The 144,179-nt window shown below is 41.5% G+C and overlaps 3 protein-coding genes across 6 annotated transcripts in view; 2 read left to right on the top strand and 1 right to left on the bottom strand.

The window, feature by feature from the left end:
- The window catches only part of Fyb2 (FYN binding protein 2), a 103,586-nt gene extending 96,385 nt beyond the window's left edge, over positions 1-7,201 (top strand). The window contains exons 15-19 of the mRNA XM_055628906.1: positions 20-109; positions 3,247-3,340; positions 5,895-6,051; positions 6,138-6,171; positions 6,439-7,201. Coding sequence (XP_055484881.1) covers positions 20-109; positions 3,247-3,340; positions 5,895-6,051; positions 6,138-6,171; positions 6,439-6,451 — 388 coding nt within the window. The 3' untranslated portion in view covers positions 6,452-7,201. The remainder of the gene's footprint in view (positions 1-19; positions 110-3,246; positions 3,341-5,894; positions 6,052-6,137; positions 6,172-6,438) is intronic.
- A 12,214-nt stretch (positions 7,202-19,415) lies between these two features.
- Prkaa2 (protein kinase AMP-activated catalytic subunit alpha 2) lies at positions 19,416-80,935 on the bottom strand. 4 transcript variants are annotated; one of them, XR_008722712.1, is made up of 11 exons: positions 80,776-80,935; positions 50,830-50,971; positions 40,237-40,330; positions 39,551-39,695; positions 37,788-37,875; positions 35,622-35,846; positions 31,152-31,217; positions 29,383-29,887; positions 26,470-26,596; positions 24,713-26,000; positions 19,416-23,979 (listed from the first exon to the last, which is right to left on the bottom strand). XR_008722712.1 is itself a non-coding variant. In XM_055629002.1 (10 exons), the coding sequence occupies exons 1-10, from the start codon at positions 80,867-80,869 to the stop codon at positions 25,762-25,764; spliced, it is 1,725 nt and encodes a 574-aa protein (XP_055484977.1). In that variant the 5' UTR covers positions 80,870-80,935; the 3' UTR covers positions 19,416-25,761. The 4 variants fall into 4 exon arrangements, 2 of the variants coding, with proteins under 2 accessions (XP_055484977.1, XP_055484978.1); XM_055629002.1 differs by having other exon boundaries at positions 19,416-26,000; XR_008722713.1 differs by lacking the exons at positions 19,416-23,979; positions 24,713-26,000 and adding an exon at positions 28,016-28,106 and having other exon boundaries at positions 26,525-26,596.
- A 50,649-nt stretch (positions 80,936-131,584) lies between these two features.
- Plpp3 (phospholipid phosphatase 3) overlaps positions 131,585-144,179 on the top strand; it is a 76,432-nt gene continuing 63,837 nt past the window's right edge. The window contains exon 1 of the mRNA XM_055628896.1: positions 131,585-132,198. Coding sequence (XP_055484871.1) covers positions 132,060-132,198 — 139 coding nt within the window. The 5' untranslated portion in view covers positions 131,585-132,059. The remainder of the gene's footprint in view (positions 132,199-144,179) is intronic.

Consider the following 144,179-nt stretch of genomic DNA (forward strand, 5'->3'; position numbering starts at 1 on the left):
CAAACATTTCTCTCCTCAGAGATGAAGATCAGTCAAAAACCTGGAAGGCCAAGTTTTTTACAACAAAAAGGGGAGTAAAGGGGAAGAAAGGCAGCGATGGATCCAAAAGGTAAGAACACGAATGCACTTAAAACTTGGCTGCTGCAGTTTCTTCTCTTGCTACCTGTCTGACCCGAGGGGAGTCCATAACTTTGATTTTCAGGTTCCTCAACTGCAAGTGAGAACCAGCAGCTTGCCTCACAGTAAGTATAGCTGAGAGGACTAAAAGAGACAAAGGCAGAAATACACAGTTCCGTACACTCATACCCAACTTCCTCCATATTCTCCATCGATGACGAGGAACAAGAAAGCATGGGAGGTAGCCCCTGGCAAACAACGAAGGACCTCCAGCCTTCTTGTCTTTTAGGACATAGGAGCATCCCTCCAGTAGAACAGAGCTTAAGTAGAATATCAGCTAGGACTAACTTTGCTAAAATATAAGTTTACTTATGATGGCAGTTAATGTTAGACTGTAATTAGAACACTCCATCAGCTGGGGAGCTAACCTTCACTCATGCCATCCAGACTGCACCAGCTGCTGGGGAGGGCATGGACTCTACCACCTCAGAGCTCATTTAGCTATATGCCCCCCTTCCCAGAGGCCAGTACATGAGGCAGGATCTGGGGGACTTCGACACACTTCTTGGGGAAACTCCTGGTAAATAGTGACTTGCCTGTATCTGCCTGATTTCCTACGGTATCCCAAGAGTAGTCAGACATTTGTTTTTGGCAAATTGAAACGCAGAGGGGCAAAAGCAGCTCTTCCCTTAAGTTTATTTTTCCCAATTTTAGAAAGAGGTATTCAGACCAGAAGAGCTGTTTTTTTGTTGTTGTTGTGTTTTTTCACATTACACATCATACTTGCTTGCAAAGCTAAAGAGAAGTCCACGAAGTGCACTGTCAGGAAGGCTTCTAAATCCTCGTCCGACACAGTTTTATCTGCCATCAATATACATCTGTCTTTGGGAGAAACAATTTTCTAGTACTTTTTTCTTAAGCTGACTTAATACATTCTCACCATGAAAATGCAATAATGAGGCTATCGTCGTTTCTGAAGAGCAATGGGTCAATGCTTAGACCCTTTTATAATGGATTCTGGGGCAACTTACTCTAGCATTAAGTAAGGTGTTTTTCTGCATTAGTTAACTGGCCGCTTATTCTACCATTAAGTACAAAGTCTGGGTGACTATAAAGACATGCATGACTCAGACAGACACTGTAACGTTGAGGGAATGTATACAATGCTAATGGAACTGTCATTTTGCTGTAGGTAGTTTAGACCTGAAGGGTGGTCAAGGGTCTGGGAGGGACATTTCCAGGTCCTTGGCTTCTTATTCAATAAAAAAAAAAAATAAAACCCAACACCTGTTTTACTGAGGAAGTATTGAGGAAACTCTATTCAAAGCAAAGAGCCAGAAAGTGAGCAGCAGATCTTAAGGGACCCAAGTTATTGTTGGAGACGTTTCTTTTTAATGAAATCCAAGAGAAGAGTGGCCAGCTGCTCAACGGTGTAGTTTGAGCAGTTTTCTTAGATTAGGTTATATAATATGTCTCCTGTGCATGTCCTATCCTCCAAAGCATCTGATTTTAATCATGTGTGTGCCTAGCTATGGGATAAGTATAAAATGGTAAATAAGGGATTCTCCCTAACCGTTCACTCGGGGACATGGCTATCTTTATCACACATGTACCTAAAGCCAGTTCAGGCCAGATCTGCTTTCCTATTTCTGTAGCGGGACATACGCAAAGTATAACTGAATACAGTCTAAGTTTGATGGTCATTCACAGTGTGTGTGTGTGGGGGGGGGTATACGCAGTATGATGCGGATTTGTTCCGAGATATGTGTGTGTGTGATAAGAATCTCAAGCTGTCAAGTGCATTGCAGCCCAAATGAAGTAGGGTCTCAAGTTGCTAAACTATGCCATATGCTTGCCTACCAAAATAATCTGCAACAAATGTGGCTGGGACTAGAATCTTGGGAAGGCATACCCCAATACAGAAGATACTGCTCATTAAAAGTGACTAAAACTTGGGTGATATTACCCCTTCTGTCCATGTATGAAAGTGTTAAATAGAACCAAACTCCATTTGTAAAGCAGGAGGCAGGACAAGGGAAGGGTCTCCAGTCAGCTTCTGGTGTAAGCTAGTCTGTTCTGTGTGCTTAAAACCTCACCCATGTTTGCTGCATTGTGCTGTATTGTCTTCATTCTGTCCATATTCCTTACTTTTCCTGTTGCTGTTGATAAAATATCCCCAACTCAACTTAAGAAAGAAAACATTTATTTTGGCTCATAGTTCAAGGGAGGGTACAGTCCATCACCCCAGATCTTGTTTCTTTACACTGAAAGGACACAAAATCCAGAGCTAATTGTCAAAAACCAGTTAGCTCCCTTATTGCGGTGTTTTATGATAAATGTCCCCCACAATCTCAGGCAGGCGAATACTCAGTTCCAGTTGATGGCACTGTTTTGGTACGTTTAGAAGAGGTGGCATTGCTGAAGGAAGTATGCCGCTTGGAGATAGACTTTGAGAGTTTAAAGACTCACGTCGTTTCTAGTTTGTTCTCAACCTGGTGCCTACTGTTCTAGCCACCATGCCTCCCAGTTCCCTGCCATGACAGACTTTAATCCCCCAGGAATCATTAAGCCCAAATGAACGCTTCCTCCTATAAGATGCCTTAGTCATGGTGCTTTCTCACTGCAATGGAAAAAAGAAAAGTAACTGATAAAAGCAAGTAATACACCTACTATTCTATAAAACATGTTATTTTCTCCTAAGCCACTGCTCCTGCACACAATCATTCTCTATATCAAGTTGATTGTATCCCATGCTTGCTTGCTATCAAAGATATTCTTAGAGAGATATAGCTCAGTGGTGGAATGCTCACTTAGTATATTTGAAGCACTGGGTTTGATCTTCAGCACTGAGAAAAACAACACATATGTATGCATTAAACAGAAAATAATTGGTATTACCTTTTTCAGTAGTTACGACAATCTGCTTTAGTAGGAGGGTTTATGTGTACACAGACAGGTGTATGTGTACATAGGCAGGTGAATATATCTGTGATTAATATATATATAATGTAAAATTATACACTCATGAACTTGTACCCCAGTTTATCCTGAAGCAGGATGAGTTCATAGACTCACAAATTGAGGACTTGCTATGCTACAGTTAATCCAACCCATGTTATTTCTTGCCAGTTTTTCTCCCAGAAATTTCTTCAGAACTAAGAAGCAAAACTTTATAAAGAACAGAATGGAAAAAGAAGAAAAACTTTTCAGAGAAAGATTTCAGGTATGTTCTCTTTTCTGAAAATGAAAATTAACAGGAAATGAATGCTGCTGACAATCACAAACTTCCACTCTAAGGCGCCATTGGTTTGCTGTGTCTTAGCGACTCTGAGATAAAGACATGGTCTTTTTTATAGCAATCTGATATGTTCCTATGTTGGCATGCATGTGCACATTGCTTTTCCAACTGGTAAAAGTTCTAAAGTGTTGCTTAAGGTGGCATTCAAACCTCACCCCCTCAGCACATTTGCACCGTGCTGTTTGGAAGGAGAGCCTTTCACATTTCAGCTCCCAAAGTATAGGACACATTGTGTTTGAGCAGTAGTGGCTCATCCATTCGAGTGTGGCAGCATCTCAAACTCACGTCTCCCATTAGACGTGATTTCCCACTACTGGTCCTTCCTGATGTCATAGTCTGCCAAAGTAAGAACTTCTGAATTCAGGAAGCATTTTAAACACCATCCATGCGCTAGACAGTGGGTTAAGAGAGGCAAACTCTGTAAAGAGGAGGCTGTATAAAGTCAGAGCTCTACCAGCAGTGTCTCCTGATAGCTTCCTCAGGTGATGAGCACAGCTCGTCTGTTTCTTCGCATCCTTTCTGACTCTGCTCTTTCTGCTTTGGCAACAAATTCCACATAGTTTTGTTCCTAAGAGCTTGTCCTCTGCCTCCCCTTCCATCCCCTTCCTTCAGGGACCAGCTTGGTCTACTCCACATCTGACATGCCCCTGGTACTTCCTCCATTTGGTGTGTTCACTTATCAAGACTCCAATTGAGGCATCTTCTCATTCCAGAAAGACCTGCTTAAACCTTCTGATTAAAGGAAGTGTTCTGATTCCCTAAGTATGTATACCTTCCAGTGTGGTTCATCACACTAAATTGGGCTTCTAGGAGGCAGATTAACGTACTTATTATCTTCACATCCATCGGCTCAGCAGAGAACCACTACCTCACACTTCATAAATATCCCAAACTATTTTGAAAGTGAAATAAAAAGGACTATATTACGGGCTGAAAGACAGGGCTCAGAGGTTAAGCGCACGCTGCTCTTCCAAAGGTCCTGCGTTCACAACCATCTATAATGAGATCCGGTGCCCTCTTCTGGCGTGCAGGCACACATGCAGGCAGAATACTACATACATAATAAATATTTTTAAAAAAATAGGACTATATGCATAAAACATTAACCACTGATATCATCTACTTGACCCAATGCTGTTTATTTGATCAGATCAAAAACAATAATATAGCAATCTCTGGTTGAAAAGACCCTTATAATCCTTCTGGCACTTTCTCCCTTGACTATCCCACAATGGATACAAATCGCATCTCTGTATGCATAGAAGTATATCCTTAATCACCCGAGGGTGGGCTTCCAGTTACCTTTAGAAAAAAAAAAAGCCATTTCAATCCAGCTCAAATTAAAAAAGAAAAAAAAAATCATGTGTACCTCATGGTGACAGAAATTGCAGGTACTAAGATGAGGAACACTAGCTTCTACTTTCTTTGTAAAAGCCAGTGTGTTAAGTTCTGCAACAGAAATCTGTTCAGTACAGTTACAGCAGTAAGATACAAGGTTGTTGACAGATGAGTATTTCAAGCAGGAAAAAAAAAAGTGTGCATGAGTAAAGGCTTGGAGAGATGAGAAGCATGAGTACTGTGCAGCAAAGTACCATGGCGCTTCCTAGGGTTTTGGTAAGGAGGATGGAGATGGAGGGAGAGGGAATGACAGTGTGCGAAGGATCTCAGATATCAAGCTAAAAAACATGAATCTCATCCTAAAAGCAAGAGTTTTCAGAACTTTGTAGCTAGGAAGGTGACCTACCTAAGATCTGTATTTGAAGGAACCACTGAGGATTCACAGTAAACCCCACAGTGGCCTGGGGCGAGGAAACAACGCTGCTGGGCATTTCTGAGGGTAGCGGGCACACTCTCAGCCAGGGGAGGAAGCAGCTCTAAGTGGAGGCCTTCCATTCTAAGCTGGGAAGCGCACATCTATGACCTAAGCTACCTTTCCTAGTTCTGTGTTTTCCCGGTCAGCGCAAGAGAAGGTAAAGGGCCTGCAGAGGCCAGCTCATCACGAAGAAAACATCCTGTGGGTTCAGGAGCTGAATTTCCCGCCAGGGACTGCACCTTCATAATGCCTGTCTTTCATTATACACGGACCACACACATGAACTACAGCCATTTTAAAGTAAATGTGCTTTGCAAGGGTGAGGATGGAGCATCATCCAGAAACAGGACGTCAACTCTAGAGCTGTGTTTAAATGTGTCCTCTCCTGAGTTAGGAAACACCTTTGTTACAGTATACCAACTATGGTACAGTATCACCCACGAGAACTTGTTCTGATATGTGAAAACAGTTTCAAGACACAATCACATTAGACAATGTTTTAATTTGGATTTTGCTGTTATTTTAGGGCAGTTTCACTGTGATGCCCTAACCACTTATTTTGTCAGTTCAGTCTCTAGCATCCTGTATTTTGAAGCTGCTATCCTGTATCCTTCATTAATTGTTATAATAGCCATGCAAGCCCTTACTAGGAATCTCTCGTTTTAGTATGGGAAAGAGATCTCAGTCATTAACAGAGCAGTTGCATGCTCCAGTAATTCACGGAATGGAATTTTCGATCTGCCAATAACTCCCGGAGAACAGCTGGAAGTCATTGACACCACAGAGCAGAACCTGGTGATATGTCGCAATTCCAAAGGCAAATGTGAGTTTATGCTGAACTTTTTTTATGTTCAAGAATTTTTTTTTTCTAGAAATCCCAGGTTAATAAAGTAACTTTTGTTTCTACAGATGGATATGTGCTCATTGACCATCTACATTTCAAGTAAGCTGTTTAATTTTATATCAAATCATGAGTTCCAAGTCCTTAATGTAATATTGTGTCTACTAGTCTTAAGGGACTACTGAGCTTATTTGAAAATAGCTATGCAGTGCGCTGTCCGGGATTGTACAGGAGGAGGCCTTATCATTGGACTTCCAAGTATAATTAACCAAACTAATATGCAGAGCCCATCTTTAGTTTTCGGAAATCTCCTAACTGTCCCATCACATTGTAGTTCATAACGCCTGCATGTTTTCTTTCCTGTCCCAGGCACCAGGGCTGATCCCATTAGAAAGAGCTGCATAAAGTCAGGATGTATCCAAGGCGTGAGGTCAGGCTCACAGCACTTTCAGCTCCTGCCTCAACATGAGATGGGTGGTGGAAACTTCTGTCGGGAACTCAGAAGAAAACCCTCAACAAGTCAACGCTGGTTGGTTTTACTCCATGAAAGTGTCTCTTTCAATGTCTCTTTCACCGCTGGTTCAAAAGAATGTGAAACAGTCCGTTAGTATGCAAGCATTTGCCAAATTAGCCACAGCCCAAGTTAGAAACCTTGGCTCCGGCCCCAGGGAGCGGTACAGATGGTCAATGAGCTTCTAATGTTAGTCCACAGTGTATGGAACTTCTCGGTGTACATGTACATTCATATCAAGTCAAGGTAGAAAAACGGTGACCATGACACTTTAAACAAACAAAAACCACCCAAACCATAATTATTGGTTTGTTTTTTAACCAAAGTAAAAAATAGAAGATAAGCGCCACTGAGGGAAACAGTTTGAAGGGGGGGGGGGAGTTCCTTTTCTAAATTCAACCAGAAGTATTGTGTAGAAGTGTTTTTAAGTATGTTTTACAAAAATGTGAAAATACATACATGCTGTATCATATTAAAATAGGGAAAATTATTTGTCTATGCAGAAAGCATATCCAAATGTATTTCACTGGCATGATAGTAAAATTTCAGTGTTGTAAATAACATTCAAGTTCTGCCTGATATGTATGTTAATAAATTTTATATATGCTTGCAGCTATTAAATTTTAAGATCATGTCCTCATCTTCCAGAGGACCCCCGTTCAGCTCCCAGCACCCACATGCAGTAGCTCACCATACCTGTTCCTCCAGGATGACACATCCTCCTCTGAGCTCCAGGGCACCAGCATTCACATGGCATATGCTCACGCAGGTCTACATTAAGAGCCTGACTCAGCAATTTAAGTGGTGGGTCCTATCGAAGCTACTTCTTAAGCTTCTGTATTCTTCAATCTTCCTTTAAATGGTCCAGACGGCACTTGCTAGTAAAGGGCATTTTCATTCTAAATCAGATGAATCAAAGGTATTTATGGAGTTCAAAGCATAGAGAATAAAACTGGGAGATTACCCCAAATAACAAGACTAACCACATCATAAATGGCCTGGCTTAAGGATGAAGAGAAGTGTCACAGAGGAAGAGGCACTGAAGGGCTGGTGTTGAAATAAAGACATAAAGTAGGAAAATCTGGGTTCTTCCTGGAGGCTGTGAGGAATTCAGGCTGAGGGTACACAGTGAGCCTGGCAGGAAAGCCTGGTAGGATGACTTCCTCTAAATACTGGGGACCCATTCGAGGATTAGGCTAAAAGGAAATGCCAATGTCTGGGGGAAAACCAGGGTAAATAGGGCTACAGACTTCAGAGAAAAAAAAAAAAGACTTCTTTGCAATATTCAATAAGGGAAATTTGACAAAGTCCCATACCTAGATGAAGAACACTGGCAATCAATGGCTGCTGAGAGAGGTTACACAATCCCAAGGGGTCAGCCCAAAACACACGAACACAGGAAGAATGCCAACAGGCTTAGGTTGTATGCGCACGCGTGTGTGTGAGAGCAGTAATTATAAAAGAGGTCCTGAACTGGGAAAGGGAGGAGTGGCAGAAATTATACCAATTACACTGCTCACATTTGGAATTCTCAAAAAAAAAAAACAACAACAACAACAAAAAAACATGGCTCATCTATTTGTTGCCTTTGGAAATGAACTTCAACGGGCAAAGACAAATGCAGGCTTACATGGCATCACACATAGATGGAACTAGAAACAAGCAGGTATAGCCATATTGATGCCTGACACAGACTCACACTGAAGCCAGTCACAGGAGGTAACCAACGTCACTTCATTTTGGTTACAGGAACAATTCTAAGCATACACCCAGCAACCGTCAGTGCACCTAATGTCATTAAACTGACCCCGCTGGCTATAGAGGCAGAGACTGAGCTCCATATGTTAACGTTGGTAGGCAACCTCAACACCCTGCTCTCACCAATAGTCATCCTGGCACATCAGCAAGTATACTTCAAATGAACTGGCCAGACATCTGCAGAGTACAGACTACATAACATTTCAGCAACCTAAAAATAGACCATATTTTTTAACACAAAGCATGCCGTAGCAGATCTAAAAAGCAAGCTTAAGAATTTTCTCATTCTATATGAACACAGTGACTAAACTAGAAATTAATAGCAGAAGAATGAGAGTATTTTAACTCATGAAAATAACACATTATTGAATAATGAGTGGGTCACTTTTGTAAAAAGAGGAAAATGTCAGGGCTTTTAGAACCCAATCATAATGAAAACACATGCCAGCACCTGCGCTTTATTCTGAAAAATCTTCCTACAGTGGGAAGAGCACAGCTATAAAACAAATTTAGCCCAAGATGGTGGTCCCACCCATCATCTCAGAGTCAACATGAGCACTCTAGAAGCCAGTGAACATTTACCGAGGCTTTGGCCCTTGCCAATCACCATGCAGGTCAGCATGTGCTGCCAAGGCTTCCTCCAGTCCCCAGTACTCCAGAGTTCATCACACTCAACACGGCGTAAGCTGTGCCCATAGTCCTGCTGTTGCCCTAAGCCAGGCCACATCCCTGTAGCCATCCACCCGGGAATAAGCACCTGTTGTCTGTCTCCATAGCTGGATTTCATGCAGATGTAGTGTTGAAAATGAAGGACGCAATCCTCAGCAGCTGTGACCGAAATATGGACTGGAAACATTTTCCAGTACAGACTAAAAAGGATTAAGAGTTATCCCCCTTTTCTTTGTTTTGCTCTATTGGTTAGTACATGTTTTCATCCTGTGTCTTTTTGTGTTTTGCTGTGTTTTCTGTTTTGTTAATATTTTAGTTTTATATATATGTGTGTATACATATATATATGTACATAAAGCTACTCAATTTTGCACATTATTAACTCATTGTGTTTTAAGCTCTCTGTCATCAGATTGATGCTAGGGAGATGGCTCAGTAGTTAAAAACACTGGCTCCTCTTCCAGAGAACCAGGCTTTGATTCTCAGTCACCCACACAGAGGCTCACAATCATCTGTAACTCCAGGCTCAGGGGACACAACACATTCTTCCAGCTTCCATGCCCACCAGACATGAGAGTGGTGCATAAACATACATGAAGAAAAAAAATACTCATACATATAAAATTTAGGTTAAAAAAAAAACACAACTACTGTGCAAAGCAAGTCCAAGAACACAGCAAGATAAATATATATATATATATATCATGACCAAGGGAGCCTTGTCCCAGTGACGCAAGCTGGGTGAAATATGCTCAAATCTATACGAATTTAATATTCTAAATAATCCATTTAGACAGTCACTTTATCGTAATTAACTCACAAATAAGAACATGTAACTAATTTAAGACACTGTTAGCTTATGTGTAGCATACACATTATATATAAGGTACACACGTGTATGTGTTCTTTTGTGCCTTAGCCTTATAATATGGGCCTGCTCTCCTCATATGCTCCCCAAAGGGAAGGTCCTAGTATCTTACTCTTTTTCTACTATGCCACACCATCCTAATTTCTGTATACGGCATGGTCCTGTATAGGGCAGAGGGGGATCAACCCAGTCTAACAACTTAGAATCTGCTCCTTGTGGGGCATACCAGATCTTGCCATTCATAATATAAGTCACACATCCAGGAAATCGGTCGTGGGCACTATCCTGGACTTATTAACTGAACTCTTGCCCTCAACTAAGGACTCGGGTTCTGGGTCTGGGTTCGTTGTTTCCCTTGATTCTGTGCCTTCCTCCTTGAAACCAGGTGTGCCCAAGAGTTTCTGACACCATCTTTCAGTTACTAAATCTCTAACTTTTCTATTCTTGGTGCAAACAGGGGCGCATAATGGGGATTCCTGTGTAGGAGGAGGCAGAGTTATCACCCTGTACAGTTCCATGGTGGTGGATATTTTTCTCTAAAGAATTATCTTGTTTAGAAAGAGTGCCACTGTATACATTCACATCCTCTACTGAAACCCATACAAAATTTCCCAAAGCGAAAAAGCATAGAGAAACTCCCATAAAACATTAACAAGAATCATCAAAAATGAAAGTTAAGAGGATGCTGGAGAACTGTTATCAGTGACGTTGACATGCTGGAAGTCAGCCAAGCAACAGTGGTCGCCAGGCGGTCCACACCAAGTATGGGTATAAAATAAAGTTTAGAAAGGAGACCAAATGAGGTAACATTCAGCGATTCCTGATGAGGAACGGCAGAATGTGGGCAAAAGGACATATAAAACATGAAAGAAGATATCAAGCTGTTTTGTTTTTTTTTTTTTCTAGTTTCAACTCCACCATAGTTTCTTTTTTTCTTTTTGGTATGGATAAGCATATTAGTTACTTTTCTATTGCTGTAAAGAAAAAAAAAATCATGTCCAGGATAACTTACAACCAATCTTCAAAAAGACTCCACATGCTCTTCAAAGAAATATCTCATTCCTGCTACCAACTTCTGTACCAGTGACTTTTCTGTTGCTGATAAAACATCACGACTAGAAGCAACTTACAGAAGGAAAAGTTTATTTGGGCTTACCGTTCCAGAGGGACAAGAGGCCATCATGGTGGCACAGCTGCAGGAGCAGGAAATCGAGAGTTCACATCTTGATCTGCAAGCATGGAGCGGATGGAGAATGCAAACCTATACAGCAGACAAACGTATACAGCAGCATCAGCCCACTCTCCATAGGTACAGATATTTGAACGCTTGTCCCTCAATTGGTGGCCCTGTTTGGGGAGACTTAGGGTAGACTTGCTGAAGGAGGCATGTCCTAGAGGACAGGCCTTGAGACGTATAGCTTTGCCTGCTGCTGTATACGTGAAAAAATAAAACAAACAAACAAAAAACCACTATAATAAATGAACAGAAATGTAACTCACGGTGAAAGCTGAGAACTTACACTGAAGCTCCATCGCTTCCAAATGGACATTTTAACAGTGTAGACGTTCACTGAACTAAATCATCTTAAGGACAGACATCGCAAGATCATTTCAATACATGTGGAAAAGACTTGGCAAAATTTAACAGGTTTTTATAATAAAAGTCTTAGAGAATTTAGGAACAGATAGAACACGCTGCAAACTAATGAAGACTACATATGACAAACCTATCAACAACATTTCTTACAAACTATAGAACAATAGTATCTGCGTTCTCCACTCGTACTCAAAATAATTTCTGAGATCTTACCTAGATCAGTAATACAAGTGAAAGATATAGAAGGGATAAGAACAGGAAAGGAAGAAATCAAATTATCCATTTCCGGATGACATTCTATACTATTCTATATTTTAAAGCCTTTGATAGTGTATCAGAAAAGTCAGCTAATAAAAATTTTCAGAAGGTTGCAGTATACAAATCAACATACATACTGGTATGTATGTAGCTTCCTTACATACCAGCAATAAAATTGCAGAGAAAAGGATTAGGAAAAAAATCCTATTCACAATAGCTCCAGGAAAAACAAAACGTACCTAGGAATAAACGTAACCAAAGACATGAAAGACTTCTAAACGACGTCTTTAAGACACTGATAGAAAATGATAGACAAAATCATCTTCCATGCTACTGGAATGGCAGAATATTGTTATAGTAGTTGTATTGCCAGATGTAATCTACAGATTCAATGCAATTCCCATCAAAATTCTTCACACAACTAGATACAAGAATACAAGAATTTATATGGGACACAAATAGCCTTCCAGAAAACAAGCCTGAAGAACAAGAACACAGAAACAGGCAACATTTCACTACCTGGAGTGAAAACACTACAGAGCTGCTGGGACAAAGGTAGCTTAGTAAGAGGGCAAAAACAGACACAGGCCAGTGGAATACAATAGTGGTCTCAGAAATGAACCAAATAATTATGACCACCAAATTGTTGACAAACGCTTTAAAACACAGTGAGAGGGGAGAAAAGGGGCAGCCTACTCAAAAACTGGTGATGGGAAAAACCAGCCGTGTACTTGCAGATGGAGTCAGAGCTGCATCATTTCACCCTGAACAAGAAGCAATTTAAAGTGAATCAAACAAAGCCTCTGATATAAAACCTAAAATGCTGAATCTGCTGGGAGAAAACACTTCAAAATACAGGGATAGGAAAAGAACTCTCAAAGCAGGGTTCCAGTACCACAGGAAACACCCCCAGCAATAACACATGGAACTATGTAAAAGTAATTTTTTTTTCCTCAAAAGCAAACTATCACATAGGGTGAACAGTCTATATAATAAGATTTCTGTTACCTATGTGTCACATCAGGAGCTAATATCCAGAACTGAAAAAGAACTGTCAAAATTAAACACTCAAAAATCAAAACAATCAAACAACACACAGGGATAATAAAATGGTCAGTTCCCAAAAGGAACACACATAGCCAATAAGCACTTTCATTTTTTTTTTTTAAGGGCAATGATACTCATTAATCCACTGGCCAGCTACCTGACAGGATTTTATATGTGTCATTAAGAGAAAAACATAGACCTTTTGAGGTTATAGATTGCTGTGTCCACTTTATGGATAAGTAAACTATGTCTAAGAGAACTCCTACAGCACCCACTCAATTTATTCCAGAAATAATTACTAGGAATTTATCCATAAGACTTTAAAAAAGCATTCAACATTGCTAGCCATCAGGGTTACACAAATTAAAACTACTTTGACATACCAACTCATACCAGTTGTTGCTAAACAAACAAACAAGCCACAGGACTCTGCCAAACACTCCTTTGTTTGTAGAGAAGACATTGCTGGTGAGTATGCAAACTAGTGCAGTCATTATGCAAATCAGTGTGGCAGCTTCTCAAAAAATTAAACACAGGACCCACATGTATGACTCCTGGGCATATACCCAAAGGCCTCCTCCATATCCTACCCATGAAGAGACCTGTACATCCATGCATACTGCTACACTACACACAACAGCAAGGGCAAAAGCCAGCTCAGATGCCCACCAACTGATGAATAATGAAAATGTGGTACTTACACATAACAGAATTTTAGTCCATTACAAATGAAAAAATGAAATTTACAGGAATACAGACGGGTCTAGAAGTATTATATTAAAAGAAGTGATACATTTAGACAAACCCACATGTTCTCTCTCATATGTAGATCCTAGCTTGTACTGAACATATGTCTGCAAATAAATGGCTGAAAATATGGGTGAAGCCAAATCAAACAATAAAAGAATCAGGAAAGTAACCAAGAGAAGGTAAAAAGAAATGGTGAGGATAGACACAGGACGTATGTAGCAGGAAAGCTGCTAGGAGCTGGGCCCAGGAGGCTATAAGCACGACAGGGGGCTAGGAAAGATGACTAAAGTTTTGCTTGAAAATGCCACAAAAATATTTTGTACATATTTTGACAACTAACACAGAAAAAAAAAAACTGAAAAATCTAGAGGAAACTAATGTTTCCGTACAGCTATAACCTAGTAAAATGAAACCAAGAGAAATAAACTACTTAAAACTGAAACATGACAAGCAATGAGGCAAATTTTAAAAACACAGGCCCAAAGGACTCCTTACTGAATTCTACTAAGATTTTAAAGAACACCTGTGATCCTCAGACCATTCTGGAAAGCAAAAAGACAGAAATGCTATCAAACTCATTTTATGAAGCCAGTATTACCCTGGTACGAGAACCAAATAAAGACACAACAAAATAATTATAGGCCAATCTCCTTAATGAATGCACATGCAAATTTTTCAATAAAATACTGGCAAGCCAAATTCAGTACATATAAAAAAAATAATTCACTATGATGAAATTGAATTTACACAGTTCATAAAGTATGCAAATCGGTAAGTGCAATATATCACCATATAAATAAGTCAAGGAAAGAAACCATATGATCATATCAATCAATACAGGATTTGACAAAGCTCAACATCCCCTACATACAAACTAGGAATAGGTGGAATATATCTCAACATAACAAAGGATGTATACATCAAACCTATAGCCAATATCATACTAAATGAGAAAAAAACATTTTCTCTAAAATCAGGAACACGACAAAGGGCCCTACTATCACGACTATCATTTGATACAGCGTTCAAAATCTCAGCCAGAGCAATAAGGCATGAGAAAGAAATTAAAGGCATACAGCTCAGAAAGGGTTAAAGTATCCCAGTTTGTACACGGCATGGCCGTATGCTTAAACGACCTTACCAGTCAGGCTCAGCGGGCAAGGACACTCGTTGCCAAGCCTGACATCCTGAGTTCAAATGGCAGAACCCACATGGTGGAAGGAGAGAAGCCACACCAGCAAGTTACATTCTGACTTCCATGTGAGAAGCACATGGTAGCACCAAGGCAAGCATGCAACTATCATGCATATTAAATACATACTAAGTGTAAAATATGAAAGAGCCTAACGGTCTATCCAAACCTCTTAGAACCGATAAACACTGCCAGCAAAGTATAATATAAAATCAATATCCTTCCTATATACCAGTAATAATCATGCTGAGAAAGAAATAAAAAAAATCTGTATTTACTAGAGCTGCAAATATGTATATATACATATATATGGCTATGGATATATATACATATATATGGCTATGTATATATACATATATATGGCTATAGCCATATATATGTATCCATATATATGGATACATATATATGGCTATATATATATATATATATATCCATATATATATATGGATATGAGCTGCAGAGAGATGGCTCAGCATTAAAGAGCAGAGGCTGCTCTTCAGAGGACCTGGGTTCAATTCCCAGCACCCATGGGGCAGCTCACAACTGTCTGTAACTCCAGTTCCAGGAAATCCAACACCCTCACACAGACATACATGTAGGCAAAAACACCAATGCACATAAAGTCTTTTTTAAAAAAAGAAAAAAATATGTTGGAGAAAACCTAATGAAGGAAATGAAAGAACTTTAAAATAAAATTTTAAATACCAAAGGGGAAAAAAATTGGAAAGGACAGCAGAAGATGAAAATCCTTCCCATGCTCATGGACTGCCAAAATTCATACTGTTAACATATCTGATTTTGACCAGGATGCCAAAAAAAAAAAAAAAAAAAAAAGTGATTGGAGCAAAGGCCGCTTCTTCAACAAATGGTACTACAAAAAAAAAAAAAAAAAAAAAAAAAAAAGTTGGATATCTATAAGCAAGAAAATGAGAATTAAGTCATCTGCCTCACTCTGTATAGAAACCAATTCAGAAAAGATCAAATACCTTAATATAGGACCTAGAACTCTGAGACTGAGAGAACATAGATTTATAATACAGGCACAGGCAAGGTTTTTCTATGGACTCCTATGACTCAGAGACTAAAACTACTAATTGAAAAACGGGGTTGCATGAAGCCAAAAACATCTGTATAGCCTTCCTTTACAAAACATTATAGGACATTGTGATTGTCACTGGTAGCTCCCGGAAGGTAGGTGGTAAGTCCTTACTGTTGAAGACACCATGGATTCCACAGTTCCCAGAGGCTCCTGAGCTAGAACTGACCCAAAAGCCTCCTCTGTGAGGACTAGCTTCTTTGGTACCACAAGGCACCATGAAAGCTCCTCAAGGAAGGAGGCAGCCAACAATCCCACGTAGCGATCATATCAATGAACCTCAACAACTGCCAGCATGGCACAGTAATCCTAAGGTATAGCAGTGGTTCACATACCTTGACGGGAACCGCCAGTTCTCTCATTGGACCTACTCAACAAGCAGGAAATCATACCTGGTACTGGAAAAGTAGCCAACCACCCTGGACCAGTGAAACCATGGATCTTGGAGAACCTACAACCACTTTGCTAAACCAGCATAATCCCCAACTACCTTCTAAACATTTGTCCTTAGGCCCACAGATAAGTGTAGTGCACATTCATCAGCAGTTATTCTTTATACAGGATGGAGACCATTACAAAAAATCACAACTAGGTAGTTGCAGAGCCTAGTCCCAAATGAATACACCTGTGATACAACTCCTGAACCTAATGCCCAAGCATCCTTGAAGAGGAGGCGGAGAGATTCTAAGAGCCAGAGGAACAGGGAGCTTGCTCTGAGATTGTGTCTCCTAGAAATATCAGAAGCTACAACCATGAAGCCTCATCAACATGACTGCCTGAACATGCGCTGAACATGGGCAACAAGAGACATGCTAATGTGGGTGGAGGTACAGGATCAGGAGGCCTCCGTCATCACAAAGAACAATCAGCAAGCAAGAAATGAGTAAAGTGGGAGAAACCACTTTCTTTCCTGGGTAGAAAACACCAACTGGTTACCTCATACCAAAGTGTCAGCCCTGAAAACATATACACAAAAGTAACATTATTCAGGCTGAGTTACGTTAATGTGTTTTCAAACACAAACCCACACACACACACACCAAGAATTAATTAAAAGATACAATGAATTTAAAAGAGGGCAAGGAGGGACGCATGAGCTTGGAGGCAGAAAAGGGAATGAGGAAATGATGCCATTATATTACGATCTCAAAAAAATAAAAGAAAAAAACTCTTCTGCACAACAAAGGAATCAATCAAGTGAAGAGCTAGCTCACAGAGTGGAGGAAACTGCTGGCTATAAATCCGACAGGATTGCTACCTAGACTGTATAAAGAACCAAAAACTTAAACATCTCGATTCTGAACAATGCAAATGGGCTAGTCAAATGGACAAACAATTCTCAAAGCATAAAGTACAAATGGCCAATAAATATCTTTAAAAGGTTTACCATCTTTAGGCATTAGGAAAATGGAAATTAAGCAACGATACTCTACCTTACCCCAGGCGGAATGGCTACCATGGACAAAGAATGAACAACAAATGCTAGGGAAGATACATGGGGTGTAGGAAGAGAACGCTTGCACACTGTTGTTAGAAATGTAAATCTGATGCGGTCACTGTGGAAATCAGTATGAAGGTTCCTAGAAAAATCTAAAATAGAAAAAAAAAAAAAAAAGGCAATATGACTCAGCCATGACTCCTGGCTGCATACACAATCCTGAAGGATTCTAAGTCAACATGGAGGGACTTGCCATCCATGTTTGGGCAGCATCATTCACAACAGCTGTCTGCCAACAGCTGAATGTAAAGAAAATGTGATGTGTGTACACACACACACACACACATACACACGCACACACACACACACTGCAGTTTAATTCAGCCATAAAAAGAACTACATAACGTGGGATAGGAAGATGGTCCATGGTTAGAGTACTTGCTCTTCCAGAGAACCTAGGTACTGTTCCCGGTACCCTTGTCAGGTGGTCCAAAATCATCTGCAACTGCAGCTCAGGGGGTCTGAGGTCTCCTCTTCTAGCTTCAAGAAGCCCCTGCACACACATACATACACGTAGACCTTTAAAAATCATATCATTTTCAGGAAAATGGCTCTAATGGCTAAAACTAGGCGTTAAGATTACATATACGTATTAAGATTTTATACATGTGTGTGTGAACGTGGGTGTGTGTATGTGTGTATGTCAGACTCCGACAACTATCATGTTTCCTCCTGTGGATTCTAGAGTTTATAAAGGCATAAAATTATATGTGTGTATATATTATAAATGCACATGCCCTGAAAGTAAAAGCAATAAATACTGTCTGAAGGAATGAACAAAAAACAAGAAGAGGGAGACAGAGAGAGTAAGAGTAAACATGGTCAAAGCAAAAAAAAAAAAAAAAAAAAAAAGATCTACAAAATCCATCATTGCATAATAAATGTCAACAAAGTATCTGTGCTTTAGAAGTAAAGAGAGGGGCTGAGGACATCATTTCCGTGGTAGACTGCTTGCCTTGCATGCATGAGACTCTGGGTTTAATATCCACTATGGTGCAAAATGGAAATAGTGGTCCATGCCTCTACTCCCAACCACCTGGGAGGCAGACATGGGGCCATCAAGCGTGTAAGGTCACCCTCAGCTTCACAGAGTCTGACGTGCACCCTTGCTTACATGGGACCCTGTCTCAAAAGACAAAACAAAACCAAAACGTGGAGAAGAGGAAAAGAAGAGGAAGGGGCAAGGGGAGGAGGAAAATGAGGATAAAGAAATTAGTAATAACAGAAACAACACAATGTAGTAGTTGGCTCAGGTTAACAACTATAGTGCACAGTAACAAAGACATAAGGGAAAACAATGGTGTGAAATCTCCAGTGAGTCACAAGCAATTTCTTTCTAAAACAGCTTTCTCTGCAACTATTAGCTGGAACACAGGGTATTAGCTTAATGACTGAAGAGAAACAAAAATAGCTTTCAAATTAAGCAGACTTTAGTTTGATTTTGTGGCAAATGCAGACACGCGATCAGATAGGCCACTTTTCTCTCGTGTTTGTTGCCAATGAGTTCCATACAGTGCAAAGATTAATTAGAACCTGCAAATATGCTGCAATTCACTAATCTTTTCTATATGGTTCCTGAAGGTAAGTCCTTCCTACTGATCATTTAACTCACAAAAAAATACCTAAACTGAAATTATGATCTGTGGTTATTTAAATGAAATCGCTGTGAGCCTATTGTTTTTCTGTTCTGAAACCAACTGTAAAAAGTAGTCCCAATTTCACCGGTTTAACAAAGTTTTCAATACAGGCGTATCCAGCACTGTGACGATGAGCTGGCACGTTAACACATTACGGGACTATTTCACAGACTAAGAATGAGTGCACGGTGTCCCTGAAAAACAGATAACTTCTATCCAGTAATACGTAACCTACTATCTGCCAACTTTCAGTTATTGTGTTTTACATTCAAAAATCACTGTATAATAGCTAAATGTGATAAAAACGCAAATATCGCTACCAAAATAATATCAAAATACTATCCTTCAAGGTCATAGTTCTGAACAACTTCACAACAAATATTCAAAACAGTACAACCATGGGTAGCTGTGAAGAGACTTAACAGAAAGCTGTATTTTGGTACATTAAGGCAGCTTCAGCCAACATTCTGAATAACAGTGTTTATTGAAACAAAAGACAAGTTTGATATTTAAACATTGGAGGTTTCCAAGAGAGTTTTACGTGTCTTACAATAAGAACACTATAATTTGTGAAACTGTGTCTCAAACATTCTCAGCACTATGCCCTTATTACGTACGACATCTAAAAACACGGTACTCATTCTAGTCATATCAAAGGTGTCTAGTAAAAAAGCAAAGATTGACGGTGAATATGGGACTATAAACCCCTACTTAGGGGCTATCAAACGGCTTCTCACACACATCTGTGAGGTAGGTTATTATCCACATTTTGTACAAGAGAAAACTACACAAAGTTACATAACTTGTGCTGCCATAGTAGCAAACACGGAATTAGATTTCAGTTAGGTTCCCTCCTCAGCTCTGCATTTCTTTCCTTTATAAACTTTAAAATATAAAGACTGCTAGTAATTGCATTCGTTTTAAAAGCACAAGAAAGCAGCCAAATATCTGCCCAGATGGCTTTAAAAAGTGAACTAAATGAAACAGGAAATCTATTCAGGAAACAACTTCTGGTGGTTGATGGTATGAGGTTTGGTCAAGTGGAACTGAAAAGGCAGAAGCAAACCACAGGACCATTTGTGGAACAGTCCACAGGGAAACAGGAGAACTGGGCATCAGGGTATGAGGGTGGGCAGAGAAAGCGGGATTTGAACATGTGTTTATTCTTACTCTGCAATGATTTGAGAAGGCACCAGGTACTATTTCTTTCTTTGTGCAGACAGTGGGTCTATGTCTTTTTGATTCTGGGAAAATGTTCTCCATCTAGAAAAACTTCATTTGGTAACAAATCTTATTTACAAGAGAATTTAACTGTGAAAATGCACAGATTAGCTGGAGAAAAATAACAATGCAATTCTTCTTTCCTAGGAGGCTTCTGGTTCCTCTTTAAAAATTTAAATTAACACAAAGTAGCAAACCTTGAATTTAAAAAAAAAAAATCACTGTACAAACCTTATTTAAAAAAAAAAAAGTCTAGTCAATTTTTTTTTTTTTCATTCTAGGACATTCTACAAATCCTTAACTTAAAAGAAAAATGGAGAGATTTATACTATAGAATTTCCTTAATTGCACTTTAAATACAATCGAATTTACGCACCCTGCCTGTCCAAATAATCGTGAACTACCTCTCTAACACTTGCTTTCAGACATAAACTATAGTTCATAGTTCGTCACGTGCAGTCACAAACTGCACTGCTATGCAAGGCTGGCAGGAAACATTAGTGTTGGCTCACGAAAGACAGGCCTGTAGCAGGACAACTTCTGGATGGGCCCTGATTCTTAGCAGGCCATGGCTGAAGAAGTTTAATCAAAACTTAATCCTCATGCTTAGTGGCATCAACAGCATCATAAATATTGGAGGAAAGGCTGGTAAAGAGGCCCCTAGCCCGCTTAAATAATATATATGTACATATACATAAATGCTTGGTTTAGAGCTCATTATATCTCCAAGTTTTGAAAGGCTTGAGAGTATTTCTATCAAGCCAGTAGCGATTAGGCAGTTCATAGAGACACACTCTACGGAAATACTGTCCTATCAGTTATGCACAAAACAAAAAACTTAGCAATATGAAATTCAGATAGGCCTAACTCGGCTAACAGCCACACACTGATCATTTGGATGGGGACCAGGGGCTAAGTTTCCTTGACAAAGAGAGCCTGTACTTCAAGAATCACATACATACGGGCAGGAGATTTGGGTCAGCAGTCATGTACTTGCTCCACACATGTGGAGCCCTGGGTTCGATCCCCAGGACAAAACTTCCCGCACCAAAATCACATAAATCAAACTGCAGAAAAAAAAATTATGTTCAAGAGATTGTTCTGGATTTTAAGCACCCTCAATAACTTATAAATACTTAGAAAAATCAACAGAATCGTAAATATTTCACATAATTACATCTAGTTTGTGCAATCAACTAGCTCTTGTAATTAAACTAGGTATATTCAGATCTCTCTACTGTATGTCACTCCAGGACCTACCAGCTATACACCAGTGTGTATTTTTATTACTGGAATATCAGATGTGTCACAAACTCAAACTGTTCAATCCAGAAGAAAGGTGATCTGTTACAGAGGACAACTAGTCACCACTGAATGCATACATGTGTGGCAGTACCACCTGTGGGGAGATTCCTGGCCCTGCTTACTGGACTGGGTACTGTAAGGGTACCCTAACAACCAGGAATCCATCAGCACTGCCATCGCTACATATTAGTCATTTTCCAATGCTACGCTCACTCCATGCTTTGATTTCCTGATGACTCTTGTCGTTTGCGTTCCAGTAGTCCAAGTAGCTGTGCTTAGAATAATATAGGAGTTTACACCTTTGAAAGGCTGCAGACAGAACATTCACACTAGCATAGGAATACAAATGCATAAGACATGGACACTAACACAGACTCCCATAAGAAGTAAAAAGGGCAGAACTTTAGCGCTACAAAGGACACTAGCTCTTTTTTCTCTATCCTTTTCATTTTAGGATCTCAAACTGAGGCCACGTCCAAGATGAAACTTACTAAGAGATGCATGTAGCCTTCACCCAAATTTTTCAACAAAGTTGCTGAGGACTGCTGAAGTCACAATCTCTATTTAAAAGCCACAGAATGACGAAGGACAAGCTAACAGATAGAGAATTAAAACTGAAGAGTTTTAGGTCTCTAAAGGCAAAACACAAACCAGACAAGTCTACGAGCATTTAGAAAAGAGACTTCATGCTGGGAGTTTAACTTACTAACCAGCGAATAGACAGAGTGGCAGGGCCTGTGGTGGGTGTGTTCTAAGCTATTAAGTTAGAAACATCAGTGTGGAGCCCACATTAACTAAGCATGCTTCCATGCTAACGGATGCTACAGATAGATACAGTGGTATAAAACCTGATTTGGCTGTTTATCATTATTTTCCAAATTGTGTTTTATTTATTTCATCTCAAGTATTAAATTTGTGTTCCCTGAGTACAAACTAGCTAAGGAAACGGTATACTCAGAAAGAAGTACATATCCTTGAAAACTTATTTGCATAAAGTAGAGAATTACTATGCTACATATAGCCAATTCCCTGGCACAGAAGGACTTATGTTCTGTTTAGGTTAGGCTCCAGGGTTCCCCTTATAGGTGACCAGATGTTGCAACGGTTTCTCATAAGGTTTCTTGATTAAAACAAAGCCCTAACTTCTGACTGCTTTGCTTTTCTTTCTCCCTATACATTTAATTTGAAACAGCTTCAATTTTGCCTTCCAAAATAGAAGTACTTAGAAAATGTGCAGTGACCACTGAGGAATTAATGAAACTGATTTACTTTCCACAGAGCCATAACAGCAAGTCACTGGTCTTACTCTTTTGGTTTTCCATAAGTAACCTTGTCTAAGACTTTTCAGTCATCCATTAAGGGGGGAAAAAAAATCCATGCTCTACCTGAAAAGCATCCGTATGATTAAGAAAGCCAACATGTGATACAAGCTACAGACCCAGGAAGTGCCTGTCTGCATGCTAACAAAGTGGTTCTGAATCTGAATCAGGCTCACCACAACACATGAAAGGGAAGAAGTGCTTTCGGAGTGGCATTCATAACCACACCACGGTGGCACTCAGGGACAAACATTTTCCATGTTTTCTTATGGGAGGCTAAGGTTTCCTTGTTGTTTTCATTTTGAAACAAAGTCTTGCCATCTATCTGGTCTAATTTCCTCCTACCTCATGCTCCCCTCTGGGATTACAGGTAAGCAGCCATACTCAGCCAAAGTCCTAAAAGAGTAAACTGGTTTGGGCAAAGTAGGGGTTACATGCAGCTACGGGGTTTATTCTTTCTGGAAGAACTCATCCAAGTCTTCGGTGCTAACAGCACCTGCTGTCCTCTGCAGGGTCCACAGCAGACACAGTGAATTCCAGAATTATTCCTGGGAGTTCTTAGTTTTCAGGAGTCCACTTCCAGGACAGAAATGAGGCCCACATCTACAACCTAATAGTAATTCTCCCTAGGATCCAAGAGAATAGACAGTTCTAAACTCAGTGCCTGCTACAGTCACAGTGTTGACTGAAATGTGGGAATTTTAAATTTACAAAGAATTCTTTCCTTCTCTGTTCCCAAAAGCAACGGAACCCTGTGCTAAGACAAAAGTTCGCCTCTGCTTTGCGACATGAGTCACTGAATTCTCTCTGCAGACCAATTTACTCTATTGCCTAGAGTCATAAAATAATGTTTTAAAATGTTAAAAGGAAACAAAATGACCTTCAGTTCTCCTTAGGTTCAGCAGGTAACTGTCAACCTGGGTATTCATAAATACTGGAATGAATTAGACAATAGCCAATCATTTCTAGCTCTTGAATAGCATTATAATCATTCATATAAAGTAATTTTGCTATGAGCAAGCTCCTATCATCAAATTCACTAGACTAAGAAAGCATTCTGGCATCCTTTTCTGCCTTCAAAACTGTCATGGGTGCTGTTATTAGAGGTAAGGAATCCAATCAATTCTTTATCTCAAAGTCTTCTGTTCATAATTAGGCAAATATTATGAGGTGGTCTCCCTGCCCTGCAAAAAAGGATATATACACATTTGGAGAAGTCAAAATTATGCCACATTCATAAAACACAATAGACAAACCAGGACTAAGTATTGCTATTAAAATAACTACTAAAAATTACCATCTATTGCCACAAGATGGCAATCTTTCAAAGATTAAAACCTTAAACTACCTTAAATTGTATACCCACCTTCTTTCTCAAATTAGCGAACAAAGGTCCTTTTACTTTGATATTGAGAAGTAATAAATTGTAGTAATAAATATTGACCATCATTTTTAAAAGAACTACAGAGCTCTCTGATGTGATGTAATGCAGATTCCCGATTCAAAAGTTATTTAAAGATAGACAATCTTGTCTTCCATAATCACGTGAGAACCTGGATCTAACAGTCTCATTTGTTTCTTGATAAATAAAAAATACACTATTTTTGGTGACGAGAAACCTGCCAAGGCAATGCTGCTTTTGTTTTCAAGAGCTTAACATTTTCTAGGGCAAATCAGGTCAGTGATTTTGTTAATCACAACATAAATACAATAAATGAATAAATAATTATTAGATAAATTATACATAATTTAAACTACTTTTACCAAAACAACATATTTTATCAATTAAGTTTATCTATCCTACTATACAGTGTTTTATCTTAAATTAAAAATATTTTCACAAGTTTGGTTGTTCTTTTTGATTAAAAGCACTGATGTGTCAATACATATGTATATATATATGTAAACAACACATACACTTATTCCAGGAGAATATACTTTTAAATATTTAAGGCTTCCTTATCCAATCAGGTTCAACAGTGCAGGTCACAGCAGATCAAGCTTTGGAAGTACATAGAGCTTTGGAAAGGCTCTATGGCCAAAACAGGGTTTTGAACTGAAAGACTAAAGAAAGGAAACCACAAGAGATTAAAAAACAATGAACAAAGACAGTGACTACTGAGGAAGACAGAGGAAAGAGGTGACATCAATAACAACTTAAACTTCAAGGGAATTAGCAAAGATGCCAGAGAGCCGAACTCTCAGGCCTCCCTCACCTATACCAGTCCTAAAATAGAAGATCAAAGAGTAGAAATGTTGGGGACTGTTGGGATTTTGCTTGTTTTTCATTTAATTATTTACTATTTCTGCATGTTTTTGTATTGCTTGGTAGTGGCGGGATTTAACTGGGGGCCTTGCACAAGTGTCAAGAAGCGGGAAGCCTGGGTACCTGCTGTTAGAAACCCGGTCTGTATGGCTAATACCAGGCAGTGTTTGCAGAAACCATTGAAAAGAACTTGGTTCCTGATGTTTAGGGGTCCAGGAGTTTCAGATTTCCATATTTTAAAAAAATCTTACTAACAATTATTCTATTTCTTAATCTTCTTGTGCAACAAGTGCCTAGACAGCCTAACACCTGCTGAAATTTAGGAGGCAAACTGAATTCACATGCACTAGACATAAAGCAAGGAGGTATCGCCAAACCACCCCTGAACTAGCTGGTTCTCAGTGAGGTGTGCTCATCATGTGTAGTGAACTCACGGGTGTAAATTAACAAATGTCATCAATATTCATCCATTAAAGGTACTACCTCTTCAAATTTGTCATAGGCACGGTAGAATGATAGAGTTCTAAAAGTAAACCAAATGCCAGACTTCTGTGTTTTGGTAATTTTCAATAACCCTGCATGTCACCTGGGAGTATTCAGCTCAATTTATGTTGCAATACCCAAAAGTGAGATAACAATTTAAAAGAGTATACGTGATTTTCACAGTGCGGTAACAGAGACGGGAACTAGTGGTAGCTTATCAACGAGCTAACGTAGTGATGAGACTGGCACACATTTCAAAAAAATCCATGGTGTGGCTGCCCAGGCGAGGTGGAGCGGAGGACAAAGAGCTTCCAGTCAGAGAGCCGGTGAGAGAACCGGAAAGCGAGTGGTTCTCAGCTGTGCTGGAGTCGAAACTTGACCTTGGTCTGTGTAGGCCAGCAGCAGAACAGGAACGCTGAGGTGTTGAAGAACCAGACCTCTGCTCCACCACTTCATCTGAAATGACCAAACAACAGCGAATGTAGCAAGCGCGCTGGCCCAAGTCCTCCCGGGGAAGCTGCTGCTCGGACAACTGAAGGAAACCAGATCTGGGCGAGGTGCTTAATGAGGACTGTGCTGTTCGTGGCTGAGGAGCACAGGCGCTCTGACCACGTCCCTGCCAGTCACAACACAATACCAACCACGCATGTCATCTCCACAGCTAACGGGGCCCCTAAGTCCTTCTCAACACAGGATGCAGCGTTCGTACTTGAATGAAAGAGAATATGCTCACATCTGAAAATACTTTACCTCCTTGGCAATTTATTTTTCTGCTAAAACTATATATTTAATTTCACTTATATTTTTGTTAGATCCACTTTAAAAAGTAGAGGACTCGCCCACCATGTCTTTGAGATGATTTCAACACTAGGTCAAATGGTGCCAAGTTGTGTTTCTCAGAACTCATCCCTGCCAGCCTCCTTACCATCGATGCTTTTAAAGTCTAAGAGATAGCTCCGATTGTCAACGAGGTAGAGCTGTAGGCTCATTTTCACATAATTGCCAGTCACTGGATTTTTTCTTCTTACTCGAAGATGGTATGCATTCACTACCTAAAACCAGAAATAAGTAAACATTTAAAACTATGCAATGTCTTCCATCTTAGCACAGCACAACAAAAGCAAGTACGGATGAGGGAGAGGATTTATGGTTGACGCGTCTACGTTACAGGCACTTTGGCACACCTAATCCCACTAGCGATCCCACTTGTGAAAACTCAGATCCCACACTCTAGCCTTTAACCCTTTGACTCTAATAATAATCTCAGTTCCTTCGCATCAGAGAAGTAATTGCAAGAGGCAAGAGGCAAGAGGCAGACACGTGAAACCCAAACAGCACAGGCCAGCGGACGGTGTTACTTGTGGCCCACACAGATGCACAGCTGCAGTTCAAAGAGGTTTTCAAAATGGCCGTCAAACTAGGTTCTAAAGTCTTTCAATTAGGTATTTTTAAAATGTTGGCATCTCCTCTTATTTACATAATTATACAGTAAGACAAGGTCCCACACTGGTCTTAAATCTACAGAAATTTTCCCGCCTCAGGTTTCTGGAGCGCTAGTATTATGGACATAAGGTACCATGTCCAGCAAAATTTCTTTTAACAAAATAAAACAGCTTCAGAAAAAGGAGACAGGCTTAAGTTTAAGGAAATGATATTTTATCTAATCATGTAAAATAATAAATTGAAAGCAGATTAAAACTGGTTTATTAAAATATACTGAATATTTATATAATAAATTTGAATTTTTTTTTCTCCTTATTAATAGCTCATACAACAAACCATTAGTCATGAATCTGGAAAGGGACAAGTAGGAAAAAGCTGGGGGCACAGGGTGGGGAAATAAGAGAGAGTCGGGGATAAGAATTCATTTTATACATGTATGAAATTAAGAACTACCTTAATTTTTAAAAATTAAAATGAGACAGTTGTATTGTGGCATACGCCTTTAATCCCAGCACTTGGGGTATCTATGTATTCAAGGCCAGCCTGGTCTACATAGTAAGTTCTGGGATATCCATAGCTAGATAGTGAGAACCTGTCCTATATTGAGTAAGCGAATGAATGAATGAATGAATGAATGAATGAATGAATGAATGAATGAATGAGCTTTGCAGTAAGCATTCATTACCCTCAAGAAAAGAACACAGTTTAAGGGGTATCTTATTATAAAATGCCTTCATAGATATATATTCAAATCTAAAATGCAACAAAATGCTAAACTGAAAAAAAAAAAAAAAAAGTAAAAATGCGTGCTGATAGTAAGAAAATGTGCCGTAATCAAGTGTGATCGTTAATACTGAACTAAAGACTATGGGGACTTTGGAAGTTGTACTGAATGCCTTTTATGGTCGTGATTCTAAGGTGAGAAGAGACGGAAGGTTACAGCTTTGAAATGATACGATCAGGCATCCAGTTGACAGAGGTAAACTTGTGATGGTTAATACTGTCAGTGTGACAAGGGCTACAGTTACCTAGAGGGCAAAGCTCCGGGCATGTCCACACAAGATTTTTCTCAGCGGGGCAAACTGAAGTGGGACGGTCCACACCATTTCACATGCAGGGCTGAGAAAAGGGAGAGTGAGCTGAGAACCAGCAATGCTGGCTTGCTCCCTGCTTCCTGACTGATCATAATATGACCAGCCGTGACCAGCCACCTCACCCTCCTGCCTCCGTGACTTCCTGCTGTGATAGACAGTATCTTCAAACTGTGAGTCTGAATAAATCCCCCTTCCTTCCTTCCTTCCTTCCTTCCTTCCTTCCTTCCTTCCTTCCTTCCTTCCTTCCTTCCTTCCTTCCTTCCTTTTCAGCACTGAGGAAAGTAATATGCCAAGGATTTAAAGCCCAGATCATAGAATTTCTCAACTTGGAGAAAAGTACTTGCGACTAAATGAACGTGTCACAACAGCATATTATATACTGAACACTAGCTGTCACAGCCACTGACCATCCATGCCAAATAAGCACATAAAAAATAAAGAGTAAATAAAACTCAAACTTCCTGAAAAGAGAAAAGAGTTAAAGAAAATTGTCTTTCAAGATTTCAGACACTTTGTTACTATGAACCATGATGAAACAGGTGGGCTGTTTTCTTAGATAATTTCAATTTACTTGGCCAAAAATGCTATTCTGTAACTCAGAATATGTTCCCAGCATCAACACCTCTTTATCCATTATTATGCTTTGTGTGTTACATAATTTTAAAAAGAATGAACCATGTCAACCAAAAGCATGAAGACCACAACCATTATTTCTAAATCAAAAACAACTCTGTGTGGACCTTAATACTCAACTGCTTAAACAACTTAGGGGGAGATAGACAGACCTGAAGGGAATGGGAGCTCCACAAGGAGAGCAACAGAACCAAGAAATCTGGGCACAGGGGTCTTTTCTGAGACTGATTCTCCAAACAAAGACCATGCATAGAGATAACCTAGAACCCCTCCCTGCACAGACGTAGCCATGGCAGCTCAGTGTCCAAGAGGAACGGTTCCCTAAGAATAGGAACAGGGACCATCTCTGATATGAACTCATGGGCTGGCTCTTTGATCACCTCCACCTGAGGTGGAAGCAGCCTTACCAGGCCACAGAGGAAGACAATGCAGCCAGTCCTGATGAGACCTGATAGACTAGGGTCAGAAGGAAGGGGAGGAGGTCCTCCCCTATCAGTGGACTGGGGGAGGGGCATGGGAGAAGAAGAGGGAGGGAGGGTGGAATTGGGAGGGGATGGGGATATAAAGTGAATAAACTGTAATTAATAAAAATAAATTAAAATTAAAGAAGAAAAAAAAGAAAGAAAAACCTCTTCTACAAACAGCCTTAGTACATTGGGACTTCCTACCTTCCATTCAAAATCCAGCTGCTTCATAGCTCGGTACACTTCAGCCATGATGTCGTACGGTTTGCTCTGGCTTCGGATTCCAAGATGCCACTTGGCTTTTTTCACAGCTAAAGATTTGGGCTTGGTTGTGTTCAGTGCATCCAGCGGACACCGTGCTTTGGGGCTGTCTGCTATGAGTGGCGGCATTCTTTCGGGATGTGGCTTCAGGCCTGGGGGAATATGCATGGCACTATCATCCATAAAAGAACCAGTTGGAGGACTAGAGGCGAGGTAGAACTCACTGGCTTGGTTCATTATTCTCCGATTGTCAATGATAAGATGATAAGCCACTGCCAGCTGGTCTTGAGGGTCACCGCTATATAAACTGTTCATTACTTCTGATTCTGTACATTCAAATTTTTCACATACTTCTTTCACAGCCTCATCATCAATGACGTTAGCATCATAGGAGGGGTCTTCAGGAAATAGGTAAGTGGGCAAATCCTGTTTAAACCATTCATGTTCTCTAGGAAAAACACCATACACACTATTGTAAAAACATGCTTTGGTAAGTCCCAAATAACTTAGACATGGGGCACTACAACATAAAGACTCCAAAATACTGGTCTCTAGTCCCAACTCTGCCGCTTTTGGCTACATGACCCTATGCCAGTTAATTAATCTCTATCCTTGAATGAACACAGATGTTTAGACTTGAGATATTTGTTTTCTTGAAAATTAACAAAGTGGGTCTATCTATCACTTTAAGAAAAATAATATTTGTGGCCAAAGACAGAATCTAAGTTCCAAGCAGAATCCAGATGGTGTATAATAATTTGTTCCTCCTTCCTGGAGTTTGACGGTTTCTTAAGACTTAAAGATGTTCTGGTAGAGTTAGTATTGATAAAAATGAGCCTGATCTTTGATAGGGTAATATGGTATGTTGGAAAGCTGTATATTTCAATAATACAAGACTTCCCAATGATGTTACAGAATTACACATGCATAAGCGAGTCACTTAAAATTTAAAACATATTATATAACTATAATGTGGTAAAATACAAAAGTTCATTGACTTTTTTTTCTTATTTGACATTGCAAACTATTTGCTAGTTATGTTAAGCTTTGTTCTAGTATCAAAGAATACCACTATTATCTGGATGACTATTAAAATACTCCTTTATTTTCCAAACACTTACATGAGTCCACATTTTCCTCAAGAACTTCAACTAATATAAAAATACTGCAAGATTACATGAAGAAGTAGATTGGGAATCTAGATGCTTCTGGTTAAACTAGACATTAAGATTTATAAAAATCTAGGATGTTACTTTCCACAACAAACAGTTTTCCTGACAGAGATTACGATTAAGCTCGGTGGGGTACACTTATTCTCCTAGCTACTCAGAAGGCTGATTCAGAAGGATCTCTAGTTCTAGGCTTGTTTCAGCTACAAAAGAAAACAGAAGATGATTTAGTGAGACCTTGTCTCAAATAAAAGGTAAAAGAACATGCGGAGGGGAACAGAAATGTAAGTCAGCAGAAGAGTGTTTGCCTAGGAAGGGTAGGGCTCTAGGTCCAATCTGTAGCTATTTGTTTCTTCCTAAAAAGACATTTAAATAAACAGATACTTAAGTAAATTTAATTCTAGTTTTAATCATTATATGCTAACTACTGGTATATTATTCATTTAAAAATTCTTCAAGGTTCTCAACAACTTTTTAAGAGTGTAAAGGAAAAAAAAAGAGTGTAAAGAGATACCAAAGCTAAAATGTTTGCGCGTTGCTCACCTAATCTTATTTCCTCTCGCTTCTGAACCTTTGTGTCTGATATTATGACAACTATCAAATAGTCTTCTGAATTTACCAGATGGATATAAACATATATTAAAAATAAATAGTTACAAATACATAAATATTCCGATAAAACCTGGGAGAGAAAAAAACAGTAAATGAGAGCCTGTATTACAGAATGGGAGGCTGCGTAGGAAAGCCATTCAAATTAACATTTAAGCACACACCAAAATAATCAGCAGTCAACTCAACAGCATGTAAAAAAAGTTACTGTATCAAAAGAAACACTATTTGCAAATGTCTTGAGACAACAAAGGGTTTTGTCGTGTTACAAGAACTGCTCTGGTCCACTACCATAAAAGCATAGGTAAGAGATAGGACACAGTAGTAAAAGAAACCAAGAACTGTGAAGAGTTGTAGTAAAACTGTCAATAAATTTTTGTAACTATAGAATTTTCCCAAAAGATGGCAACAATCTGAAGCTTTACTTAAACACTGGCTAAACTTCATTAAGAAAAGAGAGACGCAGGTTTGTAAGCCCCCTTCATAAGCATCTCTGTAATTTTCAGCTCCACAGAAGACTTAAAATCCAAAAGCCTTACACTCACATGGCAGAGGAAATCACTGGAGCAGCAAGGATGGAGAAGTGGAATATCGGCGTTCCCTACAAGTTCCACCCCATAAGAACCACCTTGCTCTAACATACATCGTGTTGGTCTTTGTCACATTTGACACCATCTACACATATTTAAGGGAGGGATTTTCAATTGAGAAAATACCTGGGTCAGACTGGCCTACAGGCAAGTCTGTTGGGCACTATCTTGATTAATGATAGCAGTGGAGGGCCCAGCCCACTGAGGGTGGTCCCACCTCTAGGAAGGTGGTCCGAAATTGTATATAAGAAAGCAGGCTGAGTTAAGTCATGAAGAAGAAGCCAAGAAGCAGCTGTCTTCCATGCCTCTACTTCAGATCCTGCCTCCAGATTCCTGCCTTACTTGCGCTCCTGCTCAGACTCCTTAGTGATGGACAGTTACGTGGAAGTGTAGGATGAAATGAATCCTTTCCTCCCCAAGTTGCTTTTGGTCATAATGTTTTATCACAGCAATAGAAAGCCTAAGACACTTAGCAGTTCCCTGAACACTTCCACATACAGCTTTGTCTTTGATGGGACGTAGAAGTTACTTACTGAGAGCCACCAGAATATTTGTTTAAAAAAAAAAAAAAGAAAAGAAAGAAATCACTTCTCTGAGGGTATGGGGAATGAAGAATGGTGAAGGGCAAAAAGAGGGTGGGACTGGAAGAAAAGGAGAAAGGGGGTACAAATAGGCTATAAAGTGAATAAACAAATACTTTAAAAAAAATCAGTGGCCATTGTTTAATATTCCAGCTATCTGGAGCAATAACAAAATTGGGTAATAAGAAACTCACCTATAAATTTAGGCTAAGAAATAAGAGTGCAAAAGGGTCCGAGAAGTTTTCCCATATTCCTGGGACTCACAAAGGCCAGATATGTTCCTAGGAAAAAAAAAAACTGAAAGCCCCTAATTTCTCATCACTGGCTGGCTTTGAAGCTCTGCACAAGCAGGAGATGAAAACAAAGGCAGAGTTATCAACTGCCTATTAGAGAACGAGAGATAGAAACCACCACACACAGAGCCACCTTCAAAGGCTGGAGGCCTACTACATCATGGCATTTTAATACATGTCTGCAACTCATCACTTCGCTAACCAAGGAGAAAATCTAGTTGCAACATATAACAAGAGTAGAGGCTAATGAATTAGTTCAAAAACGTCACTAAGCACATAGGAATATCAACAAGCAACAATATATGATAATTATGATCCCTGTACAAGAAGTACACCAGCTGACCTATAGCCACTGCCCTTAGCTGGATAATTTTGAACAAACAGCTAATTCACCATTAAATATATGCCACACGGCACACGATATATTTAAATATGAAATGTGCTCCCTAAAGTAACTTAGAAGCAAACAGATATATAAATAAATCATGACATAACCTAAGTTTCAGTCTTATTGTTGTAAAAAGAAAAAAATAACAGCAACCCGTGAAAAAGTCTGTGCAATAAGAGGTTAAGAGTATAGCAAGATGCTTGCTGTGTATCAACTGTCAAAATTTTTACATTTGCACCTTTTGAAGTAAACTCTTATCAAATTAACAATTCTCATATTGAAATACTAAATATAAACATAAAATAGTGAGAACTACAAATCAAAGTTATGACTTCCAGTATGGAAATGTCATCATTTTGGCTGGAGCCTTATCCTGTAATGGTTAAGCAACCTATTCAGCCCAGGATATCACCATTTTATAGCACTTCCTGTGGGTCAAGTAACTCATCTTAATAGGTTTATCTACATTTTCTTCTAAAGTCTATAAATATGTGAACAATTATTCTGAAATGACAAATTTAATTCTTTTACTATTCTAATTTACAAGTGCTTATATAAGCAAGCACAATCATATTAGCCTGTCTAATTTTTCTGAGGAAAACCCAACTAAAACAACTACTTATTCCAAAGAACTGTAAACAGAAGTCTTTTCCCCCCCATTGGTTCAATTTTACAGCTGTACAGTCTTATGCACGAGGCCTGGAACACTGGCACAGGACAGGGAAAGAAGACAATCTCGTGGTTTAAAGGTGGACCACCAGCCCTGTCCTCCACAGGCGCCTATGTTAGGACACATGGCTCCCAGCTGGCAATACTGCTCTGGAATCTGTTAGGAGGTAGAGCTCACTTGACAAAGCAGGTCCCTGGGAGCGGGGCTCGGAGCCCAGTGCCATTTCTACCCCTCTCTGCTTCCTAACTGCAAATTTTAAGAGACCAGCCACCTCAGGCTCCTGAGGCCATGCCTTCCCCACCACAATGGGCCCTGTCTCCTCAGGCACTGGACCAAATTACATCCCTCCTCCCTTAGGTTGCATCTCACCAGGTATTTAAGTCACCGCAATGAGGAAAGCAATACCCAAATGTGAAGAGAATCCCGTCCTTGCTCACAAGAGACTTGCGGCAGCCCGCAGAAAGCACCCCAGCCATCCTGAATGGGGGTACGTATGTCAAAACATCTATTCTGGCTTTAGGGGAAAAAGGGAAAGAGTCAAAAGGGGAAAGATGTCAAAAGAACATGCTTCTAAACATTTTGAAAACTTCGCTAAGACAAAAGCCCTCTGAAAACATACACAGCACGTGGCAAGCATTACATCATTCCTGCCATTATGCTTCTTAATTCCTCAACAATTAAGTGCATCTCCACAGTAAGTCCACTAGTGGCTACCGGATCAAAAATTTAACAAAACCTATTTTCTTAAATAAACTAAGTCAGGAAACTGGAAGTGAGACTCAGAAAAACAAATGTTCATGTTCTTTCCTATTAGGATTCTAGCTTCTTAATGATAGTGTGGATAAAGGCCAGGATACGAGAAAGGGGCCCATGAGACAGGAAACATGAGCCTTTAATGGAGAAAGGAAGGGATGGAAACCCAACATGAGACATAAAAGGTGCAAGGGAAATAGAGGGAGCAGAAGGGTACAGTGGGACAAGGGAAGGCAGGGAGATGTGGAAAAGTGGGGGTAGGAGGGAATGCATTCACCTGAACTGAACATGCACGGACATTATTTGTGCTTATTTCCTTAGTGTCGTTTATATAGCATTTGCATTGTATTAAATACTCTTAAGAGAAAAGGCAAGGCAGCTTTAAGATGGTGGTAAGAAACCAACCATATCTAAAACACAGAGTTCTCCATTTTTCTCATCTGAAATATCTTTAGATTCCTTCTAAACTTCCACTTCCGGTAACAGTGGTAAACCAGCAGTGAATAGAAACAAAAGTTCTTAAGGCAGTGTGCATCCTAAGTTAGAATGCAAGGGAGAAGTATGTTGAGAAAGAAGAGATACAGTTTGAGAGCGAAGTAACATTCGTGCTGAAGGCCGCCTTGGCACAATCAGAAGCTCCTACACAGTGTGAGGGAAGCAGATGCGATTTCACAAAGCTGGTGCATTCGTGCAGAATGTAAAAGGATGACTGGAATGCTATCAGGTCAGAAGGTGCAGAAAAGAACCAGGGTACAGAATGAGAGAATTGAGGGCACAGGACCTCAAATCTAATGTGAAAGATGTAGGGACAGCAAGATAAGACTCAAGACTCTCACCCAGGCCTCAGATGCTATGCTGCTTCTGACAGCAAGCATACAAGCAAAGCGAAATCTCTGAAAGGTAAGTGACATAACGAGATTTGCATGAGTCCAAATTTTAAATATTCTTTTCCTTTGAGACAGGATCTCACAGTACAACCCCTGCCGACCTTGAACTGGAGACCCTCTTGCCTCATCCTCCTGGGTGAGCGTAAGGCGTACCACACACTTGGCCTTAAAGTTCTCATACAATAAAGTATTGTAAAGCAAATGTTCCGGCATCACTGTGCCCAATGGCGGACTATAATCACCGTATGTCTTTGATGGTGGCTCGCTTCAAGGGGTCCACCTGCAGCATGTGCGTCAGCAGGGTGGCGACAGAGCGGTTGAGATGTTCTGGGATGTAGAACACGCCCCCTCGGATCTTCTTAAAGAGCGTGGGCACGTGCTCATCGTCGAACGGGAGGGTGCCACAGAGGAGGGCATAGAGGATAACGCCACAGCTCCAGATGTCAACCTCAGGACCCGCGTACAGCCTGAGAAAGGATGACACATGCCTCAGTGTAGGTATCCCTTCCCCCTCACTGTTAGCATCCTGCTGCCATACGTGACAGACGCAAAACCAACTTGGATATATATTGCTATTTAAGGTCTTCACTGAAATACGTAGCAATTTCCAAACCTTAGCAATTACTCCTCATAGAAAATAACCAGCCTCACTAGTTACACAGACTTCTCAAAAGACTTAGCTTTATTTGTTAAAAATAAGTTGTAAGTGCTAATTAAAATTTATCATACTTTCATGCCTGGCAAGATGGCACAAACATTTAATCCCAGGATTCAGAAGGCGGGGGCAGGTGGGTCTCTGTGAGTCTGAGGTGAGCCTGATCTAGAGAGTCCCAAGCCATCCACGGTAGCATAGTAAGACCGTGTCTCAAAACAAACCAACTAATAAACAAACAAAAATTACAGTTTATGTCTTACTTCTTTAAGGGAACATCAAAGTAGATAACCACAAACTAGAAAAATATAATACAGTAATATATAGTACTGTTCCGCCCGCAGAACTACAAGACAGAAAATGCATATATAACAAAATTTTTGCCCTTTAGCACACACCGTAAACAAAATTTGAAACATTGAAGTACTTAACTAGTACCATATAGACAGTGTTTAACTTGTATGTATGTCTGTGTACTACTTGTGTGTCTAATACCCAGGGAGGCCAGAAGAGGGCATCAGATCCCCTGGAAGGGGAATAACAGGCAGTTGTGAGCCCTCATGTGGATACTGGATGTGGATACTGGGAATAGAACCTGGGTCCTCTGAAGAGCAGCCAGTGCTCTTAACCACAGAGGCATCTCTCCAGCCCCTTATATGGCAGAATTCCTACTACTGTCTTTCAAAATCATTAGCTAAGTCATTAGACTGAGACAGTTTCGCTCTAGATAACCCATGTCTTCCCCACACACCTCTCACTGTTGTCCCTTTAACTTCCTACTAATCTCCAGTAGCACATTAGCAAAGTCAAACTCGGGTCTGAAGTAACGAATGTCTACATTTCCAGTGGAAAGAACATAATCGGCCTCAATAGAGTATGGCCTCTAATTTGTATCATGTGCTGTATCGCCCAAGCTCCTCACTATTTAAGTGTGCTCCCCTAAAACTTGTCAGCTGAAGCTCTAACCTCAAACTGATGGTATAAGGAAGTGATTATTTTGGGAGATCTGGCCCTGAGGTGGGATTCTCATCAAGGTTAGTGCCCTTTGACTACCCCAGAGACCACACACACACTCAGTGCGAGACAGTGGGCTGTGAGAAACAGGGCCTACACACACCAAACCTTTGTGGTGTATGGTGCTCTTCAGAAGCCCAGATGAGCTAAGACTCTCACAGTCTGTTCCGTGTGAGCACCTATTCAGTACTGTGTTCCAAGCACTCTGTGAACTTCGACAACCAGACAGTAGCCCTGAAATGACTTTACTTCATCTCTGCCCCTCCCCTCTCCCCCGTAAACAGCTTACAATGTACCATAGAGCTAATTACACGAAGGACTTCAGTCTCCACTTGTCTAGTTTAACTGCATGAACTCACACTGCCACCCAAATTCCATTCTTCCAAAAACAGAATATAGAACTGCCTGCAGATTACGTGAAATGTGTAAAATATTCTTAAATAACTATGTCTGAGAAGTAAAGACACAGGCTTAACTTTGCGCAAATCTTTACTGCTCTCTGACATTTTCTACTATAGAAAATGGACATTGCATAAGATCTCAGCATCGCCAACGAACAAAATGCATGAACACGTTTATTACAATGCCTACATTTTTTTTAATTATATATTCTGCCTGCAATGAAAAAGAATGATCTGTTTAGATTATGTTAAAAAAAATCTTCTTCCAAAGGAAATATAACTAGGTGTTACTAAAATGGATGCAAGGTCACAGCAAGCCTACTTATCACTGAAACCATCACCTTCCCGAGATGACCTCAGGTGCTGCATAATTTGGCGATCCACAGCTAGTTCGCAGAAATTCACCATCTGACATCATATTAGACAGTCCTGAAAAGAAAAACAATTCATCAGATATTGGATGCTGAAGAAACAGGTAAAACCATGATTAAGATTCTCAATCATTTCATGCTTCAGAAATCCTATTCTTTTTTTTTTTTTTAAAGTAATGGTGGGTGGGAAGATAGCTCTCTGGGCCAAGATGCTTGCACAAAGCTGACAACCTGAATTCAGACCCCGGATCACACAGGAGACAGAAGAGAACTGACTCCTGAGTCCTGTGCTCTCACCAACACACACACCTATACTCTCTCACATTATGTGTCTATATGCACACATACACACAATTTTAAAGTAGCAGAAAGTACTTTTAGACTACAAAGACATTTTAGGGAACTCAGATCATCACACAGAAAGCTAAAGAGTAGCACATGTATAAATGGAATGAACCTCCCTACATAAAAATTTTGACTCTTCACAAAAAAATTATTTGAAATAATATTACTGTTTTCAAAAATAATTCTGTATATAAAGAAATAAAATAGACGCTGCTATTTAAAACAAACAAAAACTGTGCTTCAAAACATCTTTCTTAAAGGCTGTAATTGGTCATTACATCTTTAATGTCAGAATTCAGGAGTAGAAAGGTGGATCTCTGTGAGTTCAAGGCCAGCCTGGCCTACACATAGCAAGTTCCAGACCAGCCAGGGATACACAGGGAAAGCCTGTCTTTTTTCTTTACTTCTTGTAATTAGACAGCTGACCAGCTCCAGCTGATAAGCAGGCTGGTTTCCCTGGAGGTGGGAGTCTCACTGCTGTTCATTCAGGTGGGGCAGAGCACAGGAAGTCAGGAAGGCCTCATGCTTCAGCTTCCTGAGAAAGGTTTATGATTAGAGAGCTTCATTCATCATAGTAAAAATAATGTACTGAACTACAGCTCTAGCTGAACTGCTTACCAGAAGAGTTTAAAAGGAAACAGTAAGCTAGTTTAAAGACAGGTACAAAACAAACAAACAAACAAATAACCCGTGGCACGAAACACTGACTTTGAACCTTCCGCTGATCCCTCTTCTTCAGGTCACAGCCTATCATGTCCTCCAGCCTCCACTGTGGCAGCCTTTCTGGGTCTCTTTAGGCCAGGAAGTGTGTGGAGTATAAAAATGTGTACTTTCACCTTACCTAGGACTAATGTACCATTCTCTCTAAGTTATTTGACACTGCCCTAAGACTTATAGGCCTTTCCATGATCTGTTCAGGGGGAGCCTTAACACCTGAGTACAAATTTTCACATGCTTGTTTATGTACATTTATCAGGGAAAGCATCCACTATATGAACAAATTTTTCAAAGGAGTTTGGGGCTCTTTCCTCCTTACCCTACCATCCCCCCCCACACACACACACCAAAAAAACAAACAAACAAACAAACAAAAAAAAAAAGCAAAAACAAAAAACAAAACATAAAAAACAGGTCTCATTTCCTCAGGAGGAAAGGCATTATCAAGTGGATTTGACATGAAGTGGCCTTGTAATATGATTTTTGGAAACCTCAGCACTATTTAAGTGGATTTACATAAACAGAATAAGCCAGTGTGAAGACTGCAATGAATGCCTTTTTGTGGTACAGGACTTGTGAGGGTGAAATGGGAAGTTCTTAGCGCCATGGGAGCAGGTACTGATCCTTTTTAAAGGCACTACGTGGCTCCCAGCAAGCCCGGAGTGGCATACCAAAGTCCGCTATCTTAGCGTTCATCTGGGCGTCCAGCAGCACGTTCTCTGGTTTCAGGTCCCTGTGGACAACCATGTGCCTATGACAGTAATCCACGGCAGACAGGATCTGCTGGAAGAGCCGCCGGGCTTCCACCTCCTCAACCTGCCGTGCAGGAAAAGAAACTGCATCAAGACTATCTAGGACATCTGTTTATTATGCACTTCAGTTTTGTGGCCTATCTAAATATAGCTCTACGGGCTAATTAAAATTGACTAATTAGAAATTCAACAAAGCAAACAAAACGTTGTCAAAGCTCCAAATAGATTTTTGCGTGGCTGCATGGCAAAAAAAATCAACTAATATGAAATATTACACGTTTTGAGGACTCAATAAAACCCAACTAAAACAGAACATATATGAAAATGTTAAGGAAAGAAAATAACTGAAGCATCAACACGATCTTTATAGAGAACACGCTGTGAAAAGCACAAGAATTACTTGGCAATTAAGTGAGATATCGTTTCCAAAGCAGTAACTTGACAGGCGTACTTCCCAAGAAACAAAACATGTTCTGCTCGTGTCGTTGACATTGCTACAGACACAATCTGAAGCACTGAAAATATCTTTGTGGTTAGCGGCTACCAGTTCTTTCCACTGTCTTTGCCTGGGGGTTGGGGAATACACTAGAAAACCTGTCACTCACCCGCCCGTGTTTACAGATGTAGTCGAACAGTTCACCTCCCGATACATACTCCATCACCATGAAGAAGTCTGTTGGAGTGCTGATCACCTGGTATCTTTTTCGGAAATAAAAACGGGGGAGGGGTTAGTACGCAATAGTGCCTCTACAGGAGCCGACCTGGCCCATTATCCTTGATACACTTTCATATGCAACGCGAGGCCATATTGGAGGACGGACACAGATTTCACAATGTTCTCAAACCAATCCCGGTGCCGTAAAGCAAGGAAGAACATTACAAAGAGCACCCCACTTCCTGAGGCGCACTGACTGCCCTTCAGATGTCTGCTGTTCAGATTTTTGTTACCTTTAAAGATCTTCACACACTAAGTGAATGCAGTCATTTTTCCATTTCAACAAATAGTCAATAGGGATGACGTATGATATGCTTAAGTAAGATAAAAATGTTCTTAGGCATAAAAATATAACACCGACATAGAGAAATATTCTCAGACATAAAAAATATGACACAAAGATATATAATCAGAAAGACCGAGTATGTAGACAACACAACCTTTCTTGCAAAGGGGCGGGGAAGGGAGCTCCTAAAGCAATCAGGCGACAACACTGACAGAGAGCTACACTGTATAGACTTGCCTTGGCTCTGACTCAAACCAACTTTAAAAAACACTAATAAAGGTAAGTGTATGGCACAGCCCTATACTCCCATGCTCAAGGGTCTATGGTACAAGAATCAATGACGTAGAAACTAGCCTGGGCTACACAGTAAAAGCTTGTCTCAAAAAACACAAACTCCATGTAACAAGAAGTTGTGAGTACAATAGAAAATCTGAATTCCGATTAGATTACTGACGAGGTCATCATTTCTTATTTTTAGGTGTGACACTGACACTGTGCTTGTATCATTTAAAATATGATAGTGGACAGCTTACATAGTAAAAATACTTTGGGGGCTGGAGAGATGGCTCAGAGGTCAAGAGCACTGGCTGCTCTTCCAGCCGTCCTGAGTTCAATTCCCAGCAACCACATGGTGGCTCACAGCCATCTGTAATGAGATCTGGTGCCCTCTGCTGGTGTGCAGGTATACATGCAGATGGAACAGTGTATACAGAATAAATAAAATAAATTTAAAAAAAATACTTTGAATCTGCCTCTGAATGATCCAGCAAGAAGACGGAAAGATACAGCTACATACTCCTGACACTGAGTGGCACACACATGAGCTCACCACTCCAGCTTAATAGAGTCAACAGTTTTTCAATAAAAGTGTGTGTGTGTGTGTGTGTGTGTGTGTGTGTGTGTGTGTGTGTTTGCATGTATTTGTTTTTGTCTTTTGAGACACGGTTTCTCTGTGTAGCCTTGGCTGTCCTGGACTCGCTTTATAGACCAGGACTATGAACTCACAGAGATCCACTTGCCTCTACCTCCTGAGTGCTGGGATTACAGGCGTGTGCCAGCGTGCCAGCAGCATGTATTTGCATTTGGGTAGAAGTAAATCTGGTCTTATTTTAAAAAGTAGTAAGGAATCTTAGCTTAATTTTACAAAATAAGATTTTCCTCTAAACATTGTGACTTCCACATACACAATTTTACAAAATCAGGTTTGGAAAATGAGTTAAATAATACTAATGTTTAAATGAAGATTGCTTCTAACAATTTACACAAATGGTCACTGTTCTAATTTTAAAACTACATTATTGCTCTTTCTCTCCTGCCTCCGTCCAGAGACGGTCTCTGCGGTCCCTTCCCTTTCCCCTAATAAACCTCCCACGTGGGGGGGGGGGACTACATTATTTTCTTTATAAAGTATTGTCAATAGTCTGACTAAGGGTACAGTTCTTTATATACTGAGTTTATTATTTATGGCTGGTAAACACAGTAACAGTGACTTTGCTGGCTTTACTCAGAAGAATGCACCGGTAGGAGCGGATGCCACTCTCCATGCACTCCCCATGACAGCGACCTTGTGAGGGAACCTCCAGATGCTTCGCCTACCACTGGGAGCCTTTTTTATTAATGTGCTAGCTGGTGGTGGGCGGGGTTACCAATCTCCAGTAAGAGTTGGGGGCAACCGGCCACCAAGTAGGTGAGTTACTTTCTATCTATACTGAGAGAAAACACGTCATGTGTAAATGAAACACATGGAAAGACTGTCTGTAGAAATAGCTCTTGGTTTTTGTTTTGTCCTTTCGATAGATGCTCGCCATACAGAGTCCAGGCTTGCATCAAACTCACAATCTTGCCTCCTTAGCTCCCATGTTCTGAAACTGCCACCATACCTGGCCTGGAAAAGCACTTTAATGTAATCTTTAATCTTTGAAGACATGAATGATGGGGTATCTCACTCTATGTAAAACAAATGACTGTAACAGAAATAAAGTTGAGACTATTTCACACGAACTGTGGAAAGGTAATTTTTTTTCTAAGAGCTCTCACAGAAATGGTTTCATGAAGGCTATTTTGACAGGTACTGAAGTGGTCAAACAAACTGAACAGAGTGGGCAGAAGCATCAATTGTTATCAACACATTTTTCCTGACCTGACTTATTAATTATTACCAAGCACATTTGTGCCTTATCCATTGATGAAGCTCAAATAAACTTAGCTGGTGATCCTTTGGAATATCCCACAAGTTAGGTTGAATTATCTCATGAAGCCTCAAACTCCACACATAAGCTATCACACAGCAAAGGCCAATTTACAGCAACGAAAACTAGCTGCTCTGAGTGAGCACTCACTATGTGCCAGGCGCAACCAATCAAACAGGGAATCTTAGTACTTATTGAATCCCTTCTGGCAGTGTCCTCGAGTGAGACTAAAGTTGGGTCCTCTGTGGGGGAGCTTGCAGCCTAGCTGTGGTTAGGCGTTGAACAAGGATTCTCTTCAGACACATATGTGAGCTTCAGAGCCAGAAGTTTTCTGTCACTCACAAATTTCCAAATTAGTCAGGCCCATTACCTGTTATTTCTCGGGTATGAGCCCCACTGCTTTTCATTAATCCTGCACTACCTCCCTCTTTGAGCAGCTTCTTTGAGCAGGCTATTTCCGGTGTGCCTCCCTCTGACTGGGTACTCGTCATCCTTCAGAACTCAGCCTACAGACCACCACCTCCTGGGTGTGAGTGAGGCAATCTGCATGCATAGACTGGGTTGCCTTGGCTTTGCAACACCTCTCTCTCTCTCTCTCTCTCTCTCTCTCTCAGTTTGTAATTACATGTTTCATAATGGATTTGATTAATGAATCTGCATCTGGCAAAGTACTTACAGCAAACTATTTAATTCATGTATAAATCACCACTTTAAAAATAGCTTGGATCAATACCAGAATAATCTGAAAGTCAACAATATGGCAAAATTTCAACCAATAAAATTTCAATTAACAAAGAAACAATTCTTTTGGAAGAGGAAGAGACCTAGGAAATAAGCTTCATATTAGAGACTTGGTGGGAAAGGCAAATTCCTGGGTTCTTAAAAAGGAAACTTGTAGTAATTACAAGAAAATATTATAAGAAGTATAATGATGAATAATCACTCACACATAGCAGCATTCTCTTAATGAGACAAAATTGGAAAATAATGCACTTTAGGAAATGTTTCAATTAAGATTAAAAAAGCAATTATCCAGACAATCCCTAAGCAATGTCCAGCTGGTAAGGTTATACGCATTTTTATGCAATAAGCATACAAAGTACAACTCAATGAAAAAAGTAATCTTCCTTTTCTTCTTTTCTTTCCTTTCTTTCTCCCTTCCCTCCCTCTCCCTCTCTCTGTCTCTCTCTCTTTCTTAAGGGAAGGTTTCTCTGTGTTGTGAAGGTTCCTGGCTGTCCTGGAACTTGCTTTGTTGACCAGGCTGGCCTCGAACTCACAGAGATCCGCCTGCCTCTGCCTCCCAAGTGCTAGATTAAAGATGTGTGCCACCATGCCCAGCTAAAAAATAATCTTTCTGGAGTACGCCAAAACTCAACATTTATGCACATCCCTGTTTGGTGGTCATATCTACTAAGATTTTAAAACATTATTTACATTGTGAAGTATATAGAGCAAGATTTGTCTTTATTTATAACTCAGTTGTATAAAAATTTAGTAATCATTACCCTGGGCTGCTAACACTCATTTACTGTGGTCTATGAATGGTCTTTTCTTTAGTTGATTACTAATTTTAATAATATCCTAATAAATAAATACAAAACTATCACCCACACAGGAGGCCAAGGCCTTGCTAATCCCTCCCATGTAAGCACACAGAGAGCTGCCCTCCCCTGCCTCCCCTTACCCTCACCCAAGAGAGCCACGACCTGAAGCTCTCTTCAGCTGCCTTTTGCTTCCTTATTAGTTTTATTTTGAGATCTGTACATAGATAGTTTTATGTTCATATTTAAAAATGGTTCATATTCATATACCTATTATAATAGTTATCAATTTAAAATGGTATATAGCATATTTAATACTGGGAACTTTTTTGAGAATCAGTTGATATTGCTGTGTGCCACAGTCCTGATATGAGCACCGTACAATAATCTGCTATATTTATTTAGTCAACTCTCTACCCAGAAGAGTGCTGGGCCTATTTCCACGGTTCTGCTACTGTGTGCTACTTGAACATTTTTGTACATGGTAGGATTTTTTTCTCCTGATATATACTGATGAGCTGAACTGCCAAATTATAGTATGTGTGAATGTACTATTTCAGGTGCCTGTTGTTTTCTGAAGAGAGGTTAGTGCTGCTAAAATGACTAGAAAGCTTGTGGAATATACTTCATAATAGTATCCAGTACTTGCAAAATATTAGACACATTTCTTCTCCAAGAAATGCTTGGGTCTTTTGGCAAATTATATTGGGTTGGTCATGTTTTTCTTATTTATATATGGATATACAATCAAATTATTTCCATAATAGTCTAGAAAATAGGATAAATATGTCCCAATTACTAACTTTATAAAGCAATCTTTTTGACTACCAACTCACACTGAATTTGCTTTCACTTTTTTCTATAAACATTAAATATACTCTAATGAATATATTCTTAAAATGTAATTGTACATGTATATATGCATGTTAATACACAGAATGCAAAATCACTATCAGACACACATTTAGAAAACCACGAATATCTTCAAATATCCAATCAGATATTAATTACAATGTTCCTGTGTTTTCGCTCTGTTTTAATTTGTAGGTTGTTCACAGTTTGTTTTATTCCAGGACATCAGGCAGCTTGTCCTTGAGAGGATGACTCAATTCCACCAACCCACTCGTTACAGCATCATGACAAGCAATGGCTAACTCTTCGGAGCATATCAGACTTCCATCTCATTCATACATTTTAAAAACTACCTGCTGCTGTGGCCTCTAGCCAAAGAAAGAATGTTTCTCTTTCTGAACTACAAGTAGCCATTGCTTCTTAGAGCCTTGATTCATCGATTCATTAACTAAATGTTGAATGACATCTTTTTTATGTATGTGGGCATTCTGTCTGCATGTATATCTGCACACCAGAAGAGGGCTACAGAGCCCATACCACTACAGCTGCAGATTGTTACTCGCCAACATTTGGGTGCTGGGAATTGAACCCAGGACCGCTAGAAGAGCAGCTTTTTATGACTTTTTATGCTTTTTATGACTAAGCCATCTCTCTAGCAGCTTTATTTAAATCTTAAATGCTGGGATATTTGAAAAATCTAGCAATAAACTGTAAATGTAGTCTTTATTTCCTCAGAAGAGAGGCTGAGATGAGAGCCATACTCAAGCTTTCTAAATATACAGCTTGGGCTTAGCTCTCACATTTCTAACTATTCCTAGGCCTAGAGTTGGAAGCTTCTAGCCTCTGTACAAAATCTTCAAGCCTGGACCTTGAAGGCTTCAGCTTCCAGCCTCTGTCTGCTAACCAGTCCTAGGATATTATCAGCCTCCAAGACTCACTTTTCCTAGTTCCTTTTGGTTGCTGGCTGGTTCAACTCAGCTGTTCTGGCCTAAATGCCTCTCCAAGTTGACTGATTCAAACTGGCTTCTTACTGAATTGCTCTACCTGGCCTCAAACAAGTTCTGGCAATATGTTTTACTATTCCAGCTCCTTCTCATTCTCTGGCTCATTTATCTGTGTCTAGCTTGTTCTCTCTGCAACCTGCCTCGGTAAAACTCTCCTGGTAAAAACTCTCAGTAAAAAGTCTCCCTCTGACCTCCCTGCACTGCTTTTAAGAAGCCTCTCTTTCCTGTCCTCTTCTCCTGAGAGCTGGGCATATCCTATCTCTGACTCATTCTGTCAAATCTTTCTCTGATTCATCACTTTGTCTGCCCCTCAAATAGACAGTCACTGTTGGGATTAAAGGTGTGTCATGTCTTTATTCCAGCCAGAGGGATTAAGGGTGTGTACAAAGGGCATGCTGTATTCCAGCCGGATCACACAGATCTAGGTTTTTAGAAGCAATCCCTTGCCAGATTAGCCATGTTGTGAGATTAAAATTCCTCTACAATAAACTGTGGTGCAAAGAAACTTTTCACTCTAATCATTCTCAGAATAATAAAGTCAAGATCATTACCTAGCAAGTTCAAGCCATCTTCAGCTACATAGTAAAATCCTGTCTCAAAACAAACAAGCAAAGAAATCAAACAAAAGCCCACTGTGTCTGTAACACAGTGGCACACACAATGATCTCCTTGCTAACGCTCTCTTTCATTCTAAATCGTCTTTTTTTCTCACTGCTATTGTTCTTATCAAATAGGTAGCATAGATGCTACCTATTTATGATACCTGTCTAACAGGAGAACCTCTAGGTTCCTAGACCTCCTCATTTCTAACTAATTCATATAAAATTTTTGCCTTTAATATTCTAATAAAAGCTTTAAAAAGAAAGAAACAGTAACCTCCAGTTTGCTAGATGCAGTAAGTCAATTCTCATTTTTCCCCTTATTCATACTACCAGTAACAACAGTTGACAATCTGTTGAGATCAAGCTGTTTCCTAAATTACTCCATATTGTATAAAGAGGTGGTTTGGGAGATGGAGAGATGACTCAGCAGTTAAGGGCATGTACTGCTCACTGACCCTGGGCCCAGTTCCCAGCACCACACATGGTGGCTCACAACTGCCTGCACCTCCCGCTGCAGGAAGTCCAGCACCCTTTTCTAGACTCTAAAGGCACCTATCATCTGTCTTCCTCTTCCTTGTGCTTACTCTGTATACCAGCCACACTGAGACTGCTCAGACTCAGACACACATAACACATTCTTTCTTTCTCCTTTCTTTTCTTCCTTCCTTTCTTCCTTCCTTCCTTCCTCCTTTCTTTCTTTCTCTCTCTCTTTCTCTCCCTTCCTTCCTTCCTTTCTTTTCTTTCTTTCTTTCTTTTTTTCTTTCTTTTCTTTTCTTTCCTTTCTTTTGTTCTTGATTATCCTCCCAGAAATGCTGGAGGCTTACTCAAACATTTCTTACTTACACAATATTTAACAAAACCAAAACAGTCCTTAATGATCACCACAGCTCTACTGTTTCTTTTTCATTCCTCTCAGAAAGTGGTATCACTATTGTTATATGGTTAAAGTCAAAAATATAGACTCCTTATTTCCTTTCTTTATTCTCCCTTTCTAATCACTGGTTGGTCCTGGCTCTGAAATACATAATGAGGAATTTTGCTGCATAGACATGGTGTCAAACTGTCTTCTAAACACTTCTCTTTGTACTGATCAGTGCTGCTCTCAGTCTGGTCGCAGAAGCTTCCGTTTGCAGTAGGTTAGTATAGAGATTAGAGACTGGTCAAATGCTAAAAAAGGAAGTGACTGTATGAGATTAGCCTTAAATGGGACATTTTATCACCCCTTCCTAGGCTCAAGGAGCATCACAGATGAGGGGCAGAGAGAGAATCTAAGATCTATAAGATGGGAAGGAATATTGTAGAATCCTGACTCCTGGACACGTCAGAGCTTTTGCATTCATGGGCTCACAGCAGCCTTCCACATTCTACCATCAGCAGGCAGGGCTCCTGAGGCCCACCTTTCCCTGAGGAGCTTTAGACAGGTGACTGAAAGAGAAGAGTACTCATACTCCTCAAGATGTGGCCACTGTTAACCACCCTTGCTCAAGTAAATACTCACCAGGCTCTTGCAAGCAATCTCAATTAAATGGAATGAAGTAGGCCCCTCCCAAAGAAAAAATAAGATAAATCACAAACAGCTGTTCTAGCTTTATTTTTTGTTGCTGTGATAAATCACTGAGCAAAAGCAACTTGGGGAGGAAGGGATTTATTTCATCTTATAGAGTACAGTCTAGCACGAAGGGAAGTAGGGTAGGAACCTGAAGGCAGAAACTCAAGCAAAGAGAGTAAGGAACACTGCTAAGGATCACTCTCTGAGGCTTGCTTAGCTTGCTTTTTTATATAACCCTGGACTGTCTGCCCAGGCTTGGCACTACCCACAGTGGGCTAGACCCTCTAATACCAATCACTAATCAAGAAAATGTCCCAAAGCCATTCCTATAGGACAAATTGACAGAGGCAATTCCTTAACTGAGGTTCCCTCTTCTCAGATAGTGCTGGTTTGTGTCAAGTTGATAAAAACTATCCAGCACGGTGTTACTGATTTCTGTTGCCTCCATACTTCAAACTTAAGAGGCTGAGAACAACACACATGCATTACCTTAGAGTTCTGCACGTTAGCAGCCTGACACATGAATTAAGGTGTTGGCAAGGCTTGGATGCCCTCTGGAGGCCCTAGAAGCAAAGTCCACTTCTCTGCATTTTGGATTTTGGAGGCTGCCCTGTACTGTTTCACAGTCCTTCCTCCATCTTGTAAGCTCCACTAGCCAGCAGCGTCCTTCTCCCATCTGCTCACGATGCTCTTGCTCAGGTCTCTTCCTGACCCATCCTTCTACATTGTTGGCTACTTCTGAGGACCACTGTGTTTACATGGGCTCTCAAACCATCCAGAACTAACTCCTTCTTTTAGAAAGAGTGTCACCTCACTTTGTCTTTTCGGTGTAACAGCAACATGCATAGGTTCTTAAGGTGAAGATACAGACATCTGGAGGGCCACTATCCTGCTGACCATCATCAAATAAACAGTACAACTCCACAGGATTATCAAGATGCTCTCCACTAACATTGCCAACAGTCAGAGACTGCTCACTGAGGGTTTACAAAAGAGCTTTGAAGTTGGAAGTGGAAAGTGAGGGACGGGAGTGGAGGGGAAGGAATAGGGTAGATATGAAAGTCTTAAACAATAAAACAATTGCTCTATCCTGGTGGTGGTAGTGCAGCAGGCCTTTACTCCCAGCACTTGGGAGGCAGAGGCAGGTGGATCTCCGAGTTCCAGGCCAGCCTGATCTACAGAGCGAGTTCCAGGGCATCTAGGGCTACACAGAGAAACTCTTAAAAGACTGCCCACTGCTTAATTTCACGCTAAATATAACAATACAGTAGCAAGCAAAATCCAAGAGATACAAATATCTTTATACTACTCTTAAATGGGCTTTCTTTTGCAGAAATCTTATTTGAATCAAGATATAGATTGATGGGGTTGGGGATTTAGCTCAGTAGTCTGCTTGCCTAGCAAGCGCAAGGCCCTGGGTTCGGTCCTCAGCTCTGGAGAAAAAAAAAAAAAAAAAAGACAAAATAAAAGACAAAAAAAAAAAAAAAAAAAACAAGGTAAAAACAAAATATATATAGATATAGATATATAGATTGACTTTATTTCTACTCTAAATTCACTAACTAATTTGACTTTGTTTTACATGCTTGCATACCAATGTATAAATATAACTGGTTCAAAACTATAAATCCACAAATTAACTTTTCTAGTTGCTTATCCCTGTTAGGTATGCTGTCTTCTTATCTATAAAGTAAGCCTACCTTACAGACTTGTGGTGATGATAATATGGAATTATAAACGTAGAATGCTCAGCACAGTTCCTGGCTACCATCAGGTATTCCTTGAGTGAGTAAAATTAACATTTATTTTATAAAAACTGCATCCAGGCTTTAAAGTATGATAAGATAATTTTCTGTGTCTAGAATGTTACATTATTCTTTATAAAAATAGAACTTTAAACAACATAACAGAATAGTACTACATCCTTTAATATCTAGATTTTCTATGTATCTAATTAAATTACTTAAGTTATCTTCCAACTGAACTAACTAGCTTGTAGCTCTCTTAATATGTACTTTAGACCAATTTTACTATTTACCCCAAGCTGACCTCAAACTCACAATCCTCCTGCCCTGGTCTTCAAGTGACATTACAGTAATATGCTATCACACCTGGCCTGGCATTTTTATTAAAACTAGAAGGAAAAAAAAAAGAAGAAGAAAGAAAAAAAGAACCAACCTACGAATAGCAAACGGCCAAGTGACCTTCAGAGGGAATACTAAAGAACCAGCTTCCAAGCCTTAACTCATCACTTGAACAGTAGCAGTTCCGAAGCCAAGGCTTTAATTTTAAACCAAGTATAAGCACTGAAGACGGACAGAGGTATAATGAATTAAAATTAAAACTGAATATGAACACGAAAACTAATATTTTTCTAAAGTTAATTCAAGAAATTTGTAAAATTTTGTTTTAAATATTTCAGGACATTTCGTTAATATTTTCAAGCACAAAAATACTTACAGTTTGATAATATGAGGATGACGAAAGAGTTTAAGATTTTGAATTTCTCGTTTTATTTTCCCAACAACATCTAAACTGCGAATCTTCTGTCTGTTTAGGATCTTAACTGCCACTTTATGGCCCGTCAATTGATGTTCTCCAACTAAAGAGAAGAGAAAGAGAAACATTGGCTGTCGTGAAAACAGAACCATTTCCTCGAGCAGGTTCCCGCGGAGCTCTGAGCGTATCCAGTCGTGGGTCTACTTCAGCACCATGGGATGCACAGGCCTCAAGTTCTCTTCTTTTAACTCAGCCTCTTCCCCTGGAGAAGGCGTCCCTTCGGCACAGAAGCTGTGCCTCTGTCATCTTAGCAGCCTCAGCAAAGCAAAGAAACGGTACTTCAATCTTTGCAGGAAGGACTGCTAATATCTATATTCCTTCATAAAAATACTATTGAACAGCTTTTAGACAGAACAGAATTCATTATATTTTTCCTTATTTTTCGTCTTCTATTTATCATCACTGTATTTATTACAGAAGAATGTAATTCCTTTAATAAATGTAAAACAGCTAATTACTGTTCAAAATTCAAGTTAATACGATCTTTGCTACTTCACATATGTTACTCCCTTTTGTTCAGGGGCCATGCTAGCCAGTTTTGATGGTTCTGCTAAGGGAGCCCTCTTACCGTCTGTTGGTTAGCACTACTCTCCCATTAACTCCTGGGTAGTCTCCTTTCTGTCCTCCTCTGGCTCATTTTTTTTTTTTTAAGATTTATTTATTTATTATGTCTACAGTGTCCTGCCTTCATGTGCCCCTGCACGCCAGAAGAGGGCACCAGATCTCACTATAGATGGTTGTGAGCCAGCATGTGGTTGCTGGGAACTGAACTCAGGACCCTTGGAAGAGCAGCCAGTGCTCTCAACCTCTGAGCCATCTCTCCAGCCCCTCCTCCGGCTCTTTAAAGATTAGTGTCTGCAATTTCTAACCTAGACCATAGGAGACCCTTGAGTCATCTCACTCCTCTCCCAACGTTTGTAAAGACACTATGACCCTGCTCTTTTTCCATCGCCATATGGAGAATTTCTAGATGATATCCCATCAGCACCTCAAACTCAACAAATTCAAAATTAGAGGCAGCATTCTTGTCCTCTCCCTCTGTCAAACTTTACCTTTACTAGATAATGCACTCTTGTATGCTTTTCAAGTAAAGATTCTAGCTAGTGAAAGCTACTGAATATTTCTTTAAGAAATGGTAAAGAAATAGCACTTAAACTCACTAAGATAAAGTTAAAGCAAGAAAAGTGACAATGATATTTATTATCATGCACTAAGCAGTATTCGAATGCTGGCTGCCCTGCTCACCCACCTTTACAGCGCTATGAACTGTTACTATTCTCCAGGGCTATCTACAGAAGCTAAATAGCTTGTCTAAGGTCACATGCTTAAGCGGAGGTATCACAACATGTGACCCAGAGTTGTTTGGCTTCAGAACCAAAATGTTAAATCACACAATTCAACAGTGCCATGGGAGCGAGTGATGCAAACATAGAATGGACTAATTTAGGAACTGCCTTTCCTACTGAGGGGCATTATTTTCATAACTTCATAATCATTTTAATCATTTTTTTAAAGTGTGGAAGTTACTTTCCTCATATACTAGGCAACCTAATTGGTAAAAATCATGGCCACGCAACGTCAGTTCGCTAACACTCCAAAATGCGTCCGGGACTTCAGGAAAGCTTTGATTCGGGGACTAGGCAAGGAAACAGCCCAACGGGTTTCGTGATGCCCGAATACTGCATCACCTGCCTCAGAAACTGGCAGCACTTGGTGCAGCACTAAGCGCTAGCCCACGTGCCCCAACAACGGATTTAAACACTTCATCTTCAGATCCATTCTGGCCTCAAGGAAAGCGAAGACTGTCATCCCTTATCAGTACAAAAGGGTAAGATTCAAGTCCTCCTTCCCACAGGCAATGAAAAGTACCGTCTAATACGAAAACAGGTAACTTTTCCAAATCAAAGACCATGGACTCTGTGGTGGTTGGTCCTGTCAAGATGTTTGGACAGATGCTTTAGAGGTTAAAAGTACAACTCTGGGCATGTCTGTGAAGGCACTTCCCAAGATAATTAAAACCAGAACCACTGAGCTAATCGACGGACAAATGCCTTGACGGCTCCATACTACCATACAACAGCTGGAAGGAGGGGTGAGAGGTGGGCCTCTGGAAGTAGGTAGTCACTGGGAAGTGTCTTTAAGGCTGCAAGTGACCCTTGTCTCTGCTTTTCCTTTCTGCCTGATAAAATATAAACGGCTCTTTGCAACCTGCCCTTCCAGCCAGGATGGGCTGGCACCTCCGAAACTGGGAGCCAAAATAACTAATTCCTCCCTACATGTTGTTTCCAGGTATTTTGGTCACGTGATACAAAAGTACCGAACATAAAGTGTATCAGTCAAGCAGGTGGGTCATTTGTCTTAATACCACAGGGTTAATCGGCAAACAAATATACGAGTGAACTGATTCAGAAAAAAAATATGACGACAAAGTATTGCTTTGCCTCTTCCTGAGGAAAACTGACTTATCTTTATATATGGAAAAAAATTCACATGAAACACTGGAAAGAAGTGGTATTCTCCCTAGAAATGTTTACAATACTGATAAATTAAGTAAATGTTGGAAGTTAAAACAGTAAAATGCATTGAGAATTGCCCCTTTCTGATTAATTATAGTAGCCTTTAGTCTAATAATTCCTTCAGTAACTTGGTGCTAAACTATAATTAATTACATACAATAATTTGTCACACTTTCCCCTGACAACCAAATGAAAGTCCTCTAAAAAAACCTTTCAATAGTAGGGCATGGTGGCGCACACCTTTAACCCCAGAACTTGGGAGGCAGGTGGATTTCTGAGTTCAAGGCCAGCCTGGTCTACAGAGTGAGCTCCAAGACAGTCAGGACTACATAGGGAAACCACAGCTCTAAAAAGAGAAAAAAAAAAAAATCTTTTAATACATATACATTTAAAACCAAAGAAAATCTTCTACGTATGTGGGCAGACATAAATTTTCCTTAATGGAACTCAAATGTTTACATTCATCAAAGTTTTACTTCCATTCATTTCATCAATTTAAATATTTAATAAATCTAAAACATTTACTAAGCATAAATATGTGTAATAACTTGTTGATCATATATATGTACATGAAGAAAGATTTTTATTAGGTTTCAAAGTACTAATGGGGAAACAACTACAGCAATAAAATAACTGAAATAAAAACTTATATGGAATTTAATATACCTTTTTTGTAAAGGGTTGGTGAAAGCCGGATGGACAAACCATTTAAAACAGCAAACATTAATTCAGGTCAATATCTGAACACCCACCCACGGAACAAGTTTACAATAAGTACCCGCTATGATAACGCCCTGTGCGAATCCCACTGACACTCCCCTGGGGTGCAAGCAGTTTAAAGGCGGTTCTGCGGCCTGCTCACTGCCCAGCAATACCATAGTGATTTTATTCGCAGGCATCAATCTCAATCACACCCACACACAAGACTACCAAATGGAAAGACTGCAACCTACCACACCTCTGTGTCTAGGCGTGGCCGTGTCCATGTCTCAGCGGCTTCTCAAAGTCTGGACTTAAAAGCTGCTGTTATGAACCAAAGGTCAGAGTTATGTGGCCAGGAGCAAAAGAGAAGACTACCAGACAGGACAAGAGTTTGAACCATCTGCCAGAATTTGACAAGAGACCTAAATACTGCTAACTTGCTTAAGTCCCTTTAATTTTTTGGTTTGTTTTTGTTGTTTAAGAAATTTACATGTACACAACGCTGAACTTCCAGGCAGTTGCGATCCGCCTGATGTGGTGGGAACTGAACTAAGGTTCTACAAGAACATTCTGCATTGTTAACCACTGAGCCAACTCTCTTGCAACACACACAATGTGTTCTGAACAAACCCACCCCAATCCACACACCATTTCGCCATCTTAAATTCAGGTGCTATTTTATAAATTCATTTGCTCCCTTAGTGCTGTCAGTGTGGGTGTGGTGTAGGGTTATTTCAGTGAAGCAAGGGCCATCCACCAGGATCTGCATCCCTGAAGAAAATTGACTGACCCTCCCCCAGGAGCCACGGGCAGGACTTTGTAGACCCCTCTCCTATTCATGCTGGAATTTTTGCTGGACTGACTGTGTGTGGATCTTATGCATACAGAAACAGCTACTGTGTTTTTTTATGAACAGCCCTGTCATGTCTGGAAAACACTGTTTTGCAGCAATCCTCCAACAACCTCTAGTGTTACAGCCTCTCTGTGCCTTGTTCCATGGTGATCCTTGAGCCTTGGAAGGAGAGGTATGATACAGATGTTCCATGTCGGGTTGAGCACTTCAGTTTCTGATGCTTGGTTCTGTGACTGGCTTTAATAATCTCTGTATTATTACTACAAAAAGAAGCTATTTTTATGATAGTAATAGATTATTATTACTTCTGCAAAAAGAAGCTTCTTATGATAGTTGAGAGCTGCAATAATTTATGAGCAAACTGTAGGTATGTAGAGAGCAGTTTGATACTATGTCCATTTAGCAAAATAATAGTATTAGGTTTTCCCCTAGAGCCTATGACCTACCCAGAAACGTGGTTTCGGCCCAGGCAACAGTATCAGGCATGACTTCTATCTTGTGGGTCAGGCCTTAAATCCAACTAGAAAGTTGCTGGTTATTCTCATAACATGCATGCCACTATGCACCAGTGGGCGTATCTTGCCAGGCTTGTCATTATTGCAGCTCCCTGAATTCACAGCTGGGTATGACTGTTGATGGCTTTTTTTCTCCCCGTAGCCTGACTAGCACCTTCTGGCAACATGAAAGCTATCCAGTTCAGATGAAGCCTCTAGGTGAGTCCCAGCTTGATGTCTCTATCTTATGACTCCAGTATGTGGAGACTGACCTCGGCAATCGGGTCTTATCCTTCAATTCCTGGTGGGTAGCCAAGAGCAATCACAGTGTTTTTGGGAAGTCTACAGGACCCCTCAACCCACATGTTGAAGAGGGGCAGGCCCTTTTATCAAGTTGGAAAGGAATAGGCCCTTAGAACAAGTTGAAAAAGGGTGGCCCTTTCATTTTCTGCAGACTTCTGCCACAGACAAATTTAAATACTACTTATTCAAAACAGTTTAAAACTCCCTTTAGGGGCCAGCATATAGCTCAGTGGGTAAAGTGCCTAGTGATCTAAGTTTGATCTCTGGAGCCCACATAAAGGTAGGAGGAGATAAGCTGACTATACAGGGTTGTTCTCTGACCTCCACACGCATGCTGTGGCATGCACACGCATCATACACATGTGCATATATATATATATATGCATGCAATAATTAACTTCAAATTTTCAGTTTTGCCAAAGTATCCATTAATGATCCTTTCTGGCTTTCTTAAATTCTAGCCAAATCTACAAAATACTTTCTAAAACCAACACTGGGGAGGGAAACCCAACCTCTCCCAAACTACCCGAGGAGTACCTTTTATGATTTATCTTTCTGTTTCTTGTCTGTTTGTTTGGGGCTTGACAGAAGGTCTCACTCTGTAGCTCTGGCTATCCTGAAACTTGTTAGTTCTAGACCAGTTTTTGGCCTCCAGCTTGCAGCACTCTGCCTGCCTCTGCCTCCCCAAGCTCTTACAGATTTTCCCTGAGGGCCTGTCCTCCTGCCCCTCTGTCTTGGTTACTGCAAGTCTGAGAAGCCCGCACCATCACATCTGACACAAGAAGGAATGGAAAAGGACATTACACTGCTCTAGGGAAACAGAATTAGGAATCTTAGTAGAAATTCAAGTACCAGACACATCTGTCGACAAAGGCCCTCCCATACTACACTATACTGGCCTACACCAAAAAAATGTTTTTTCTAGGTAACTACTTTTCTTGAATATACTTCCCCCCCACACACACAGGTTATACATTACTTAACATGTACGTGATCCTTGGCCATCGTTCCTCCTTAGCCAGGAGGGATTCAGGTCAGGGTCCTCATCAAGGACACTGCTGCTGGAAGTGGGCATAGAATGGCTATAAACTTGCTTATGTCACTCAACCAGTGAGTAGGAAATGGCAGGAAGAAACACGGGCAGCACGTTTTACCAATCAGCACTCCCAAATGCATCATCCGGGATTCAAATGGGAGGCTCGGGCATTTGTCAGGATTACTATACGATAAATCCTATGCTAAGCAAGAGGTGCTGCTAAATCAAGCCTACCTCTCCTTCCAGCTATAAGACTGCTTTAATTACACCCCCAAGGACGGTGTCATACGGGAGAATATAAACCCTTTTAAGCCTCTCCCCACCTCCTGACAATTTGGTCTGCCATTTTCTGAATGCTTTCCAGTTCTCAAACTGTTTTGTTGAAGCACCTTTGTTGAAGAGACCTTTACTCAGATAAATTATGAAGGTGTAAGTATATGACTGTTTTATATAAAGATAAAAACTGTTATAATTCTTCTAATCTCCAAAATCACTTTTAGATTAAAACAGGAATATTTTTTAATCTAAAACACATACTCTATATAAATTAATAAAGCATAGTTTGGAACACTTCTGTATGAATTCACACCAAATACTTTATAATTTTAACATATAATTTTAAATATAACAAAATAAATGGTTAAAAATATTCATTTTTAGGCCTCAGTTATACTCCATTTCTCTGGCAGGTTAAGAAAAAGTAAAGAGTTGCCAAAATATTCTTCTACTTAAATGGATACAAAAAATATTGCACAATAACTTGAACTACAGCATGGGAAAGCTTTAGTACACAGAAAGTCTATTTAATTTCATATGTTCCACTGTATCAATAAGAATTACGGGATCTAAGTACCATACGTATTAAAATAACAATCTGAAATCTGGAGAAAAGACACACAGAATTTCAGGTTTAGAAGCTCTAAGTTTAGACAGTTGTGAGAAAAGAAAAAAAAACAAAAACAAAAACAAAAAACAGACCCGAGAGACAGCTCAATGGGTAAAGGCGCTTGCTGCTGAGCTTGAGGGCACTATCCCACACTGCAGAAAAAAAAGACTGATCCTCCAAGCTGTCCACCAACATCTACACAGACACGCATGCACAGACAAGCACACGCATGCACAGACGCACACGCGCACACACAAAATGTTAAAGAACAAGAAAGGGATGGAAGGAGACAGTGTGGGGCAGGCATACATAAAGTAACGAATAAGCATAGAGAGGTTCTGCGTTCTCACAGACAGCACAATCAGCTGTGGGATTGTGTCCCCGGGGACTAGAGACTGTTCGCTTTCCGTTACTAACATCTGTCAGCTGAAGTGCCATACTTTATGAAGTAACTTGGGATGTTTGAAAAAAAAAAGGGGGGGGGGCATTTTTTTCTTTCTTTCTATTCTCTCCCTGCAGGTTAAGACAAGCTTACTAAAATTCCAGAAAGGGGAAAACAATACTTTTCTATGACAGGATTAAACAGACATTCTCAGCGTTCAGTCAAGTCTCTGTCCCACATGGGAGAGGCTCCAGAGACACTGAGAAGTCAGAATGTATTCTATGGCCATAGTATGTAATCACTGGCAACTGGAATCAAGAGGTAATTAGAATGATTTATGTAAACTTGGAAAAGTTACAGGTAAAAATGGCCCTAACTTTTCAATATCATTTTTCAGCATTCCTTCCTTAAAATGCTACATTTCAATAATTCAGAACCACTTAGACTCCTTGTGGGGCTGTCCGTCTCTCAGTTCATATGTGCATCTGGTGAGTTTCAGTCGAATTTCACTCAGCAGCATGAACGCATACTGCTAAATACATCACCCATTTGCACTCCCTAACTTCAATATTTTCCCTGCTTCTGTCTCGCTTGTCCTTTGAAATTCAGTGACATAACTGTTTCTCTCAATGTGGACTCGCTGACCAGGTACCCACCCACTCCGGCAACTCTTAGGTTTAGACTAAAAGATCCTCCAATGGACCTCCACAGCTCCAACCCCTGCTGTGTTTACTACCAAGTCATCCTTCAGAGCTGCTCTGTGCTTCGCTTACCATTGATCCGCAGCATTTGGTGCTGTTCATAACTATTTCCTATATGCATAAAATGCACAAATAATACAAATGTATCTAAGTTCATACTTTGCTGCTTTAGAATTTCAGTAGGATACACAAGTTGAACATGCTAATTCTATATATTTGAAGCAAATTAGTATTCATCTGGCAAAAGAAAAGTACTATCTATGAATCCTACACCTCTCACAAAATCCTACTTGAATTATATCCGAAGACCTCCTCAATATGGAAAAGTGCTGATTAAAAAAAAAAAAAAAGAATAAGCATCAGAGCCAAGATTATAGTTTACTTAAAATCTAGTCATTGTAGAAGAAACTGTATCTTAAAGAACAATAAATTTCAATGAGCTGACATGGTTAATAATAATGTGAAAAGATGCTCAGTATAATTAGTCATCAAGGCAATTAATTAAAACCACAGCCCAACTGTCCTAGTGACTTTTCCACTGCTGTGACAAGACATCATGATCAAGGCAACTTACGGAAGACTGAGTATCATTTGAGAGTCACGGTTCCCGAGGATTAGAGTCTGTGACCATCAAGGCAGGAAGATGGCAGCCGGCACAGTGCTGGAGCAGTAGCCCACAACTTCATCGAAAGCACGAGGTAGAAAGAGCTAACCGACAACGGTGTGGTCTTTTGAAACCTAAGCCCACCTCAGACATTGGTACCAGAGAGTGGGCTATTGCTGTGGCAGGCCTGACCATACAGGGTTTTGGAGGAATGTGACTTTGAACCAGGAAAGCGACTGAGTGCACTAAGTGGGGTTTAAAGGGCCTGTGATGGTTTGAGTAGGAATGGCCTGCATCAAACTCATGTGTTGGAATGCTTGCCCACAGGGAGTGGCACTATGAGGAGGTGTGGCCTTGTTAGAGTAGGTGGGGCCTTGTGAGGAAGTGTGTCACTGTGGAGGTGGGCTCTGAGGTCATATGCCTAAGCAAGGCCTACTGTGACAGTGCTTCTGCTGCCTGTGGATATAGAGCTCTCAGCCCCTTCTCTGGCACCATGTCTGCCTGCATGCTGCCGTGCTTCCCACCATGATGACAATGGACTAAACCTCTGAACTGTAAGGCAGCTCCAATTAAATGTTTGCCTTTATAAGAGTTGTCTTGATCACGGGGTCTCTTCATGGCAATAAAACCCTACCTGAGGCAGGGCCATCCTAGAAGGAGCTTGAAGACAGTAGTTCCGAGAGCAATGTGGCCTATGGAGACCCAACTGTAAAGGTTTAAAAGATGAACAATATTAGCAACTGATCTAGACCATTGTTGTGATATTTTGACAAAGAATGTAAAAGCTTTTGGCCCTTGCCCTAACAATCTGCCTGAGGCTAAATTGCTAACAAGGTAGAGAATGAGAGAATTCACATGAATGAAAGAATGTATTCCTAGTCCTGGTGAAATTACAGAGCACTGGACCTTTTGCTACAGGTGAAGATATAAGTTAGTTCAAACACCTGGGAAAATCCTAACTGGCGAACAGTCCATAGTAACTGCCAGAACAAAATATGTGTGTATGTTCTAACAATTAGTAATGCTAAGCCTTAGCATACACCAACAGAAACTCATCGGTGCTCATGTGTCTTTAGAGTTGTATAAGGACTTTCCTAAGCTGCTCATCCATAGCCTTAAACTTCAGGTAGCAAAGAGGAAGAGGGGAAGGGAGAACAGGTCTTGTGTATTATAGAAAGAAAGCAGTCAGAGTGGCTCTCCAAAGCAGGATGAAAGAACCAGATGCTATTGGGGACCCGGAAGTAATACAATCTGAAGAAGGCAATTATATTAATAGTTGCAAAAGTATTCTTCTAAAGGGCAGATAATAATCATGAGTGTTTACCACACACATGTGTTAATACATATATATGTATGTGTGCATATGGACATACAGCTTTACATATACACATACATACACACACACATTTTATTACATCAGCATTTTATATACATTTTCCTAAAATTAAAACCATCTAAGAGATCTTAAAGAGGAGAAAACTGAGATTCACATACTCTCAAGACACCTATCCAAAATTCATATTGGAAATTAATAGTAGAGTTGCTATTTAGCTCCCCATCTTGGTACCTACCAAGCAAGTCTCAGGGAAAATTAAGTTTATTCTTGTGCCAATCCCCAGGAGCCCTACTGTCCCTGGTAAACAGACTACAGACAACACTGAGACTAAAAATCAAATACAACAAAACTTTCTGTTGTGTACACAGGCCTATGTGTTTGCATAATCATGTGTATGTTCTTGTGGAAGATCTGGTGTCCTCCTCACTCTCCATCCTCCTTCCTTCCTTCGACAGGATCTTTCAGTAAACCTCTAGCAGCTACAGTAGTTCTTACCAAGCCCCAGAGATCTGCCTGTCTCCACCTCCCCAATGCTAGGATTATAGGTGCTATAACAAACAACTGATTAAAAAAATAAATAAATAAAAGCATAGGTGCGGAGAATAAAACTCAAGTCCCCATGCTTGCATGACAGCTTTTCACTAAGTCACCTCCATTATCCTCCAAACAAAGCTCTTTGTAAAAAGATACATTCTGCATTCCCAAATATAATCTGATGGGTTTATTACAATTATTTATTTGTATATCCCCTATACAAATAAACCTGATGGTTTTTTAATCAAAGTGATACATTTAAAAAAAAATTCTTCCTTAAATTCAAATTCTGGAGGTCATTATAGTAAGAAGGTACTTCGGAATTCTTTTTTATTTGAACAACAAATGACAATGTGCCTAACGCTGAGAAATATATCATTAGCAGCTCAAAGAAAACATCTGATAGAATCAATTTTAAAAATGTTTATGGCTCGTCTACAAAGTGAGTCCTGGACAGCCAAGGCTACACAGAAAAACCCTGTCTCAAAAAAAAAAAAAAAAAAAAAAAAAAAAAAAAAAATTTTAGAGAGGACATGCAAATGGGCAACAAATCAAAGTCATTAGGGAAATACAAGCCAAATCCTAGATAGAATGGCTTTTTTTTTAAACAATGAAGGAATTCTGTTATACTGTTTGTCGGAAAAGTCAAGTACAGCTACCATAAAAATCAGTGTGGTAGTTCCCCCCTGAAAAATTAAAAAATAATCCAGCTATCACATGCCTGAGAACATGACCAAACAAAATAAAATCATCCTACCGAAGAGACACCTGTAGGTCCAAATTATTGAGATACTCTGCACTAAGATAAGGTTTCAAAGGGCTAGACATAGGGCTAAGTGCTCTTCCAGAGGACCTAGGCTCAATTCCCAGCACCCACAAGGCAGCTCACAACTGTCTGTAACTCCTGTTTCAGGGGATCTGACACCCTCATCCAGAAAAACATGCAGTCAAATCACCAATGTACGTAAAATAAAAATTAAACAACAACAACAAAAGATAAGGAATCAACCAGGTGCCCAGCACCAAACGAACAGCTAAAGAAAATGGTGTACATAAACACAATGGCGCCAACAAAGAAGAACAAAGTCCTCCTGTCTTTTACACTAAAATAAAAGGAATTGGGTGACGTAAAATAAGCCAGGCACACGAGAATCACATATTCTCCCTCATATGTGGAAGCTGAAATAACATGGTCTAAATGTAGAAGAGTAACTATGAGATTGGGAACAGGACACTGAATTTGATCCATATATATATCAGTATCAAACTAGACCATGTAAGATGGTCTTAATGACAAAATCTGAAATAGAGTAGAAAAAAAAAACTTTATAAAATGATAAAGGTAAAATTTAAATTTATGTCTTTCTCACATAGCAAAATGACATAAATGGAAAATATAGAATGCTTAAAGCGGCATTATTCATAATAATGAAAATACATAAATTTTCCAAATGTCTATTAACAGAACAGATAAGAAGTATGGATTTAATGTCCTACTTGATATTAATTATACATTAATGTAACAATGTGATACTGTGTATCAGTGAGACTTAACAAGTTACAATTATATGCAACTACAGACCAAAAAAAAAAAAAAAGCTCACAAACATAATCTTAGGTAAAAGAAGCAAGATGTAAGTGACTGTGTTTCTAAAAAGTTCAATTATCCATGGAGGCAGGGGCAGAATAGGAGGTGAACTTCCGCTGGTCATTTCTGTGTCTTTGTGGAAGCACTGTTCATGGGTGTTTAGTTTATGACCATCATGATTAGCATCATGAGAATCTTTCTGGAATGGAAGGGGCTGTGGTTCCAACGTGGAATGTCCCCCATAAATTGCCTTGGTCCCCAGGTGGTGATAACTGTTTGGGAAGGTTGTGGAATCTTTAGACAATGTAATTTCTCTGGAGGAAGTGAGTCACTGGGGTTGGACCTTGATATTTTGTGGCACTGCCTCACTTCCTGAATGCAAATACAATGTGACCAGTTAGACTTCCACTTTTGGCAAACACCTTTCCTGCCTGCTGGCCATATCTTCACCACCATAATGGACTGTATTCTTCCTCGGGAACCAGGTCGAAATAAATTTGTCTTCCTTACATTGCTTTTGTAGAGGTATTCTATCAGAGGAACAAGAAAAGTAACTAAGGCAGCGTGTATAATTTTAAAAGTTGACTGAGAATTTTTGGAGACCATGATCATGTACACCTGATTTCCTAGAGGCAGACGTAGGAGAATCACCCTAAGTTTGACAGTGAGTTCTAAGCCAACAAGGGCTATTTAATGAGATTCTGTCTAAAAAGAACTAGGACATTGAATCAGTACCTAAGCTATGTCAAGCCAATGGTTACTAAATCTATCAGCACATTGGAACTTGGTGCAAAAGTTGGCCCGGTTTGTTGGCCTTCACTCATGCATATTCAGAACTTTAGCTCTGGGAATCAGGAATGGTCTGATGTGCATATGGTCTCACTCCTACCATCACCAGACTCCTGCCAAAATAACACAAGGCTCCTCTCTTCTTTGCCCATGATGAAGCAAAACATTCTCGCTGAATTTCTCCAAATTTCCTTTTCAGAAAGTCCTTAAATTCTCTGGTTAGTTCTAACAAAGAAGCAGAAGACTTTTTACTTTTGGCCTATGACTAAGTACCAGACTAAAAAGTGTATTTAATTCTCCAGATTCTATATGGAATTCAAAGACCATCCGAGGATGGCAGCGCATTAATTGTGCCATCCCTGCTGTGACAAAATACCTAATAAAAGCAACGTAAGGAACAGGGGCATGTTTTAGTTCACAGTTCAAGAGTGCAGTCCAGCATAGCAGACAAGCGGCGCCTGCAGTGACAGAGCACAGAAATGGATGCTGCAGTTCTATCATTCGTATCCTTTTTGTTCCTTCCAGCACCCGCGGCTATGAAATGGTGCTTGTCCACATTTAGTGTAGGTTTTCTTACTGCAATTAACCTATTCTAGAAAATCCATCACTGACATACTCAGAAATTTGTTTTCATGGTGATTCTAAATCCTGCTGAGTTCATCAACAAGACAAACCATCACAATCCCACTCACTGCCAACTGACACACAAACATGTCGGTTTAAGCCATAATCTTCCACCCCTTGCCCACCTCTGATAACATGAAATACATGCAATCTAATTTCAAAACCCCTATAATCTTTACCAATTGCCATACTGTTTAAAATTCCAAAGTTCGAGCCTCTGTCGGGACTCAAGGTAATCTCTTAATTGGGAGCCACTATTAAAAACAGAAACAAAAACGTATAGCATACAAAGGCACAGAGCTCTGGAGCCCAGCAAGAAATGACTGGACCAAATCAAGACCTAAATTCACCAAGAAAAGCGCCGAAAAGCTCCACTCTGGCTTTTTGTTATCATGTTAAAATCAGTTGGGGTACGAAGAGTTTGGATGACCCAGTCCCTCAGCTGAGCTGCCTGACGGCGCTTTTGAGCCAACTCTCCACATGGCCGCAGCTTTCTTCAGCAGAAATTCCATCATCCTAGCATCGCCAACATACTGCGGTCTTCACTGCAACCTTGGTTTCACCGTCACAGACTCACACACTGACCTTTCAGAACTTCGCCCTGGCACACACCCCCTGGCCTTGGTGGCTCTCTGGAACTGTGGTGCAATGCTGGAGTCATCTTTTCGTGGACTGTTTAAAGACAGTCTTTGCATTATTCAAATGTTGATTTCTGTACCAGCACAGAGCGGGGTACAGGCCAGACTTTGTATTGTTATTCCTTTGGTGGCATTATATTTTGCAAACACTCCCTCCAACACCTTCTGGGTGGTTTAATAAAGAGTTGCACAACCAATGGCAGGAAAGGATAGGCGGGACTTCTGGCAGAAATAGGAACCCTGGGAAAGAACCAGAGGTGTAAAGATGGCCAGCCAGACATGGAGAAAGAAACAAGTGCTGGGACTAAGAGACTGAGACGTAACCGGCCATGTGGCAGGACACAGGCCAGGCCAGTACACAGCTGATAATCTGCCTAGCCTAAGCTTATGATATTATAATTCTTTGCATAATTATGCCATCCACTGCCGGTCTCAACATTCCATTTTATTGCAGACTTCATAACTTCCTCAATCTTGCATTTTTTATGCCTATAAAACCAGTATCATGTGGACAATGCTGCCAAATTCTGCTAGCAGCTTGGAATGGAGCCTGACCTCCTGAACCATAGTTGTACTGGCCTCTGAATGCTGACTTTACGGGAATAATTTTCTAGGAAATTGTTTTTGAGCTGGAAACCCCTATGGTATCATTCCTACTTTAGGCTCCCTCCTTTCAAATGAATTTGGATTTTCAGAAGATGAAGCCTTCCAGGAGTGAGGTCCTGTTCTCCCAGCACCTTTTCTGTTGTCCTCGTGCTGAGTGCCAGGGTTCTGTTTCCTGGCACTCATCTCTTCAGCAATTACAGATTGTTTTTATCAACACTCTCCTTGTCTGAAACCTGACACTTAATTCACACACATTTCCCTCCCAAATTTCAGTTTTCTTATCTTTGTACTCGACTGTTTGCTCTTTCTCACTTCGGACTTGGATTACACCAATGAGAAGCAACCATGACGCAGACCCAATGCTATTCCATCTTGAAACTTCCCCTGTCAAAAAAACTGCTCCATTACGTTCAGCCTCACTTCAGTTCGCAGGAAATAGGCAGGATACTACCAGGTTCTTTTGCCAGATACTGCCTGAATGGTCCCTAACCCAGTTCCAAATAGAGCCCTTATTCACCTCTGACATCTCATGAGCCAGACTTCCTTTACCCAAGGGTCTCTTGACATTCTTGTGTTCCACCATCCCAACAGAATGTTCCATTAAGTTCTGCTTACGCACTCCACGGCTTGGTAGCCCTCGAGTGCAAACTCTCCGTAGTCCTGCAAACCAGTTCCAAAGGCCTAAGAGCCACCCCCTTCTGGTTACCACAAGTGTCTGTGTTTGTCGGCTCTCCTCATTACTGTCACCAAATTCCCAACAAAAGCGACGTAAGGAACAAGGGGCTTATTTTGGTTTACAGTTCATCATGATGGGGAAGTCATGCCAGGCGGAGCTTAGAGCGGCTGGTCATACTGTATACACACAGCTGAACACTGCAACCCAACTACCTAGTTCCTTCCCATTCGATAGGTATCCCCAACCCATGGAATGGTACCACTCCCATTTAGTGTGGCTCCTTCCACCTCACTGAATGGTTTCCACAATGATTTTAAACCCCGTCACCTTGAGAAGATTCACCAACACAGACAGGATGGTGTGTCCGCCTCCAAAGCCTGAACACAAAACTCACACTAGCTTACACCAAGTCACGAGTGTCTCGCATCGCACATCAAGTATCTCTCGTCACTCATGCATGCTTGTCATGTGCAGCATGACATACTGAATAAGCCATGAAGGAAGGAAGGACCCTGGATGAGAGTAATCCAAAAGAACTGCTTACTATTCCAAAGACCAAGGCAGAAACGGGGCTCTAGCTACCCTTTGCTGTGAATCAGACAAGCAAGGAGAAAGAAAACCTGGCTTTTAAGCTACTTTGATAGTCCCATAATAACACAGACAGCATACAGTCAGTCCTGAAAGGAGGCGTTCACATATCCCAGAAGGCTTTTCTCTCTAGGTTGTTTTTATCATTGCCACTAACAAAAATGAATGTGTGCATTTATGTTTCATTCTTTCAATTAGTAAATACTGTTTAAGTGAAGTATGTAACGAATTTCCCTTGAATGCTGGAAATAAGGAAAATTTGCATTCTGGTGAAGAATATAAATAATAAGCAAGTTTACAACATATTGTTCATTCAATGTCAATAAATTAAGAAAATAAAGCACATAAGAATGACAGGAAAAAAAAAAAAAAAAGACAGGCAAGAGGCAAAGAAAAAAAACCAGAATATTTTAAAGCAATTGGGAAAGGCCTGAGGACTTGATTTTTTTTTTTTTTTTTAAGCCCTATACTTAGCTTTAACCTCATGGGATATTGATTTCTGATTTTTGGAGGTGAGCAGGCAAATGATTACGACAGGGTTTCACTCTGTGTTTTCAGCTGTTCTATAACCCATTATGTAGATCAGGCTGTATTCACAGTGATCCACATGTCTCTGCCTCCTGAGTGCTGGGGTTAAAGGTATGCGCCCACACCCAGCTTCGGTTTTATTTTTTAAATCTTTATCTGGGCTGGCTTTATAGACTATAACCCTAAACTATTTCTTTAAAACTTAAGTCAACCCAAGATTCCATAAGAAAATCAGCTTAATATTTACACACCCACTTACAGTAAGACATAACCAGGAAAAGGTGACCAGTATAAAAGAAAACACGCTAGCACTGGATAAAGAATCTGGAACTCTCTGACTGTCCTCAACTGCAGACCCTGCCAGAAGCACGACCACCAACTACTAATCAACCTTCTCATGGCTTTCAGCTCCAGCCCTGTGCCTGTTTCCTCCTGCAGCTCTCACTCCACAAGCTTCATCCCCCTTTAAAATGATTTTCTTTTAATATACTGGATAAATGTAATTTCAAGCTCACTAAAATCTCTTTAGTGAAATGTGGAATAATTTCAAATTTTCTACAAAATAAGAAACACAAAACTAGTTTTCACCTCAGGAGCCCTTAGGTTTCATTAAAATGATGACCCCTGAGATTTTAACATGCGCCCTTGACTCACTATTGTCCAACACAGATTTGGATAAAAACTTTCCTCAGATGTGCAAGTGCTTTAGAATATGTTGCTCTACACTCACATTTTGCTTTGTATTTAATTCTGACATGTATTTAAATTTTAACAGGATGGACTTTTATTATCAGTATCTGTTTAGTTACTGCTCTTCAGTCCTTTCCAGTGCCTTTCATTTCCTTTTGGGCTTTGTGGTGGTTTGGATGAAAATGGTTCCTACAGGCTCATAGGGAGTGGCACTATTATTGGGAGGTGTGGCCTTGTTGGAGGAAGTATGTCACTGGAGTGGGCTTTGAGGTTTCAGAAGCTTAAGCCAGGCCCAGTGTCCTTCTCTTCTGCTGCCTGTGGATCCAGACGTAGAACTCTCAACTAGTCTCCAGCACCATGTCTATGTGCCAGCATCATGATAAGGGCCTAAACCTCTGTAAGCCAGCCCCAATTAGAGGTTTCCGTTTATAAGAGTTGCTGTGAGCAGGGTGTGGTGGCCCACACCTGTAATCCCAGCACTCAGGGAGGCAGAGGCAGGCGATCTCTGTGAGTTTGAGGCCAGCCTGGTCTACAAATCAAGTTCAGGACAGCCAAGGTTTACACTGAGAAACCCTGTCTCCTGAAACAAAAACAAACAAAAAGTTGCTGTGGTCATGGTGTCTCTTCTTAACCCTAAGACAGCAATAAACCCTAGCTAAAACAGGTTTCTTGCATTCATTTGGGATTAATTTCTTTCTTACTGAATAATTTACTTTAATGTTTCCTTTACTGTGGTTATGCTGTTAAGAAATTCAATTTATCTCTCAGGGGAAAAAAAAAAGTGTGCTGCTTTATTTTCTTGTCTTTTTTTTTTCCGCCATTCAAATGGCAAAAGCTGGGAGTTTCTTTCTTTCATCTCTTATCTTCAAACATTGCTTCTGTCCACCTTCCTTTCAAGAACGCACAATGCCCACTCTGATGATATATGATCTTTAATCCAAAGTAGTATTTCACAAGACAGTAAACAGTCTTCACGTATGGCACACTAGGTCAGAAACATGAGTGGATCCTGCCAACTCTAGCAAAAAGAGTCAAGCAGGAGCCATGTGTGCGCATCTGAACAGACACTTTAAATGGAAGCTACAAGTCTTTCTGTTCCCTTACAATTGTGCTGATAAAAATAATGACCTTATACTTCTTCCATAATCCCTCTAGCCCAAAGCCAATTAACCAACTACAGGTCATTTTCATAAAAATGATGTTTAGGGGTTAGCAGGATATTGACTCTTGCACACAGGCCTAATGAACTGAATCCAAAACTCTCCATATTTCACAAGGTGACAAGGTAGAACTGACTCTCAAGAGTTGCCCTCTGACCTCCAGACTCTCACCATGGCACATAGGCACTTGTACACACAGACACACAGACACATACAGAGAAAATAATAATAAATAACAATCATGTTTTTAACATTTGTTAGGCAAACTGAACGATCTTATTGATCACTCACTGGTGTACATTCAGGAATGGGGAGATACCTCAGCAGAAGAACATGTACTGCTCTTGCAGAGGACCTGGATTCAGGTCCCAGCACTCACGTTGTATGGTTCACAGCTACCTGTAACTCCAGGTCCAGGGAGGGAATCTGACATCCTTTTCTAGCCTCTGTGGACAGTGCATTCCTATGCCACAAACCCCCACACAGAAACATAACCATACATATAATTAAAATATTTTTAAAATATCACTTTTAAAAGGAAAACCTAAGGTTATCTTTCCATTCACTATACCCACATACCCTACAAATAACTTGTTCTGCAGAGGTTCCAATAATAAATATATTGAACTTCCACTGTGTTGTGACTTACGCATTCTTTCCACCTTTCATCTCTCTATGGTTCAGTCTGGATTTTTTCTTTTGACCTACACCACTCACTGCACTGATCTTTTCAGTGGAATATAATCTGTTAAGACATCTATAAAGTTCTATTTTGATGATTGTACTTTTCAGTTCTACAAATTTCTTTGCTTATTTGTATAGATTCCAAGTCTACCATTAAAAAAACTCCAACTTGAACCTATTAGGAAGTTAAAGTTCATGACTGATAACTTTAAAAATCTGAATCACTTTCAAGCTTTTTCCTATCACAGACCTCTCCTCGAATGCTAAATGTCGTATTGAACATCTATGGAGAGCCACTTGATTGTCTTTTCCTTTAGAGAAGGGAGGAAGCAGTCAATCTTAGTCTGGGATTTAGCTGATCACTGTAAGGGAAGTTTGGGTTTCTTTGTATGTTATGAAAATATGCTCTTGTTTTAATCCCAAGTGTGGGGTTTTAGTTGGGCTATAGTCTGTCCTTACCTATTGTCATGTGTGGGATGTGATCTTCGCCAGCTGGTAAAGGCCTTCCACATGCTGCATAAAACCCTGAGAGTATAAATATGAGGCTGAGAAAGAAACCCTGTGGTCACATTCTGGAGTGGAGCTCAGTGTGGAGTTCAGTGTTGGTGTGTGGCATGGAGCAGGTTGGAGAGACCAGAGACAGACGGTACAGGGGTTTGTAGCAGACAGACAAAGAGAAATGCTTCTGGGCGCAGTGGTGTGGAAGAGCCTGCTGGCTTCGTCCGAAGTTGACAGAGGCGGATATAGAGCCCCCGAAGAACCCGTGACCCTAAATAGCTGGGAGAAGTAAATGGGTCTGGGCCCCTCTCCCCACTAACCTTTCCTCTCTTCTAATTAAGGCTGGTGTGTTGGTAGAACGGAGGTGAGGCCTAAACACCCCAAATAAAGTAAAGTTTTAAACAAGAGCACCACTGGTGGCTTTCCACTACAGATCATAAACAGAATTTTTAATCTTCAAAGTGTTCAACCATAAACTCGTTTACCAAGGACTGGCTCTGAAAAACATTCTATTTTCTCCTCAGAATTCAAACTGCCTACTCCGTTTTCTCTTCTGGCTACTGCTCTCTACTTGGCTTTTCACATTTATCATCCTCACAAATCGGCAAACCACTCAAAATGTCAGACTCACTCCAGTGGATTTTTCTTCTCAGGAGGTTTCCTTGAAATAGTTTTGGCTGCCTTCAAACAGATGGTTGTGGGGTTCCTTAGGGTTTTCCCTCCGGTCTTTCTTCACTAGAAAGTTCACATCAGACACGTTATAGCCTGGGTAGATGTCAAGAACACTAGGAAAACTGTAAATGCAGTAACAGAACGGTAAAGTCGACAAGGGCGTCGTCACGTGGCAGCTGCGCCTACCTTCCAGGTAAAGCAGGTGGTCTGCAGTACCAGTCCTGCTGGGCAACCATGGGCACCTGGGGAAGTGGGTCAGGGACAGAAATCCCACTGGCACATAGTATGGCACCTGGAAGCTAACCTGCTTCTGACCCATGTGCCTCCTTGCCGCAGTCTCCAGAGCGTCACCAGGTGCGGCAACTTTGCTCCACATGACGGCACTTTGGCTGCCTCAAACCCAGTCACACCCAGTCCCACGGCGTGAACAACATCACATTTCCGCCCTAAGGTCACACAGCACGCTTCTGGAGTTCTCCTAGATATAAAGCTTACTGTCAGAATGAATCACGGCTGGCTATATATTTTTCCAAGCTGTAATACCAAAACCTGAACCCGACGTTACAAAATCTGAATTAAAGTATAATAAAAACAAAGCTGCTTCTACAACCGCCAACGAATGTTGTCTCTGCCTATCTATTTTCCACCTGGCAACAATTTTATTATTTAAGCATCCACAACATGCAGTTCTTAAGCTTTTGGTCACCTTAAACCCCAAACTACCATCAGTTGTTCTATTCTTTACTCGCCACCTGTGTTTGGGGCTAGATTTTTAACCTAAGAGCTAGACTGGACACACGCCCCTATTGAATTTCACTTTTCTGGCTTTTATATATAGCAATCCAAACATCCCGTTCAGTTCAGATTCTGATCCTATGGTTTGTATACTAGTTTTCTCATCTAGCTTTTAGCACCCTAAACAGCAACCTGTACTGATCTGAGTCCACGTTAAAATCATTCATAAAAAAACTCAACAGTATGGGCTGGAGGGATGGCTCACTGGTTCATAGCCCCTACTGCTCTTCCAGAGGACCTGAGTTTAATTCCCAGCACCCATGTCAGGCAGGTCACAACTGCCTGTAACTCCAGCTCCAGAGGGCATCGACACCTTTAGCTTCACATACACACAGCAGACACAGACACACTGAGACACATAATTAAAAAATAGATCTTCAAGACAATTCAAGGGTAGACAGAGCATCCCTTTCTGACGATGCCTAGCTTCTTTGAAGCCATAAACCATGCAGAGTGCACTTCATCTTAATCACAAAGCCAGTTTCCTAGCTGAAATCAATGGCAGTGTGCAGGCAGCACAGCTGTGAGGTCACCTGGCAGTTCACAGAGCCCTGAAACAGGCTACATAAACCAGGCTGGTGTAAAGCTGCAACAAGATGGACTCGTCACATCATAGTAACATAAGACATTAACTATGAAACAAGAACCGTTTAAGCAAGTTCTGTAACATTCTCACTTCATTTAAATTAGTAAGTCAGCTGTTTGTAGCAGGGCCTGTAGCCATATTAATAACACTAGAAATATTATTTGTGCTTGAAACTATATATAATTAAACACAGCAAACACAGAATATGTACTGGAAGCAATATTTCATTAATTGGGTTGCATGATCTTAAATCAGTTCTGGAATCCTACACAGCACCAACTCAAACATAGGAAAGAGGGAAAACAAAAACAATGTATATTAATAGAATTGTACAAGTAAAGTAAGAATTTAGAAAAAAAGAATTGAGGGTCTATGTAAAAATTTAATTTCATTATTTTCAGTTATGACAACTGTATTTAATTAGTTTGTAGCTAATTTATAATTTAGGAAAAAAAACAGTACTGAATAAATGAAAACACACTCCTCACTGGCTTCTAGTAATACATAAAATGACAAAAAAAGAAGAAACCCAAGGAGCAAAATATCTTAATAACTAAGGACATCAAATTTAAAGTAAGAGGTGCAATTTGTTAGTGTTTTTAATTACATAAAAAGCTGATTTTAAAAATCTAAGAACAGATTCAATGAAAGAAAGAATTAATACTTAAAAAATAAAGCCACCACTAAAAGAAAGTGATGATTCAACAGAGGTCAGCACTGACAAACACGTCTCCACTTAATCAAGCAGCCTGCTCCCTTGAAAGGGCGAAGAAAGTTTCTATTATTAGCGGAGATAAAAACTGCCTGAAATTCCTTCCTTACTAGCACCATGCTAAAAATAAGATGGTTACCACACATCAGAATAAACATCACTTTGCATATTTACCTCATTTGCTTAAATAGAAAAGGTACAAACCTGATTCACAAACTTTCTCTTATATTTGGATCTAAATATGCTCAGATTTGCTCTCGTTGTTACAAAACATTCAACTCTGGTACCCACTTACCAGTTATCTTAAAGGATTTAAGACTAGATCTTTATGCTAGATCAAATTAAATTACCTACTTGACTTCAAAAAATTAACTAATTCTCCTGAAAAGTATTTTCGCTCTCACTTACGGAAAACACGGGAATCTCCAGATAACTGAGGTGGTATTACTGTTACAGAGCACTGCCAAAGCTGGTGTGAAACACTTTGGCCTGTTCTCAGAGAAGCAGTGAGGGCAACAGAGATGAGGGAAAGCAGGGCTGAGTCAGCATGAGAACATGACAGAGCCCATGGATGGGGGGTCAGATCGTGTCCAGGGAGTTTGGGGTACAAGGGGCACATGGGATGTACACAGTACGCCTGCATACTTGCCCTGGAGCAGTGAATGGCAGAAGGTGAGAACTGAGCGGTGTCTACACGGTTAGAAATTTCTGAACATACTGATTCACAAATTCCTCTCATCCAGTAAAGTTCTGTTCTCAGAACTGGGTCACAGGTAATGCTCACAGTGTGGTTTACAGCGTGTGTAAGAGGACCTTTGAGCGACATGTTTTCATGTAATGAGTTTGGCATATGCCACACGACAGCAGTCTAATGACAGTTCCACACCAGGTCATCCTGCACACTGAAAAGAGTATGCCAGTACCGTGTCCCTGCAAACATGTTCAGAATGTACCTGTCTACCACTTGCAAGAGAAAATTACTCTGGACAATAATAATAATAAATTCAAGTGTCCATAATATGGTAATTAGAATATGGTTTTAAAAAACTCAAGATTGACTTTTATCACTGAATAATTACAAATGTAGTTCCCTTTTCTGTTTGTTTGTTTGTTTATTTATTTATATATTTTTATTTTTGCTTTGTCTTCTGTTTTATTTTTGAGACAGGCACTGACTGTGTAGCCAAAGCTGCACTGGTACTCATGATCCTCTCGTCTTCGCCTCAAGGGCTAGAAGAGAGGTCTATATGCCACCATCATCAGCCATGCATCTGACACATCCACATTTCCATTGTTCTCAAGTACTTCGAATTTCTATTAAACCAAGGTCAGCAACTGAATACAAGTATTTTCGAATCTATTTCTTTTCTTAGTCAGCCTAATAGCCAGTTTATCAAGATCCTCATAAGCTGTGTATGTTCTCATTTAGGACAGACAGACAAACAAGGGCGGATATCAAACTGTTTGGGGCTTCAGACTAGCAGAAATAAATAATAAATAAACCTCAAGAAAAACATAGGTATAACTTGTAATCTTCGAATTGGCCACTTAGAATCTCTTATTACATTTTGAAATTTTTCATCTCAAAAATAAATGGGGACCTAGTGAAGTATTTATTTAATTTCTTAAACGCTGGGTCTCATTGAGAACTACTTGAAAAGCAGAAAGCCTAATGTTCTTGGTGACACTGGTGACTAGAAAGAAAACGATGTATCTACAGAGCACCTACTTCTGCACAGACAGAACAGTTCTCTCGTAAGCCACACCTAGCAGGCTCCTCCTTAACAAGGGCCTCTTTCAACCAGTCTTTGCAAATTATATACAAAAGGTCTACTCTAGTTCCACCACCTTTCGATAACTTAGAGAAGAATAAATCAGGTCTAACTACAAGAGTTCCAAGCAGCAGTCCCATCCTACGGAAATGGGTATGGCTTTAAACCATCAATTTAGAGGAAATCTTTACAAGATTAAAAACATACTACTTTTTCAATTTTGCCAACCCATATAATCTGCTCCCAGGTCAATGTCTACAAACAGCAATCCTGCAGCCCAATGAAGCAGAAAATTCAATTTCGTTCACTTTAAATAAATTTTTAAGAACTTATTAGCAAATAAGATTTTATGTGCTTTCTTAAAGTAATATGAAGTTGTGCTATTATCTGAAAGCTACACTATTTATATTTTTGCTTATTAAGCTTAACTTAGATCATAAGTTTATATATCAACAATTGAAATTAAATTTAAATAGCATAACAGTTAAGAGAGAAAGTACATAAAATGTTCCTCACTCCTCTATTCCACATCTTTATTGCCACATAAAATTAAACAATTCACTATTAAAGTTTTATAGTAGAAATTAATTTTATAAAATCTAAATCCATAACAATTAAAAATGTATGAGCTTTCAACAAAATGTGCTGAGACAAGCGGACAACCACATGGAAAAGATCAGCCTTTGACTTTAATATCTCATACCATACTTAGGAATGAACTGAAAATGGATCACAATGAAATGTAAAAGCCAGAAAAATCAAATATTCATAAGAAAATACAGAAGGCCAAATCTTTCAGACCTCCTACACAAAGATTTTTCAAACTATGATATCAAGTATTTGATCCTTCTTTTCCCTGGAACTCACTATGTAGACCAGGCTATCCTCCAACTCAGAGATATGATCCATTTTTTTAAATGACATTTTGAGCTCAAAACTACAAAACTTTTATATTTCAAAGACACAACTAAAAAAAATGGCAAAAGAGAGAGAGAGAGAGAGAAAGAAATTGAAGATGTAGCTCAGTTGGTAGAGTGCTTGCCTAGCAGCCTGAGAACCTCATAAATGGGGCATGGTGGTACATGCCTTTAATCCTGTAACTTGAAAACAGGCACAGGAGATCAGAAACTCTAAGCCAGGCTTGGCAACTTACTGAGTTTGATGACAGTCTGGGATACACACAGTCCTATCAAAGGAAAGAAAGGGAGAGAGGGAGAGAGAGGAAGAGGGAGGAAGGAGCAAAAGAGGGAAGGAGGGAGAAGTCCAACAAAGCATGGAAAATTTTATTTGCAAATACAGACTCAGCAAGAGACTTGTAGCAAAAATTTACTTCAAAAAACCCCTGTTAATTCAGCCTAAAATCTGATGAGCAACTTGTCTTAGCCTGTCTTTACTGGTATATGGCATATTTGAGACCAGGGAATTGATTAAGTAGGGCTGTTTATTTTGGCCAGTGGCGACAGAGGTGGGAAAGTCTAGAGTGTGGTGCCAGCATTTCCTCAGCTTCTGGGAACAACTTCATGGTGCTTGAGCTCATAGCAGAAAAGCAGGACAAGCAAGTGCATGGGAAAGCCACGAACCACAAAGGGCAAAGTTGGCTTATGACAACACCCTAGCCTACCATTACTTACGCACTAAAGGAAGGCACTGATTCCTCTCAAAGACCAAATTACTTCATAAAGGTCCCGCCACCTTTCAATGCAGTGTGGGGGTCAAATTCCAATGTAAGTTGTTATACAAGACAAACCTTATTCAAGCCATGTATAGCACACCCCAACCAAAACACAAGCAAATAGCATTTACTCCCAGTACTCAGGAGACAGAAGCAGCCAGATCTCTAGGCGTTCTAGGAGTCTGAAGACAGCCTGGTCTACATAGCAAGTTCCAGGACAGTCATATCTAGAGTGAGGCATTGTCTCAGGGGAAAAACAAACAAACACTAAAGCAAGAACAAATAATGTGTATATTTCATTTAAGAAAATATGTAAGTCGGGTATAACTGTGCACACCTGTAATCTGGCAGAGGCTGCCAGATCTCTTTGAGTTTAAGGCCAGCCTGGTCTACAAAGCAAGTCCAAGACAGCCAAGGCTACACAGAGAAACCCTGTCTCAGAAAAAAAAAAAAAAAAAAAAAAAGTATGATAGGAATAAATGAAAACATGGTCAATACCACTGTCGTTAGTAAAATGCAAAGTTAAAAACCTCAATGGCACATTTCACACCCAATGGAGTAACTGTAACAAGTCAAACAATAACAGCTGTTGATAAAGAAATAGAAATATTGGTGATATGTAACATAGCCATTTTGGAAAACAGTTTGTTGGTTTCTCAAATAGTTAAAAATAAAACTATGCTAGGAACCAGCAATTCTGCTCCTAAGTACCTTGTCCGTGGATATGTGTCCCCATTGTTAAGGTCTGGACATTAATTGTCCCCCACATGCCTTAGTGTGCTGAAGAATCAGCCTCTAGTCAGTAGTACGACTGAAGAAGAATGGCCCATGAGGACTCCACCTTCAACAGCAGACTAATCCGAGCTGAGCTCATAACACGATGGCAGAAAGGAGGAGGTGAGCCAGCCTTTCATGAGGTCAGCGTCTTTGCGTCGTATCCTTCCTGCCAGTGTTCCGCCTCACCACAACACAGGACGGACAAACGAACCAAGCGACCATGGACTGTAACTACACCTTTCTCCCCTTTAAGTTGTTTTCCCAGGTATTTTCTCAGGAAAACAGCACATGTTCACAAGCAGATTTGCAGGACTATTCATGGAGTCACCACATGTAACAGCCTACAACTCAAGACAATGTACAGCAGCTAACCCGTATGGGGGCGGCGTAGTGCCTCATACATACAATGGAAGCTTGCTCGACAATAAAAAGGAACAAATCAGTGAATGTTTTGCTAGGTATGAACCTCAAAACTTTGTTCAAAAGCTGGACATAAGAGACTCCTCCATGATCCCAATTCTTGTTCCAGAAAAGGCATTTTTTTTTTTTAATATACCAATTAGGCATAGATAACGGTATCACGAGGGAATGGGTGGGAATGGGAATGGGTAAAATAGATGTTCTACAGCTAGGCTAAAATGAAGGTTGTGGTGCTTGGTAAAATTACTAAAAGCGAACTGTACACTTACAATCGGTGAGTTTTATAATACGTAAAACATACCCCAGTAATGATGTTTTTAAAAATACATATGCCTTGGATGGAGGAGGAGCTCAAGAAGGCCCAGTCAGCTGAGAAGCAACTGGCAGTTCAGAGCTGAGGTGGGCCTGGGAGGCTGGGGAGCTAGTTTTCTTCAGAGATGTGACCCCTGGCAGGCTGCCCATGTTCCAGTGGTCAACCTCATGCCCATGCACGCACCTGCAGCACTGACTGAACTCACTGGATTAAAAACAAGAGTATATGAAATTAGAATGGACAAGTGGGGGGGGGCATGAAAGAACTTAGAGGAAGAGAGAGTGGGATGAATTTAGTTAAAGCTCATTGTGTGGAACTGTCAAATAATAAATAAAAATGTATTTTTAAGGTGCACATGCTTTGTTTCACCAGTCCCTTGACTTAATTAGACAACTGTAGTTGTACTGATTATAAACCCACATGCCCTAGTTTAGTTTGTCATAAAAACACCCTGACTAAAAACAATTCAGTGAAAAAGGGATTTATTTTAATTCAAAATCCCAGGCTCCAGTCCATTTCAGGAAAGTCAAGGCAGAAACTTGAAGCAGTCAACATCCTCAGTCAAGAGGGGAGGGGGAGAGGAGAGAGGGAGAGAGAGAAAGAGAGAGCATGCATGCATGCTTGCTCCTGCTCAATGCTTTCTCTACACTTACACAATCCAGAACCCAATCTCAGGGAATGATGCCACCCAGAAGGAGTGGGTCTTTCTACTTCAATTAATGCAATCAAGACAATTCCTCAGAGATACCCCCACAAGCTAACTTGATATAAGTAAGCCTTCATTAAGATCCCTTTCCTAGGTGATTCTTCCTTTGTGCATTTGACAGAAGTAACTATCACAGTACAGTGTGAAAAAGAAGGATTTCCCCCATAAATCAAGGGCTCCTTCTGTTATATTTATATTTTAGGAAGCTAGTACTCAGAAGCAGACAGAGAACGTAGAGTTAAATTATCCTCTGACGGTGGGCCGAGGGATCAGATTAGGCATCCCGCTCTACATCAACATTACCAAAAAAAAAAAAAAAAAAATCAAGAGCAAACAAAAGCACTTAACAGACTATGAAAGCATACAGGGCTAAGTTACATAACTTACCCTAAATGGCAAAGCAGCTGTTTGCTTGACCATGTAAGCCACAGCAAACAGCTCTCAGCAAAGATGCTGTCAACATCATCCATCTACTCCCTGGACCATTTCCTGACCATCTTCTTCTTACAAGATCCTAACTTATTTTAAGCTCTACTTCACAAGACTTCAAAGACTTTTACAAACGTTTTAGGTCTTTACAAAAACTACCCATTCCGCGACCTTATCATAGTCTGCCAACCTTACAAAACTCCCATCTTTCCGTCCCCTATTCTCTTTTCCTCTTTTCTCGATAGCAGGGAGCATATATATTACACCTGTATTCTGTGTTTCCTCGCTAGAAAGGAAGCCCCAGGAAAGCTCAGGTTTTGTTCTTTCCTAGAACTCTATTGCCTGGAACAGTGCCTGGCGTGTGGTAACAGCTCAGTAAGCGTTTTCTCATTGTACAAATGGGTATTAAATATACCAAGAGAAGAGGAATTAAACTTTGAAGTGATGATGAGTCTCCCCCTTCTACTCAAAAGTCTTCACTTAAGGTTAAAACTTACAAAATAAGCCTCAGCATAAAATTTCCAGACTGCTTACCCAACATTTATTCAACAACAACAAAAGCTAATGTTTCACTTTTAATTCTCAACTTGCTACCAAGTATTTTTTTTTTCCCCAGAGCTGTAGTTCTGTTAAGAGCACCGGTAATCAAACCCCATGTGCTTCTTATTAACCAAAAGGCAAAGGGAAGTTTAATACTTAACTAGTAAGTGCAGTGTGAAATTTCAAAAACAGCCTGATTCTTACAAAAAACCCCAAAGCAACCCCTTTCGCCAACAAACAAACCTCGTGAACATATGCCTAAGCAATGCTGATCTCTTCGTCCCCAAATTCCATCGACAAGGAAAGGGTCCCCACCCCACACCCTGCCACCTGACCCTGAGCCTAGAAACCTTCCTTGAACCATTTTACACACACCACTCAACCTGCAGAGCTGGGGGGCTCCCCCAAAGGGCTGCCCAACCGGCTGCGTTCCTGCTTCTCACACACCCAGCAGAGGGACTCGCCAACTCCTGGCTCTAGGCAAGCCCCTAGCCAACTCCACCATCAAAGGCCTGGGACAGGGAAGAATAACCTGGGTAAGGCAAGGGACCTCTCGGCAAGGCCAAAATCGGAGGACATCTTAGACTTCACCCTGGATCTGCCAATCCTCTGTGACCTTGGGCGTGTCGCTGAAGCCTGGGGGCTAGCGTTCCTCTCACCTTTAAGGTGAGGACCGCACCCTGCCCTCGCCACAGACGGATTAACCGAGATGCCGCTCCACGCAGGGCACCTGGCACCCGTGGGAGACCCACTCCCCATCCGGGGCGCCCTGACTCCCCACCATCACCATCCTCCCCACGCTTCAGGGCCCTTCGGACTGGGCCAGTCGCCCAATGCTGCAGACAAGCGAGCTGAGGGGTAGAGGAAAGACGAGGGGCTCGCGGGGACCCCAGCCCACACCGCGTGGGTCCCCCCTACCCCAGTCCCCGGACCCACGCCCCGCCTGCTACATGAGGGTGCTGGGGCCCCGGCTCGCCCGCGGGCGCTCCACCTGCCAGCGCCCCCACGCCCGCCCGCGCCCGCGCCGCTGCACTCACTCTTCACTTTGCCGAAGGTGCCGACGCCCAGGGTGTCCCCCAACACGTAGTGTCCGATCTTCACCCGCCCGTCGTGCTTCTGCTTCTCAGCCATGTTCGGCGCGCAGCCTCCCTCGGCCGCGGGCTCCCAGCGCCGCCGCAGCCGCCGCCGCCGCCGCCGCCGCCGCCTACCCACAGTGCAGCGGGCCCGGGGGGCGGGACGGGGACGCCGGGGGCGCGGGGCGCGGTGGAGTTAGCGGAGCCCGGAGCGTGCGGACGCGGGCCTGGGGCGCGGGGCCGAGACGCCCCGAGGGAAGCCCACGGGCGCAGCGGAGGGAGGGAGGAGAAGCTGAAGAGCAGCGAGCGGGGGCGGCGAGGGGCTGTGAGCAGGGAGGCGTGCGCCAGGGCTAGGCGGTGGGGGTGGGCGCTGGGGAAGGGTCCCCTACCGCCTGGAACGCCCCCACGGCCAAAGCTTGTTTGTCAGGGGACGTTCTAGTCCCTGCCCTCTTCCAGGTGGCGACCCATTATTTTGTAACTCACGCCTGTTTGTAGCTCCTACTCGTGTTATTGTTAGGTCTCAAACCCGAGGTGCCCGGAGGTGCCTATTAACATATCAAAGGGGACGCCGGCTGCCAGGTTCTCCCAGCATCCCTCGGTTCTCTCCTGGTTACCTGGGGGCCCCTGGCTGGCCTACCCTGACCCCTACCCAAAACTCTTGAGCTCTTAACCCAGCCATTTTGCCTATGCCAATCTCTTGGCCCAGGCCGACCCTCTTGGTCCTAGCTTCTCTCTTTCTCTCCCTCATCCTCTCTCCTCTCATGGCCCTGCTCAGCCTGGCCCTCTGCCCAATAGACTCCCCCAGATGTCTCTCTGCCCCTGTTTCTATTGTTTATTTTACCTACAATAAACCTTCACTGTCTTAGCTACGGTTTTTATTGTTGTGATAAAAACACCATGACCAAAAAACAGTTGGGGCAGAAAGGGTTTATTCTGTTTTACACTTCCACAGTACTATTCATCATTGGAGGAAGTCAGGACAGGAAACTAAAACAGGGCAGGAACTTGTAGGCAGGAGCTGATGCAGAGGCCATGGAGGGGTGCTGCTTACTGGCTTGCTCATCAGAGCTGACTCAGTTTGTTTTCTTACAGAAACCAAGACCACCAGCCCAGGGATGGCACCACCTACAATGGACTGCCACCCCCCCCCCCGCCCTCCCATCAATCATTAATTTAGAAAATGCCTTACAGCCAGACCTTACGAGACATTTTCTCAACTGAAGCCCTCTCCTTTCTCATATATATATATATATACTGGACAAGAGGAAATAGTAAAAGAAATATGAAATACAAAAACAAGTTACATGTGCAAAAACAGAAGGGATAAAAATTGTGAGAAGCAAAAATGTTATAAAAGCACAAATTAAAGAAACAAGTGTACTGAAGATGGAAATGAAAAATGATAAAAGGAAATCCAAAATATATGACCAGAGTATTAAAGATGGGCAAGTGATTTAATGATCAAGCAATCTCTTCCTTCCTCCCCCTCATCCTTCTCTCCTGGCTCTAATGCCCCACCCCCCATTATTTAGTGTTGGCCTGTCTTTCCATACCTGAAGATCATCTGCTTCCTATTACAGAAATAGGAAAAGTCATATGTACATTAGTTCCATCTAGCCATTCCCTGAACATATAACATACATACAAATTTCAAAACATTATGAATACTTGTAGTTTTTCCCATGAAAAAAATAATTTGAAAACTCACAGAATAAAAGGATTATTTGCTTTTGGGGGATAAATTATTCAATGTTAGTCAAACATCTGTGACACTGTACATGCCAGTAGTTTCATAGTCACATACCTCAAACATGAAGTCTCAAGTCATACTGTTTATATGTAACGAGAAATGGGTGTAACAAAACTTCATTTTCTGAGAACTACTTAACATTCAGCTGACAAACTCTTGTGTATATGCCATGGCATCTAATGAGAGATGATCTCATCTTATAAATTATAGACATCACAGCTGTTGAACACAGGCTATTTTTGTTCATTCTTCAGATCACCTTTCTTGCTGACATGAAGTCTCACTTACGAATCTCAACCTAGCTGGCAAAATTTGAGAAAACTTTCCTCCTATTTTAAGGCTGAACTCTTATTTGGTTAAAGGCCATTCCTTTGCTAGTCATTCAAATGAGGATGAATATGACAGAGCTATTCTGCTTTAGAGTCACATATGTATGTCTGTGTTGTTCTAAAAATCCTGTAAATGATGTTGGAGTCTTTTAAATTGTGAAGCTACATGAAGAAAAGCTATAAACCAAGATCTTAAAACATGTTGAATTGTTTATTCACTGACAATTAAAATTTCATTGTTATTACACTAACCTTGTAATTTTATGCTAAACATAAGTAATACCTTCTTGATTAAGAAGTTTATTTAAACAATTATTTGCTATCAAGGAAAGTTATTGTCCCCGTTTTATAGATGATAAAACCTAGTTTTCCTTCTGTTACTTTCCCAAGGCTATAAAGCTAGAGGCAGAGCCAGTCAGACTCACCTCCAGTTCCAACCTGTCCTTTTCCTTCCTTTCATCACAGCTGGAATCATGTGGTTCTCTGAGAGAGTTCCAATATGTCCATAGCCGGAGACCTGTTCTCACATTTGTATTTCTAAAGCAGACCGATTTTCAATCCTGTTGGTGCTTTATTTAGTGGGGAGATGGAATACTGCATGGGTGGGACAAATGGAAAGTTCTCTAGACTTTGTTCAAAGACTGTGGCCCTACAGTCTTCTGTTGCCCTGTGTACTTCATGCAATATAAAACTTCATAGTTGAATTGCTATATCTCCTCATACCCCCCAGGAGATCTCACCTTAGATTATCCCAGATACAATATATCCTCTGTTATTATTCTGCAGTGATGTTTTAGTGTCGCTATTGTTTAGAACCAATGGCCAAGATTCATGTCCCAGGAAACTGTTCAGATCTGCCCATGATCTAGCTGTTACTGCTTTAACCCCTGCAATTGAACCTTTGCCATTGTTTTCCTTCAAATATATTAAAGCAAGACCTGAATGGGTGGCTGGAATACTCCTAGAATGGTGGTTCTCAAACTTCATAATGCTGAGACCCTCTAACGCAACATGATACTCATATTCTACATTTTCGTCTGTATTCTCTTTGCTTCTTCACATTTTATAATTTGTTTGTAGAAGAGACTAGCTAATTCTACCCTTTAACGTGACTGATTAAGTTGGCGTGTGTGTGTGTGTGTGTGTGTGTGTGTGTGTGTGTGTGTGTGTGCTGGTGCCTGTGTGTATTTCAGCGTATGAAGGCCAGAGGGCAATGTTAGCAGTCTTCCTCTGTCACTCTGCATGTTAAGTTTTGACATAGGATCTCTCAGTGAACCTGGAGATCCCTCATTCCTCTAGACTGGCTAGCCAGAAAACCTCAGGGATGTTTTCTGTCTTCACCTCCACAGCGCTGGAATTACAGGTGCCCACTATTGCACCCAGGTTTTTACTTGGGTATTAGAGAACTGAACGCAGTGCTCCCTGCTTACAAACATTCTCTTCAACTCTGATCAAGTTCTTTTTATTCTGTTTCTCTTTATGGACTTCACGGCTCATTTCTCATATTGCTATTCCAGTAATTGTAAAGCCTATTAAAGTGTAAATGTACAGTAATGTATTAATAGTTTTTAATGTATGTGAAATTGACATAGTCATAGCCTATCTGCTATGTCTAGGGCCTAATGGAATTTAGTATATCCTCCTAGAAATTTCTGTTCAAAAACAGAGGGGAAAGCATTTTATGCCAACATGTGATAGTTACACTTGATTATCAAGGTGATTGGATGGAAAAATGCTCCTGAGTTTGTGTTTGAGTGTGTGTGTGTGTGTGTGTGTGTGTGTGTGTGTGTGTGTGTGAAGGTGTTGACAAGAATATTTCTTTTTTTTTTCCTTCTTTTTTGTTGTTGTTTATTTGAGACAGGGTTTTTCTGTGTAGCCCTGGCCGTCCTGGACCAGGCTGGCCTCAAACTCAGAGATCTGCTGCCTCTGCCTCCCAAGTGCTGCAAATAAAGGCATGTGCCACTACCACCCAGATGTCAGCAGGAGCATCAAACAAGGGGATGACTTATCCTGAGTGTGATGTAAGCTAAATAAAACAGGTGAAAGCATTCTCTTTGCTTCCTGACCGACATCATATAAGCTACTGTGCCCCACTGTGACCTCCTCACCGTGACAGACTATGATCTTTGAAACTAAACCTCTTTTTCAGTCATTCTGCCAGGCATCTTGTAACAGCCATGAAAAATAGTAAGATTCTCAGGTTAAATATAAGACATAATTTTACATATCTCAGCATCCCAGATGTCTGGAGGTTGGAGAGAAGCATGAGCCAGAAGCTACCAAATTTTATAGATTTGTCATAAGGCATTTTATGCCTCTTCAATTTAAAATAAAAAGAAAATTAGGCACTTAATGATCACGTTGATAGTATCTTCTCTGTAATACAGGCTCAATAATTAAATTCAATACCCATTCTATGAAAAGCTAAATTTAAAGATGGGTATAATGGTATCTGCCTGTACTTCCAGCATGTATGAGGTCAGAGGTGGGAAGATCATGAGTTCCAGGACACCACGGGGTACCTAGCAAAATGCCATAAAAAGAAAACATCACAAAAGCAGAGTAACTAACACTAAACTGGGTCATGCTGACATTGTTCACATTTCCCAGCCCATCTCTCCGTTTTATTTTCTAGAATATTTAATAACAAATTACCAGATATATTATCTCATTAGTAAGAACTTCATTACATGGCTTTATCAGATTAGGAATTTATTTTAGAATAATTATATTGTGGCTTCTAACAATTAACAATTTCTTAATGTTATGGAATGCTTTGTTTTCAATTTCTCCTGTCTCAAGAATGTACTTTCACATTTTGTTTATTCTGAATCAGATCCAAAAAATAAATAAATAAGTCATGCCAAGTATTTTGTTGATATATCTCTTAGGTTTCTTGTCTACAATGGCTTTCGCCTTTTTTTTCTGAGATGAGATTTTTTTTTTAAATTACAGTCATTTCACCTGTCTCATATGCTAAAACTGTTAGATTTAGCGCAACAATTATTTATCATCATAAGATGTTATAGAGAAATCATTGTGTTTAGGATAAAATAATCCTGTGTATATTTTACAGCTTAGCCACTTGACAGTATGTTCTTAAATTGATTGTTTCACTTTTCATCAGTAAAACTACTATGTTGGTCTAGACTTCCTGTGCAGTACATTCTCATTGTTGAGGAATTTCGCCCCAAAATCTCACTCCATTTTAGAATGGAATTATTAACAGAAAAAGAAGTTAGGGCAGCAAGTACAGACCTGTATCCCTAGCTACTTGGGAGGCTGAGGCAGGAGTATTATCAATGCCTGCTTGGATTATGGAATGAGTTTGGGACTAGCCTGAGCTACAAGTACGTTCAAAGCTAGCCTGAGAAATTTAGCAAGGCCTTGTTCAAAAAAATTCAAAAAGGCAAAGGAAGACTGGATATCTAGCTCGGTGGTAAGTCATTTTCCTAGTATATGGAAGGTCCTAGATTCAGTCCCCAGTACAACAAAAATAAACAGATGGTGATGGTGGCGATGATGATGATGATAGATAGATAGATAGATAGATAGATAGATAGATAGATAGATAGATAGAGATAGAATAGGATTACTATAAAGTATAGTAATTCACAGTTCAAGGTTTCTCAACAAATGCTTTCACCCTGGCACATTATTTAAATTTTTATCCTTTGACATTTATTATCAGTGATTTTTAAGGTTGAAAAATAATACTTCTTAGGCCCAAACTCTTAAAGAGAAGCAGATTCACGTGACAATACCTTAAAAATCTTTGAAGGAATTGTAATAACTTTGCTATGTTATTTTTAGCAAGAACCCTAGTAACAAATGTCATACTTAACATAATCTATTTTCATTTTGTAGCTGCATACATTTCTAAATTGCCTCAATATGAGTCAATATTGTAATACTGGATGTAGCTAAGGGAAAATGAACAGTTTGGATCAGGCATTCTTCACAAGCAGATGTATTAATTGGAATAATAAAGGTTGTTTGCTTTGCTCTGTAAACATTATGGATCTTGCCAACATTTTGGGAATCTTGCTTTCATGTGTGTGTTGACAGCTCATATGGAAAAAAAACTCAAACGCCCTTTTGAGATCAATTAATCGTGACCCTCTCTATGGTTCTGCAGCTATCTCTGTGAATACTTTCACGCCGCTGAGGCTTGAGTAAGCCGATATCTCTGGCACCTTGAAGTGATTATCATCTCTGTTACAGCTGTCCTTTGGAATTAAAACAACCCCTGACAAAACTAACAGTATATGTATTATTTGAAGCTTTCTCTAACACACTTTTAATGACCTCAAATGGGTATTAATTCTTCAGCTGTTAGCCCTAAGCACAAAGCTTTGACATGATTAATTAATGCAAACAAGAAAATTAGGTAATTCCAAATGTTTTTTTTTAATATAAATAACAAAATATTTCTCCATCTAAGAAAAAGACTTTAAAGCCTTGCCAGAGAACTAAGCTTTTAAAATTGAACTGTGTGGTATCTGAAGGTTCGAAATTCTCAAGTCTCAGGTTTCCTGAAATTAAATTGTATTAGTTGTTTTAAAGCTTTCACTAATGAATGCCGAGTACCCATTTTAAAAATAAATACTGTTATGTTTAAAATGATATGAAACTATTTCTCAAACCCATTTAAAGTTTCCAGGTTATCTGGGGGTGGTGATTCTTTGTTCCGGAAGCTTGCATCCTTTAGTGATACTGAGTGGATGCTATCTGAATGTGGCCACTGGATATTGGCAGCATAGTAAGGAGAAAGCCAGTCCCTGCACTCTTCCTTATTATCACTCAGAATGGTAGCATCTGTTGAAGAAAGCCCAGGCCTTTGCTGGAGACAGTAAAGCATCCCTTATTTAGTACTCTCGTAAAAGCTACAGGGTGGTTGCAGTGAGAGGTAATGGCAGAAAAGAGATCAGACTCAACTCCAAACTCAGAAAAGAAATAACAGAAGATCTCTGTCTAAACAGGTGGGGGGAATATACTGTTGGATGGAATATTGCTAAGAAGTTAGGGAGATTTCTTGTTAAACTGATTGAAGATTTTCTGCTGAAGGCACGTCAGGTGATCAGACATTACCTGGAAGAGAGGGAGTGGAGGGCAAGGAATTTGATTAGATACCAGAGTTGAGAAGTCTTGTTACAACCGGCCTCTGAAGGGCATGCTCAGAGATGAGGCCCAGCTAGACTCTGATAAGATGTCCTAGAATTACATAAGAAATTCTTTCTCACATTCTAGCAGGAGAACTGGACAAACATACCTGTAATAGCAGTAGTGGGTGCTGCGTGAAAATCTGAAGTTGAGCCAAGGAACACACAGAGAGAGAAGAGGAGCATGCTTCTGAAGACAGGAGGAAGAGGATGAGAATCACCAGCATAAAGGGTCTTTTGAATGTTTGTGTGGGAAGGTTCTAAGCAGACAGGGCAACTGTAGAAGAATCACTGCAAGCCTATCGTATGCCAGATGAGAGCTGATGCAGGTTTACGGAATGCAAATGGAGAAAGGCTTTAAAACACAGTAGAAAGACTTTGAAGTTAGCATCAAAAGGTTGCTGACGGATGGATGAAAGGTATAAAGATAGTAAAGAGAAGAACTGAACTTAGATCTCGGAGCCTTGAACCAAAGGCCTTGGGCATTCCAGGCAAGCTCTCTACGATGTGCCCAGCTCAACTAAATGATTTTTCTTTTTTTAACAAAAGTGTTATAAATTAAATTTTAAAAAAAATCTGAAAAATGAGGAGGTGAAAATTGTTGGATGAGAAGCAAACTTCTGCTTTGACTTTGCTAAGTTTACAGTGCCTAACAGGAATCCAGCAAGGCTTGCCAACTGGGCAGTTGACCACTAAAGGTCGAACTTGGGGAAGGAGGGGGGAGAACATGAGTTCATGAGTTACTGTCTTCATTGCAATGACAAGATACCTGACAATACAAAGCTAAGGAAGGAATGGTTTCTTTTGGCTCACAGTTGGAGATATGGTTCCTTATTCTGCAGAACTGTGAGGCATCTCATCACACTGCATCCACTGCCAGAGGAAGATGAACACTATCCCCACTTTTTCCTTCTTACTCAGTCCGGGACACCCGTCCATGGAATGACCCTACCCACACTGAGGGTGAGTCTTCAAACTTCAGTTAACTCGATCTAGAAATTCCTTCACAGATAAACCCAGCCCTTTGTCTCCTTGGTGGTTGTGCATCCTGTCAGTGGACAATATTAACCATCACAGTGTTTGAGAATCATCCACATCTATAGGCACGCAGGGCTGGTGTCTTGGGTTTACTTAGGAAGTGGCTATAGAGAGCAAAGGAAGAGAGAGCAGGATTATATTCCAGATTGAGAGATACGTAAAAGAAGAGGTGCCATCAAAGGTCTCTAAGAAAGGGATACCCGCTGAGTAAGGTGGAAACTTAAGATGTATTGACAGTTATTTCAAGACACTATTACCTACTGCATCTACTGCAGCCAAGAGGTCAGAGGTCAAGGTGAGAATGGGGAGCTGCTAATGGATTTGATGACTCTGAGAAATGACTTGGAGTAGAGTGATGAAGATAAAAATTTAAATGAATTCAGTTTGTGAAAAAAAAAAAAAGAAGATTGGAGAACTATATCAAGTTTGTTGTTAAAGGGAGCAGAAACATGTTTGAGGTGTGTGTATTTGTGTGTGTATGTGTGTACACACACTCTACAACACTCTGCATTCATTTGAGCATGCCATGGTGTTCCTGTGGGTATCAGAGGAGTAATGGACTTTGTCCTCCATCTTTTTGGAGGCAAGGTCTCTGTTATTTTCCCACTATACATGCCAGCTTAGCTGGTGCATGAGCTTCTGAGGATTCTCTTGTCTCTGCCTCTCATGCCCCTACGGGAGTGCTGGGATTACAGATGTTTGTACTTTGCATCTGGCTTTTTTTTTTTTTTTTTGAAGGTAGAGTCTGAGGACTTGAACACAGTCCTCATACTTCTGCAGCAAGTACTTTTACCCAGTGAGCCATCTCCCCAGCCTCACATATTTGAATTTAGCTATGAAGACAGTAGCTGTAGGAGATTAATAAATGGGGTCAAAGGTAGTTTTTAGTTGGCATTGTTTTCTTGGGATGAAAAAAAAAAAAAAAAGCATGTTGGTATGCTAATGGGGATGCCCAAGCAGAAAAGGGAACCCTGATGATGACTAAGAGAATGAGCAACTGGAGACCATTTAGCAATCGTCTCAATTTGACAGCCCTCCAGGACTTCGTCTATCTGCTTTCCAGGAAGTTATACTCCAGGAAAAAACATGTATAATTAGGAAATCTAAAAGTTGCACACTACAGGGAATCTTATGAAAAAAGGGGGAGATAGAAAGACCTGGAGGGGACAGGAGCTCCACAAGGAGAGCAACAGAACAAAAAAATCTGGGCCTAGCGGTCTTTTCTGAGACTGATACTCCAACCAAGGACCATTCACGGAGATAACCTAGAACCCCTGCACAGAAGGAGCCCATAGCAGCTCAATTTTCAAGTGAGTTCCCTAGTAAGGGGAACAGGGGCTGTCTATGACATAACCTCAGTGGCTGCCTCTCTGACTACCTCCCCACAGAGGAAGACAATGCAGATAGTTCTGATGAGACCTGATAGGCTAGGGTCAGAGGGAAAGGGAGGAGGACCTCCCCTATCAGTGGACTTGGGGAGGGGCATGGGTGGAGAAGAAGGAGGGAGGGTAAGATTGAGAGAGGATAATGGAGGGGACCACAGCTGGGATACAAAGTGAATAAACTATAATTTTAAAAAAGCTGTGCACAAAGTACATGGGTAGGACTGAGTACACCGTGCAGAAGAGTAAGGTGGAGGCTCTTGCTTTCGACCAGGGATCAAACGATAAGGACCCATACCAGCGGAGGCCCCTATAAGGAGGGAGTGAAAAGGATGAAATTGAGAAATAGAAAGAATAAGCAGGAGCTGGTGACTACGTATGAGTTAAGACACAAATGATTTTCTGGCACAACAGTGCAGATGGGTTGGTCACACGGAGCAAGTTCTGTAGCTCATCACTCCCTCCCCCAAATGTGTTCAAAGACTTTATCTAAAAATTAACATTTAACATTTAAAGCTTGGTAGCCTAGCCTAGGCATCTCTCTAATCAGTTCTTTTTTTTGGGGGGTGCTCTTTACTTTTTTGGCATACTTCCTTAGAACTCAAAACCATAGTCGAATCCAGCTTGAAAAAGAATCACTACACTACAGAATCATTTTCTTATGCTATATGGTCCCTGCCAACCTAGACTCTTGTTTTATTTGTCTTATTCAGCAAATTTAATGTCCTAATCATGTGTTGCTTAATAATTAATAACTGTGTATGCATCACTTGAAGTCCGCCTTTCCCTAGTCTTGCTATCACTGTTGAATTCCCTTTGTCTCATCACAGTCTGCTTCACAAATATCTCCATGTCTCTAAAACTCACCTCCCTCAAGGGTCCTTTCCTCACACTCCCACACACAACCAATCAGCCTGTCTTAAGCAATACCATCTGCCTTGGGTATTTTTAATTAAACCCACCATTGAATCGTCAGTCCCTTGAGAGCAAGCATGATAGACATAGTTAGTGCTTAATCCTCAGGAGTTGGATAAATGAACGGCGGGTGAATGGGATCTCAGCTTCACCTTCAGTTTTCCTGCCCCTTTCTTCCTTTTAATCTACTATTCTAGCAATAAATAGTGTTATAACATTATATTTATTCTATCACATTCTCCTCTTCCTCCTTCTATCTCCCCCTCCTCTCCTCCTCCTCCTCTTCTTCTTTTCCTTTTTCTTCTTCTTCTTCTTGTCCTCTTCTCAAAATTCAAGGACATGACTTGCATTCTGGGCATTAGATGTTCTAACAATATGTTGTTTCATAATTAATGGGCGATTTTACCTTTTCAAGTTATACATCATGCAATCATGTCCATCTGGCTGAAATTAACCTTGATCCTGTTGGGGGAACATCTGTATCATTTCTGTCACTATCCTTTTCTAGACCTGTTCTACACACACACACACACACACACCACCACCACCACCACCTTTTCCTCGTATCCTTATACATCTGGCACACTTCTATCCTTCCCCACTGGCAGAACTATAAAAGCAATACACTTGCTTCAATCTGATGATTTTTTTTTATATAACTTATTCTGTTAAACAATCAATAGGCTATTGCATTTACACTATTGTTAGTATGTAAAACGGCCTCTTGTCCTGCTGAGAAGGATTATATTATAGTCATTCTTTAAATATTCGGTAATGTGAATAAGGGAAGGAATGGGATTTTCACTGTCAAGTGAAAGGCTGTGCTTCTTATGCAAAATTAGCTAACTCACATTTAACACTGTTTACATCCAAGAATACATTTTTTTGTGTGTGCAGACTAGAAGCTATTGTCTTTGGTGACCTCAATTCTAAGTAAAATGGTAACTTTAAGTTTTAAATTTAACTCTTTTACCCGAAGCCTATGCCAGCTTTGGGGGCAAACAGAAATGTGGGCGTAGCTGAGTTCCCCCCCCCCCCCCGGGGTTCGACGAAGTTCTGCCTTCTCTGCCCCTTGCAGAGCCCAAGTAACCCACCCTTGCTTTAGATGTTCCTCGGTGCCGTCTGGCGCCCTCTGCTGGCCCCGTGAGCTTTGCGGGGCTTGTGTTTTCTCCACCTAGAGGGTATCTGGAACAGCAACAATTAAAAAGATCAGTTTGTTCCTCTCTTTGACCGCCCCTTGTAATGCAGAACCTGAAACAAAATTTCCACGCAATGAGTCGAGCGGCACTCAAGACGTCATTTACAGCAACCCCAGCAGTCATCCTGGCAAGGCGCAGAGTGGCTCTAGCCTAGCGCCTGGGTCTTCTCTCAAGGCCTGGATCGTACTAGTGTCTCAAAGAATATCTTCGGAGTCTCCAAGGACTGGAGGGAGCTTTTCCTTCTCCCGCTTTGTTTTTTACGGTTTTTAACCAGAAAGGGTCTCCCACTGTAGAGGGAGAAGAGGGGAGAAGGAGGCGAGACGGGAGGAGTTCCTCACTTCCTTACACAAATGTGACACTTTTTGGTGTTCCAGCCTTAGATGCCTTTGGTTTTGGTACGTGTGTCTGTTGTTTGTTTTTCGTTATTGAATCCACCTGCTGGTTCCCAGGGATTATCTAACAATTATAAAATGTCTAGCACATTCAATTATAGGTGGAGTCCAGGAAGTACTAAAAATTACTGTATAATGAGAAACTCGCTGGGTGGTGGTTCCAGCACTTGGGAGGCAGAGGCAGGCAGATCTTTATGAATTCATGGGCAGCCTGGTGTGCAGAGCAAGTTCCAGGACAGCCAGGGCTGTTCCACAGAGGAACCCTGACTCAGAAACAAACAAACAAAATAAGAAGAGAAACTCTTAATTTCATGAGCTTTAAGAAAAAAAAAAACAAAAAAAAAAAAAACAAGAGGTCAAAGCTGTCTTCAACTGTAGTCTCAAAATCACTCCTTTAACATTTCCTCATGAAGGATAAAGAGATCACTCTTTTTTGTTTTGTTTGTTTGTTTGTTTGTTTTTCAAGAAGACAGGGTTTTTCTGTGTAGCCTTGGCTGTCTTGGACTAACTTTGTAGACCAGGCTGGCCTTGAATTGGAGAGATCACTCTTAAACATTTTCCTTGTGTTGTTTGGGTTTTGATGAGGCAGACTATTTATTTATTTATTTATTTGCTTATTTATTTACTGTTGTTTAAAAAATCCCAACAGTTCTATTTTACCGATAAAGACTCAGGAGCCAAATGCTGGGGTGAAAACCTGCTTGCTCAGAGAGTCAGAGAAAACACTCAGCTGACCTTCCTTCTCAGCTCAGGTCCAGACGTAAAAAAAAAAAAAACCCAAAAGGCTCACTGGCTCAGCTGATAGCCCAGGCCAGCCAAAAAACCAAAAACACAAAGGCCAAAAAACCCAAGGTCCTTGCTAGCTCAAGGCCCAAAAAGCCAGAGCGCTAAAGCCTAAGCTATAGAGCTAAAAGAGTCCAAAAAGCTCTTTCTTCTTCTCCACATTGTCTTAAATACTCCTCAACTCAAACTTCCTCCAACTCTTTAATCCCTGGCAGTTGGTTTCTTGCTCCACCTCTTGACCTAGGGTTAACTTTATTAAATTCTGTCTACAGAAAGTTCTTGGATTAAAAGGCACCAAGATAGGGCTCAACCACATCAAACAAGAAACAGTGTTTTACAGTTCACAATTTTTGGGTTCACAATGGGATCAAATATCCTGCAACAATTTACTTACTTGCTTTTTTGTTTTGTTTCATTTTTGAGACAAAATCTTTTTATCTCACTATGTAGCCTACCACCCTCCTGCCTTCCCTCCCAAGTGCTGAGACTACAGCTGTTTGCTGTGTGCTTGGGTTTCCTTTGTTTTAAAATGTGTATGCGTATATTTAAAAACCTTTAAATTTAAATTTTTTGTTTGGAAAACAATAGATTTGGAAAGTTCTTATTTTGTTTTCTGATCTGTATTCATTTTTATGAAAGTTAGATCTACTTCTTTTGATATGTGTACAAAAGACTTGTCCCATGACCCATATTCTCGGGGCTTTTCCCAAAACATGCACGTACTTGTGAAACAATTTTAAAACAAATTACTAACTCTATCCCTTTCAGCAAATCCTTTTTAGTTATCCAGAAAGATCTTTCTTGATTTTTTTTTTCGCTTTCTAGTTTCACTAAATCTGGCAAATTCCCTTGCGGAAAAAAATAAAAAATAAAATAAAATAAAAAAAATGCTCAGGCATCATTCTGTTGGGTACTTTCCCATTTTAAAATCTAATCATAACTTTGTGAGTCACAAAAGACAAGTGCTAACTAATGCTGTAACTGCCGAATGAAATCAACCTGGAAGACAAAGACTGTGTTTTGAAATAAAATTTCCAAACCTGCCTTGAACAGAAGATACATTGCTAACTGTTTCTAATTCCCCAGCACTGGGCTGTGTTCCCCAACCTCAGACTCACCTTCTAGTCTGAGTGCTTGCCACAGAGGTTCTCTGTATGGGTCTCTTCTTTATTCCCGGCCCCTTTCTTTGCCAAAAAGTTAACCACTGAAGTGTTTTCTGCCTTTTTGAAAGGCTGTGTCACATTGCATCTCTATCCAAATCTAAAAAACAAAACGAAACAAAACAAAACAAACAGCCTTGCTCATTTCACAAGTGTAAAATTCAGGCTTTTCTCATGAAGGGGTTGCCGAAGTGTCAAAGAAAGAGGGAACATGCCACTCTGGCAACTCCAACCACGGACAGCATTTTTTTCAACATGGAAGAAAGCGTGCTCTTCCTTCAACATCATGAGAGAGGATGCCATAAACATTTATTTGTGAGTTGGCATTCAAGAGTGAAAGGTATTGAGAAGTACCCAATGAAGAATTGTTTCCACTGGCAGTGAAGAGAATGAGCAGCTTTTATGAATTGTAGAAATGAATTCGTAGTTTGGTTTAAAGCACATTCTATACCTTGTTTCCTGTTCAATCAGTGGGGCATGTTTGTGGAATTAGGCCAAAGCATTTTTACGAATAGTTCTTCACTTTTCTCCATCTGTTAGGAACCCCCCTCTTTTTTTTTCAAATATAAGTTAAAAATAAATCCCCTATAAAAATATATATGCTTTCACTCTGCTGCTGGGAGCTCAGTGTTAGAGCTTTTTGTCATGCGGCTTGGCTGAGTCTGTGTTTGCTAGAATACTCCTAATAGAGACAATCTATAGACCAAAAACAACTTGTTCTGATTATATTGTAAATATTTCTCAGCTTAAAGCCAAGGCTTCCAAGAGTTCATTTGTTTGGTACTGGGGAAGGCTTGAGATAGGATTTTGCTATATATAGCCCTGGCTATCCCAGAGATCTCTGTATAGCCCAGCCTGAACTTGAATTCCAAGCAATCCACCTGCCTTAGCTTTTGAGTACTGAGATTGTAGGCATACACTACTTTGACTGCTCTGTAAACTATTCTTAATTAGTATGTTTTCCTTTTGATATGGTTAAGACCCTTAACTAAAATCCTCTGGACTGGTAGGGGATCGCTCACTCAATCCAAAGAACCTATGTGAAAAATGCCAGGGATGTGGCGTGGTCTTCGATTATAATCCCAACACTGAGAAAGCAGAGATAAGAGGATCCCTGGAGCTTGATGGCCAGCCAGTCTTGACTAATGATGAGCTCCAGGCCAAAAGAGACCTTGTCTCCAAAGAAGTAGACAGCACTCCTAAGGATGGTCCCCACGTTGTAGTCATGGCTCCACCTGCAAGCACCTGAATGCACATAGAACACATGCAAGAACTCAGACACACACCTTCACATCAGAACACTCACCCCAAGCTGTTACTGTGTGAGACAAGCAAGCCGTGTGGGTTTGGGGTAACTAACTTAGTCTACACTGTTAACACAAACAGCAAGGTCACTTGAACAAATCTTGGACTAAGAGGTCACATTCATCTGAATCTTCACAAGTTATCATGAACAATTAAATTTCCTGCTTTAGGATGACACAGCCTGTAAAAGTCATAAGTAAAATCTGTTTTCCTTGAGAGTAGCTACAATAAAAAAATATTTGCTATGTAATCTATCTGGAATCAGCAGCAGAATTGTACTCCAATGGTCTGAGAGAGCAAGGGGAATTGCAGAGAAGATGTCTCAATATTATTTCTGGATGACTCACAAAGATGCAATTTTGTATAAACTACTTCATTGCTTCACTGTGAAGTTTAAATCATGAAAATGCACAATTGAGCCACGCAAGTTCAGCACTCACTTTACAGATATTGAAATGTTTATTATATGTTGAATGGTAATAGAAACCAGTTTGCAGCCTACCGTTTCCATTTTTATTTTTTTGAAATTATATCAGCTTTCTCATTCCTTTATATTATTATCTGCTCTTTATGATAAAGGCACTGCATTACACACCCTGTTTGAAATCTGTTTAACAACGCTACTGGGATAACAGTTCTCCTGACAAGTTCATAAATACGTAATGCCATTGTTCAAAGCTTTTCACAATAAACAAATCACAAAAGATGGAAATGTAGAAAATATCTGACTCAACAACTGATATTCATCCATAGCGAAGTAAATGAATAGTGAATATATCCCTTAGATATTTCCAAATGTAGAAAAACTCTCTGCATAGATTGTATGCTTTCTGTCTCGGCATTTCTCAGCAAGAAAATAGTGTATATCAAACAAAGAGTATTTTTCTTCATTTATTTAAAATAAATTAACCTCATTGATATTGTAAAGCTACTTAGCAGGGAGGAGGCTACCAGCTGGTAATCAGCTTCATTTCTTCAAGTCCTGTGACCAAAGTATGTGGTGTCTTCAGGATTTGTCATCAAGTTCTTATGGATGTTTAGATAATAACAGTAGCATTGTTCTCTGGAATTTTTTCTCTACCATGCTTAACCTATATCTTAAGGGCAGGTATTTCATACCTGACACTAGGCTTTTTTCTTTGTTGACCTATGGCTTCTGGAAAGATCATTATCCCACATACAAAGGAACTCTACTTAAACACTTGTGTGTGTGTGTGTGTGTGTGTGTTTATAAAACAATGAACTTCCATCTGTAGTGTTAGTTATCCCTCTTCTTACTCACTCCTCTTTCCTACCAAGCTGCTTAAGAAACTCCATGAAAAGTCTTAGCTAGCTGTGAACCATGGATGCTACAATACCAACTAGATATGCCCATGGCTGTAATAATGGTACAAATGCCATGGAGGTGACCTACACCTACTCTTTTTCGATTGAATTTAAAGCCATTATGGCAGGTAGAAACTCATGCCTGGTACTGTAAATCTAGCCAAGACCACATGGATTGGAAGCTTGTGGTATCATTTTGCTAGACAGACTTCAAACTCATTTGTAAATATATATATTTTTTACTCATAGACTAGTGCAACTTTCAGTCTTCATCAGAGAAGTATGGTTAAATATTTATTAATTCTAAAGTCTCTACTAACCCAGCTTACCCCCCCCCCCAATAATTGAGACAGAGGCCTATAGATTTATTTAAACAGCTTTAGCACAATAACTGGGCAGGTAAAATTTAAACTAATTTTCTATGCTAATCTGGCTACCTCCCAGCTGCTTTCCCCAAGTTACTTGCCAATAAGTCATCCTGTCTTCTTTCTCCATCTTTTTCTCCTTCCTCTCTCTTCTCCTCTGGGCTTCATGGTCCCTACCTGAGAAACCCAGTCCTTGGTACTGACATTCTTCCTACTTCTCTTCTGCCCAGTAATTGGCTGTCAGCAACTTTATTAACCAACCCCTAGTTTACACAATATTTGGTGTAGGTGAAAATACACTTGTCTAGACTGCAAACAGATCATGGGAGCCAGTAATTAGCATTTGCATACATAGCACCAGACCAACCCCCAAAGGAGATTCATGATAGTTAATACAAAGACTCACAACAGGACAAAGTACAGAGGACAAGTATCTGTGGATTGCTCAGCCGTAAATAAGACATCAGTATCACACCCACTCTCCTCAATATTCTGAGAACTTTAACAAATAGGGAGGCAGAAAGACTTTTAGAGTCAGAGGTTAGAGAGAACTGAAGTGAAACAGCATCTTCTGGACATGCTAGGACTATCATACTCCTGAACTCATAGCACCTGTGGTTACATGCACAAGACCTCCTAGAGATCAAGCTGTTCATGGCTGTATCATAAAAGGGAGAGGGACATAAGAGTCCATAGCCTAGCTGAGAAGCTATTGACAGCTGATGGTTACCTGGGGGAGAGAGAGTCCATTTTCTTTAGGGATGTGATCTCTTGTAGATTAATCATGACCCAATAGGCGGCCCTGAATGCATGTATATATGTACTCAGTAAGTTATATCATAAAATAAAAAAGACATAAAGTTTAAATGGGGTTACAGGAGGGGGATCCAGGAGGAAGGGAAGGTAGGGAGTCAGGGGTAGTTATAATGACAATATTATATGCATGTATAAAATTCTCAAAATAACTGAGGAAAACAAAAAAAATGAAATATCTCAGTAGAAAAAGATGGGAAAGAGAATGGGAAATGAGTTAGCTTTCCTCTGTTACAGAATGTAAATAAATATATTTTAAGTAAACTATTAATAATTAGCACTAAAACATAGCATTGTTTTGCATTAGTTATTCATGAGTTTGTTAAACCGTTTAACAAGCAACACTGAGTGCCTAGTCTGAGATTATTCTAGGTTCCAAATATACAGTATAAAGGAAAATCACTATTTTTTAGAAATAAACTATAAAGAATAATTACAGATTACATGGTAGGAGTTAGCCCAAGCAACAAAAGAAGCCTCCAAAAGGATGGATATACATTTTATTCTTTGTTAGGTAGAAAACTGATGCATTCCATTTCTTTCTTTAAACTTCCAGTATGGTTGCCAAACTGTCACCTTCTTTATATGTTAGTAAAGTCATTTAAAAAATTTCCTTAAATGTATTATTTAACTACCTTGTTGGTTTGGGATATGTAGTCACAATGGCTTTGTGTAATTTTTCAGCTAGTGTTTACTCTCATATCCCTTCCCCACAGCATTTAAGAAATACATTACCATGTTAAAGAAGGGCTTGTCTGTGTGACTTTCCTCGGCCAGCGGAAGGAATGTCAATGGAACCGCACACCGATTTTAACTGATCTAAAACTCCAGACCTCTGCCCAAAGAAGAGTCTTTTCCAGACATCTCTTCATTTGTATACTCTCCTGCTATGCTCACTACACGTTATGTAGAACAGATATTGGCTCTCTCAGTGAAATACCTCTGTCCTACAACCGGCTATAATGTGGAAGGTTTGCATTTGAGTGGTTAAAATGCAACCACGTAAACACTGGTGATATCATCTCCTGTGCGAGCATTTTTATGTACTCTAAATCATACAACCATGGGAATTTGTAATAGGTTGAGAAATGTTGCACCAGTGTGATAGGAACTTTCCTTCCCAAATATGAATCTTTGCTCAGACCTCAACTATTTGGTGTTTGTCATTTAAATCAAATTAGTTGTTTTTACAACTCATTTTTGCAATAATGTTTTATTGTACCCTGTAGATGTATTAATGTGTTTTTATTAACTTGGCAATTTATTATAAACAAGCCTATTTCATGTCAAACTTACATTTCCTCCAGAAGAGGAAGCAGGGATTAATTTCAATCAAAGGAAACATGTAAGAGCTCCCCGCCCCCAGGAGTCCCTACAGAACTTTACTAGCTTGAGCCTGAATACTGGCAGTGGGGAGAACCAATCCTCTAAACTACAAACAAAAATATTTTCACCAAGTTTTCTGAATAGAAAAAGAAAAAAAAATATGTTTGGGATATGCTACACAGGTGCTTTTGTTTTGTTTTGTTTTGTTTAATATTCCCTGGCCTGTTCCAAAAAAACCTGCAGCCAAACAAATGCAGCTGATGATTATACGGCTGGAGACTCACTGCTTTTTCGCTTTATAAAAAAATGAAAGCACAGGTGACGGGGGCAGTTGGTCTGAATTTTCACAGTAAACAGGTAATGAATTGCTTCCTCTCCTCTCTCTAGGCACTGAATAGAAACCATTATCATGAATTCAGCACATCCTGAGTATATGAGGCTGAATATTGAGTCTGGGAAATACCTCTTTGAGAGGCCATTTTATCCAGCCTTGGTTCGTTCTTTTGCCCTTTCCTTCCTTTATTTATTTATTCGGTTAATGATAAATATTTATTGAGCTCCTCCCGGGAAACAGGCCCTGTGCTAAGTTCTGAAAGCACAGGGCAAATAAATAGACACAGGAAGGGTTCCAAAGCAAATTTCAACCCTCCTTAAACCCACTCATCCAACTATTCACGTTTATTTCCAATACAAAGTACAACGAACAGAAGTGGACTTAACTCATCCTTAGCAGCTGAGCAGCCTGGAGTCAGTTGCTTAAATCCTCTGAGCCTCAATATTCACATTCCCTCCCTGTCTCAAAACGATAGAGAGTATTACAAAGATCAATCTCAAACCTCCTGACATTTTTTGTTCCCTTCCACCCTGGCTCACAGCTCACTTTTCAGAGTCTAGAGTGAGTACGAGACATTTTACAGCATTCCACTTACTTGAGACTAACAGCATTCCACTATGTGCCTCCAGGAAAATTGAATTTTGACTGGCAGTGGCTAACATTTAATCCCTTCAGAGCAGTGGGAGATGCACAGGCATGAGCTCATCCTCAAAACAATCTGTGAAGGCATGAATTAGACCTATCCTCTTGCCTCCTGAGGAAATGGATACAGAAGATTGGGTAAGTTTGCCAAAGTCAGAGAAAATAGTGAGCAATGAGGTAGACTTCAAATTCACTGTCATAAAAAAAAATTAACTCGTGTGTGTGTGTGTGTGTGTGTGTGTGTGTGTGTGTGTATGTGTGTGGAGGTCAGGGGACAGCTCTTCGGAGTCAGGTTTATCCTTCCATCTTGCTGTGGGTTCCAAGGATTAAACTCATTCCATCAGGCTTGCGTAACAAGTGCCTTTACTGCTAAGACCTTAACTACTATGCCACACGGCCTCTCAAAAAAAGGACTTTGCAGCCAGTCCTGAAGATACATGATAAAACAGGGTCAGATGAAAGGGAAGGAGGTCCTCCCCAATCAGCGGACTTGGAAAGGGACAGGGAGGAGATGAGGGAGGGAGGGTGGGATTGGGAGGGAATAAGGGAGCAGGATACAGAGTTAATAAAATGTAGCTAATAATAAAAAAATAAATAAATAAAATTAAATTAAAGAAAAAAGAAATGCAAAAAAAAAAAAAAAGAGGCTACCAAATGGGGAAAAAAAAAAGAAAGTTTTTACATGTATGTATAACGAGATGCGTATCAATTCACACTTTAAATTCATCTCAATGCTATGAAATTATCTAAGATAATATATGTGGAAATGTCCAGGATGGTATTAAGCTGAGGATACACTATCATAATGTGATTACCTTAGGCAGGTGTCCCAGGCCCTTGTGTGGCATCCTTGCAAATGCTACCTCATCAAATTCCTGTCTTTTTTCCAAAATGTTTTTCAGTTTGCTTAAAATTTCCTACTCTTGAGCCAGGTGGTGGTGGCGCACACCTTTAATCCCAGCACTCAGGAGGCAGAGGCAGGCGGACCTCTATGACTTCAAGGCCAGCCTGGTCTACAAAGCAAGCTCCAGGACAGCCACGGCTACACAGAAAAACCCTGTCTCGAAAACACCAATTCTCTCCTCTAGTCTCTTTCTGGTTCTTGTAACCATCCTGGCTTTGCATGATTTTTTTTTTCTCTCTCTCTGGTTTGTTTTCCCTAAGCCGGTGAATTCCAGGTGAGGCTCACTTTATGAAATCCATTTTCTGTGAGAAAACAGATTCGAAACCAACTGTCGTATAAAAATTCACTAGCTGTTCTACAGCTACTTACAGACACACAGGGGATAGAAAGGGGGCTTTAGAAAGTACTGTGAGGTGCCTGCTCTTCCGTCATGTGACCTGTCCCTAAAGCTTCTGGATCAGAAGTGGGGGTTGAGGGGTGCCAATAGTCAGCTCCCCTGCAGCAGGATACTGGATGCTCAAGAGTGAGGGGTGCATATGAAAATGTGGAGAAGGAATGTAGAGGAAGGGACATAGAGCACCCTGAAATATCTAGGCCAGTTCTGCACACTAAACCCCATCCTGCTATCAGGAACCAAGTAAAGCAGCCCCTCTCAAAACAAAGTATGGAACACAAGCTTATCGGGACAGGGGTGCCTTTGGGATATATATATATATATATATATATATATATATATATATATATTTATATTTTGTTTTTTTTTTTTTTTTTTCCCCAGAATCCATGAGACGCCTTTGCCCTGCTCTAGTTTCCACTTTGTTCCCTGAATAGACCTGAGCTATTGCTTTGGGCCTGTGTGTACATATGACAAAAGTAGCTTGTTCACCTGGCAGGGGGTGAGGGCGGGAACAGGTGTCAGTGTCCCACAGTCCTCCTCAAGGGCCTGCGTCCAGCCTCTCACTAGGCATTTCGGAGTAACACTTCCTCCCACCCTGAGCTCAGTAATATCCATCCCTTCTCCCAGATGCCCTGACAAAGCCCATGGAGCTCCCACTTGGGATCATTTCACCTCCCTCCTCTCCGTTCCACCCATCTCCTCCCAGGCCAAGGCTTCGTTTATGGCACAGCTCCTTCTGAACCCTACTAGGTGTTGACACTAAGTCCTGTGCAACCAGGAAGCACACGGGGACAACAAATGACATTTTTTGTTTGTTTGTTTGTTTGTAAAGCAGGGTCCCAGTGTGTCGCCCAGGCTGGCCTGGAACTTGCTCGACACACAGTCCTTCTAACTTAGTCTCCAGAGCCACAATGCCCAATCACGCTGTCGTCTTGTAGATAACGGACGAAAATCCTCACTTCTAAGAAGAGGGAGGGGGCTACAATGGGAATGTAAAGCGGATATATAATTAAAAATAAATTAAAAGCCAGGTGTGCCGGTGCAGCATGCCTTTAATCCCAAGACTCAGGGAGGCAGAGGCACGTGGATCACTGTGAGTTCGAGGCCTACAAAGTGAGTCCAGGACAGCCAAGGCTACACAGAGAAACCCTGTCTTGAAAAACCACATCAACCAGTTAATTAATTAATTTTAAAATGTTTTCACGTCTAGCTCCTCCAGGCTTAAGCGAATCACCCTGCAATGTGATGTGTTTTGATGATTAGAAACACCATCTTTGGTTCCCTTTGGCTCTCAGTCGATCATCCTTACTGAGCCATCTTGATCCCCAACTCTTGTTCCCTGGAACTACGCTCTCTAAAAGCACACAAGCTGTCAGCGTCAGGCTCTGCTTTCAGGAGCTCCGGCCCGAGATTCAAGGAGAGTGGAGAGCTGAGCCAAAGCCAGCTTCTAGCTCACTCAGTCCTATCTCTTTCAGAGATCAGTTTGGATTGGCTTACGATGTGAAGTTCATCCAGCCACCTGGCATTTCTCTTACAGCTGCTTCCCTTCTCTGAGCTATTGATTTCACCGAGTCTCTTCTTCCGCACATCTCCTCTCCGGGGCCTCCACAACCGCTCTGTCCCTATGGTGTTCAAATGACAGCCTTTCTCTAAGTTTAATTGAGAAAGCAGGAGCCAGCAGGTGGCCCATCCCCCACAACCTTATCAGTGGAGCAACAGATGTACCCGCACCTGCTGAATGCCCCCATCTCCTGTTTCATCTGGCAAGTGCCCTTGCTTGCTTATTTATTTATTTATTTATTTATTTATTTATTTATTTATTTACTTATTTATTTATTTATTTATCTATCTATTTATTTATTTATTTATTTATGTGGGTCATTTTCACTGTTGCCTGCAGTTTCTGTAACAGGTAGAAGTCTTTAAAATGCTTTCCCAGGGATGGAGAGATAGTTCAGCAGATGAGAGCCTTTGCTGCTCTTTTCAGAGGAGCCGAGTTCAGCTCCCAGCATCCACCAGCAACTGTCTGTGATTACAGTTCCAGAGGGCGCTGTTGCCCTCCCTTAGGCGCCTTAGGCAAGCACGTATGTGCCATACTTTGGCTCAGAGTCACGCATAAGTAAAAGTAACAGCGAGTCTAAAGGGTAAAATGCTAGCAGGGAGCAGTGGCACACACCTGTGATCCTAAAGCTCTGGGAGGCAGAGGCAGGAGGATCTGAGTTCAAAGCCAGCCTGGTCTACAAAGTGAGTCTAGGACAGCCAAGGCCACACAGAGAAAAACAAAACAAAACAAAAGATGCTTTTTATGAGCCAAACAATGCTACCTTCCTGGAGGGACCATTCAGTACAATGATCAGATTCCTCAAGTCCTTGAGGATGATGAAATCTGTGTCCAGGTAGATGCCGAAGGGGTGGAATTTGGCAGGCTTCCAAAAGACTGGCAGCTCTACCTTACTGTACCAGGCTGCCGCTAGGGTTTTCAAGTGCATCTTCTTGAGGTCCTCTCGTTGTATCTAACACTGGCAGCATGTCAGAAGACTCTGGGGTAGGTCTGCATTGCCTCTGGATAGCTCCTTCATCAGCACCAGGGACTCAGAAGCAGGCCCTTGTGGGGGACCCTCAGAGCATATGAACAAAATATGTTAATATGTGTTTGGTCTGCTCCAATGTCACCAGGAAGATGTCACCTGGAATAGGGTGCTGGGGGCAGTTTGGGAAGAGCTGGAGAGGGATGAGGGCTATTTACTGAAAGGTTCCATAGCTGCCTTTGGTTTTTAGGCTCTCCTACAGTGCACCGGTCGATTATGACAGAGATGAGAAAGTGAACTTGAAGCTGACAAAAGAGGGTCCATATTCATTGCCTTTGGATGCCTGAGAAGCTGCAGCAAGCAGTCCAGGGCCTTGAATGTGCCTGACCTCTTGCCTCTCCTCATAGCACAAGCTGCCAGTGGGAACTGGCTATGGTACAAGAGAAGAGGACCAGCATTCAGGAAGATAAATGGGCTGTAGGCATTCTAGATGCTCAAGAAATATACTTCCAGAAGCAACACCAGTTTCCAAAGCTCAGGGGCCCCAAGGCCCGACAAGTCTGGGCTCTACCTTGGCCTGCTGGCTGCTCATCTAAGAAATGGAAGCCCTTAGACTGTGATGTGAATGTGGTCCCTTTTGCTCTTTGTAGCAAACCTCTGGGTATACAGAGGCTGGCCAATGCACATGTTAGAAGTGATGGCTTTGCCACGTGGTGCTTTCTGCTTGGGGAGACCTGTTTACCTCTGCCTGTTGCAGTTGTAGGCTAACCCTAGAGGCCCAGCTTATGCACCTCTTGGCTCCGTGAACAGGCCTAGCCTTACCCAAGGACAGACTGAGTGGCCTTGAACACAAGGCCAGAGTATGGACAGGCCTGGTGCTGGCTCCTGAAGGGATGGCATGACACAAGCTGGAGTGCATGCTAGATACCTGGTTCCAGGCATATCAATTCGGAGCTCCAAAACTCTTTTTCCCCACTTATAAGGGGTCTCTTGCTCCTTGGTTTCCCCAGTCCAGGCACTGGACTGTGTTTGCCATAGATACAGACCTGCATTAGGAAGGCAGAGGAGGGATGCCTTCGGCTTGACCTTGACTAGTATCATTGTCCTTGGGCCCTTACTCTATCCTCTTGATGTCCATGTGGCCAGTCTCTAGGAATATTTCTTAGGGCAAACAGTGGACTGAGAGAACAAGATACTCTGTTCTTAGCTTGGAGGCACAGGGACCCCAACTCTAAGCTGGTATGGGAAGCTGACATAAACCACTAAATTTGAGCCTTTTTCTTTTCTTATGCAAGACAGGAACTTTGGAACCTGCTGGTGGGTGACAGTCATTCACTCATAACTTTCTTTTTTTTTTTTTTTTATGGTGCTTTAGATGGAACCTGGACTCTCACCCATGTTAGGTAAGTATTCTACCACTAAGCTACAACATCTTCAGATAATTATTATTATTATTATTACTCTTGAGACAGGTCTTCACTAAGTTGCCAGGTTAGCCTCAAACTTATTGCATATTCCAGGTGGTCGATCTTGACTTTCTGGTCATCCTGGCTCAACTTCCCAAAAGTTGGGAATTATAGGTATGCACCACCATGCTTAGTTGATTAGCATTTTTCACTCATTCAATAAACATGGACCACCTCACCCATACAGCGCAGGCGGCCTTGTCAGTATTTCACACATACCAGCTTGTCAGTCTCTCACAAGTACCCTGTGGGGGGGGTCAATGCCCACAGACCTCTACAGAACAGACAGAACTCTACACAGCCCACTGTTCCACAGGCTGCAAGCTGCAGGGACAAGGGTGAGGAACAGCTACGCTCTTGCTGGGACTTCACATGGACTCCACCCTGGGAGGGAGCTGGTGTTACGAAGGTTCCTGGTACACTGGAGGAATGTACTGCTGTGACCAGAACAACATTTGCTATTAATAGGAATTTCAGGCACCAGTCACTCCTTGTCCACTGTTCCAGGCTGCATTCGTACCGCTCTGGCCCTTGGGCCATCCCAGGGGACAATTGCCTTGCTTCTACTTTAGGGGTCAAGGAACTAGGCACAGCTGAGCACTGAGGGAACTTGGGAGTTGATTTCCTCCTAGGACAGTTGGAGCAGCTGTTTGACAGCAAGACTAGGGCTTGAGCCATCTCACTGAACTCTCCCTGAGGCTAAAGGACAAAAGACCGGCCTGGGTAGCACACGGCAGAGAGGTGTGATTCAGGCACCCAAGGATCCCCTAGAGACGTGTGACGGCTAGGCAGCTGGTCCTCTGTGCCAACGAAAGCCTATCTTTTCTGCTCAGGCCTGCCCGCCCATGCTGTGAGAAGGTTTTGCTTATCTTGGTAACGGAAGAAAAGGTGGAGTTTATGGTCTGTACTTGTTTCTACAACTTCTCACAGCTAATGCTAGTAGGTCAGGAAGCAGAGAAAGGAGCACAAGACAGCATTCTACGTTCTTGCTTTGGTTGGAATCAACTCTTCCATGCAGATCTGACTCCCTCAGGCCCTCTCAGGCCCCAGAGCTCCTTGTCCTTCCCCTCTTTCAGATATAAAGTCTCACTCACTCTGCCAGGATCCCATTTGCGTGTGAAACAGCCTTCAGTCTTTGAGAGGCCTTAACTTCACCTCATCCTTCAGAGAGTTCTTCAACTCTGACTTCCCTTTTCCTGTCACACTTCTCTGAGGAGGAAGCTCTCCCAACCTTCTCCATTACTAGTCATTCAACTCATTATACTTAAGCTTTTGCTTCCACTGTTTCACTGACTGAAGACTATGGCACAGTGTGCTGGCTAGTCTGACTTCAGCTTGACATACAAACTAGACATATCCAAAAGGAGGGGACTTCAGTTGAGAAAATGGGGCCATAAGATCTGGATGTAAAGCACTTTCTTTATTAGTGATCAGTGGGGAGGGCCCAGGCCATTGTGGGTGGTGCCATCCCTGGGCTGATGGTAATGGGTTCTATAAGAAGGCAGGCTGAGCAAGCCATGATGGGTAAGCCAGTAAGCAGCACCCATCCATGGCTTCTGCATCAGCCCCTGCCTCTGAGCTCCTGCCCTGTTGGAATTCTGTCCTTACTTTGATGAGGAACAGCAATATGGAAGTGTATGCCAAATAAATCCTCTCCTCCCCACCTGTCCCATCTGTGCTTTAGTCTTGGCATTTTCAGTGCAGCAATAAAAACCCTAACTAAGACACACAATCTTTACAGCTTTTTTGTTTTCTTTTTAAACTCGATCTCTGGCAGCAACAAACACAAGGAAATAGTTTCTTCACTACCTCGCCCTGCTTGCTCTGCTTTGCCTTTTAGTTCTTCCCAGAGGCTGCCATCTCCCTGGTTCTGTGTGCTCCTCCTCTTCTGGCTATGCAGGCTGTCAATCCTCAGGGTCTGAGCTAAACCTCACGTCCCCTTGTTACATAATGAGGCATTCTCATGTCCACCCATGAATTCAAATTCAAACTCTTGGAGGTGACTCACAGCTGTGTACCATCAACAGACGCCTCTTCCCTGTCCTTGTTTTCCCTCTGGTACTGACTTATCTTAGAATTTCAATTATACCTATGTCTTGGCCTGACCCCAAAATCATCACATTGTTTCCACTCCCCTCCTCCATACTCCACAACCTAAATTACTTGCTGTGTTTCCTGTTCCGCTGACTGTAACAATGCCCATCAATCCTAGAAGCAGAAGGATGAGAACAGGAACACCCCCGCAACCGCCCCTTCATTAAGTGCCATTCTAAATATTTTAAAATATTTAAATTTATTAATTTTTTCAATAATTTTCTTAGCATTTTTTTTTCATTGTAGAACATGGATTTCAAAACTTAATATTAAGGATATTAATCTGAGGATATGTCTTCAGGTTGTCTGTTTTGCTACATCACTGCTGCCAGAGGGCACCAGTACCCACATCTCTTGCTTGGGCTGCTCATATTTTTGTTTGCACTACAGTGAGAGACCAAAGATTTAAAAATTAGATTTTTGAGGCATTTGTTTAAAGTTAAGCCTGAACAAAGGCCAGCCAGGTGTAGACATGTCCAGCTACCTGGGGAAAGGAACTAGCTTTACTGCATTCTTTTCCTGCCTATTAGAGATACAGTTGCTAGGAAACTGGCCCAGATAGCCAGGCCAGAACCACTTATGGTCTTGGCGCCTAAAGTAAACCAATCATCTCAAAAGTCAATTTCCCCTTACCCAATCATGTAACATCAAAGCATGTAAGTCCCTGCTTGCGTTTTTTTTTTTTTTTTTCCTTTTAAAACCCTTGTTCCTCTAGACAATGGGCCGCATTCCTTTCCTGCTTCTGCAGGAAATTTTGTGTCCCAGGCTTGAGCACATATACAATAAACCCTTATGTACTTGCAGCGGAGTTGATTCCTGGTGGTCTTTGGGGGGGTCTCACAAACTGGGCATAACAACAGCTAGCATGATATTGTCCTTCCCCAAATCTGCTTGCAATACCCTGTAGCTTAAACTCTTCCAGTGGACTCTGTATATTAGAACACAATGAAGCGTGTTCAACATTGTCTTCAAACCCTGAAACCCAGTCTTTCCTCATTGCTGTGAAAGAAGAAACAACTAAAGAGAAGAAGGATTTCTCCTCCTGGCTCAGGGTTCAGGAGGATTGACCGGCCCATGCAGCAGGAACTGAGGCAGCTGGCTGTATCATGGAGACAGTAGTCAGGAATCAGAAAGGTCAGGCTAACACAATAGAGGCTGCAAACAGCAAGCACACAGCTCCATGGAGACCCACTTCCTACAGCTAGGTCCCACCTCTGAGAAGTCACATTCCTAGACCCACAGCCTCCCCACGGCGCCACCGGCTGGGGACAAATCATTCAAACAATCATGCCAATAGAGGCATTTCGCACTGAGCTTTTGTCTTGTGTTGTTTCTGCCACTCTTGCCACATATTCACATAACAACACTTTAGAATATCTTTGCCTCTCCAGTACAATATTCTTGGTCAAGTTAGTGTGTCTTCAGTGATTAGAGACAAACTTAGGAGTCTTTTTTTTTTTTTTGCATGAATTTCCAAGGCAATCAAATTCCTATTTCATACTCTCTCTTGTGTGCTAAGATATTAATAAAAACTGTAAGAAAGTACATCCAAAAATGGTTCACAAGGTTGTGACTTACTGTAGTGATTTTAGGGATAAGAAGTCAGAAGTCAATTTGAAATACAATTAGGAGATAAATGTAATTATGAGATAAAGTTATTTTAAGTTTGCCTGCCTCCATGGAGGCAGAGTGAAAGGAGAGTTGGAGGAATTCCTAAAAGCCTCACTTGTTTGACTGGATAGACAGACAGAGGTCCACAGAGGAAGGTGACAAATTAAAGAAAAGAAATACACTGAAAGGGTCAAAAGTAAATGAGGTGACAGAAAAAGACTGACAAGAGTCCAACGTCATTTACAGCAGACTAGGTGAGCATGTCATGCCACGGAGTGTTTATTTAACTGAACATCAAGCAGAAGGAGAAGGATGAGGAGGAGGCATTGGAGAGGTGGGGTGGCTAAGTGGGTTAGAGCATTTGCTACTCTTGCAGAAGACCCGGCTTCAGTTCCCATCACCCCAATGGCAGCTCACAGCAGTCTGTAACTGCTGCTCCCTGTGCTCTAATGCCCTCTTCTAACCTCTGTGGGCATCAGGTATGCATGTGGTCACATACATACCTGTGGACAAAGCTCTAATTGTTGTGTACCAGTTTTCTTTGAGATTGAAACATTCTATCCTGAAGGAAAACTCCTTAGGTAAGAAGGTAAACAGCTCAAAATAGCTTCAGGAAGTCCCTGAAACTGACCAGATTCACCAGGCCCCTCCCTGACAGAGTAAACTATAAAAGCTGAGAGTGGCTAGGAAGCTGAGCTTCAAAGAACACCCTGAGACCACACCAGCTGCCCGAGAGAAGCAAAACAGGCTCAGCTGCCTGCAAGATGTTTAGATCTGGAAAGAATACCCTCCAACCTGTTGAGCTGCCTGTGAGCTGTGCTGTGAGCTGCAGGTTTCCAGCTTTGTGACTGTCACCCATGTGGGGTGGGCATTGGTGATGCAGCTGTATTTGAGTCATTTCTGATCCTGTAGGTAACCTCAATAAAACTCATTGGTTTATTAGGTTTGGACTTTGGTGGTATCTGTACTTTGGTCTGTTGTGGGATTAAACGTGTGTGTTGCATCTCACGTGTCTTAAGTTGTGTCACCTAACACTAATACACATAATAGAAATAAAAAAAAATTATAAGACCAAACATTTATGCAAATTACCATGAAGTATATATTATTTGGTATATGGTAACTGTGAAAAGCAAAGTATTGAGTGTATGCATATTACATTAATGTATACCAAACAAAGAGGGGTGAGCATTCAAATATTTATCAGTTTAGTATGTATTTTTGAAGTGGATTTACTTCCTCAACCAAACAAATAGCAATGACAACAACCATCTAAACAATAAACCCAAACCACAAGGTAACAAACCATCAGGATTTTTAAGAGATATTGACAGAGAGGGCTTAAAACTTCAGGCTAGATCTGGGAAGCTTTGAAGCAAAGATTAAAAATCTCAGTTGGACAAAAGTAGCCAGACTGTAGTATACTGCATTAGTTTTAATGCATTAATCTTAATGCAGTATACTAGCTCAGGCTGGGGTCCAATATGAATTTTCAGGACAGGGCACCAACATTGAGTTTGTAATATGCATTGTGGTTAGTGGCTGGCTTGAGTTTGCCTTGAATACACAAAATCTCAGTTGTAGAACCCAACTGAACTCTAAAAAGCTAGAAATGAAGACTGCCAGTTGACTTTCCTCTGTTTAACTCAGTGAACCCCAAGTTTTTTCTTGAGAGGTGCAGAAGTGCATCTCAGTGGCCTCTACACTCTGTGATTGGTTTGTGCAGTTCATGTCTCCTAGTGAGTATTTCCTCCAGGGTTTAGCAACATGGCTCAAGAAGCCTCCTCATGCAACTTCATGTGCCTCTGTGTTTGCTGGTGCTTGATCTTATGTATAACATTTCCATTTTAGGATGTACTAGAAATTCCAGGTTTATGATTTGACGGGCCTAACACATCCCAGGTCATGAGGGGCTTGCTGTTATTAAATGACATTTACTTATTATTCCATGGGGTGGGGGTCTTATGTCACAGTATGCATAGGGAGGTCAGACGGCAACCTTTGAAAGTGGATACTCTCCTTCTATCATGTAGATTCAGGGAATAGAGTTCAGGTTGTCAGTCGCTACAGGAGCCATCATGGTCCTGGTGAGTTGGCTTAGCAGGTAGAGTTGCCACCAAATCTGATGATTTTCCTTACACTAATAGAAACCAAACTAGAACACAGAGGAGTTACCATGACACCGACTTCAACATATCTGTATTAAATTCTCAAGAGACACAATGTCAATAGGATATGTGGAGTGTGTGTTCACATATGCGCATGTGGAGAAAAAGAAATTTAGGAGATTCTCCCATGTGATAGCAGAGGCTGGAGATTACAGAGATACTGTGTAAAATTCAAGTCCACAGGCAATCTGGGGATCTATCCTTTATATGAAATCCTTCTATTCATGAGGTTTATTCATGAAGGAGGGTAATCTGCCTCACCAAATGTCTACCAATTCTAATTTTATTTATATCTAAAATGCTTTCACAGCAGCATCTGGATTGTGGTTTGACCATACCCCAACACACCATAGCCTGACCAAGTTGCCACAAAGTTAACCATCAAAGTATGAATGTCAAAGATCAGAACCTGTTCCAAGAGCTTTAATAGCATACTGGTATTTTCACTCCCAGTAGTTAGTTACCCATGGAAATGGTCTCTGGAAAACAACTGAAAATTCTAGGTGTCTTTTAAGGGTCCCTTTTCCGGGGGAAAAGACTGCCTCTTTCTCCAATCATACGTTAGTAATGCATTTGTTACCTTTCAGCCCCAAATGCATCCATCAATACTTCCTGGATGATGATGCATGGAGCTTCATAACCTATTTCTGTAGTGAGAAAGTACTGCACTTTCTCAGCAGCGGATACTGGAAGAATAGTCTAAGAAGAACAGACTGTGGCTGTGATCAGCAACGTCTTCGGTGGTGTTTCACCCCATCTCAGCCTGATAACCATCACTAAAAGGCCTTTCAGTGCAGGACTTGTGCCCTTTGGGATTGTTGTCCATGCTATACCAGCGCATTTCCCCACTCTCTGCTATGGGCAATGGGCACTGGCCTTCAGGAGATAATGCCTTCTTTATACATTTGTCTTTCCTTGGGAACTCCCTCACGGCTAGGGTAGTCTTGTGTTTTATAGTTACTTTTTATGATAGCTTAATTATTTTTCATATTGAACTTCCCACTTTTTTTGTCTGGTGAGCTTCAGACCCAGCACAAGCAGCTTCAGGTTTTCAGGGGCTTCCCCTCTCCCTTTACTATATAATCTGAACATTTTGATGCTCTTGTTTTTTTGTTTTGTTTTAATCTTTCTCTCTCTCCCCTCTTGCATGGTGACGGAAAGCTGCTTCCAGTGGAACCTGAATTTATATAATTTAACTTGTCTAGTGTGAGAAGCAGTCCAACACCTCACCACCTCTTCTTAGTTTCTAGTTTTTTTTTAATTAAACAAAAAGGGAGGAATGTTATTCCAATAGCCTGCTTCTAGGTTGCCTAGCAACCTCGATGTCATCATCTGCCTCTGTTAGGTACAAGGTGGATAAAAAGGACCTGCCTGCCATTCCTCTTTCTCTCTCTCTCTCTCTCTCTCTCTCTCTCTCTTTCTCTCTCTCTTCTTTCTTGATTTCTCTGTCTCTTTCTGGATGTCACCCCTCCCCTCCTCCCTTTCCACAGTAAATCTCTTTCATAGCCAATCTGTTCTGTGGCTTTTTTAATCAATATTATAGCAATGTTCTCATATGGTTCTTTTTTTTAAATTTTTTAATTTATGTACTTTGGTTTTTGTTTGTATGTTTGTGTGTGTGAGAGAGTGTCAGTTTCCTTGGACCTGGAGTTACAGGCAGTTGTGAGCTGCCATGTGGGTGCTGAGAACTGAACCCAGGTTCTCTAGAACAGCCACTGCTTAACCACTGAGCCATCTCTCCAACACCCTTGCATTGTTTCTATGTCCTGATTGGATCTGAACTGATAGAGAATAGGAATGGTCTCAGAATATCTGCTGACTGTAGTTTGAATGAGAACACCATAGTCTTGGTCACTGTAGGTGGTGCTGTTGGGGTGCAGGTTATGAAAGGTTTCAGAGGTACAACCTTGCTGAAAGATGTGTGGAAGGGAGCAAATGTTGAGAGTTTACAGTCTCTCCCTACTTCCTGTTCTTTCCCTCTGCTTCCTGTGTGCTGATGAAATAGAACCAGCCGGCTTCCAGATCGTACTAGCATACCTTCTTCACAATTATGGGCTCTAGCCCTCTGGAACCATAAACTAAGTAAACTCTTTCTTTCTTAAGTTGCTTTTGGTGATGGCATTTTCTGAGGTAGAGGAGAATAACTACATTTCATGCCTAGGAAGTCATGATTTAGGGATTGGCTTGGCCATACTCCTGGGCTTACATGCAGTTCTGTGTATCTTGCTAATGGGAAGTAGGATTCTAGTAACCTTTGGGATATGATGGCAGCATAACTAGTCAACTTATGGTTGATTATGATAAAGTACAAGATGAAACATGTGTCTTGGAAACTCAGTTGCTGTGTTTGACCAGTTTAACAGCATAAGTATTAAGACCATGATCAGGAATAAAGTAATAAAGTGAAAATTTTCCATAACCTTCAGCTTCCTTCTCTGTGAAAGTAGCTTTTTCTTATATCCTTTGCATATATGCATACTTTGCTGTTGGCTGTGGCTGGCCTGGGTCCCAGATAATTGCTTCCTTCTTGCCCAGTGGATGTGAACCAGCTCTGTCCTGGACAGCAGAGAGTCTTTCTGGTAGTCCAGTAGGCTCCACTGTACTTTCACTAGTGAGGGCTGCTTATCCTACTTGCTTATCCTTCAAAAGTGCTTGCCCATAGCCTGACACACTCAACTCTTTCTCTTGTCAGATCATGGATAATTCTGTATACTGAGCTTTTCTGTCTAAATCACTTTGTACTTTCTGGGATCTGGCTAGACTCAGGCTGAAACAAAATCTAGACCTGACATTTGGCACAGGGAGATGGTTATGAACACTATACAGCAATGATACATATGGTATTTATGTTAAATAAAAGAGAAGAATATCATGTTTTTGTGTATATATACAAAATACGGATACATATATATGATGAAAGGATATTAGAAGGTAATGCATTAAAATATATACTTAGCCAATATGTGATGTTGTAGGAAATGAATATTGACTCTTTTTTATGTCCCAGGTAATTTGTACTTACATATTTCTTTTAAAATAGTTTTAAGAAATAGGCTAATAGTTAGGTACTTTTGCTTTCTACTCTGCCTAGATAGTTATAAGAAAGTGATTCATATAAAAGAAATGGAAAATGCTTTATATTTCTTCCTGTTGCTCTGCTGCTGTGGTATCAAGACTCTTTAGAGCTTTGACATTCCACTATACACGATCCACTATGGTAGTTCCAGGCTCAGCAAGAAGCAGTCTTTCTGACCACAACATGCTTTTTCCCACCTCACCAACCCTTCCTAGTTTCTCAGTTTTAATTAAATGAATAGGGAGAAATGTTGGTGTAACAGGTGACTCAGGTGACCTGCCTTCAGGGGCCTGGCAACATCTAATGTCATCATCTGTGTGTCATCATGTCCCCCCCTCACATACGGGCATACATACGTGTACACACACACACACACACACACACACACACACACACACACACACACACCAGTAACTGTATACTGTTACTCTTGGTCTTGTTCTGATTCTCTGTCTCCCTCTCTCTGTTTTTCCTGGTCTTTCTCTCTGTCTCTTTCTCTCTCCACCCTCATGGCTCACTCAGCCTCTAACTTCTTTCCCCTTCCCTTCCACTCAAATAAACCTCCTGGTCCCAGACCAGACCTGTTTCACGGCGTGCAGTTCCTCAACATATATTATAACAACCTGTCTTTATTGTGAGACTAAAATGACATGCAACTTACTTAAGTCTTTAGCAAAACAATGTCTGGGCTGTGGTCAAGTGTGTCAGTTATTTTCCTAAAGGGCCATTGGTGCATGATCATTTGTTATACTGTGTTATATGACATTCCTGTGCTCCAATCAAGGCCCTGTCATAGCGAGTGACCACACACACACTCAAACCAACTTAGATGTTTTGGGGTTGAAAACCACGTGTGAAGATTAGAAGGACCTGGAGTGGATGTATGTAAGCCAAGTTTTTCCCTCTCCTTATGCTTTTGTTGAAGCAGGGTCTTTCATATGACAACAAAACCGAAAATGCGGTGTGCTGCAAAATGGAACTGACTGGGAATGTGATTTGAGACTTGCTTTTTTTTTTTTCTCAACTTTAATCAAACTCCTCAGTTTTTCTGGACTAGTTTCCTGCTAATAAAATGAGGAAATGGTCTAAGATGCCATTGCAGTCTGGCCAGTCCTCAGACTCGATGGGCTTTGTGCATTAAAGCCCATGGTATGGGGGGTTGGAGAGATGGCTCAGTTGTTAAAGGCTCGGCTCACGATCAAACATATAAGGAATAGTTTGAGGGCTGGAGAGATGGCTCAGTGGTCAGGAGCACTAGCTGCTTTTCAGAGGACCCTGGTTCAATTTCCAGCACCTACATGGCAGCTCACAACCATCTGTAAGTCCAGTCCCAAGGAGGCTGATGCCCCTTTGTGACCTCTGCGGGTACTAGGCATACATATGGTGCACATGCATACATGCGGGCAAAATACTCATACATGTAAAATAAATAACAACTTAAGGGAGTAATTCTGCTGAGGTGCCTTCTTTCTGTGTCCAAAGTGATCCCTCAGACTAGTTTTGTATTCTGTGAATTACAGAGGCAACCAAGTAAGCCAGAGTCTGGGTAAAAAGGCTCAGGAGGAATTTACACAGTACCTCAGGCTTTTCAAATGGAGATCACTTGTTGCTCTTGTTGGTTGACATGAATTCTTAATCACGTTTGGAACTCTAGGCCTTTGCTATGTATGTGCTTGCTTGACTTAAAATGCCATTGCCTGCCTTCCCTCTTTTGTCTGTGTCTTAGACATATGAGCATTTCAGTCACCAAATTCATGTCCATTGCAGAACATTAAGCTCTACTGTGATGCTGGATCGTAAAATGTTTACCATGAGCAGCCTGGCACTGCAGAACCAACCCTACCTCTCATTTGAAAAGCTAGAAAGCACCAGGAAGGTGAAATCAAGTTAGTGATTTAGTTACCCTGAGGACATGCACCCTCTTCCAAAGAGAACTCAGAAACATGCCCGTTACAAACTAAGATGTACCTTCAAACACTGCAATTTTTTCTTCTGATTCTTGTCATGTTAGAGAAAATGAGCCAAGTATTGGAACCTATATGATTACTGTTTCTTCCTGAAGAGCAATCTAGAAAGAATGCTCTTTCTTCCAGGCCAGGGAAGAAATGAACCTTTTTTTTTATATGAACTTTGGAAAAATGTATTTTCGTTTCCATGCCAGTCTACAGGCTAGGGAATTAGACAAAATATTTTCCCCACGTTCACTTATAAAATAGTCATGTATTGCAGTAAGCCATAATCAATAAATGAAGAAAATAAATTTACATAGTGTAGTAAAGAACCTTTTTGGAGTTGGGGGAGATAAATCAGCTTTTCATTCCTCTGAGTGAATTACAGAGAGTGAAGGACATCTGGGTCAGTTTGTGTGACCTTGTTGTTTGTTTGTTTATTTATTTATTTATTTATTTATTTATTTATTTATTTATTTATTTATTTTTATTGCTTCCTTTAACGCTATGAATCTTTCCCAGTAAGGCTATCAGGCCTAGTGCAGTTGCTCCCCATTGGGTCCTGAATGGAGTTGCCTTCCCTTCTGTTCTTGTTCCATGTGTTTCTTACCCTTATGCTCTTACTGGCCTCTGCTGTTCCTGGTAGCACCAGTCACACCTGAGGACACAGTCAGGGTCTTTTCCTGGCAGCCCTCATGTGTTTGTTTTCAGGGTTTTTTGTTTGTGTGTGTGTTTTGTTTTGTTTTGTTTTGTTTTTTGAGACAGAGTTTCTCTGTGTAGCCCTGGCTGTCCTGGAATTCGCTCTGCAAACCAGGCTGGCCTCAAACTACAGATCCACCTGCCTCTGCCTCTTGAGTGCTGGGATTAAAGGCTTGGGCTAGGGCCTGGCTTGTTTTCAGCTTCTTCACTTGGCAGGAATGAAACACATTTGATTGTGATTCAATGTCCCACTTGTAACAGTTCCTGTCAGATGATCCCCTTAGGTTAGGAACTGACTCATGTGCCTTCTCATCTTTTCCTACCAGGTGAGAATGGCCCTTTGCCTATCACTCTTTTGTTTAAACACTCTTCTGCTATATCCTATGTAATCAATCACATTTAAAATTGACTTTCTGTTTGGCCACAGCACTAAGACCCATAATGAATATCAAGGAGTCTTCCAGGGGAGACATTTTTTGTTCAGAAGACTTATCACAGAGCACATGTTCAATAGGTAATTATAGAAAACAATGGTTGTTATCAATGAAACACAATCATAAAGAATGCCTTATGTCTGGCTGGGCCTGGCACATGATTGTAATCCCAGCTATTAGGGCAGTTTAGGTAACAGGATGACAAGTTGAAGGTCCTCAGCGGCTGTTAGGATAATGATTAAGATGCCACACAACAGACCTGGTATAAAGGAGATTTATTGTGGGAAAGGGGTAGGGAGAGAGAGAGAGAGAGAGAGAGAGAGAGAGAGAGAGAAGAGGCAGGGCGCTCATGACAAAGGGAGAAAGACGGTGAGAATGAGTGAAACTGAGACAGTGTAAGAGAAAGAGAGGAAGAGAGAACTAGGGAGGCAGGCGGGGGTGGGAGATGGGTGATAGGGAGGTGTCTTCTTACCAGGCATGCACTGTGGCTCACCTGGTGGCAGGTGATGATATCAGAGGTTGCTAGGGTCCTGGAACGCCCCTGAAGGTAGACCCCCAGCGTCGCCTGTATGCTAACACTGGCAACTTAGGAAAACCTCAAAATAAAAAAATTAAAAGAGAGCAAGAAATGACTCTTAATGGTAGAGTGCTTTGCACAATAAGTATCTCAGATTAAAAACCTGTAGAATATCACATACTCAAATACAGTGATGTAAATATTTGCATGCCATCTTTAGACATTATGAGTTATTTGCTGCGATGTGTCATTTTCACTTTATCTGTTTAAAAACCCCTGTGTTAGGATTAGGTTCTGAGGAAGCGTCTGTTATGCCAATGCACGGACCTCAACTCTTAGAACATGTAAAGATGTGTTTGATACCATCACCATCATCACTCTCAGCAAAACATAACCTCAGAGTTCATGCATGACCACAACCAGCAGACAGAACATTAGAAGCACCATGTCAAGTGTGGATGTCCTGTTATGTAGGACTAGGAGTGGAAAACAGTGGCAACGTAATATAAACTTGAATGTTACTTATGTAATAAAAGGATAAAGAATTGTTTGTTGCTGGGCGTGGTGGTACACGCCTGTAAACTCAGTTCTCTGGGACTCAGAGGCTTGCACATTGCTATGAGTTAGAGGCCGGCCTTGTCTACAAAGAGAGTCCAGGATGACCAAGGCTCACAGAGAAACAAGGAAAGAAAGAAAGAATTGTTTGTTGTTTAAGGAAAAGAGGTTGCTACACTCCTGATAGTGAAGTAACCACAGGAAAGGGGTCACAGAGAATTAGGGACATGTAGAACACTTTCTGTTTTTGTTGCTTGGTGAATGAAGACAAAGGGAAGGATCTATCTAAACCAACAAAGGGCCAAGGAAATGATGTTATCTGGGAAACCCAGTTTTCATTGCAATTAGCAACTAGAAGGACATTCAAGACTGTGGGACGATTTCAGCTATCATCGTGCGTGATGCTCACTTTAAAGCTGAAGAACCTGAGGTGGGCAGTCTGTGACACATACCCGGCCTCACATTATCAGTGGAACGGACACAGAGCAATAGGCTTCCAGAGCCTACACAGCTTTAACTGACAACCAGCAACACACAGAACGTGGTCCAGGGCAAAGATACTACACTATTCTTGAGGTGCCTACAATGGCATCTTATATGTAGGAACACTCACTAATCTTTCGCTGAATGGATTAAAAAAAATGCTAGTGAAACTAGCTGTTTGATGTTACCAAGAAAAATTAAGTGACGTCTATGATATAGATCTAGTTATCTCCTTGGCATCTTGTCACTCAGCTGTCTGAGAGATTATTCTAAATTTAGAAGGTCCAAACAGTTCCAGCCCTCTCCTACCCAGACCAGCTTCACTTCAAAGGTATCTTTCTTCTTCCTGTTGATGGCAACTCCTTCATCATTCTGGTTACTCAGGATAAAATACTGGGAATTACCTTTGATATTTCCTGTTGGTTCTGCTTTCAAAATACACCCTGACGCTGCCCTACCTCACCCCTCCAAACATCTCTCCCTGCTTGACTCAATTCATAGCCATCTTTCTCTTCATTAGTACTGGTCTCCAGAGTCCTTGTTTTTACCTTGGCTTATACCCAGTCTACTCTCAAAATAAAACAGAACAAAACAAAGAGGAATTCTTTTCAAGCAAGTCAGAAGAGCCCTCTCTTGAACCATCTAAAGCAGACTAACATTTCACTCAGAGGAAGGGCTACCCAGCATTGTTCATAATACTCAAGAAGTGGGAACAATCTAAGAATCTCGATATGAATTTATAAACAAAAGCATACCAAATTTGTATGTTTGAATAATATACAGCAATAAGAAAAAGGAATGTACTGACATACGCTACAACTTGGATGGACCTTGAAAGCATTATAAATGAAAAGATACCATGACAATAGGTCACATACAATGTATCTCAGTTATAGGAAATCCAGCGCAGGCAAATCACAGAAAGTACATTAGTGACTACCAAGGACTGGAGGGGAAGACAGGGAGGGATAGCTAGTCAGCCCACATATTGGTTAGAGATGATAAAAAATATCACTTCTCTGTGAGTATACTAAAGTCAATCAATTATACATTATAAATGGGATGCAGGAAAAACAGATATATTGTGGTATGTGCAATTCCATAAGTCTTTTTTTTTTTTTTAAAGGGAGAGTTGGGTAAGAGAAGGAACATAATAAAAGAGACTATAAAAGGTCTCAGCTTGGGGAGGAACTTAAAAATTTTATGTGCATTGATGTTTTGTCTATATTTATGTCTATGTGAGGGCATTAGATCCCCTGGACCTGGAGTTACAGACAGTTGTGAGCTGCTATTTGGGTGCTGGAAATCGAACCCTAGTTCTCTGGAAGAGCAGCCAGTGCTTTTAACCACTGAGCCATCTCTCCTGCTCCATGGGAAGGAGTTTAATATGTAGAAGAACACAAAAAAAGACCAACATCCCTAGAACATTTGAGTAAGGTGAGGAATAGACTAGATAAAACCATGCTGTGAAGGGGTTTAATTTCATCATGTTTCAGAGATGGCGAATGGGAGAGAATTAAGCAAGTAAGTGAAATAATAAAAGTTCCACTTCAAGGCCATTCTACCTGCCTGGTGTATGGATAGTTAGTGGTAGGTTAAGTCCAGATGCAGGAAAAACAGCCAAGAGCTCATGACAGTGGGAGAGGAGGGAACCATGAAGGGCATGGGTAGGCAGAGACTCTGAGTGCTAATGCGCTTGGGCTTGATGTAGTTCTGAAGTTGCTGCATTTGAATTGTGTTCAAAAACAACTGCATGCATAGAAAACCAGCTTGAAAAAACAACTCTATCGTAGTCCTGTCATATGATACGGAAGCATATTCTTTTTTTTTTTTTTTTCCTCCTGGCTCCTTCAGTTGCAAAATAGAGCTAACATTCATGTTTTAGACCCCTGGCTGCTGTATTTGGATGCTGGTTCCATGTGTGGTGACACTTTATGTTCTTGAGAACACTACTTACCCTCTTTGACTCTCATTTTCATAATTTCCAAATAGAGATAAATCAGTATGGATTTCACAACGTCATTAAATACTGCACCCATTAAATGATGCATGCAAAATCCTTAGGGCTGACACCAAGTCAGCAGGTACCGTAGAAGCTAATACTATTGTCTCACAGATTTGGCATAAAGAGATAAAATAATACACAAGAAAACAACCACACATTAGATGTTTAAAAATGTTACTGACGGTTATTTCTTCTTTTTCTATGTAAATATTGTCTCAATCAAGCTTCTTTTTGTTTTGTTTTGTTTTTCAAGACAGGATTTCTCTATATAGCTCTGGCTGTCCTAGAACTTGCTCTGTAGACCAGGCTGGCCTCAAACTCATAGAGCTCTGCCTGCCTCTTCCTCTTGAGTGTACCACCACAGTCTGGTTTCAGTTGAGCTTCTTCTCTTCATGTTAGGTTAACCTTTATCCTGTCCACTAAGTTGACAATTACATGGAAGATAAAGGTCAGTGAACATTGTCTGAGTAGGGGAAAAAAAAATAAAGGAAAAAGCAATGTGAAGAGAAGAGGAGGGGGAAAGGAAGGAGAGAGAAAGAGAGAAATCAGAGCAGAAGATATAGGACTTCATGTAGACACAGGGAAAAGGGCCTAATCCCTGTAAAAATAGACTGTTCCTGAACACACTATGCTGTGGATGACTCTCCCAGCCCATGGCTGTGCCTTTGAATCTAGTGAACTATAAAGAAACAGGCTTTCTTAAGTGAAGACACTCATTTGGCAGTATCGAAGGTACCGTGACCTCTCCCTGAAGTCTTTGTGCATGGGGACACAGGTCCTTCATATATTTACTTATTCATTTGTCTATCTTCTAATTTATTTAACATTTACTATGTACTAGGTATTAAAAAGAGGTAAGTGAGGAGAAAAAACAAACAAACAATCAAACAAACAAAAAAAAACTACCTTAGCAGAGTTTGATGCCTAGTGGAGAAAGTCAGCCAAAACCAAACCAAACCAAAACAATAAAAATGCAGGGTTGTCTAATTTCCATGAGAACACAGAGTGGGAAGATGTGAGTCTAGTGAAGAGGGACACGGTCAAAGAGTGGACATTCAAGACTGAGGCCCCTCAATGTGTTCCTGTTATCCTGCAACCCACTTTCCATCATCCAAGAATTAAGGAAATAAAATCGTGGACTGGAGAAGACAATTATGTTTAGCTTCTCCATGGCTTAGGCTCTAGGGCTGCTGTAACAGTGGCTTCAAACATGAGAAAGGTGTGGCCTTGTTGTCCTGGATTCCTCCAACGGTCTCTTGGAAGACCCCATTGCTTATCTCTTACAGCTTCTTGTAGCTGGGTCTACACTGCTGGCCTCTCATCTCCGCTCTGTCTTGGTGTGAGTTTTCCTGTATCCTCCTGTCTTTACTTTGCTGCTATCTCCTCTCGCCCACCAGTACCAGGAATCAAACCCAGGACCTCGTTCATCCTAGTCAAGTGTTCCATTGCTGAGCTATATCCCCAGCCCCTCTTCTGTTTCTTGTAAGGACACAGTCATTGGATTTAGGGCCCATCTGGGTCATCCAAAATAGATTTACTACAGGATCCTTGATCCAATTGAATCAGAAGCAATCACACCTTCTCTCTTTTCTAAATAAGGTAATTTCACAGATTTTTGGCTATTAACACTAAATTTGTCTTTTTAGAGGTTACCCTTCAGTTTTTTATAGTCAATAAAAATATACAGTTTGGACTGGGGATATGGCTCAGTAGTTAAGAGCATGCACTGCTCTTGTAGAGGGTGTAGGTTCGATTCCCAGTACCCACAAGGCAGCTTGCACTTGTCCATAACTCTTGTTTCAGGGGATTTGATGTTCTCTTCTGACTTCGAAGGGCACCAGGCACACACATGACACACATATGCCCATGCAGGCAAAACATTGAAGCACATAAGATAAAAATAAACAAATCTTTAAAAATATGAAGTTCTCCTTTGCTTTTATTAGGAACTTTTATCACACTCATATTCTTTCCTTCCACATTAAAAAAAAAAAAAAGATTGTCTTTTAGAAGCGTGTGTGTGTGTGTGTGTGTGTGAGAGAGAGAGAGAGAGAATTCAGGATCTATGTAGAACTAAATGAAGAAGGTGTGTTACCTAAGATAGAGATCTTCATGTGACCACAGCAACTGTTAATATGATTCAAGGCCATGGCTAGTTTACATTTATTGTGGCTTTGAATCTTCCAGAATAATTATTTTCTGTTGACCATACATCAAATTGGTAAATGCAATCAATGTTAACCCTCTGGAAAACTGGTAAAGTTTTTCCACTTTGCCCCTTTCCCACATATGTCATGTATAGCTATGTTGCACAATAAGACTCAATGCGTGGCTGTGGATTCAGTGACTAGAAGAGATTTGCTTCAACATAGGAGCGTAGGAAAAGGGCCAGAGCACACACATGTCATAGCTGCACAAGGTGCGAGATCACTTGAGCACACACAAACCAAAGTACTGACCTCTGATTCACATCTCACTCAAAACTCAATACCAGAGGGATTATGGACAGCAACAGATGGATAATATACAACTATCGGGATAAAATGAAGGGGATGGAGTCACAACACGACCATAGGCAGAGATTTCTTATGTAGGCACAAAACGTTAGTGATCAAAGAGATGGATTAAGTTGATACTCATTAAGATGAAGAACTTGTGTTTATAAAAATACGCTGGAGCTGGCCAAGTTATGGACTATCAGCCAGATCAAGCCAGCCACACCCCATCGTGCAGCTTGCGAAGAATAGTTTTCCTATTTTTATATGACTGGAACATAGCCGAGCTCACTTGTCAAGCTTACTCAGTAGTAGGCTCTCTAGCTGCCATAGTAGCCTAGTGGTAAAGTCAGCCAGCTGCCATGGAGATCACACGCCCTGCAAAGTCTAAAGTAGCTATTTTAGACTAATGTAGTTGGCCCTGTTTAGAAATATTCTACTGACTTCTAAAACGTAGAATCAAGAAAGTGCAAAGGTAAGCTTCAGACAGAGGAAATACATTCATCATAGAGAAGACATATAATTCCTAAGAAAACTCTTCAAAGGGGTGGGGAGTGCAGACACCTTGAATATACACCTCACTAAAGAATACATAGAAATGGCTAGTGAGCACATTGCTCATTAAAGAAACGCCTATTAAAACCACAAGGAAATACCCGTATATACCCACCAGAATGGCTAAACCCCAAAGGCTTGACAATATCAAATGCTGAAGACGCAGCCGGTTAGAGTGTGGACTGGTGTAGCTGTTCTGAAACTATTGTCTAGTATTAACTACATGGAAACATAACCATGCTGTGAGGTGCGCATAGCAGAACGAGACTATCTCACTGAAAGATGTGTGCAAGGGAAGGTTCAGGAGCAGCTTTATCCACGACGGGTCACAAATAGAAATAAAACAATTTAGAACAGCTGAGTTCTGATCCATCCAAAAGAGAAGTGATATACAGTAAGTGGAAAAGAATTATGTATTGCTGCACAACAGAGCATGGGTGGTCCTTTCAGACATCGTATTGAATAAGGTAACGTAGGGAGGTTATCCTCAGGCATTCCAGAACAACTCAACTTTAGTAAGGGATCGTTAACTGGGATGTGGCTAGGGAAGCCACTGAGATGTTTGATTTAGATGTAGTTCATGGCCAAACACATAGTTGCATAAAAGTTAATGGTGTCAGATTAACAAGCGAACTCAAAGGCTCACAACTTGTAGAACATACGAGCATTATTCCTTGGGCAGAAACTTAAGAGTGTGAGCAGATGAGCAAGGAGGCGTGAGGTAGAGAGCTGGTACATTTGTTTCTGTGCACTTAAGTCGTCACGCACCTTGTCGGCTGTGTTGTTCGGCCATGACCTGTAAGCGCGGTGGGCCTTTCTCTGGGACCCCGTGGTGAATCATAACTCTCTTCGACTTATGACAGTTGCCTTAACATATAAACATGTGAAGCACATGCTTTGATTTGTGTCTGAGATTATAGTCTTTTTAAAAAGCAAGCAAGCAAGCAAACAAAAACTAATGCTTATGAAAGAAGCAATCCCAAGCTCCAATTTGGTCATCCCCTAGTCGTAGTGGGGAAATTCTAACATAGCATGGATACTCAGAAAAACCCAGTGAGTGATTAAATGGCAAATACATGCATGCATACAGTGAGTGATTATGCACACAGAAATGCCTCGAATGTATGTATAGGTCACATATACTTGTGAATTCATGGAACATGTGTTCACATGCACACACATTCACCCACCACTTCCTCTCAGACAAACCCCAGAAACCCTTAGCTTCCTTCATATACGTCAGACAGAGGGCGAAGTCCATTCAGTGTTGATTAATGATTAAAATCTTGATGCCTCCCCTCTTCCCGGTCCCACATTTCCACCCTCTTCCTCCCCCCTCACCTTAAGCCTCTGGCTATTATACCCATTAAATCATCTTGAATTCTAAACAACCACAAGAGTTAAAGATGAGGTTGCTAAGCACGGGGAGGTGAAGAAACTGGTTGAAGGTAACTGGCTGCCAAGGGCTGAGCCCCAGACTTGAACCCAGGAAGAGGGGAGGGAGGGTGTGCATTCCAGATATAAAGTGAACGAATGAATGAACGAACAAACGAACGAACAAAAATACTTAAACAGCTGGGTGCTTAAAGGCTCCAGGAGGGTAGGAGCTAGCTTGCTCGTTTGCTTGTTTAGTCTGTTTGACTCACCACGACATCCCCCGTTCCTAGAAATGTTAGGCAAACACAGGGCAGACATGCACTAAACAGCTACTCAATAAATGCTCGGAATCCCAATCTTCAAAATCTACCTACTCTCCTCTCCTGTTTACCCATCACATAGTCACTCCAGCCATTCCTCAGCCTCCAGTTTCAATTTTCCCTCCGGTGGTCTGAACGTTTTTTTTTTTTTTTCTGTAGAGCCACAAGATGGCAGCATCAGTCTCCTTTTGAGTGAGTTGAGGGCTGTTTTTTTTTTTACCTTGTCTAGAGCAAGCCCTGCAGTTACATCTTCGTTGGCTAGTTTCTCAAGCCACCCTACATCCTGGGCTTTTGTTTTTCCCCGTCAGTACCAAGTCCGTGAAGTATTGCTACGTTCACACTCTGAAGTTCTAACTTTGAGCTAAGGAAAAAAGGACTGCATGTAGAGACGTAAGAAGGTTGGTGTGATTCCAAGGTTGCCTCACAGCAACCCTGTTTGGTGTTCCTTAAGCTGTTTCTGTAACAACAACCTTGCTCGACAAATGACAAACACAAATCTCTTGTCTCAGAATCACGATGTCAAACGACATTGTGATCTTACCATCCTGTAAGAAACAACAAACCAATTAAAGTCTTGTTTCCTAACAAAAACAAAGGGAGGTCAGTTCTGCAACGGAGCTCGCAAGGCCTTCTGGGGAACCGTTGGGAGCATCTTCCAGAATGAAGCCTTGTAGGATGGAGACAGTCTTGACTTAGAAATGAACAAATCTGAGCCTGACCCGGTGGCCCATGCCTGTAATCCCAGCACTCGGGGAGGCAGAGGCCAGTGGATCTCTGTGAATGAGGCCAGCCTACTCTGCAAAGCCAGTCCAGGACAGCCAAAGTAACAGAGAGAAACCTGTCTCAAAAAAACCAAAGTACAACAAAAACCAAACAAACAAACAATAAAAGAAAGAAAGAAGGAAATAAAGATTGAAAGAGCAGGAATCTCCTTACCTCCAACCTAAGCCAAGCTCTCATTCTTCCAGGATTCCGTTTCTGCCTTTTTGAAGCAAGCATAACATCACCTCTCCTGCGTTCAGAGGAAAGGGGAGAAATCGTTCTGTAGATTGCACAGCATGGCCAACTTTACTCTGCGTGAGCTAATGTGAGAATTGCTTTCACTTTATGTGTAAGAAAACTGGTTCCATCCAGTTGAATAGGCTTGCTTAGATCAGTAAAATGGGACTAATGAATGTGAACTTGTCTGTGTAAGAAACAATATTCATTTAATGCATTGCCTTTTTTCATTTTTGCTTCTTAACATTCACTTGTCTATTGTGTACCAGGTGATTTCAGACACATTCTATTCTTTCATTTTTAAAACTTTTTTGAGTCTTCCACAGGAAGAAAAAAAAAAGGCCAACCTTATTTAAAAGCCTTGAGGAAAGTGAAAAACTGGTTCCTCAGTTTGCAACAGGTCAAACAGCAGAGACAAGATTTTTCTGCCCTACATCCCCGCTCACCCTGCTTTGACTAAGGAGGGTAAGTATGGAGTTACTCAAGATATCAAATTTAGTGTTCACAGTAGCAAGCCAGTCAGCTTTGATTAGTACAGACCAGAGGCGGAGTGGGTCAGCTTTGAGGAACTGGATCAATGGGCGCTTTCTGGCCAAAGGGATGTCTTCTTCCTTTTCACAGCTTAAACCACAGGACTCTGAGTCTTTGAGTACACAACTTTATGGAGAGGGTCTCTGCGACTTTTCTCTCAAACATTTCCAGAGCCAATTCATCCCCGCTTTTCAAAATAAATAAATAAAAATGATTTACTAGATATTAGGAAAGAGAGAGAGAAAAAGAGAAAGTTATGAGGTAACGAGAGATCCCAGAAATAAAGGCGATTAAACCCCCTGGGAGGGAGTGGTTATTTGAGAATGACACGCCGCTGTTGCCACACGTACTAAGTCACTCTTATAAAGGCATTTATCCCCGCTGATGTGATGGTTTTTACACAGCCATGGTAGTGAACCGGCTGTCATTTTAATGTGTGAGTTTGGGTAAGCTACGTTTACCAGGAATTTTAATTACTTAATGACTTTGAAATGACACCACTGTGAATTATCGTCATGCTGGCTTCACTAGGTAAGATGGTTTAGCCGTCAGAGTCAAAGCCGAGAAGAGAGAGGACAAGGGGGATAAAAAAGAATGAAGAAAAAGAATCAAGTTGAGAGGCCTTCAGACTTATGTATCTGTTTAGGCTTAGCTGCACCTGCTTACCTCAAGAATTAGGTTGACACTGTATTTTATGACTTGCTCAAGTAAATTTTAACAAACATTTCAGATATTCTGCTCCCTTGAGAGCTATCCAAATATAATCTTGTTTGCATAGAGCTGCACGCATCAATTAACACTGTGATCTTTTAGTTAGGAAAGCCGTGTAAGTGGAAATAGAAAGCTTTTATTTAAACATCCATTTATCATCTTTTAAAGAAATCTGCTTTTGGGATGATAGATTTTTTTTAAAAATCTTTCTTAATAAGTAATTGAGTTTAAGCCAGAGAACCTTAACATAAAATAGGTTTTTTGAACTAAAGCTAGTATGGGTTAAAATTAGCAATCTCAGTAATCGGCTTAGCTACTGTGCCGTTGGACAATGAGAGAAGTTTGGCTTTTAAAAGTGCTTATATTCTTAATGTAATTCATCTTCCAGATGAGGGGAAGCAGGAAGTACAGAGGGAGATAACTGAATTTCACTTAGTTGTTTCTTGGGCAGTGGCTTTCACCACTACTCCTTCAGCTCTCTAAGCTGTACAGGCCTTGGGGTTCAGGCTTTGGAGAAGCAAGTTATGGTCACTTGAGAAAAGTGAAATAAGGTAGAGTAGGAAATGGAGGCCCAGATGCTATGGGGGCCCAAGGTGGAGGGAGAGGTTAGAGGAGGTTGCAGTTTGTAAAAGCTGCCTTTCCTTCCATATTGGAAATCTGAAGACTGGGTGACTTTGAATTTCAAGGAGGGTTCTGGGCAGGGACAAGACCCTGGTACCCAGAATTCCTTTTAGAATGCTATTAATTATGACATTAGCTCTGCATTGTTGCTTCTGTTTTAACAGGTGAGGCTGTGCTGCTTCTCCTGAAGGGGGGTTTAAAGGAACGTTTCTTAGAAGCCAGGGGTCTTACTCACTCTCCTCCAAATGAGGATGCTGTCTCTGATTGCCAGGTGACAAGCCCACTCCAAAGATTCCTTGGGGCATCTGGCTTTCGGAAGACAGCACTCTGCCTTTCCTTGCCAGTCTCACTGTTAAGCAGTTCCAATTTGAGCTTAACTCAGCATACCTCAAACCTGGAGCACTAAAGAGACTCGGTGAGGATAATAATTTATACAAATGACTAATTTTTTTGGAAACTCACACCAAATTAGACTGAGGCGAGGATTACGAGAGTGGCCTAACCAAAATTCTGAAGGTGAAATCAATTCTGTGCGGGAATCAAGCAAGGGCACAGAGAGGACGTGAAAGATGGCGATGCACCGAGGAGAAACAGTTTGCTAGCTGGGGGAGGAAGGTCTACGGTGTAGGGAGGGGGCGCGCAGTTCAAAGAGGTATTCAAGAGGGCTGAGGGTGGAATACAGGGTTACGGAATGCTCCAATAAGGGAGTCAGATATGGTTTGTACTATGTCCAAAAGCTAGAACCTGGGGGTGGGGAGATGATTGCTCAGTGATGAAGAGCAATGGGTGTCCTTCCACAAGACGCAGGCTGCGTTTCCAGCACCCATACAGTGGCTCACAATCATCTGTTACCCCCCTTCTGGGGATCTGACACCTCTTACGGTGTTATGCAGGCAAAACGCTAATATATATAGGATAAATAATCTTTTTAAAAAAGCTAAAACCAGTTGCCCGTGGGCGCCTTTAATTGCATCTCTTGGGAGGCAGAGGCAGGCAGATCTCTGTGAGTTTAAGGCCAGCCTGATCTACATAGTGAGTTCCAGGACAGCCAGAGTAGAGAGAGAGAGAGAGAGAGAGAGAGAGACAGCCATCTCTCTATTATGAACACCCTCGGGAGAAATACACAATGAAAGACCAAGGAAGGATCATCCTGGCCCTACAAGTGTTCATTCTGTCTCGAGGAAAAAAAAAAAAAAAAATCAACTCATATGAAATTGATCAACGTTATGGAAGCATTCAAGGAAAAACATTAGATGCCTTGAAAGTCAAAGCTAATGACGCTATTGCTGTTCTGTGGTTCCCCGGGTGGCACAGGTACGCTGGAGGCCAGCTGGACTAGCAAAGGGGTGAGCGGGCTTGGCTTGGGTATTCCCACGCCAAGAAATGTTAGTATTGGCTCAACTTATGAAGCTCTTCTGCTGTACAAGTGCTATTCTAGAAGCTTGTGTGAATTAATCCATTATATCCCCACCATGGCTGCTTGGGGCAGAAATACTTAGTGTCTGAAGTTAGCTCGCGGGGAAATTGAGGCACAGAGGATTCTAGAGGATTCTAGAGCAGGGAGTCTGGCTCCGGAGTCTTCGGAATCTAGCACAACTATCCGGTGCTGAGTGTTAAAACCAAAACAACAACAAACGCAGCTTTCCTTGAAAGTTTTTAGAATAATCCAACTCAAGGCTGAATTTTGAAAACTGAAAAAAAAAAAAAAAAAAAAGCATTTTGGTATTAGAGACACCCCCCCGCCTCCCCCAGTCCAAGGCCAGCAAGAAAATATTTTTATTTATATGTATTTTTTTTTTTTCTTTTGTGACACTCTGGAGTTTTTGAACGCTAGGGGCTCCCTGATTCTCTGCTTTGAGAGCAACTTTTCCTTTTAGGATTTTTTTTTTTTTTTTGAAAGGGGGTGGGGGAAATGTGGCCTTCATTATCCTACGTTTTAGGCAGCTTAAGGAAGGGGCTGTGCTTTCAGAATCCCGTCGGAGCCAAGTAAGGAGGTCCTTCTCTCCCCCCCACCCCCACCCCCCCTCGCTTTTTAAAGGAGCTCGTGAAATATAAGCTCAGAAAACAAACCGAGCGATCACAGCGGCAGTCCGGGCGGCAGCAGCGGGAGGAGGAGGAGCAGCAGCAGGAGGAGGAGGAGGCAGAGTTGGAGTTTGGGCAGACGCTGCGGAGAGCTGCAGCTGCAGGACGCGGCGGAGTCGCAGGGTTCCGCGCCGCTCCATTCATTAAGTAGCCGCGGAGGACCGCGGCGGGACGCCGAGCGCTGCCCACTCGCAAAGCCCAGCACGCAGACGCACGCCAGCCGGGCGCGTCCCAGGCAGCACAGCGCTGCAAAAGTTCCTGCTCGCGATTTGGCTCTCCTCCCCTTGGACTAGCGAACCGTTTGGAGCGGAGAGGAAAGCAGAGGCGCCCACAGGGGAAACCTACCCGGTCTGCAGTTGGAACTACTCGCCGCCGCGTCCCGAGCGCGCAGACCGGCTCCAGAGCAGCGGCGGCCCGCAGCGCCCCGGGAGGCTCCCCGTAGCCAGCGCCATGCAAAGCTACAAGTACGACAAGGCGATCGTCCCCGAGAGTAAGAACGGCGGCAGCCCGGCGCTCAACAACAACCCGAGGAAGGGAGGCAGCAAGCGGGTGCTGCTCATCTGCCTCGACCTCTTCTGCCTCTTCATGGGTGAGCGCAGCCCCACGGGTCCCACCACCCCCGTCTCCGGGCTCCGGGCCCCGCCGCGCTGTCAGCCCCCGGGGCCCCTCAGCCACCTCCCCGAGCGCGGTGCTGGCCGCGAGCTCCCCGCCCTCCAGGACCCCTAACCCCTGGCCTGCGAATTCAAGTTGGGGCGTGCTTGTGCGTTCGCGGCGGCTGGAAACAGCTCCTTAGGGGTGATTTCCAGCTGGGAGCGGGGCACAGCAACTCGGAAGGTGTGGGCCGGGGCTCCAGGATCTGGAGGCATCGTGTGGCTCTCCACCCTGTATCCGAGTTTGATGCGAGACCCATCTCGGTCTCGGGGCGAGCCGGGCTCCCACCGGAGTGGCGCTTCTGGTCCCGCCTGCTTGTAAACATCCACCCCTTCCGTCGCGCTGCCTTGCAGGGCCAGTCGCGCGGGCTGGCCTTGTCAACTCGCTGCTTGCTCGGCTGAAAGCCCCCGGAGGGTGGAACGGGTCTCTCCCCGACCAGGTGCTGGGCAGCTTATCACTTGTTGAGCGCCTACTGTGTGCCAGGTGGGAGGCGGCTTTGCGGGTATCAGTTTTAAACCAGCTCACTCCCCGGTTTCGTGCCGGGAGGCTACTGAAGGAAAGCCAGCTCCAGTCTTGCTTAGGGACCACAGTTGAGCTGCCCTCCCTCAAAGTTGAGGCGCTAGGGTGGGAGTGAAAAAAAAAAGTGGAGAGAGAGAGAGAGAGAGAGAGAGAGAGAGAGAGAGAGAGAGAAGAATTTCTTGAATCAGGCAAGGGGAGAGAGAAGCAATTGACAGGAATCCACCATAGTTCCAAGGTTGAAGTGAAAAGAGAACTTTTTCCTTTTAAGCGAATTTTGATGTAAATCGAGGTATGCAAAACTTGTTACCAGGGCATTGCCCCTCCGCCACTAGCTGGGTGTGCCACCTAACTGCCCTCTTGGCCTCAGTTTCCTCCTCAGCTGAATGAGTGAGTTCAAGTAGATGTTTTGTGAGGCCCCTTCCTGCATTAAGAACTCGGATGCCTTCCAGGAGCTGCTCTGCCAACACTGCTAACTGAAGAAACATCTGTGTTCCCAGTTCAGTTCCCCCGAAATAGAACTCCTGCACGGTGGCTTCAGCCCCCTTGGAAGGGGTTGTTAGTCCTTGCAGATTGCACCAACCTGGGTTAGCTTCCCTTGTTGAGGATTCTGAAGGCAGTGGCCTCATGTTCTTGCCCAACTGCCGAACTACCCTCTGAGAATTTAAAATGAAGAATGGCCCTCTTCAGGTAGAGACCGTTGGAAGTTAAGACTGCGGTCTGTGAAAGGGAAGGGGAGTTTACTGTAATTCTTGCGGACCCCGTTCTCTGCTCAGTTCACAGCCGGTCAACATTAGGATGCTATGTGGAGGAATTGTCACTGGGGGGCCCACCTTCCTGGTGGCAGCAGGCTTATTATCACGCATAGTGAACCAAATGAGCACTTAAGGTCTTATAATCAAGTTGTTGAATTTTTTTTAAAGACCCTCCCAGGTCCTGCGGTGAGGGAAGCTTGATGGAGAACACTATTAAGGGATGGTAGCTGTGGGCCACTAACTTGGCTTCCCCGGGTTTGGGTGAGTGGGGTTACTACTTTTTCGGCTGCCTGCACAGGCAAACCCCCAACTCCTGCTTTATCACAAAGAAAGCAGAGCTGGACTTTCCCAACAGCCTTTGCACTCATCGCTCTTGCTTCTAAGACACTTCAGATTGGGGGGGGGGGGGGGGGGGTCTCAAAGATGCTGCACTCTTATTAAAAGAAAGCGGCGTTGAGCAGTGTACAGAGAGTAATGCCTGTCAACTATAGTGTAAGCAGAGACAATGACACCCCAAGATATTTTGCTGTGTGTTCAGGGTGGAATTAAGGGGTGTGGTCTGTGCGAATGCATTTCAACTCATTATTTGCAGCAAGTGTCTCGCCGGAGTGAAAATTCTAAACCAGTTGTCAAACTTTAGCAGAGGCACAAACTCAATTACAGCATCACTGGTTAAATGCCTCCTAACACCCTTAATTGGAAAAACTACCTGTAAGATTAACATGTATCTTGAGGTGCTTATGCACCATAACTGTTTGGCTTCCAAAAGAAGATTTAATAATACAACATGTGATTTTAATATTCTACACACTGCAGTCCTAAAAAAAAAAAATGTTTCTACTTGGTTCAGTTTTTGCCCAAGACTGTCAGTATGATTTAATTTTTCTACAGTTTATTGATCATATGGTCTGCATTACAGGGTACTAATATATTAGGAAGAGAGACAGTTTTCTGTTTATTCTCCCATAGGAATATAAGACCAGGCTTCATCTCCTAGTATCTGGAAAAACTAAAAGCTGATGTGCTTGTGTGCCTGTTATGTAAGTGGAAATATGCGAATAGGTTAACTTGTCTCACATACCTTTTCAGAATGTTAAATTCTGGGTGGAAGAAAAAAAAAAAAGCTCTCTCTTGTTTGAAGGCCAAAAGGATCTGGTGTCAGAGAACCCTGCTGGGAGCTTAGGGCCAGTCAACAGTTACCTTTGTCCACTGATTGCCTTTAAATACAATTGCAAATCTTTGCGTGGTAGGTTTTCTGAAATCCTTTTTGTTTTTGTTTCAATTAAGTACCCCGTATCACCTCCCCCTCCCCTTCACATTAGTTCTGGTGTATGGAGTTCCAGGAGAACCTACTGTCTAAGTTCTATTATTCTCTTAAAAACATAAAACAATAATTAGTATGCTTTCCACTCTACCACCTATAAAGCCATCTTTGAGCTGTAGCCCAGGAAAATGCTCCTCTCAAGGAAGGAAGGCCAGACTCTCAAGGACATCAGCATCAGTGCCTTTCCCCTACCCCCCACCCCGGCCCCATTTAAAGTTATCCTAAGTGGAGTCCTTTATCCCATTTGGAGACTCCTGAAATTCAGACCTCATGAAAAATTCTCTAGCACAGTTGCAGGGCCGCCTGCCTCATCACATCCTGCAGGTATTCCCCAGGTATCCCGGACAAAAATTGGGAGAAAAAACAAGTTCTGACTCTCCTATCAGCAATACAGAATGTGGGTGGTTAGCAACCACAGCATTTTGGTCTGGTTGTTCTAAAATGTTGACAGTTTTTATTTGCAGTTAAATAGTCATGACAATAATCTCAGAGATGGTCCCACACATGGTATACAAGGTGTCGTTGTTGCTATTCATCTATTATTCTTCGTTACTATTGTATTAGTTGATGATGAGAGGGGCAGTGGAGTATAGAGAACAGAATGGAACCCTTACACACGGAAACTAAGGTAAATTAGATGGTGGCTGGTTGATCCCAAATCTACGTGCTTGCGGACACATTGGTTTTTCTATGGGCTTTAACCTTATTTTTTTACACTGCAAAATGGCTTGTTGAGTGGGATTATGTCTAAAATCCCAGACTGTTGAATACTCTGGGGCCAAAATCTCAGAGTGGTAGAACACATTCCTGCACTTTTTCTAGGGACTGTGGCAAAAATGAGGAGCCCAGAGGTGGGCGTTGCAATCTTGTATTGACTTGTCGCTGCGTGATTTAGGCAAATTCACTTTCTGAACATGGATGTCTTATTATGGCAGCAAAGGAGAGGGACTAAATCATCTTGAACTCCTAGCTCTTAACGTTTTTGTGAATATGCCATCAGGTAGGCTGTACGCACTCAGATTTGACCAAAAACGTAATGACGAAAATTAGCCTAAGTTGGTGTTCATGGGATAGCCCTCCACCTTTTGGTGGGATGTGTCCTTGGACCTTTTCTCTGAAGCCTACAGTAATCAAAAGCAAACAACGGTGCAAGCCCAGCACTTCCTTCCATGCTCTTGTTGCTCAGTGACAGCATTTACCAACTGTGTGTTGTAAGTAATTCAGTGAAGCGGTATTGGTTTCGATAATTTAATAAACCATTGTGCCACAGACTATAAGACGGGATTTTCGTGAATCCGCTGTTGAACCACCCAGCCAACTCTCCTGCATGCACTGGAATGAACATGAAGGTGGCATGCGCTTAGAAGGTAAACTGCTGGCTTTTTTCCAGGATGGAAAACCTCTGTTTCCTCACTGCCCAGAATTGCTACCCCACTCGGCCATTTCCTTTTTCTTTCTTTCTTTCTTTCTTTCTTTCTTTCTTTCTTTCTTTCTTTCTTTCTTTCTTTCTTTCTTTCTTTCTTTTTAAATTTTCTTAAGAGATATCTTGGAGATAGCTGCCTGGGTGAGAGAATGCTACTACAGTTGGTGGCCCTTCCATTTTTAGCCTTTTGAGTGCCTGTCATTTTGAGATCCTTTGCCCCTTCCTGTGCAGTTGTCCAGGCTGGCAAAGCCCAGCTGGTCACAGCAGGATGCAGAAGAAATGGTAGTCAAGGGCTTCTTCCTTGTGTAGGCAGTAATATTTCTGGAGAAACCCCACCTCATGTGTCAGTTCGGTTCTATACAGTATTTGAGGAGTATTCTTTAATGTGGGGAGTGACCATTGTGCCCGTGTTTAATAAACTCACCTGATGTGAGAACCATCTGGTGCGAGAAACAAATTCTAAGTTTCCCCCAGGGGCTTTGGGCAGGACCCAGGATTCTGTGTTTTTATAAAACCTTTGGCTGATTTGTATCAGGTCTCTTGGAATCACTATATTGTGTATGGCTTGATGTCTTAAGGGCAATTGAATTATGCAGGGGGCTTTTTGTTCCTGCACTGAATGTCCCAGCACTTGCCACATTGTTAGGCTGTAATTATTTTGGGTTTGTTGTTGGCTGTGTATCCATCTTTTTTTTTTTTTTTCTAAGATGTGAAGTTTGTGTGTGTGAAAGGTGAAACAAGAATACACTGGATTGCTAAGTGGAGGCTTGAGCAGATCAAAGTTAACTTGACAAAGTCTTGGGAAAACAATGCAGGTTGTGGAGCCTCTCCAATTGGGACCACAGGGGACATAAAGCTAACACCCATAGGTGTGATTTGAACAAATGTCATTTGACCCCTCCGGGCTTCAGGGAAGCTGTGTGGCCTGTGGCCTGTGGCCTGTGGCCTGCAGCTGAGGTGAGAGATTGAATGTGCAAAGTTCAAAAGTTGTTGCCATTGTCTTTATTAGTAATGATAGCGGTCTCAATTCCTCCGCTCCCCTTATCCCTCCAGGGTTCTGTGACAAAGCCTTTCTTTTTTTTTTTTCTTTTCTTTTCCTTCCTTCCTCTTTCTTTCTTTCTTCCTTCCTTTTTTTTTTTTTTCTAAGTTTCTTGAAACTTAGTAAAGGGAAAAGGTCTGAGGAAGAAAAGCTTGCAAAGTGGTTTCGATTACTTGGAGAAACAGGTCATATGGCAGGGGCCTTGGTTACCCTTGGTGGCCGATGCTCTCTTCCTTTGGAAAGGAGAAGGCCCATACCCTCCGAGGAAAACACATAGCTGTCCTAGGAAGGAAGGGTGGAGAGAATTTGGACAAATGACCCATGTTAGGGCTTACGCTTCTTTTTGTCTCATGACGATGCAGGTGAAGCCTGACAGGAAAGAGCTCCAGTCCTTGGCAATGAGTAAACTTCCTAGGGTGCTCTTTTTGGTTAAGGAGGGGGGGGTACCGTGCTATTTCTTGGGGCCAATCGTGGGGGTTCGACAAGGAAACAGGTGGGAAAGCTGCAGCCTAGAGCAGCACCTGTTGCTCACCACGCTGTCCTGGGATTGTTCAGTCTCCCTCAAAGTCCAAATATGTGTTGACCTCCTCTACAAGACTCCATACAGGGCACAGGAGCCTTAGAGAGTACACTTGACAGGAGATTCAGCAGTTGTACATAACTGGCTGTGTGTCAGTAAGGTGGGCTCCGCCTCTCTGTGGATGGTTAATAATAAATCATCAGAAACAATTCTTTATCCTAGACTCATGAACTCTTTAGAACATTGTTGTCAGCAACACCAAGGGTATTATTAATATCAATCAGAAAAGAATGGTGGGGAGCCTGAAAAGAAAAGGCCAGGCTTCACACTGAGAGGCTGGGGTGCTCTCTTTCTCCCTCTCACTAGTGATGAGAGTGGTCTTACCTCACCAAGGCCTCTTTTCTCATTTGTAAAAATGGGATAGTGTGAGCATGAGAGCACGGTGTCCTGCTTCACCTGTGGGCACCAGAGGCCTGGACTGGCTAGTAATTGCCAAGCGGTTGTGAGAGAGCAGAAGGAGAAACAAGGTCTTGCCTTTCTGATATTCCTGTTTGAAACTGGATACCTTTCATGTGGCATGACGCTGAGAGAATCTTCTGTTATTTCCCTTGCATATGCCAGTCAAAAAGAGGAATGAGACAAACAGGTTTCACTTTTAGTCCAAGTTGCTGTGTAAGGCCAGAGACTCATGGCCTGAGTTTGGGAGGACTAGGCAGTTTTTGATACATTCTTTTCTTCACCCTGGTACTGGTCCTAGAAGCTGTGTCTTTCCTCTGCTCACTACTGAGTGAGCTTGAATAGGCACTATCTTTTATAATGTATTCTGGGAGAAAATAAAAGGAACTCACATTCTCAAAGCTTGGCCTTTTTAAATGCCTCTGCACAACTCTTGAGATAGAACTTACTCTCATCAGCTAATGGATAAAACAGAGTCTGGGACTAAATCATTTTCTGAAGCTCATATGTTGGCTGAAAGTGCCGACACTTAAAACCAAGAGGGGCCATATCTTTGAGTTCTATTCTTAAGTACAAGTAAATTTATGTTATGATCTGCACTAAAATCCCCCAAAGTAAAACATTCCATACACTGCGGGTAAGCAGCATCCATGGGCAAGCCTTTGAAAGATACAGTTGATTTTTGTGTGCTTTCAAAGTGCATATTGTAATCAAGGTATTGATGGTGTGTTTTTGAGGTTTGTCACAATTAACAAAATTATATGCTTGGAGAGTTTTGCAGAGAAATGCAAATCAGCGTAAGTGCCTTGTCATAATAAGCAGTATGTTCTGGTTCCTCTGTGTGTGTGTGTGTGTGTGTGTGTGTGTGTGTGTGTCTAAAGCATATACCACACAATTACACTGACGTGAAGGAAGCCACTCTCATTGATGCTGCCTCGACATCGTCCCACCCCCACCCCCAATTAGTTTGCAGAGTAAATCTGTGTACTTTCTAGGGAGCGGTTTTGATCAAGTCTGTATTCGCACCTGCTTTTCAAGTCTTGTTCTCTACAGACGTCCCTGGAGCACCTACAGCAGGCAAGGTGCCCTAGTTTACCCAAAAGGAATTCCCAGGCTGGTGAAAGGAAAACAGCCTTTGGTTAATGATAACATGGGAGCCTTAAGGAAGGCCTATATAAACACAGTGGGGAGTGATGGAGGTGAAGGTATGAGACTGGATCCTAGGGAAGAAATAATCGCCCAGAAACCAAGGGAAGGGGGAAAGGGGCTAGAGGGCGGAGGGAAGCATGGTTGTGAGTCAGGAGAGCAGATACGTATTTGGGAAAGGCCCTTTGGTGGAAGCTGTGCTGCTGTGTGGTCCATTTGCACTGTGAGGCTCAGGGAAAGAGTAGGCCAGAGATGAGGCTGGAAAACAGGGTTAATACCAGACTGAGAAAAGGGGCTGAAAATGGCAGACAGCTGGGGACCTTGGACATTACTTTAGAGGACCCATTGAACAAAGGGTGTTTTATCTTTGGCTTTTGCTTTCTTTTTATTATGGAAATTTTCATATAGCTAACAACCTTGAGGAACAAGGAAAAGTTGGAAGAGTTCTATCTACAGAGGTCCCCAAAGTTGGCATAATTGTGAAAAAATTGAATAGGGGATTAATCTATTACAATTTAATTCAGGTTTGGGAGAAAGATCTCTGGCTTGGAGGGTTGGGGGAACTAGAGGTAAGTGAGAGCTGAACCTAGGGCCCTGGAGACACAGGGAGAAGACCATGGCAGCGACAGCACAGCTGCTGGTCTTCTGCTGGGGAGCCTAGGAACCGTGGTGAGGTCAGGCCCCTGTTCAACACTCCACGAGTGGCACCTGTAGAAGAAAGCCCTGTGGTATGACTAATGGGTGCTTCTTCTCGTGTGTCACCCACAATAAAACCGAGCCTGTAAGTCACATGCTTGTTCCGACTGGGATTTAAAAATGTTACCAAATGCCCCTTCAAAGGGATACCTTGGGGGTGTCAAGGTATCTCTTGTGTTGTAAAGATATTTTAGAAACAACCATATTGAGGTTATAATTCATATGATCACTCATTTCTCCCTCAGATTTGCTCATTCTGGTCGTGTCACATAAATCAACAGTACACTATTTGGTCTTTTGTAGCTGTCTTCTTTCTCTTAATGTCTTAAAGTTGCATCCATATTGTAGCATGTATCAGTAAGTATACTTCATTTATTTATATTGCCAGGTAATATTCCATTGTATTGATATACAACGTTTCGTTTATAGTCTAATTATTTAATGGATCTTTGGGTTATTCTCATTTGGAGCTATTATAGGAAGAGTGGCCTTATGTTTTCAATTCTCTTGCATCTATATATTTAAGAGTAGGATTGTTCGATTATATCAGATGTTTAAGGAACTGCCAAGTTATTTTCATCACATCTGCACCACTTTAGATAAAATATGTAAGAAAAAAAATTCGAAAGTCTTAGGAATTAAGATATTCGAGAAATGACTGCAGGATCATTTTGTTCTTAGGGGAATTTCCCACAAAGAATTAGATTTTTAATCCTTTAGGTGGTGTCATTGGGTTTAGGTGAGTGAGCAGAGAACGGTGTTCAGACTGAGAAACAGGCTGGGGGATCAGCTAGACTCACTCTCTTGATGGTAACTACTGCAAAGCAGGGCGGAACTTACAGACAGGGAACTTTCCGAGTGAAAACACAAAAAGCACTTCCGAGGAGCTTAAAAACTTTAGAAGTACAACTATTAAAACCTTGCTCTTCCTGGAACCTAGTTACTACAATTTTAAGCCCACACAATATATGTCTATCTGTTTAATTCCTGATAAGCTTATTCATTCTTCACTTCCCCACTGGATAGGTGGCTATCTATAACCACCATCTCAGAATTAAAATGACTTCCCATCACTTAGATTCACATACTTGTCGAATGTCAGGAGATATTAAAATTAAAGAGGCTAAGACCATCACAAGGCTTTACGGATTAGAGGGCACCTCATAGTAAAATGCACTAAGCATCCAGTGATTAAGGAAGCACAGATGCTTTAAGAGGGCAAAGGAGAGATAATCTTCATCACTCTTAGCTGCTTTCCATGCCGCCTCCATGTTTCCAGAAACAAAATGAAGTGAATGCTCCTCAGCTCAGAGGGGGCAAGTGACTCAGCTCAGCCATCTAATACTGTGAGGATCTGTACCGAAGCCTGACCTTAGGATGACAGCTGCTTACATGCGCTGGGTGTTAGCCGGGGACATCTCACCAGGTTAAGCGCTGTGCATACTCTCTGATTTAGTTCTCCACGCAGCCTAGGAAGTGCTGGTCACTGTCATCTCCACTTTATAGAGCTGGAGTTCCGAGAGGTTGATAATGACTCCCCTCAGATGGCACAGAATGAGTGTTCTGGAACTGGGATGATGAGAAGTCCGCTGGGGAGGCTGGGGTTCCCTGTTCGGCTCTCCTGCTTAGGTTTTCTGAGTGTTTGTGAAGCCCTGTCCTTCCTCCCCCCCTCTACCCTAAGCGTGTTCTTCTATCAGTAAGTGGAGACCAAGTTGTCCAAAGCGAATTAGATATGTGATTCTCACCCTGGGGTTTCTAACCCATTGAGGTCAGTGGAGGCAACCAGTGGTCCATTCTGTGGCTGTCATATACCTAGTTCGTACTGTACTTTTACTAACAACTAACTTGCAAAGACTAACTTAAAGCAGCATCTGGGGCTGGAAAGATGGTTCTTTGGTTAGGAGCCCTGGATGACCTTGCAGAGAACCAAGGTGAAATTCTAGTACCCGCATGGCAGCTCACTGTAACTCCAGTCCTGGGGGTGGGGGTGGGGGGTAGGAGTCTTGCAGTGGGGGAGTGGGGGAGCCAAGGCCCTCTTCTGGCCCGTGTGAGCATTGTAAACACATGGAGCACAGACATACAGGCAAAACATCTGCAAACATAAAGTAAGTTTTTTTTTTTTTTTTTTAAGTCTCATTATCGACCTAGACTGGTCTATGCAGCAGAATCCTGAATCCGTGCTTTGAGTGACAGCTGTCAGTTCACCATGGGCTTGCCTTATTTTTTTCTCCATTAAGAGACACAATTGGTACTCTCCATGCTTTGCCTAACAAAAATAGAGAATGACTGAGAAGGTGTGGAGTTTTCAATGGTCAGCTTACTTTCAGGTATGCTGATACCTTGAAAGGAGCAAAAGCTGTGAACTGAGGAGAGAGTACTGAGTACTATGGAAGGGTTGGTAAGGCGTTGGGGGGGGCGCTTCTTGAACTAGAGCCCCTGTGTAGCTCACACCAGGCAGCAATCATGGGTCACCCTGTTAGTGACCCTTTTTGTGCCATGGGCTCAATCTGCTGTAGTGGTAAGTTTTGAGCTTCTCTGGTTAGTGTCTGCGGATTCAGCTCATTCATTAGACGTAGTAAATAGAACTTCTCCGCTTGGCCTCTTCCCCACAAATGACCCACATTGTTATAACGTTAGCAACCACCGACAGGAAGTGGCAGAAATGTTTCTCAGCCACACAGCCCATTTCATTAGACACTTGCCCAAAGGGGCTGTTTTGGTCAATTTGGCCTCTGTAGGCTTCTAGGGAGGAACAGCCTAACACATCATTTCTCATCTTTGCATTTGCTGACATCTTGCCCTTAGCAGGCTGCTTTGATTAAGTGTGTAGGGCTTTGTTCGGCAGCAACGGCACACACTGCTCGGGAGGAGCAACTTTTAGAAAGCTGAAAATATTTCCAAAGGTGTTAACCAACTTACTAGAGAGTCTTTCGTCCAGGGCCTTCTCATTGAAAATCTGTTCCGAGAGCCATTGCACCAGCATGGCAGGGGGGCTGGTGGGCTCCTAGCACCTTTGTGAAGGATTACTTTGAAAGGCCTGAACTTGGCATTGTATGAGTGCAGAGCTCCTAGGGACTGGCTGAGAAAATAAAATATACATCTTGGGTCAAAGCAGTCAAAGCACAGGGCTTTCCATCCCTGGGGGAAATAAGCTGTCATGAATTTTAGAGTTAATTTTCTTAAGTCCGTTGATGGAGTTGAGAAACTCCATTATCCATTTGCCTTAAATTGATCGCTTGCCCTGATGCTTGTCCCCAACTGCGAAACCGAGGATTTATTATCAATTAGCAATCTTTCGCTGGAGAATTCTGCCAAATGACAGTACGTGCGCCTGAGGAGTCTGTATTTAGATATTCTGGCTTGGCTCCGTTTAGTTTTTCTCACTGTAGGTCTTGCTAGCTCCAGTCCCCCAAAGCAAACGAGGACAAAACCCAGCCATGGCCGCTGGAGTAGAACTGCCTTCCGTCATCCGGAAGAGACTGGGATGAGCACGATCTGGAACATTCGTTCTGTGGTCAGGCACAGCACTATCCCATCAGGTCTTACAGCCCGGAAGGGCACAGTCCTCTGTGCCTGACGCTGTGGATGGGGCAGAGAGTTTGCATGATGAGCCTGGAGGTAGAAACCAGCACCTACATTCCTTTCTCCAGGAGTGAACCTGGCATTTGGATTTTTGAGAACGAGCACATGAAATAAAGTGAACCAGTCAGAATGTCTTAAAATTATCAGGCCCCATAAAGTACTTAAGTTTGATTTGGGGGTTTAAAGCCCTCTGCCCATGTCAGTATTTCCTGTTCCAGGGTAAATTTCTTAAGAGAATGGAGGCGAGACTCTCTGAACTCCATGCTGGAAGGGCATGGGCTTCACCTCATTATGTGGCAAGCTGTGCATTAAGGCACTTCATGCATTATTAACTTACTTGAATTTCACAACAACCTTGCAAAGGAGGAGGCTGGCATTCATTTCTGTGTTCTCTCCCCGCCTCCCCCCCCCAAAAAAAAAAAAAAAAAAAGCTGGTTAGCAGGGCTGGTCTCAACTCTTATT

This window comes from Psammomys obesus, unplaced genomic scaffold (assembly GCF_907164565.1).
Source record: "Psammomys obesus unplaced genomic scaffold, mPsaObe1.curated_primary_1811, whole genome shotgun sequence".
Classification (NCBI taxonomy): domain Eukaryota; kingdom Metazoa; phylum Chordata; class Mammalia; order Rodentia; family Muridae; genus Psammomys; species Psammomys obesus.

Bases quoted from the DNA above. Each gene is read 5' to 3' on its own strand.
- Prkaa2 (XM_055629002.1), bottom strand. From the start codon at position 80,869: ATGGCTGAGAAGCAGAAGCACGACGGGCGGGTGAAGATCGGACACTAC. The intron at 35,847-37,787 runs GTGATGGTTTCA...ATCCTTTCTCAG, and splicing joins CCTGAGGTCATCTCGGGAAG to GCTGTACGCGGGTCCTGAGG. The intron at 26,001-26,469 runs GTAAGGAGGCTG...TGGTCATTTCAG, and splicing joins AGACTTTAAAAGCATCGATG to ATGAAGTGGTGGAGCAGAGG.